Source organism: Carica papaya, chromosome 1 (genome assembly GCF_054855325.1).
Source record: "Carica papaya isolate Zhongbai chromosome 1, ASM5485532v1, whole genome shotgun sequence".
NCBI classification, from domain to species: Eukaryota; Viridiplantae; Streptophyta; class Magnoliopsida; order Brassicales; family Caricaceae; genus Carica; species Carica papaya.
The window spans coordinates 26,857,573-27,001,751 of NC_142309.1; the positions used below are offsets into that span (position 1 = coordinate 26,857,573).

At 29.9% G+C, this 144,179-nt stretch overlaps 3 protein-coding genes and 7 long non-coding RNA genes across 30 annotated transcripts; all 10 read right to left on the reverse strand.

Moving 5' to 3' along the window:
• Window positions 1–15,211: 15,211 nt before the first annotated feature.
• LOC110825423 (uncharacterized) lies at window positions 15,212–26,549 on the reverse strand. The gene is made up of 3 exons (XR_015813018.1): window positions 24,931–26,549; window positions 17,360–23,772; window positions 15,212–17,187 (listed from the first exon to the last, which is right to left on the reverse strand). It is a non-coding gene; the product is annotated as an uncharacterized LOC110825423 (long non-coding RNA).
• Window positions 26,550–27,844: 1,295 nt separating this feature from the next.
• On the reverse strand, window positions 27,845–35,053 carry LOC148270491 (uncharacterized). Its single transcript, XR_015813019.1, has 2 exons — window positions 29,133–35,053; window positions 27,845–28,066 (listed from the first exon to the last, which is right to left on the reverse strand). It is a non-coding gene; the product is annotated as an uncharacterized LOC148270491 (long non-coding RNA).
• Window positions 35,054–45,920: 10,867 nt separating this feature from the next.
• LOC148270492 (uncharacterized) lies at window positions 45,921–54,254 on the reverse strand. Its single transcript, XR_015813021.1, has 2 exons — window positions 52,382–54,254; window positions 45,921–51,205 (listed from the first exon to the last, which is right to left on the reverse strand). It is a non-coding gene; the product is annotated as an uncharacterized LOC148270492 (long non-coding RNA).
• Window positions 54,255–56,147: 1,893 nt separating this feature from the next.
• Window positions 56,148–64,402, reverse strand: LOC148270493 (uncharacterized). Of its 11 annotated transcripts, none has more exons than XR_015813036.1 (5): window positions 62,308–64,382; window positions 60,849–62,241; window positions 59,203–59,245; window positions 58,804–58,860; window positions 56,656–58,631 (listed from the first exon to the last, which is right to left on the reverse strand). XR_015813036.1 is itself a non-coding variant. In XM_088206811.1 (5 exons), the coding sequence occupies exons 1-3, from the start codon at window positions 62,563–62,565 to the stop codon at window positions 59,235–59,237; spliced, it is 384 nt and encodes a 127-aa protein (XP_088062937.1). In that variant the 5' UTR covers window positions 62,566–64,337; the 3' UTR covers window positions 56,656–58,631; window positions 58,804–58,860; window positions 59,203–59,234. The 11 variants fall into 11 exon arrangements, 5 of the variants coding, with proteins under 5 accessions (XP_088062937.1, XP_088062931.1, XP_088062928.1 ...); XR_015813035.1 differs by having other exon boundaries at window positions 58,804–58,973; window positions 62,308–64,381; XM_088206811.1 differs by having other exon boundaries at window positions 62,127–62,241; window positions 62,308–64,337.
• Window positions 64,403–67,239: 2,837 nt separating this feature from the next.
• Window positions 67,240–74,818, reverse strand: LOC110826004 (uncharacterized). Its single transcript, XM_088206845.1, has 6 exons — window positions 74,460–74,818; window positions 74,272–74,373; window positions 73,719–74,016; window positions 73,253–73,401; window positions 72,896–73,180; window positions 67,240–67,809 (listed from the first exon to the last, which is right to left on the reverse strand). Exons 1-6 carry the CDS (start codon window positions 74,763–74,765, stop codon window positions 67,600–67,602), a joined length of 1,350 nt encoding a protein of 449 aa, XP_088062971.1. The 5' UTR covers window positions 74,766–74,818; the 3' UTR covers window positions 67,240–67,599.
• An 8,369-nt stretch (window positions 74,819–83,187) lies between these two features.
• Window positions 83,188–94,602, reverse strand: LOC148270494 (uncharacterized). 6 transcript variants are annotated; one of them, XR_015813064.1, is made up of 5 exons: window positions 91,269–94,508; window positions 89,703–89,744; window positions 89,027–89,571; window positions 88,831–88,930; window positions 83,188–86,946 (listed from the first exon to the last, which is right to left on the reverse strand). It is a non-coding gene; the product is annotated as an uncharacterized LOC148270494 (long non-coding RNA). The 6 variants fall into 6 exon arrangements; XR_015813065.1 differs by having other exon boundaries at window positions 83,188–88,930; window positions 89,027–89,352; window positions 89,529–89,571; window positions 91,269–94,506; XR_015813067.1 differs by having other exon boundaries at window positions 83,188–88,930; window positions 89,027–89,317; window positions 89,529–89,571; window positions 91,269–94,505.
• A 441-nt stretch (window positions 94,603–95,043) lies between these two features.
• LOC148270495 (uncharacterized) lies at window positions 95,044–99,604 on the reverse strand. Of its 2 annotated transcripts, XR_015813072.1 has the most exons (5): window positions 99,215–99,604; window positions 99,074–99,109; window positions 98,882–98,976; window positions 98,696–98,724; window positions 95,044–95,255 (listed from the first exon to the last, which is right to left on the reverse strand). It is a non-coding gene; the product is annotated as an uncharacterized LOC148270495 (long non-coding RNA). The 2 variants fall into 2 exon arrangements; XR_015813071.1 differs by lacking the exon at window positions 95,044–95,255 and having other exon boundaries at window positions 97,674–98,724.
• A 5,669-nt stretch (window positions 99,605–105,273) lies between these two features.
• On the reverse strand, window positions 105,274–111,115 carry LOC148270496 (uncharacterized). 5 transcript variants are annotated; one of them, XR_015813042.1, is made up of 4 exons: window positions 109,205–111,110; window positions 109,024–109,138; window positions 107,734–107,836; window positions 105,274–105,751 (listed from the first exon to the last, which is right to left on the reverse strand). XR_015813042.1 is itself a non-coding variant. In XM_088206856.1 (4 exons), exons 1-3 carry the CDS (start codon window positions 109,460–109,462, stop codon window positions 107,737–107,739), a joined length of 444 nt encoding a protein of 147 aa, XP_088062982.1. In that variant the 5' UTR covers window positions 109,463–111,114; the 3' UTR covers window positions 105,274–105,751; window positions 107,734–107,736. The 5 variants fall into 5 exon arrangements, 4 of the variants coding, with proteins under 4 accessions (XP_088062982.1, XP_088062976.1, XP_088062984.1 ...); XM_088206856.1 differs by having other exon boundaries at window positions 107,734–107,807; window positions 109,205–111,114; XM_088206850.1 differs by having other exon boundaries at window positions 105,274–107,807; window positions 109,205–111,115.
• Window positions 111,116–121,968: 10,853 nt separating this feature from the next.
• LOC148270497 (uncharacterized) lies at window positions 121,969–122,990 on the reverse strand. The gene is made up of 3 exons (XR_015813073.1): window positions 122,428–122,990; window positions 122,287–122,322; window positions 121,969–122,182 (listed from the first exon to the last, which is right to left on the reverse strand). It is a non-coding gene; the product is annotated as an uncharacterized LOC148270497 (long non-coding RNA).
• Window positions 122,991–125,406: 2,416 nt separating this feature from the next.
• On the reverse strand, window positions 125,407–135,045 carry LOC148270498 (uncharacterized). The gene is made up of 4 exons (XR_015813070.1): window positions 133,414–135,045; window positions 129,096–132,255; window positions 125,850–128,906; window positions 125,407–125,678 (listed from the first exon to the last, which is right to left on the reverse strand). It is a non-coding gene; the product is annotated as an uncharacterized LOC148270498 (long non-coding RNA).
• Window positions 135,046–144,179: the final 9,134 nt, after the last annotated feature.

The window sequence follows — 144,179 nt, forward strand, 5'->3', positions numbered from 1 at the left end:
TTCTAAGCAATTAGTAGTCAAAATCCTAGATCATCTCAATTCATAAGACAAACATTCATTGGATTCAAATATCAAATAAATATACTATAAATTTAAATCAGAGTTCTCTAATAGTTATCACTTGCAACTCTTCCAACAGTATTTTTGACATATAGCTAATGTTGTAAATTTACCAAACATTTCTTTTTCTTAAGCACTAATCCCTAAGTTCACTTTTCATAACTGAAAAATAATATTCCAATGGACATCCTTCAAACATTCACTATGGATGATACCACATAATAACCAACAACCACCATCTTTCTAACAACACGCTATGAGCAAAACATTAAACCATACAAAAGAAAGTCATCTACCTCCAAAAACCTACAAAATGATTCAAGTCATCTTAAAACACTAATTACATCGAATATCTTAGAGCAATACTAACCGACCAATGTATTAGAGCTAAAATAAAACAAAGACTTTCTTGCCTATCACTAGTACTTTATAGATTTTTAAAAATTAAACTCTTAAAATAAAATAATCCTCCAATCTAAATATAAGTAAAGTTAACACGTGATAAATCTTTAATTTAAAATTTCTTTGTCACTTACACCGTAATAGTTTTTTAATGAAGTAAGAAAGCTTGGCTCTCCATCTACATTTTGTATTTTTTTATTAAATTAGGTAGTTGAAAAATTCATGGATATAATCTTGCAGTAGATTTAGTTCGGGTGCCAAAAAAATTTATTTTTTCATTGCAAATGCAGCATTGTGCAATACTTTCGGAGGCCACATTACATAAACTATTAGGGTCCAATACACACACTTAATGCAGCAAATGAGTATATTTATTGCGAGGTATATTAAACTGCTGCCTAACTCCGATGTTACAAACTCTTCTTCATGTTCTATTAGTGATGTCAAAACATATATACTTTTTTAGTTCTCTATATGCATTAAAGCAACAGTATCTCAACCACACGTTTAGAGAAAAGTAATATATTTCATATATGATAAATATGGACACCAACCACTGCATGCCAATTAAAAATAGGACAAAAAAAAAGATAAAAATGCAGAGGAGTCCAGACAACTCAAGTAACAAAACAATGATATCAATGAAAGAAAAAAAAATGCAAAACAAACAACCGGACTATTTTAAATTTTTTTTCTAAAGAGTCACATAATAACAAGAGCTAATTGTTTTAACTAGCTGAGCAAAAACAAAATATTGGGTACATGATTATTTACCTCATCTTTGGAGTTTGAAATCAACAATAAGCAAATAAAAGTGAGTAAATCAATTTGTAAATAACAAAGATTCGTCAATATTATAATTCAAAGAAGTAAAAAATCATTAACAAATAAATAGAACATATAGATAATTTTTCATGGGAACTACGCGTACCAAAATTGAAATATAAAAAAAAATCAACTAGAACCATGAGTAACAAGCATTAAAAGAGAACAATAAACATATCTTTTTATAAATAAGTAAGATTTTTCTACATTATAATTTAAATAAGAAGAGAACCAAATAATTAAAACATATGCATAGTTTGGCATGAAAAACGGATATTGAAACTTCAAAATTAAAAAAACGACTAAAATAAAGAACAAACATCAAAAGATGACAATTTTATTATTCTCAGTATAATATTTAAAATCGTCTTTTGAGTACTACTACGTTAATGTACATATAAAAGAAATTCACTAAGCTAAAATACTAATTTTGTCGATTTATAATCATTTCAATTCATACGAATGTAAAAATGATATGTTCATTCTATAAGCTGATATTTAGGATTTATTGTCATTTTATCATTCACTTCTGTTTACTCATTTCTAAGCAATTAGTAGTCAAAATCCTAGATCATCTCAATTCATAAGACAAACATTCATTGGATTCAAATATCAAATAAATATACTATAAATTTAAATCAGAGTTCTCTAATAGTTATCACTTGCAACTCTTCCAACAGTATTTTTGACATATAGCTAATGTTGTAAATTTACCAAACATTTCTTTTTCTTAAGCACTAATCCCTAAGTTCACTTTTCATAACTGAAAAATAATATTCCAATGGACATCCTTCAAACATTCACTATGGATGATACCACATAATAACCAACAACCACCATCTTTCTAACAACACGCTATGAGCAAAACATTAAACCATACAAAAGAAAGTCATCTACCTCCAAAAACCTACAAAATGATTCAAGTCATCTTAAAACACTAATTACATCGAATATCTTAGAGCAATACTAACCGACCAATGTATTAGAGCTAAAATAAAACAAAGACTTTCTTGCCTATCACTAGTACTTTATAGATTTTTAAAAATTAAACTCTTAAAATAAAATAATCCTCCAATCTAAATATAAGTAAAGTTAACACGTGATAAATCTTTAATTTAAAATTTCTTTGTCACTTACACCGTAATAGTTTTTTAATGAAGTAAGAAAGCTTGGCTCTCCATCTACATTTTGTATTTTTTTATTAAATTAGGTAGTTGAAAAATTCATGGATATAATCTTGCAGTAGATTTAGTTCGGGTGCCAAAAAAATTTATTTTTTCATTGCAAATGCAGCATTGTGCAATACTTTCGGAGGCCACATTACATAAACTATTAGGGTCCAATACACACACTTAATGCAGCAAATGAGTATATTTATTGCGAGGTATATTAAACTGCTGCCTAACTCCGATGTTACAAACTCTTCTTCATGTTCTATTAGTGATGTCAAAACATATATACTTTTTTAGTTCTCTATATGCATTAAAGCAACACTATCTCAACCACACGTTTAGAGAAAAGTAATATATTTCATATATGATAAATATGGACACCAACCACTGCATGCCAATTAAAAATAGGACAAAAAAAAAGATAAAAATGCAGAGGAGTCCAGACAACTCAAGTAACAAAACAATGATATCAATGAAAGAAAAAAAAATGCAAAACAAACAACCGGACTATTTTAAATTTTTTTTCTAAAGAGTCACATAATAACAAGAGCTAATTGTTTTAACTAGCTGAGCAAAAACAAAATATTGGGTACATGATTATTTACCTCATCTTTGGAGTTTGAAATCAACAATAAGCAAATAAAAGTGAGTAAATCAATTTGTAAATAACAAAGATTCGTCAATATTATAATTCAAAGAAGTAAAAAATCATTAACAAATAAATAGAACATATAGATAATTTTTCATGGGAACTACGCGTACCAAAATTGAAATATAAAAAAAAATCAACTAGAACCATGAGTAACAAGCATTAAAAGAGAACAATAAACATATCTTTTTATAAATAAGTAAGATTTTTCTACATTATAATTTAAATAAGAAGAGAACCAAATAATTAAAACATATGCATAGTTTGGCATGAAAAACGGATATTGAAACTTCAAAATTAAAAAAACGACTAAAATAAAGAACAAACATCAAAAGATGACAATTTTATTATTCTCAGTATAATATTTAAAATCGTCTTTTGAGTACTACTACGTTAATGTACATATAAAAGAAATTCACTAAGCTAAAATACTAATTTTGTCGATTTATAATCATTTCAATTCATACGAATGTAAAAATGATATGTTCATTCTATAAGCTGATATTTAGGATTTATTGTCATTTTATCATTCACTTCTGTTTACTCATTTCTAAGCAATTAGTAGTCAAAATCCTAGATCATCTCAATTCATAAGACAAACATTCATTGGATTCAAATATCAAATAAATATACTATAAATTTAAATCAGAGTTCTCTAATAGTTATCACTTGCAACTCTTCCAACAGTATTTTTGACATATAGCTAATGTTGTAAATTTACCAAACATTTCTTTTTCTTAAGCACTAATCCCTAAGTTCACTTTTCATAACTGAAAAATAATATTCCAATGGACATCCTTCAAACATTCACTATGGATGATACCACATAATAACCAACAACCACCATCTTTCTAACAACACGCTATGAGCAAAACATTAAACCATACAAAAGAAAGTCATCTACCTCCAAAAACCTACAAAATGATTCAAGTCATCTTAAAACACTAATTACATCGAATATCTTAGAGCAATACTAACCGACCAATGTATTAGAGCTAAAATAAAACAAAGACTTTCTTGCCTATCACTAGTACTTTATAGATTTTTAAAAATTAAACTCTTAAAATAAAATAATCCTCCAATCTAAATATAAGTAAAGTTAACACGTGATAAATCTTTAATTTAAAATTTCTTTGTCACTTACACCGTAATAGTTTTTTAATGAAGTAAGAAAGCTTGGCTCTCCATCTACATTTTGTATTTTTTTATTAAATTAGGTAGTTGAAAAATTCATGGATATAATCTTGCAGTAGATTTAGTTCGGGTGCCAAAAAAATTTATTTTTTCATTGCAAATGCAGCATTGTGCAATACTTTCGGAGGCCACATTACATAAACTATTAGGGTCCAATACACACACTTAATGCAGCAAATGAGTATATTTATTGCGAGGTATATTAAACTGCTGCCTAACTCCGATGTTACAAACTCTTCTTCATGTTCTATTAGTGATGTCAAAACATATATACTTTTTTAGTTCTCTATATGCATTAAAGCAACACTATCTCAACCACACGTTTAGAGAAAAGTAATATATTTCATATATGATAAATATGGACACCAACCACTGCATGCCAATTAAAAATAGGACAAAAAAAAAGATAAAAATGCAGAGGAGTCCAGACAACTCAAGTAACAAAACAATGATATCAATGAAAGAAAAAAAAATGCAAAACAAACAACCGGACTATTTTAAATTTTTTTTCTAAAGAGTCACATAATAACAAGAGCTAATTGTTTTAACTAGCTGAGCAAAAACAAAATATTGGGTACATGATTATTTACCTCATCTTTGGAGTTTGAAATCAACAATAAGCAAATAAAAGTGAGTAAATCAATTTGTAAATAACAAAGATTCGTCAATATTATAATTCAAAGAAGTAAAAAATCATTAACAAATAAATAGAACATATAGATAATTTTTCATGGGAACTACGCGTACCAAAATTGAAATATAAAAAAAAATCAACTAGAACCATGAGTAACAAGCATTAAAAGAGAACAATAAACATATCTTTTTATAAATAAGTAAGATTTTTCTACATTATAATTTAAATAAGAAGAGAACCAAATAATTAAAACATATGCATAGTTTGGCATGAAAAACGGATATTGAAACTTCAAAATTAAAAAAACGACTAAAATAAAGAACAAACATCAAAAGATGACAATTTTATTATTCTCAGTATAATATTTAAAATCGTCTTTTGAGTACTACTACGTTAATGTACATATAAAAGAAATTCACTAAGCTAATAATACTAATTTTGTCGATTTATAATCATTTCAATTCATACGAATGTAAAAATGATATGTTCATTCTATAAGCTGATATTTAGGATTTATTGTCATTTTATCATTCACTTTTGTTTACTCATTTCTAAGCAATTAGTAGTCAAAATCCTAGATCATCTCAATTCATAAGACAAACATTCATTGGATTCAAATATCAAATAAATATACTATAAATTTAAATCAGAGTTCTCTAATAGTTATCACTTGCAACTCTTCCAACAGTATTTTTGACATATAGCTAATGTTGTAACTTTACCAAACATTTCTTTTTCTTAAGCACTAATCCCTAAGTTCACTTTTCATAACTGAAAAATAATATTCCAATGGACATCCTTCAAACATTCACTATGGATGATACCACATAATAACCAACAACCACCATCTTTCTAACAACACGCTATGAGCAAAACATTAAACCATACAAAAGAAAGTCATCTACCTCCAAAAACCTATAAAATGATTCAAGTCATCTTAAAACACTAATTACATCGAATATCTTAGAGCAATACTAACCGACCAATGTATTAGAGCTAAAATAAAACAAAGACTTTCTTGCCTATCACTAGTACTCTATACATAAAAGTCAATCAACATCAACTCCTAGTCTTATATGAAAAAAGCAATCCTAACTATCTAGTTTTGAATGCATCACTAGCTCATCACTAAATACTCGATACCTATAAGCTTTAATACATAAAAGTTAATCAACATTCAATTCTTAATGTTATTTAAAAATAGCAATTCTAACTATCTAATTTTAAATATATCTCTAAGGATGATATCATATATTTGCCAACAACCACAAGTCATTCTGTCTACTAGCCATGATCCAAAGGGAAAACCAGCAGACCATATAAAGAAAAGTAAATTATCTTGAGAAAATTATTAGCTTATTCAAGTTACCCTAAAAACACCAATTACGTTGTATTTCTTAAAAATAATATTGATCTATCACTATCTATGAGCTAAATTAAAAGTTATAACGAGTGCATATTATTTTGCAAATGGTAAACAAGTAACTTTCAAGTAACTAAAGAAATCATTCAATCGCATTTTAGGATTGAAGATTAAGTTTAAGAATGATTAAAGAGAGAGAGAGAGAGAGAGAGAGAAGAGATACTGAGTGTTTTAGGAAGCCACCAACCAGAATTGAGCAAGTTCTCAGCTTCCCGTTTGTGGACAAGTGTGGAGGAAATATATCAGGATGATCACTAAATAGTGAAGGGAACATTTCATCATACTGAAGATGCAAATGTTGCAACAATTGAAAGAATAAATGAGAAGTATGCAACACAGATAATAAAATAATGAGGTAAAATTTCATACGCTCTCTCTTCCTCTGCGACTCTGGTTCTCTTCTTCGTACACACTCTCCTCTTTTATCGCTCACAGACCGTAAAACATGCAGCAGACTATACTGAGAACTTGCCAGTGTAAATAAGAGAGCCAGTATTCTCATGTTTGCTACAACCAATCAACATGCAAAATCATTAAAATAAAAATTTAATTTTCATCACTTACAGCGTAATTTTTCATTACTTACAGCGCAATTTTGAAGAATGGTCAGGACCTCCGTCCTCTTGCCAACGAGCGAGAAAAAAGACAAACATATCAAAACCCAAAAAATATAATGTGAAAGACAAGAAGAAAGAAATAGCACATAAAACACAGTAGCTCTTCGTACCAATTCAGTAAATGCAACCTTGTTAAAAACATTGAAGAATCAAAAGAAACTACTGACCACTCCTCCAACCGAAGAAAACAAGTTCCCGCCATCACCAATATCTGCCATCAAATCGAACCACAGATCTACTTTTCGACTAAAATGATCATGCAGTAGATCTCCATGTTAAGCTCCATCAACTAACTTTTTAAAACTAAATGTGATAGATGATGCTGAAATAGATAGCGTTGTAAATCTCTCCAACTCCATCAAAAAAATTTAAAAAACAATTAGGCTAAAAAAGCAAAAAAATAGAAAAATATGATAAAAGAAGGAAGACAAACCTCTTATTCTACAGATACCTCATAATTCGCGTCTAAAAGAGTGCTACCAACAAAAAAAAACAAAACACAAGTGACACATCTGGACCATCTTAAACGTTTTTCCTAAAGAGTTACACACTAACAAAATATAAAAATTTTATCTACCCAAAAAGATAAAAATATATGCTTATTTACCTTAAAAGTGCTAACTACGATTGATAATAACCTTCGGTAGTCCTATATTAAAGTAAACAAAAATAATATTGCTAAGTAAATAATCTTAAATAGAAAATAAAATTTATGTCATAAGCATAGGAAAATAAACCTCTTATTCCACGTATATCTTATAACCCAACATGTTTCAAGCAGTGTTACCCACAAAAGAGAACAAAACAGAGATAATATATGATTGGTATCTGTTCAACATTTTGCCTAAAGATTTTCATAATAGCGAAAAAAGAAAATTTTAACTAGTTATAGAAAAAATATAATATTAAATACGTGTTTATTTACCTGATTTTTGCCGTTTGAAATCTACAACAACTACACAAAAGTAAGCATATCAATTTATAAATGATCAAGACCCTTTTACGTTGTAATTAAAATAAGAAGAAAACCAATAGCAATTAAATATAACATATGTGCACAGCTTGGCATGGTCGGATATCAAAACTTCAAATTAAAAAAGAACGACTAAAATCAAGAATAACATATATTAAAATAGGACAATTTTGTTGTCTGCTGCATAACATTAAAAACAGCCTCAAGTATTGCTATGTTAATGTACACATAAAGAAATTCACAGATGAAATAATGCTAAATTATTTCAATTTATAATCATTTAACCTCACGTAAATATTAAAATGAGATATTCGTTTTCAAGTCTGATACTTGGGTTTTACTCTTTTTTCTTGTCAGTTTGTAAGGGTAGTTGTAATTTTTTACTGATACTTTGTCGTTAATTTGTTTGAGATTTTTGTTTGCTGGAAAAGTTGAAGAGCTAAACGTAATTTTTGTTTTGGTTTACTTGAGTTTGTGATTGTATTTGAGTTTGTTTGTAATTATATTAGAATTTGAGCGTCGACTTGTTCTTGTAATTTCGCTCGAGTTAGTTGTTTGTTTTAATTGTTTGGAATTGCAAAAAAAACCAATTGGATTTTTCTTTCAGTGTACTTAAATTTGTAACTGTATTTGAGTTTGTTTGTATTTTTATTCCAATTTCGGTTTCTAATTACAATTTGTTTGCTTTGCATTGTTGATATCGATCTATCACCATATAGGTTTTTAGTGTTCAAATACATCATTCAACTAAGTTATGGTAGCATAATTTAAAAATTATTGTTTGATTAGTTAGTAAAAAAATAAAAATAATTGACTAATCAGATAATAAAATCATGAAGCAAAATTTCATACGAACTCACTTCCTCTATCGCTCTGGTCCTCTTCTTCATACACACTCTCCCTCTTTTGTCGCTCACAGACCATAAAGCACGCCGCAGGCTATACCGAGAGTCTGCCAGCGTAAGTAAGACAGTCACTATTCGCACGTTTGCTACAACAAGTAATTATGCAAAATCATTAAAATAAAAATTAAATTTTCATCACTTACAGCACTATTTTAAAGAATGGTTAGGACCTCCTTCCAGCGACGCGAGAAATTAAACAAACATACCAAAACTCAGGAAATAGAATGTGAAGAAAGAGATACCTCATAAAACACATCAACTCATAGTACCAAACGACTGTATAATAGACTAGCTCCAATATTCTGATCACCAATTCAGTAAATGCAACCTTGTTAGAAACATTAAAGAAAAAAAAAAAACCACCGACCAAGCACTCCTGCAACCAAAGAAGATGAGTTCCTGCCATCAAATCGAACCACATATCTTCTTTTCTACTAAAGTGATCATAGAGTAGATCTCCTTGTAGCTCCAAATGAAACCTTTTTAAAACTTAATGTGATAGATGATGTAGAAATAGATAGCGTTGTAACTCTCTCCAACTCCATCAGAAAATTTTAAAAAATCAATTAGGCCTAAAAAAAGCAAAACTAAACTGAAAAATACGATAAAAGAAGGAAGACAAACCTCTTATTTCACGGATGCCTCATAATTCACGTCTAAAAGAGTGTTACCAACAAAAAAGAATAAAACACAAATGACACGCCTGGACCATCTTAAACTTTTTGCCTAAAGAGTTACACACTAAAAAGTTTAAAAAATTTTATCTACCAGAAAGTTAAAAAAAACATGTTTATTTACCTTAAAAGTGCTCACTAATATTTATAATAACCTTCGGTAATCCTACATTAAAGTAAACAAAAATAATATTGCTAAGTACATATTTTTTTTTGAGATAAATATTGCAAGTAAATAATCCTAAATAGAGAAGAAAATATGTAATAGAAAATAAATTTTATGTCATAAGCATAGGAAAATAAACTTTTTATTCTACGAATATCTTATAACCCAACATGTTTCAAGCAGTGTTACCCACAAAAGAGAACAAAACAGAGATAATATATGATTGGACTCCCTTCTAACTTTTTGCCTAAAGATTTTCATAATAACAAAGAAAAAGAATTTTAACTAGTTATAAAAAAAATAATATTAAATATGTATTTATTTACCTGATTTTTGCCGTTTGAAATCTACAACTACACAAAACTAAGCATATCAATTTATAAATGATCAAGACTCTTTTACCTTGTAATTAAAATAAGAAGAAAATCAATAGCAATTAAATGTAACATATGCACAGCTTGACAAGGACATATATCAAAACTTCAAATTAAAAAAAAGACGAATGAAATCAAGAAGAACAGACATTAAAAAGGACAATTTTGCTGTCATCAACATAACATTAAAAACAGCCTCAAGTATTGCTATGTTAATGTACACATAAAGAAATTCACTGAGAAACTAATGCTAATTCAGTAAATGCAACCTTATTAGAAAGATTAAAGAAACAAAAAAAAAATCGCTGACCAAGTACTCCTGCAACCGAAGAAGACGAGTTCCCGCCATCACCAATATCTGCCATCAAATCGAACCACATATCTTCTTTTCCACTAAAGTGATCATAGAGTAGATCTCCTTGTAGCTCCAAATGAAACCTTTTTAAAACTCAATGTAATAGATGATGCACAAATAGATAGCGTTGTAACTCTTTCCAACTCCATCAAAAAATTTAAAAAATAAATTAGACTCAAAAAAAGCAAAACTAAATTGAAAAATATGATAAAAGAAGAAAGACAAACCTCTTATTCCACAGATACTTCATAATCTACAAACTAAAATACAGGTGACACTGCTGGACCATCTTAAACTTTTTGCCTAAAGAATTACATACTAACAAAATATAAAAATTTTGACCACCCAAAAAGATAAAAACACATGCTTATTTACCTTAAAAGTGCTCCATAAGATTGATAATAATCTTCGGTAGTCCTACATTAAAGTAAACATAAAGAATATTGCTAAATAAATAATTCTAAATATAAAAATATATGTATATAAATACAAAATAAAATTTGTATCGTAAGTAAAGTAAAATAAACCTTTTATTCCACGAATATCTTATAACCCAACATATTTCCAGCAGTGTTACCCACAAAAGAGAACAAAAAAAAAATGATCATAGAGTAGATCTCCTTGTAGCTCCAACTGAAGAAATCACATTTTAAGATTGAAGATTAAGTTTAAGAATGATTAAAGAAAGAGAGAGAGAGAGAGAGAAAGAGAAGAGATACTGAGTGTTTTAGGAAGCCACCAACCAGAATTGAGCAAGTTCTCAGCTTCCCGTATGTGGACAGGTGTGGAGGAAATATATCAGGATGATCACTGAATAGTGAAGGGAACATTTCATCATACTGAAGATGCAAATGTTGCAACAATTGAAAGAATAAATGAGAAGTATGCAACACAGATAATAAAATAATGAGGTAAAATTTCATACGCACTCTCTTCCTCTGCCGCTCTGGCTCTCTTCTTCGTACAAACTCTCCCTCTTTTGTCGCTCACAGACCGTAAAATATGCAGCAGACTATACTGAGAATTTGCCAGCGTAAGTAAGAGAGCCAATATTCTCATGTTTGCTACAACCAATCAACATACAAAATCATTAAAATGAAAATTTAATTTTCACCACTTACAGTGCAATTTTGAAGAATGGTTAGGACCTCCGTCATCTTGCCAACGAGTAAGAAAAAAGACAAACATATCAAAACCCAAAAAACATAATGTGAAAGACAAGAAGAAAGAAATACCACATAAAGCATAGTAGCTCTTCGTACCAATTTAGTAAATGCAACCTTGTTAAAAACATTGAAGAATCAAAAGAAACTATTGACCACTCCTGCAATCGAAGAAAATAAGTTCCCGCCATCACCAGTATATGCCATCAAATCGAACCACAGATCTACTTTTCGACATCATGCAGTAGATCTCCATTTTAAGCTCCATCAACTAACTTTTTAAAACTAAATGTGATAGATGATGCTAAAATAGATAGCGTTGTAATTCTCTCCAACTCCATCAAAAAAATTTAAAAAATAATTAGGCTAAAAAAGCAAAAAAATAGAAAAATATAATAAAAGAAGGAAGACAAACCTCTTATTCTATAGATACCTCATAATTCACATCTAAAAGAATGCCACCAACAAAAGAAAATAAAATACAAGTGACACATCTGGACCATCTTAAACGTTTTTCCTAAAGAGTTACACACAAACAAAATATAAAAATTTTATCTACCCAAAAAGATAAAAATATATGCTTATTTACCTTAAAAGTGCTAACTAAGATTGATAATAACCTTTGGTAGTCCTATATTAAAGTAAACAAAATTAATATTGCTAAGTAAATAATCCTAAATAGAAAAGAAAATATGTAATAGAAAATAAAATTTATGTCATAAGCATAGGAAAATAAACCTATTATTCCATGTATATGTTATAACCCAATATGTTTCAAGCAGTGTTACCTAAAAAAAGAGAACAAAACAGAGATAATATATGATTGGTCTCTATTCAATATTTTGCCTAAAGATTTTCATAATAGCAAAGAAAGAAAATTTTAACTAGTTATAGAAAAAACATAATATTAAATACATGTTTATTTACCTGATTTTTGCCGTTTGAAATCTACAACAACTACACAAAAGTAAGCATATCAATTTATAAATGATCAAGGCCTTTTTACGTCGTAATTAAAATAAGAAGAAAACCAATAGCAATTAAATGTAACATATGTGCACAGCATGGCATGGACAGATATCAAAACTTCAAATTAAAAAAGAACGACTAAAATCAAGAAGAACAAATATTAAAAGAGGAAAATTTTGTTGTCTTCTGCACAATATTAAAAACAGCCTCAAGTATTGCTATGTTAATGTACACATAAAGAAATTCATTGGCGAAATAATGCTAAATTATTTCAATTTATAATCATTTAACCTCATGCAAATATTAAAATGAGATATTCGTTTTTAGGACTGATACTTGAGTTTTACTCTTTTTTCTTGTCAGTTTGTAAGGGTAATTGTAATTTTTTACCGGTATTTTGTCGTTATTATGTTTGAGATGTTTGTTTGTAGAGAAAGTTGAAGAGCTAAATGTAATTTTTGTTTTGGTTTACTTGAGTTTGTGATTGTATTTGAGTTTGTTTGTAATTGTATTAAAATTTGAGTGCCTACTTGTTGTTGTAATTTTGCTCGAGTTAGTTGTTTGCTTCATTTTTTTGGAATTGCGAAAAAAATCAAATTGGATTTTTCTTTCAGTGTACTTAAATTTGTAATTATATTTGAGTTTGTTTGTATTTTTGTTCTAATTTCGGTTTCTAATTACAATTTGTTTGCTTTGCATGGTTGATATCGATCTATCCTCATATAGGTTTTTAGTGTTCAAATCCATCCTTCAACTAAGTTATGGTAGCATAATTTAAAAATTATTGTTTGATAAGTTAGTAAAAAAATAAAAATAATTGACTAATCAGATAATAAAACCATGAGGTAAAATTTCATACGAACTCGCTTCCTCTGTCGCTCTGGTTCTCTTCTTCGTACACACTCTCCCTCTTTTGTCGCTCACAAACCGTAAAGCATGCCGCAAGCTATACCGAGACCCTGCTAACGTAAGTAAGACAGCCACTATTCGCAGGTTTGCTATAACAAATAATTATACAAAATCATTAAAATAAAAATTAAATTTTCGTCACTTACAGCACAATTTTGAAGAATGGTCAGGATCTCCTTCCTTTTGCCAGCGACGCGAGAAAAAAGAAAAACATACCAAAACCCAGGAAATATAATGTGATAGACAAGAAGAAAGAGATACCTCATAAAACACAGCAGCTCATAGTACCAAACGACTGTATAATAGACCAGCTTAAATATCCTGATTACTAATTCAGTAAATGCAACCTTATTAGAAACATTAGAAAAAAAAACCACTGACCAAGTAGTCCTGCAACCGAAGAAGACGAGTTTCCGCCATCACCAGTATCTGCCTTCAGATCGAACCACATATCTTTTTTTTCACTAAAGTGATCATAGAGCAGATCTCTTTGTAGCTCCAAATAAAACTTTTTTAAAACTTAATGTGATGGATGATGCAGAAATAGATAGCGTTATAACTCTCTCCAACTCCATCAAAAAAATTTAAAAAATAAATTAGGCTTAAAAAAAGTAAAACTAAACTGAAAAATATGATAAAAGAAGGAAGACAAACCTCTTATTCTACGGATACCTCATAATCCACGTCTAAAAGGGTGCTACCAACAAAAAAGAATAAAACACAAGTGACACGTCTGGACCATCTTAAACTTTTTGCCTAAAGAGTTACATACTAACAAAATATAAAAATTTTAACTATCCAAAAAAATAAAAACACATGCTTATTTACCTTAAAAGTGCTCCCTAAGATTGATAATAACCTTCGGTAGTCCTACATTAAAGTAAACATAAAGAATATTGCTAAATAAATGATTCTAAAGAGAAAATAAAACTTATATCACAAGCAAAGCAAAATAAACATTTTGTTCCACGAATATCTTATAACCCAAGATGTTTCCAGTAGTATTACCCACAAAAGAGAACAAAAAAGAGATAATATATGATCGAACTCTCTTTAACTTTTTACCTAAAGATCATAGTATCAAAGAAAGAAAATTTTAACTAATTATAGAAAAAACATAATATTGAATACGTGATGGATGATGCAGAAATAGATAGCATTGTAACTATCCCCAACTCCATCAATTGAATTTTAAAAAATAAATTAGACTTAAAAAAAGTAAAACTATACTGAAAAATATAATAAAATAAGGAAGGCAAACCTCTTATTCCACAGATACCTCATAATCCACGTCTAAAAGAGTGCTACCAACAAAAAAGAATAAAATACAAGTGACACGTCCGGACCATCTTAAACTTTTTGCCTAAAGAGTTACATACTAACAAAATATAAAAATTTTGACTACCCTAAAAGATAAAAACACATGCTTATTTACCTTAAAAGTGCTCCATAAGATTGATAATAACCTTCGGTAGTCCTACATTAAAGTAAACATAAAGAATATTGCTAAATAAATAATTCTAAATATAAAAATATATGTATATAAATACAAAATAAAATTTGTATCGTAAGTAAAGTAAAATAAATCTTTTATTCCACGAATATCTTATAACCCAACATATTTCCAGCAGTGTTACCCACAAAAGAGAACAAAAAAAAAAAAGATTGGACTCTCTTTAACTTTTTGCCTAAAGATCTTCATAGTAACAAAGAAAGAAAATTTTAACTAGTTATAGAAACAACATAATATTGAATACGTGTTTATTCATCTGATTTTTGCCGTTTGAAATCTACAACAATTACACAAAAGTAAGCATATCAATTTATAAATGATCAAGACAGCCACTATTCGCACGTTTGCTACAACAAGTAATTATGCATAATCATTAAAATAAATATTTAATTTTCATCACTTACAGCACAATTTTAAAGAATCAAGACCTCCTTCCTTTTGCCAGCGATGCGAGAAACAAGACAAACATACCAAAATGCAGGAAATATAATGTGAAAGACAAGAAGAAAGAGATACCTCAAAAAACCTAGCGACTCATAGTACCAAACCACTATATAATAGGCCAGCTCCAATATACTGATTACCAATTTAGTAAATGCAACCTTATTAGAAAGATAAAAGAAGCAAAAAAAACCGCTGACCAAGTATTCCTGCAACTGAAGAAAACGAGTTCCTGCCATCACCAGTATCTGCCATCAAATCGAACCACATATCTTCTTTTCCACTAAACTGATCATAGAGTAGATCTCCTTTTAGCTCCAAATGAAACCTTTTTAAAACTTAATGTGATACATAATGCACAAATAGATAGCGTTGTAACCCTCTCCAACTCCATCAAAAAATTTTAAAAAATAAATTAGGCTAAAAAAAAACAAAACTAAACTGAAAAATATGATAAAAGAAGAAAGACAAATCTCTTATTCCACATATACTTCATAATCTACAAACAAAAGAAAATAAAACACAGGTGACACTGCTGGACCATCTTAAACTTTTTGCCTAAAGAATTACATACTAACAAAATATAAAAATTTTGATTACCCAAAAGGATAAACACACATGCTTATTTACCTTATAAGTGCTCCATAAGATTAATAATAACTTTCGGTAGTCCTACATTAAAGTAAACATAAAGAATACTGCTAAATAAATAATTCTAAATAGAAAAAATATTTATATATATATAATAGAAAATAAAATTTATATCGTAAGTAAAGCAAAATAAACCTTTTGTTCCACGAATATCTTATAATCCAACATGTTTCCAGTAGTATTACCCACAAAAGAGAACAAAAAAGAGATAATATATGATTGGACTCTCTTAAACTTTTTGCATAAAGATCTTTATAATAACAAAGAAAGAAAATTTTAACTAGCTATAGAAAAAAATATAATATTGAATACGTGTTTATTTATCTGATTTTGGGCGTTTGAAATCTACAACAATTACACAAAAGTGAGTATATCAATTTATAAATGATCAAGACTCTTTTAAAATTAGAAGAAAACCAATAGCAATTAAATGTAACAAATGCAGGCATGGACAGATTTCAAAACTTTAAATTAAAAAAAACGACTAAAATAAAAAAGAAAAAACATTAAAAGAGGACAATTTTGTTGTCTTTTGCATAACATTAAAAACAATCTCAAGTATTACTATGTAATTTTTGTTTTAGTTTACTTGAGTTTATGATTATATTTGAGTTTATTTGTAATTGTATTAGAATTTCAGCGTCTACTTGTTTTAGTTTGTTGTACAATTTCACTCAAACTTAGTTGTTTGTTTCATTTTTGTGGAATTGCAAAAAAATCAATTGGATTTTTCTTTAAATATACTTGAATTTATTAATTTATTTGAATTTGTTTGTATTTTTATTCCAATTTCAGTTTCTTATTACAATTTGTTTGTTTTGCATTGTTCATATCGATCTAGCGTCATGTAGGTTTTTAGTGTTCAAATCCATCCTTCAACTAAGTTATGGTAGCATAATTTAAAAATTATTGTTTGATTAGTTAGTAAAAAATAAAAATAATTGATTAATCAGATAATAAAATCATGAGGTAAACTTTCATACGAACTCTCTTCCTCTGCCTTCCTGGTTCTCTTCTTCGTACACACTCTCCCTCTTTTGTTGCTCACATACCGTAAAGCACGCCGTAGGCTATACTGAGAGCCTGCCAGCGTAAGAGAGCCAGTATTCGCAGGTTTGCTACAATCAATAAATATGCAAAATCATTAAAATGAAATTTGAATTTTCATCACTTACAGCACAATTTTAAAGAATGCTCATGACCTCCGTCATCTTGCCAGCGACGCGAGAAACAAGACAAACATACCAAAATCTAAGAAATATAATGGGAAAGGCAAGAAGAAAGAGATACCTCCTAAAACACAGCAGCTCATAGTACCAAACCATTGTATGGTCTAGCTCCAAAATCCTAATTACCAATTCAGTAAATGCAACATTATTAGAAACAATGAAGAAACAAAAGAAACTGATGACCAAGTACTCCTACAACTGAAGAAGACGAATTTCCGCCAGTACCATTATCTACCATCAAATCAAACCACAGATCTTTTTAACTAAAATGATCATGGAGAAGATCTCCTTATGAAGCTCCATCTAAAAACTTTTTAAAACTTAATGTAATAAATGATGCGGAAATAAATAATGTTGTAACTCTCTCCAACTCTATTAAAAAATATTAAAGAAAAAATTAAGATGAAAAGAAACAAAATAAAATTGAAAAACAGGATAAAAGAGGAAAGACAAACCTCTTATTGTGCTGGTACCTCATAATCTATATCTAAAAAAGTGCTACGAACAAAAGAAAATAAAACACAAGTGACACGCCTGGACCATCTTAAACTTTTTGCCTAAGAGTTACACACTGACAAAATATTAAAATATTAGCTACCCAAAAAGATAAAAACACACGTTTATTACGTTAAAAGTGCTCCTAAAATTGATAATAACTTTCGGTAGTCCTATATTAAAGTAAACAAAAAGAATATTGTTAAGTAAATAATTATAAATAGAAAAAAATATATGTAATAAAAAAATAAAATTTATGTCATAAGCATTGAAAAATAAACTTTTTATTTCACGAATATATCATAACCCAACATTTCTCCAGCCGTGTTACCCAGAAAAGAGAACAAAACAGAGATAATATATGATTGGATTCCTTTCAACTTTTTACCTAAAGATCTTCATTATAACAATTAAAGAAAATTTTAACTAGTTAAAGAAAAAACACACTATTGAATATATGTTTATTTACATGATTTTTGCCATTTGAAATCTACAACAACTACACAAAAGTAAGTATATCAGTTTATAAATGATCAAGACTCTTTTATGTTATAATTCAAATCAGAAGAGAATCAATAGCAACTAAATATAATGTGATAGACAAGAAGAAAGAGATATCTCATAAAACACAGCACCTCATAGTACCAAACGACTGTATAATAGACCAGCTCAAATATCCTGATTACCAATTCAGTAAATGCAACCTTATTAGAAACATTAGAAAAAAAAAAAAAAATCGCTGACCAAGTACTCCTACAACCGAAGAAGACGAGTTTCTGCCATCACCAGTATCTGCCTTCAAATCGAACCACATATCTTCTTTTTCAGTAAAGTGATCATAGAGCAGATCTCTTTGTAGCTCCAAATGAAACTTTTTTAAAACTTAATGTGATAGATGATGCAGAAATAGATAGCGTTGTAACTCTCCCCAACTCCATCAATTGAATTTTAAAAAATAAATTAGGATTAAAAAAAGTAAAACTAAACTGAAAAATATGATAAAAGAAGAAAAACAAACCTCTTATTCTACAGATACATCATAATCCACGTCTAAAAGGGTGCTACCAACAAAAAAAAATAAAACACAAGTGACACGTCTGGACCATAAACTTTTTGCCTAAAGAGTTACATACTAACAAAATATAAAAATTTTAACTACCCAAAAAAATAAAAACACATGCTTATTTACCTTAAAAGTGCTCCCTAAGATTGATAATAACCTATGGTAGTCCTATATTAAAGTAAACATAAAGAATATTGCTAAATAAATGATTCTAAATAGAAAATAAAACTTATATCATAAGCAAAACAAAATAAACCTTTTGTTCCACGAATATCTTATAACCCAAAATGTTTCCAGTAGTATTACCCACAAAAGAGAACAAAAAAGAGATAATATATGATTAAACTCTCTTTAACTTTTTACCTAAAGATCTTCATAGTATCAAAGAAAGAAAATTTTAACTAATTATAGAAAAAATATAATATTGAATACGTGTTTATTTACCTGATTTTTGGCGTTTGAAATCTACAACAATTACACAAAAGTGAGCATATATAAATGATCAAGACTCTTTTACGTTGTAACTAAAATAAGAAGAAAACCAATAGCAATTAAATGTAACAAATGCAGGCATGGACGGATATCAAAACTTCAAATTAAAAAAAAAACCGACTAAAATCAAGAAGAAAAGTCATTAAAAGAGGACACTTCTGTTGTCTTCTGCATAACATTAAAAACAGCCTCATGTATTGCTATGTCAATGTACACATAAAAAAATTCACTAACGAAATAATGCTAAATTGTTTCCATTTATAATCATTTCAACTCATACAAATATAAAAAATGAGATATTTATTTTCAGGACTGATACTTGGGTTTTGCTCTTTTTCCTTGTAAGTTTGTAAGGGTAGTTGTAATTTGTTTATTATGGTTTGTCGTTATTGTTTTTGAGATGTTTTTTTCTTGGCAAGTTGAAGAACTAAATGTAATTTTTGTTTTTGTTTATTTGACTTTGTAATTGTATTTGAGTTTGTTTGTAAGGGTAAATGTAATTTGTTTGTTGTAGTTTCTCGTTATTGTGTTTGAGATGTTTGTTATCTGGGAAAGTTGAAGAGCTAAATATAATTATTGTTTTGATTTACTTAAGTTTGTGATTATATTTGCGTTTGTTTGTAATTGTACTAGAATTTTAGTGCCAACTTAGTTGTTTGTTTCATTTATTTGGAATTAAAAAAAAATCAATTGAATTTTTCTTTCCGTATACTTGGATTTGTAACTGTATTTGAGTTTGTTTGTATTTTTTTTCCAATTTCAGTTTCTAATTATAATTTATTTGCTTTACATTGTTCATATCGATCTATCGTCATGTAGCTTTTTAGTGTTCAAATCCATGTAGCTTTGTAGCTTTTTAGTGTTCAACTAAGTTATGGTACCATAATTTAAAAATTATTATTTGATTAGTTAGTAAAAAATAAAAATAATTGACTAATCAGATAATAAAATAATGAGGTAAAATTTCATACGAACTCGCTTCTTTTGTCGCTCTGGTTCTCTTCTTCGTACACACTCTCCCTCTTTTGTCGCTCACATATCGTAAAGCACGCCGCAGGCTATACCGAGAACCTGCCAGCGTAAGTAAGACAGCCACTATTCGCAGGTTTGCTATAATAAGTAATTATACAAAATCATTAAAATAAAAATTGAATTTTCATCATTTACAGGATCTTCTTCCTTTTGATAGCGACGCGAGAAAAAAGACGAACATACCCAAACTCAGGAAATATAATGTGATACACAAGAAGAAAGAGATACCTTATAAAACACAGCAGCTCATAGTACCAAACGACTGTATAATAGATCAGTTCAAATATCCTGATTACCAATTCAGTAAATGCAACCTTATTAGAAACATTAAAAAAATAAAAAAAAAAATCGCTAACCAAGTACTCCTGCAACCGAAGAAGATGAGTTTCCGCCATCACTAGTATCTGCCTTCAAATCGAACCACAAATCTTTTTCACTAAAGTAATCATAGAGCATATCTCTTTGTAGCTCCAAATGAAACCTTTTTAAAACTTAATGTGATAGATGATGCAGAAATAGAAAGTGTTCTAACTCTCCCCAACTCCATCAATTGAATTTTGAAAAATAAATTAGGCTTAAAAAAAGTAAAACTAAACTGAAAAATATTATAAAAGAAGGAAGCCAAACCTCTTATTCCACGGATACCTTATAATTCTCTTCTAAAAGAGTGCTACCAACAAAAAAAAAATAATACACAAATGATACGCCTGGACCATCTTAAACTTTTTGCCGAAGAATTATACACTAACAAAATATTAAAATATTAGCTACCCAAAAAGATAAAAACACACGTTTATTACGTTAAAAGTGCTCCTAAAATTGATAATAACTTTCGGTAGTCCTATATTAAAGTAAACAAAAAGAATATTGTTAAGTAAATAATTATAAATAGAAAAAAATATATGTAATAAAAAAATAAAATTTATGTCATAAGCATTGAAAAATAAACTTTTTATTTCACGAATATATCATAACCCAACATTTCTCCAGCAGTGTTACCCAGAAAAGAGAACAAAACAGAGATAATATATGATTGGATTCCTTTCAACTTTTTACCTAAAGATCTTCATTATAACAATTAAAGAAAATTTTAACTAGTTAAAGAAAAAACACACTATTGAATATATGTTTATTTACATGATTTTTGCCATTTGAAATCTACAACAACTACACAAAAGTAAGTATATCAGTTTATAAATGATCAAGACTCTTTTATGTTATAATTCAAATCAGAAGAGAATCAATAGCAACTAAATATAACATATGCACAACTTGACATGGACATTAAAAACGACCATTAAAAGAGGACAATTTTATTGTCCTCTGCATGACATTAAAAACAGCCTCAAGTATTGCTATATTAATGTACACATAAAGAAACTCATTGACGAAATAATACTAAATTGTTTCAATTTATAATCATTTTAACTCATGAAAATGTTAAAAACGAGATATTCGATTTCTGAGTTGATATTTAAAGTTTACTCTTTTTCCTTGTCAGTTTGTAAGGGTAGTTGTAATTTATTTGTTGTAGTTTGCCGTTATTGTGTTTGAGATGCTTGTTTGCTAAAAAAGTTGAAGAGCTAAATGTAATTTTTGTTTTAGTTTAAAAGCTATTAGGTTTCTAAGATCTTCAAAATAAGAAAATGAACGATAACTCTAAATGATAGGTTTCTTAAAATTAAACTCTTAAAATAAAATAATCTTCCAATTTAAATCTAAAGTAAAGCTAATATGTGATAAATTTTTAAATTAGAATTTTTCTGTCGCAGAATTTTATGTATTTTAAAAACTATTAGTTTTTTAATGAAGTAAGAAAACTTGGCTCTCCATCTATATTTTGTATTTTTTTGATTAAATTATGTAGTTGAAAAATTCATGGATATAATCTTGCAGTAGATTTAGTTCGAGTGCCAAAAAAAATTATTTTTTCATTGCAAGTGCGGCATTTTGCAATACGTTCGGATGCCACATTACATTAACTATTAGGGTCCAACACACACACTTAATGCAGCAAATGAGTATATTTATTGCGAGGTATATTAACCTGCTGCCTAACTCTGATGCTCCAAACTCTTTTTCATGTTCTACTAGTGATGTCATCTTATAAACTACCTTTACTTGATACTTTTATTTCCCAAACTTTTTTTTCAATTACAAATTACTTTAAATTGTTATTATATTCAAACTATGTATTATCTTTTAGAACTAAATCCAAAAGAAAGTCACATACATATGCAATCTTTTTTTTCTTCTCTAGCTTGCCTTTGAAACGATAATTTACCACTATCTTGGAGCTAAAATCAAACAAGAACTTACCTCCACAAACCTACTACTAATTATTCTATTCCTATTAGCTTCAATACATAAAAAATCAATCCGTGTCCACTTCCTAACATTACTCAACAATCCTAACCATCTAAGTTTAAATAAACCACTGTAGATGATACCACATAACAACCAACAACCACCATTTTTCTAACAACGGGTTATGACCAAAAAAAAAAACAGTAAACCATACAAAAGAAAGTCATCTACCTCCAAAAAAACTACAGAATGATTCTAATCATCTTAAAACACCAATTACATTGAATATCTTAGAACAATACTAACCGACCATTGTGTTAAAGCTAAAATCAAACAAAAACTTTCTTGCCTATCACTAGTACTCAATACCTATGAGTTTTAGTACATAAAAGTCAATCAACATAAATTCCCAGTCTTATCTGAAAAAAGCAATCCTAACTATCTAGTTTTAAATGCATCACTAGCTCGTCACTAAATACTCGATACCTATCAGTTTTAATACATAAAAGTTAATCAACATTCAATTCTTAATCTTATTTGAAAATAGCAATTCTAGCTATCTAATTTTAAATATATGTCCAAGGATGATATCATATATTTGGCAACAATCACAACTCATTCTGTCTACTAGCCATGATCCAAAGGAAAAACCAGCAAACCATACAGAGAAAAGTAAATTATCTTGAAAAATTTATTAGCTTATTCAAGTTACCCTAAAAATACCAATTGCATTGCATTTCTTAAAAATAATATTGATCAACCATTATCTATGAGTTAAAGTCAAAGTTATAACGAGTGCATATTATTTTGCAAATAGTAAACAAGTTACTTTCAAGCAACTGACGAAATCATTCAATCGCATTCTAAGATTAAAGATTAAGTTTAAGAATGATTAAAGAGAGAGAGAGAAGAGATACTGAGTGTTTCAGGAAGCCACCAACTGGAATTGAGCAAGTTCTCAGCTTCCTGTCTACGGACATACCTTTCATGCTATTTCAGTGCCAAAGTTCACTAGCCCATGTCGACAGGTGTGGAGGAAATATATTAGGATGATCACTGAATAGTGAAGGGAACATCTCATCATACTGAAAATGCAAATGTTGCAACAATTGAAAGCATAAATGAGAAGTATGCGACGCTTTAGAAAATATTCCCAATTATGAAAATATTTAAAGTAAAGTTCACAAGATAAAATCGTTTCTTAAGAAGTTTTAAATTGTGAAAGAAATGATAAGTTAAAGATTAAAAAGGACTACATTTCCATCTATGCAAAAGAGCTCCAAATCCAATCGTTTTTCTTGCTTTTATTTTCACTATATTTATTATTACTATAACATTTTTACGCTGTTAGTTTTCAAAAAAACCCGAATACTCTGAATACTTTGGGAGGGTAATCAATCAAGCAATTCTTCTTTTTGAAAGTTCCCTCAATCGGAAAAGGGTAATATGTTCATATTTGATTCATACATTAGCATATAACTATGGAATATCCACAGCATTAATATTCTATTCCCAACCCACCTGGGGCTCAAAGGAACATGTCAAATGTATTTAGAAACAGAGACCAAAAGATCAACTTTGCAAACTCCATAAAAAACAGAACCTACTAAATCAAATTCCAGAAGAGAGTTTGTTTGTCTGTAAAATTATTAAAGCTAATCTGGAATATTTAAATGAAAAAACAAGAAACTGCTGCTATCTTTGAGTAAAATTCAAGTCTGTAAATCATGGTAGAAAGGAATAAGAAAAACAACATCTCCCCAGTTGTTTATAACAAGAAAGAACTCGAATTAATTTAGAAATATGTTATGTGTGAAATTTAGGAAGAGGGCTTTTAGGGTTTGGAATGTAGCAAACAAAGAGAGAAGTGCAGAGAGAGTGAGAAACAGACAAAGAGAGAATAAAAGAGAGAAGAGAACACAGAGAGAGACAGAGAACCAATTCATTATTCCTCATTACAGATATAGTTGAAAATAACTGATGCTAAGAAACAATTAGTTAGTTAGTTAAGAACAGATGCTACACATAACAAAACAAATTTATGAAAACTAAAAACATTAAATAAGAAGAATAAATAAATAAGAAGACAGAAACTGTAAAAAGAAATTTAAAAAAAAAAAGATTTATGTAAACCCAGATTAAGAGAGACTAAATCACTTATGCCAACTTCATGAAAGGAGAACCAAATAAAAATAAACTCCATGAATGATCACCTACCAATATTAAGAGATAAGTAAAAATACCTCCGGCTACCGTTGGGTCTTTGAAGAGAAAGACATATCTCTTCTTTCGATCTTCTTCTTCCCTCTTTCTTTGCTCTTCTTTTCTTTCTCTATTCGGCTCTTTACTCCCAATAAACTGAAAAAGAAATAGAATGGAAGAAAGAGGACAGTTTAATTTGTTTTCTATCATCTTCTTCCTTACCTCTTTCTGATATTCTTTTCTTTCCGTCTCCACATTGAAGAGAATGGAGAGTCTCAGATCCATGTCTGCTCGTTCCTGATTTTTTCCCCTTTTTCTCTCTCCGTTATGCTTGTATTTCTCACCTTCTCTCTGGGCAAGGCTTGTGAACAAGAGAGATTGAAATTTAACAGAATGACTAAGTAGTGTTGGGTCTTGAGGAGAAACCCATCTATCTTCTTTTCGATCTTCTTCTTCCTTCTTTCTTTGTTCTTCTTTTCTTTCTCTATTTGGTTCGTTGCTCTCAAGAAACTGAAGAAGAAAAAGAATGATAGAAGGAACCATTTTAATCTTGTTTTCTATCTTCTTCTTCCTCATCTCTTTCCGATATTCGCTTCTTTCCCTCCCGACATTGAAGAGAACGAAGAGTTTCAGACCCATGTCTGTTCTTTCCTATCTTTTTCCCCGTTCTCTCCCGTTGTTATGCTTGTATTTCTCTCCTCTCTGCGCAAGACTTGTGGGCAAGAGATTGAATCTTTCAATACTGTTGGGTCTTTAAGAGAACCCATCTATCTTCTTTTCGATCTTCTTCTTCCCTCTTTCTTTGCTCTTCTTTTCTTTCTCTATTTGGCTCTTTACTCCCAATAAACTGAAAAAGAAATAGAATGGTAGAGAGAGGACAATTTAATTTGTTTTCTATCATCTTCTTCCTTACCTCTTTCTGATATTCTTTTCTTTCCCTCTCCACATTGAAGAGAATGGAGAGTTTCAGATCCATGTCTGCTCGTTTCTGTCTTTTTCCCCTCTTTCTCTCTCTGCTATGCTCGTACTTCTCACCTTCTCTCTGGGCAAGGCTTGTGAACAAGAGAGATTGAAATTTAACAGAATGACTAAGTAGTGTTGGGTCTTTAAGACAAACCCATCTATCTTCTTTTCGATCTTCTTCTTCCTTCTTTCTTTGTTCTTCTTTTCTTTCTCTATTTGGTTCTTTGCTCTCAAGAAACTGAAGAAGAAAAAGAATGTTAGAACGATGACCATTCTAATTTGTTTTCTATCATCTTCTTCCTTACCTCTTTCTGATATTCTTTTCTTTCCCTCTCCACATTGAAGAGAATGGGGGGGGTTTCAGATCCATGTCTGGTCGTTTCTGTCTTTTTCCTGTTTTTCTCTCTCTCTTTTGTGCTTGTATCTCTCTTCTTTTCTCTGGGCAAGGCCAGATCTGAAAACAAAGAACGTGGAAAACTTTTTGAAAGTAAAAGAAAGGAAGAAGGTGGTCTGAAGAGGAGAATCGCACGGTCAGTTTGCTTTAAAGGGAAAATAAAGAAATGCAGACTGCGTTAAAAGGACGCCGACAACGGTCAATTTGTTTTTTAAAAAACTTTTTAAAGAAAAGAAAAAGAAAGAAAAAAGCAGCGTTAAAAAAGTTAAACTACGCGGAGTCCAGGCTTAGGGTGTTGTTTTAAATTTTTGTTATATTTTATAAAAAATTAAAACATTTTTATGATAAAAAACTGTAATTATTAAGAAAGAGATAATAAATTAAAAGTTTTTTTTTTAAGTAAAATTTCATAAATAAGAATGTATGATAAACACTTATTAATTAATTCTAAAAAAATGTACATGATTATTTGACAGAAAAATGAAAAAGACTCCCTTGTAGATGATTTTTTTTATTAATTATTATTGAAAGAAAATAAAAATAAATAAATTTAAAGCAGATAAATATAATTTTACAATAAATTTTAATAATTTATGTTAGAATATAAATAATTAACTATATATATTTTGATTGTATTATATAATTGATTAACTATACATATAATTATGCTTCAAATGTAGATTATGAAATAATTCATAAAGTAAAATGTTTTTATTTAGTTTTAGAAAGTATGAAAATTTATGTATATTCAATGAAAGTTGGTGAGTTCCTCCATATTACTTTAAAAAATTATTAAATTTTGGGTATTTATTATTCAACTTTTGTAAACAGTTGGCATTTAATTATGAAATAAATATTTTATGTAATAGTTATAAGCTAATGTTGTATTATATTTTATTTAACAACTATTCAACAAAACTATATAGAATATTAATTAATTATTTAAAAAATTATAAAAAAATATCATACTTTTTGGGTTCTCTATATGCATTAATTAAAGCAACAGTATCTCAACCACACATTTGGAAAAAAATAATATCTTTCGTGTATGATAAATATGGACACCAACCACTACATGTCAATTAAAAAAAGAACAAAAAAAAAGATAAAAATGAAGAGGAGCACAGACCATTCAAGTAACAAAACAATGTTATCTATAAAAGAATAAAAAATGCAAAACAAACAACTAGACTATTTTAAATTTTTTGCCTAAAGAGTCACATAATAACATGAGCAATTTATTTTAATTAGCTGAGCAAAAACAAAATATTGGGTACACGATTATTTACCTCATCTTTGGAGTTCGAAATCAACAATAAGCAAATAAAAGTGAGCAAATCAATTTGTAAATAACAAAGATTCGTCGATATTATAATTCAAAGAAGTAAAAAATCATTAGCAAATAAATAGAACATATGGATAATTTCCCATGGGAGCTACGCGTACCAAAATTGAAATATAAAAAAAAATCAACTAGAACCGGGAGTAACAAGCATTAAAAGAGAACAATAAACTTATTTTTTTATGAACAAATAAGATTTTTCTACATTGTAATTTAAATGAGAAGAGAACTAAGCATGTAACAGCCCCGGAAAATATTAAAATGAAATGAGTATTTAAATATATCGAATGCGGAAGCGAGATCAAAATTTCATTTAACATCCCTTACACGAAAAACCAAAAACGTACTTAAAATATAAAAGATTAAACTAACTAAGAAAGAAACTCGAAAATAAAACTATGCGTATGACTACAGAGTCTCTAGGCATCCCCTTCGTCGTCCTCCTGCGGAACGGGCTCGGGAACCATGTCTTCCTGATCTGAAATGGTTAATTAAGGAGTGAGCTACACTAGCCCAGTAAGAACATCACGATATCTCACCGTCACGGAGATAAAGGTGGGTAAAAAAACACAAAAAGACCAATGGAGCATAATTTACAATAAACTCGTTTATTAACAACAAAACCTTTTATCAATAATAAAACTTTGACCATCCACTTACCTTGGTGGAATTTATGAAAACAATATGAGAAAAACAATAACATTATCATAATCATTGAATAATCTAAGCTGTAAAACATAACACTTATCACGCCTCTTGTAATTCAATCATTGTACAACATATCTTTTTCTCATTTACCAGCCTACTAGTATCCGTGGGGGTCCATAGGGGTTCCGCTACCCGTTAACCTTTAACATTCATAATCAGTTTCCAGGGCCGTCCCCATACCCCGTCCGGTATGGGCGCCAAAACCATGAACCTCAATACCCCGTCCGGTATGAGGGTGAAACGGGCCGTCCCCATACCCCGTCCGGTATGGGCGCCAAAACCATAAACCTCAATACCCCGTCCGGTATGAGGGTGAAACGGGCCGTCCCCATACCCCGTCCGGTATGGGCGCCAAAACCATAAGATCTCCATACCCCGTCCGGCATGTGAGACCACAATCCCGGTAGGGTTCCCTACGGACCCGGTCCGTCCACCATCTCCCAGGATATCTAGTCAGGCTGACCCCCATAATACAATTATCAGTTTACACAATCTTTCATTTTTCCTTTTCCCCAATCAGCATCATCAATTCACATTTAAACAAGCAAATCGTAATTCATACCAAACAGACAACATACAGTATCAGTTTTTCAGTCATTCAACCCATAATTAATAAAAACGTAGTGCATGCACACAAATCTGTAAAATGAACACATCAAACCTCATTTTGCATTTAAAGCTGTAAACAGGCCAAATAACAGTAAATCATCAATCACACTAGACTCGGGCTCCATTAGCAACCTTAAGCAATTTCACACATGCGTTAATTCAAGAAATACTGTTTTATCATTTTGAACTTTAATACCGTGATAGGAAATAGGGTGAGGGGTCCTTACTTGTTTTCGGGATCCGAATACGATTCACAGTGCGCCTGCAGGCTGTCCCTAATTTTCCCCTGAATTTTTCCCGGGGAACTGAAACACGCTCACAGTACCTGCACGGGTTCCAAAAAAATCCAAATTAGGCCCAGGGCCTCTTTCGGCCCAAATCGCAACTCCGGCACGGCGGCTCCGCCGTGCTCCGGCGACGGCGCCGCCGCTGGCGGCGGCGAGTCGCCTCGGGTTGACTGTTTTCGGCCGTTTTTGGCCGAATTCGGCCACACTCGCATTGGTCCTTGTCAGAAAACAACCCTAGGGCCCTCGGGGGGCCAAAAAATCACGGAAAAGCGGAGCTTACCGGCGGCGGCGCTCTCGGGTACGGCGACTCTCCGGCGAAGTTCGTGTTTTGGTGATTTGGCTTCGGTCAACCTGTAGAGAAAAGAATGGTGATCACGGTGATATAAAAATTGCATCGAACGGAGGCCGGGAAGGGCCTCGTCGGAGGCAAAAACCGAGAGGGGGCGCGGCGGTGCCGCTGGGCTTCGGCCGCGTATTCCGGCCGTTTGGCCGGGATTTCGGCTTCGATTTGGCCATAGGAGGAATCAGTGGGGAAAAACGAGTCGGGGGTATGAAATTTACCTCGATCGGCGGTCGGAAATTTCCCCGGTGCGGCGGCGGGTGGCGGCGGTCGGCCTCTGGTTCGTCTTCTCCGGCGAGCGGCTGGCGGCTAGGGTTTGTGGTCTGGTGTGGAGATTCTATTTATAACCCCTTGCCTTTTGATCACAGCCGTTCATTTTGTTTTAATCTGGGCCGTTCGTTTTTGATTGAATCTGGGCCGTCCGTGCGATTGAATCTGGGCCGTCCGATCGCGTGATTGATCTGGGCCGTCGGATCGCACCCACGCGGATCGCCAGCGTGGCTCCTTTTGGAGTGACGCGGTCTTGCCACGTGGCAGGCCCTGGTTGGCCGGGACTGCTGACCGGGCCTGCTGACGTGGCTGCTGACGTGGCCGCCCCTTTTTTTTTTTTTTTTTTTTTTTTTTTTTTCTCCTCCTTTCCGGGTGCTACAAAGCAATTAAATGTAACATATGCATAGTTTGGCATGAAAAAACAGATATCAAAACTTCAAATTAAAAAAAGACTAAAACAAAGAACAAACATCAAAAGAGGACAATTTTATTACTCTCAGCATAATATTTAAAATTGCCTCCTTTTAAGTACTGCTATGTTAATGTACACATAAAAGAAATTCACTAAGCAAATAATGCTAATTTTATCAATTTATAATCATTTCAACTCATACAAATGTAAAAAAAATGACATGTTCGTTCTATAGGCTGATATTTGGGATTTATTGTTTTTTTATCCTTCACTTTTGTTTACTCATTTTTAGGCAATTAGTAGTCAAAATCCTAGATCACCTCAATTCTTAAAACAAACAATCATTGGATTCAAATATCAAATAGATATATTATAAATTTAAGTCAAAGTTATCCAATAGTCATCACTTGCAACTCTTCCAACAGTATTTTTGACATACAGCTAATGTTGTAAATTTACCAGACATTTCTTTTTCTTAAGCACCAATCCCTAAGTTCACTTTTCATAACTAGAAAACAATATTCTAATGGACATCCTTCAATAATTAGAATCATCCTCTATCTACTATATCAACTCGCAACACCTTGAACTATTTAATCCATGACTTTATCACTAAAATCTTCAAAATAAGAAAATGAACGATAATTCTAAATTATAGATTTCTAAAAATTAAACTCTTAAAATAAAATAATCCTCCAATCTAAATCTAAAGTAAAGTTAACATATGATAAATCTTTAAGTTAGAATTTCTTTGTCACTTACACCATAATAGTTTTTTAATGAAGTAAGAAAGCTTGGCTCTCCATCTACATTTCGTATTTTTTTATTAAATTATGTAGTTGAAAAATTCATGGATATAATCTTGCAGTAGATTTAGTTCGGGTGCCAAAAAAAATTATTTTTTCATTGCAAGTGCAGCATTTTGCAATACGTTCGGATGCCACATTACGTAAACTATTAGGGGTCCAATACACACTTAATGCAGCAAACGAGTATATTTATTGCGAGGTATATTAACCTGCTGCCTAACTCCGATGCTCCGAACTCTTCTTCATGTTCTACTAGTGATATCATCTTATAAACTATCTTTACTTGATACTTTTATTTGCCAAACTCTTTTTTCAATTACAAATTACATTTAACTCTTATTGTATTAAAACTATGTATTATCTTTTAGAATTAGATTCAAAAGAAAATCACATACATTTGCAATCTTCTTTTTCTTCTCTATCTTGCCTTGAAACGATAATTTACCACTATCTTGGAGCTAAAATCAAACAAGAACTTACCTCCACAAACTTACTACTAACTACTCTATTCATATTAGCTTCAAAACATAAAAAATCAATCAGTGTCCACTTCCTAACATTACTCAACAATCCTAACCATCTAAGTTTAAATAAACCACTGTGGATGATACCACATAACAACCAACAACCACCATCTTTCTAACAATGGTCTATGACCAAAATAAAAAAATATTAAACCATACAAAAGAAAGTAATCTACCTCCAAAAACCTACAAAATGATTCAAGTCATCTTAAAATACCAATTACATCGAATATCTTAGAACAATACTAACCAATCAGTGTGTTAGAGTTAAAATCAAACAAAGACTTTCTGGCCTATCACTAGTCCTCTATACCTATGCACTTTAGTACATAAAAGTCAATCAACATCAATTCCTAGTCTTATATGAAAAAAGCAGTCCTAACTATCTAGTTTTGAATACATCACTAGCTTCTCACTAAATACTCGATACCTATCAGCTTTAATACATAAAAGTTAATCAACATTCAATTCCTAATCTTAGTTGAAAATAACAATTCTAACTATCTAATTTTAAATATATCTCTAAGGATGATATCATATATTTGCCAACCACAACTCATTCTGTCTACTAGCCATGATCCAAATGGAAAACCAGCAGACCATACAAAGAAAAGTAAAATATTTTGAGAAAATTATTAGCTTATTCAAGTTACCCTAAAAACACCAACTACGTTGTATTTCTTAAAAATAATATTGATCTACCACTATTTATGAGCTAAAGCCAAAGTTATAACGAGTGCATATTATTTTACAAATGGTAAACAAGTAACTTTCAAGCAACTGAAGAAATCATTCAATCCCATTTTAAGATTGAAGATTAAGTTTAAGAATGATTAAAGAGAGAGAGAGAGAGAGAGAGAGAGAGAGAGAGAGAGAAATACAAGAGATACTGAGTGTTTTAGGAAGCCACCAACCAGAATTGAGCAAGTTCTCAGCTTCTCGTTTGTGGACAGGTGTGGAGGAAATATATCAGGATGATCACTGAATAATGAAGGGAACATTTCATCATACTGAAGATGCAAATGTTGCAACAATTGAAAGAATAAATGAGAAGTATGCAACACAGATAATAAAATAATGAGGTAAAATTTCATACGCACTCTCTTCCTCTGCCGCTCTGGCTCTCTTATTCGCACACACTCTCCCTCTTTTGTTGCTCACAGACCGTAAAACATATAGCAGACTATACTCAGAACTTGCCAGCGTAAGTAAGAGAGCCAGTATTCTCATGTTTGCTACAACCAATCAACATGCAAAATAATTAAAATGAAATTTTAATTTTCACCACTTACAGCGCAATTTTGAAGAATGGTCAGGACCTCCGTCCTCTCGCCAACGAGCAAGAAAAATGACAAACATATCAAAACCCAAAAAATATAATGTGAAAGACAAGAAGAAAGAAATACTACATAAAACACAGTAGCTCTTCGTACCAATCGAAGAAGATGAGTGCCCACCATCACTAGTATCTACCATCAAATCGAACCACAGATCTTCTTTTCCACTAAAGTTATCATGGAGTAGATCTCCTCGTAGCTCCAAATGAAACCTTTTTAAAACTTACTGTGATAGATGATGCAGAAATAAATAACGTTGTAACTCTTTCTAACTCTATCAGAAAATTTTAAAAAATAAATTAGGACTAAAAAAAGCAAAACTAAACTGAAAAATACGATAAAAGAAGGAAGACAAACCTCTTATTTCATGGATGCCTCATAATTCACGTTTAAAAGAGTGTTACCAACAAAAAAGAATAAAACACAAGCGACACGCCTGGACCATCTTAAACTTTTTGTCTAAAGAGTTACACACTAACAAGTTTAAAAAATTTTATCTACCAAAAAGATAAAAAAAACATGTTTATTTATCTTAAAAGTGCTCATTAATATTTATAATAACCTTCGGTAATCCTACATTAAAGTAAACAAAAATAATATTGCTAAGTAAATATTTTTTTTTGAGATAAATATTGCAAGTAAATAATCATAAATAGAGAAGAAAATATGTAATAGAAAATAAATTTTATGTCATAAGCATAGGAAAATAAACTTTTTATTTTACGAATATCTTATAACCCAACATGTTTCAAGCAGTGTTACCCACAAAAGAGAACAAAACAGAGATAATATATGATTGGGCTCTCTTTTAACTTTTTGCCTAAAGATTTTCATAATAACAAAGAAAAAGAATTTTAACTAGTTATCAAAAAAATATAATATTAAATATGTATTTATTTACCTGATTTTTGACATTTGAAATCTACAACAACTACACAAAAATGAGCATATCAATTTATAAATGATCAAGACTCTTTTACCTTGTAATTAAAATAAGAAGAAAATCAATAGCAATTAAATGCAACATATGCACAGCTTGGCATGGACGTATATCAAAACTTTAAATTAAAAAAAAAAAAAAGACGACTGAAATCAAGAAGAACAGAAATTAAAAGAGGACAATTTTGTTGTCATCAACATAACATTAAAAACAGCCTCAAGTATTGCTATATTAATGTACACATAAAGAAATTCACTGAGAAACTAATGCTAAGTTGTTTTAATTTTTAATCATTTCAACTCCTGCAAATGTTAAAAACGAGATACTCATTTTCAGGGCTGATAGTTGGATTTACTCTTTTTCCTTGTAGGTTTGTAAGGATAATTGTAATTTATTTGTTTCAATTTGTCATTATTGTGTTTGAGATATTTGTTTGCAGGAAAAGTTGAAGAGCCAAATGTAACTTTTCTTTTGGTTCACTTGACTTTGTGATTGTTTGAGTTTGTTTGTAAGGGTAGTTTGTAATTTGTATTTTGTAATTTGTCATTATTGTGTTTGAGATGTTTGTTTGCTAGGAAAGTTGAAAAGCTAAATGTAATTTTTGTTTTGGTTTACTTGAGTTTTTTTGTAAGGGTAGAAGTAATTTATTTGTTGTAGTTTCTCGTTATTGTGTTTGAGATGTTTGTTATCTGGGAAAGTTGAAGAACTAAATGTAATTATTGTTTTGGTTTACTTGAGTTTGTGATTGTATTTGAGTTTGTTTATAATTGTATTAGAATTTCAGTGCCTACTTGTTGTTGAAATTTGTTGTTTTAGTTTCTTATAATTTCACTCGAGTTAATTGTTTGTTTCATTTATTTGGTATTGAATAAAAAAATCAATTGAATTTTTCTTTCAGTGTACTTGGATTTGTAACTGTATTTGAGTTTGTTTGTATTTTTGTTCCAATTTTGGTTTCTAAATATAATTTGTTTGTTTTGCATTGTTCATATCGATCTATCGTCACGTAGCTTTTTAGTATTCAAATCCATCCTTCAACTAGGTTATGGTAGCATAATTTAAAAATTTTTATTTGATTAGTTAGTAAAAAATAAAAATAATTGACTAATCAGATAATAAAATAATGAGGTAAAATTTCATACGAACTCGCTTCCTCTGTCGCTCTGGTTCTCTTCTTCGTACACACTCTCTCTTTTGTCGCTCACAGACCGTAAAGCACGCCACAGGCTATACAGAGAACCTGCCAGCGTAAGTAAGACAGCCACAATTCGCAGGTTTGCTATAACAAGTAATTATACAAAATCATTAAAATAAAAATTGAATTTTCATCACTTACAGCACAATTTTAAAGAATTGTCAGGATCTCCTTCCTTTTGCCAGCGACGCGAGAAAAAAGAAAAACATACCAAAACCCAGGAAATATAATGTGATAGACAAGAAGAAAGAGATACCTCATAAAACACAGCAGCTCATAGTACCAAACGACTGTATAATAGACCAGCTCAAATATCCTGATTACCAATTCAGTAAATGCAACCTTATTAGAAACATTAGAAAAATAAAAAAAAATCGCTGACCAAGTACTCCTGCAACCGAAGAAGACGAGTTTCCGCCATCACCAGTATCTGCCTTCAAATCGAACCACAGATCTTCTTTTCCACTAAAGTGATCATAGAGCAGATCTCTTTGTAGCTCCAAATGAAACCTTTTTAAAACTTAATGTGATAGATGATGCAGAAATAGATAGCGTTGCAACTCTCCCCAACTCCATCAAAAAATTTTAAAAAATAAATTAGGCTTAAAAAAAGTAAAACTAAACTGAAAAATATGATAAAAGAAGGAAGACAAACCTCTTATTCTACGGATACCTCATAATCCACGTCTAAAAGAGTGCTACCAACAAAAAAGAATAAAACACAAGTGACACGTCTGGACCATCTTAAACTTTTTGCCTAAAGAGTTACATACTAACAAAATATAAAAATTTTAACTACCCAAAAAAATAAAAACACATACTTATTTACCTTAAAAGTGCTCCCTAAGATTGATAATAACCTTCGGTAGTCCTACATTAAAGTAAACATAAAGAATATTACTAAATAAATTATTCTAAATAGAAAATAAAACTTATATTACAAGCAAAGCAAAATAAACATTTTGTTCCATGAATATCTTATAACCCAAAATATTTCCAGTAGTATTACCCACAAAAGAGAACAAAAAAGAGATAATATATTATTGAACTCTCTTTAACTTTTTACCTAAAGATCTTCATAGTATCAAAGAAAGAAAATTTTAACTAATTATAGAAAAAACATAATATTGAATATGTGTTTATTTACCTGATTTTTGGCGTTTGAAATCTACAACAATTACACAAAAGTGAGCATATAAATTTATAAATGATCAAGACTCTTTTACGTTGTAACTAAAATAAGAAGAAAACCAATAGCAATTAAATGTAACAAATGCAGGCATGGACGGATATCAAAACTTCAAATTAAAAAACACCGACTAAAATCAAGAAGAAAAGACATTAAAAGAGGACACTTCTGTTGTCTTCAGCATAACATTAAAAACAGCCTCATGTATTGCTATGTCAATGTACACATAAAGAAATTCACTAACGAAATAATGCTAAATTGTTTCTATTTGTAATCATTTCAACTCATGCAAATATAAAAAAGGATATATTTGTTTTCAGAGCTGATACTTGGGTTTTGCTCTTTTTCCTCGTAAGTTTGTAAGGGTAGTTGTAATTTGTTTATTGTAGTTTGCTGTTATTGATTTTGAGATGTTTTTTTCTGGGCAAGTTGAAAAGTTAAATGTAATTTTTGTTTTGGTTTCTTGACTTTGTAATTGTATTTGAGTTTGTTTGTAAGGGTAGATGTAATTTGTTTGTTGGAGTTTATCGTTATTGTGTTTGAGAAGTTTGTTATCTGGGAAAGTTGAAGAGCTAAATGTAATTTTTGTTTTGGTCTACTTGAGTTTGTGATTGTATTTGAGTTTGTTTGTAATTGTACTAGAATTTCAGTGCCTACTTGTTGAAATTTGTTGTTTTAGTTTCTTGTAATTTCACTCGAGTTAGTTGTTTGGTTCATGTATTTGGAATTGAAAAAAAATCAATTGAATTTTTCTTTCGGTGTACTTGGATTTGTAACTGTATTTGAGTTTGTTTATATTTTTTTTTCCAATTTTAGTTTCTAATTATAATTTGTTTGCTTTGCATTGTTCATATCGATCTATCGTCATGTAGCTTTTTAGTGTTCAAATCCATGTAGCTTTGTAGCTTTTTAGTGTTAAACTAAGTTATGGTAGTATAATTTAAAAATTATTATTTGATTAATTAGTAAAAAATAAAAATAATTGACTAATCAGATAATAAAACAATGAGGTAAAATTTCATACGAACTCGCTTCCTCTGTCGCTCTGGTTCTCTTCTTCGTACACACTCTCCCTCTTTTGTCGCTCACAGACCGTAAAGCACGCCGATGGCTATACCGAGAACCTGCCAGCGTAAGTAAGATAGCCACTATTCGCAGGTTTGCTATAACAAGTAATTATATAAAATCATTAAAATAAAAATTGAATTTTCATCACTTACGGCACAATTTTGAAGAATGGTCAGGATATCCTTCCTTTCGCCAGGGACGCGAGAAAAAAGAAAAACATACCAAAACCCAAGAAATATAATGTGATAGACAAGAAGAAAGAGATACCTCATAAAACACAGCAGCTCATAGTACCAAACGACTGTATAATAGACCAGCTTAAATATCCTGATTACCAATTCAGTAAATGCAACCTTATTAGAAACATTAGAAAAAAAAAATCACTGACCAAGTACTCCTGCAACCGAAGAAGACGAGTTTCCGCCATCACCAGTATCTGCCTTCAAATCGAACCACAGATCTTCTTTTTCACTAAAGTGATCATAGAGCAGATCTCTTTGTAGCTCCAAATAAAACCTTTTTAAAACTTAATGTGATAGATGATGCAGAAATAGATAGCGTTGTAACTATCCCCAACTCCATCAATTGAATTTTAAAAAATAAATTAGGCTTAAATAAAGTAAAACTATACTGAAAAATATAATAAAATAAGAAAGGCAAACCTCTTATTCCACGGATACCTCATAATCCACGTCTAAAAGAGTGCTACCAACAAAAAAGAATAAAACACAAGTGACACGTCTGGACCATCTTAAACTTTTTGCCTAAAGAGTTACATACTAACAAAATATAAAAATTTTAACTACCCAAAAAAATAAAAACACATGCTTATTTACCTTAAAAGTGTTCCCTAAGATTGATAATAACCTTCGGTAGTCCTACATTAAAGTAAACATAAAGAATATTGCTAAATAAATGATTCTAAATAGAAAATAAAACTTATATCACAAGCAAAGCAAAATAAACATTTTGTTCCACGAATATCTTATAACCCAATATGTTTCCAGTAGTATTACCCACAAAAGAGAACAAAAAAGAGATAATATATGATTGGACTCTCTTTAACTTTTTGCCTAAAGATCTTCATAGTAACAAAGAAAAAAATTTTTAACTAGTTATAGAAAAGACATAATATTGAATACGTGTTTATTTACCTGATTTTTGGCGTTTGAAATCTACAACAATTACACAAAAGTGAGCATATCAATTTATAAATGATCAAGACCCTTTTAAAATCAGAAGAAAACCAATATCAATTAAATGTAACAAATGCAGGCATGGACGGATATCAAAACTTTAAATTAAAAAAAAAATGACTAAAATTAAGAAGAACAGCCATTAAAAGAGGACAATTTTGTTGTCTTCTGCATAACATTAAGAACAGTCTCAAGTATTGTTATGTTAATGTACAAATAAAGAAATTCACTGATAAAATAATGCTAAATTTTTTCAATTTATAATAATTTCAACTCATGCAAATATTAAAACGAGATATTCGTTTTCAGGGCTGATACTTGGGTTTTACTCTTTTTTCTTGTCAGTTTGTAAGGGTAGTTTGTAATTTGTTTGCGGTAATTTGTCGCTATTGTGTTTGAGATGTTTGTTTGCAGGAAAAGTTGAAGAGCCAAATGTAATTTTTATTTTGGTTTACTTGACTTTGTAATTGTATTTGAGTTTGTTTGTAAAGGTAGATGTAATTTGTTTGTTGTAGTTTCTCGTTATTGTGTTTGAGATGTTTGTTATCTGGAAAAGTTGAAGAGCTAAATGTAATTTTTGTTTTGATGTACTTGAGTTTGTGATTGTATTTGAGTTTGTTTGTAATTGTATTAAAATTTCAGTGCCTACTTGTTGAAATTTGTTGTTTTAGTTTGTTGTAATTTCACTCGAGCTAGTTATTTGTTTCATTTGTTTAGAATTGAAAAAAAAATCAATTGGATTTTTCTTTCAGTGTACTTGGATTTGTAACTGTATTTGAGTTTGTTTGTATTTTTTTTGCCAATTTCGGTTTCTAATTATAATTTGTTTGCTTTGCATTGTTCATATCGATCTATCGTCATGTAGGTTTTTAGTGTTCAAATTCATTCTTTAACTAAGTTATGGTAGTATAATTTAAAAATTATTGTTTGATTAGTTAGTAAAAAAATAAAAATAATTGACTAATCAAATAATAAAATAATGAGGTAAAATTTCATACGAACTCGCTTCCTCTGTTGCTCTGGTTCTTTTCTTCGTACACACTCTCCCTCTTTTGTCGCTCACAAACCGTAAAGCACGCCGTAGGCTATACCGAGAACCTGCCAGCGTAAATAAGACAGCCACTATTCGCAGGTTTGCTATAACAAGTAATTATACAAAATCATTAAAATAAAATTTGAATTTTTATCACTTACAGCACAATTTTGAAGAATGGTCAGGATCTCCTTCCTTTTGCCAGCGACGCGAGAAAAAAGACAAATATACCAAAACCCAGAAAATATAATGTGATAGACAAGAAAAAAGAGATACCTCATAAAACACAGCAGTTCATAGTACCAAACGACTGTATAATAGACCAGCTCAAATATCCTGATTACCAATTCAGTAAATGCAACCTTATTAGAAATATTAGAAAAATAAAAAAAATCACTGACCAAGTACTCCTGCAAACGAAGAAGACGAGTTTCCGCCATCACCAGTATCTGCCTTCAAATTGAACCACAGATCTTCTTTTTCACTAGAGTGATCATGGAGTAGATCTCTTTGTAGTTCCAAATGAAACTTTTTAAAACTTAATGTAATAGATGAAGCTGAAATAGATAGCGTTGTAACTCTCCCCAACTCCATCAAAAAAATTTAAAAAATAAATTTGGCTTAAAAAAAGTAAAACTAAACTGAAAAATATGATAAAAGAAGGAAGACAAACCTTTTATTCCACGAATATCTCATAATCCACGTCTAAAAAAGTGCTACTAACAAAAAAGAATAAAACACAAGTGATACGTCTGGACCATCTTATACTTTTTGCCTAAAGAGTTACATACTAACAAAATATAAAAATTTTAACTACCCAAAAAAATAAAACACATGTTTATTTACCTTAAAAGTGCTCCCTAAGATTGATAATAACCTTCGGTAGTCCTACATTAAAGTAAACATAAATAATATTGCTAAATAAATTATTCTAAATAGAAAATAAAACTTATATTACAAGCAAAGCAAAATAAACCTTTTGTTCTACGAATATCTTATAAACCAAAATATTTCCAGTAGTATTACCCACAAAAGAGAACAAAAAAGAGATAATATACGATTGAACTCTCTTTAACTTTTTACTTAAAGATCTTCATAGTAACAAAGAAAGAAAATTTTAACTAATTATAAAAAAAAAATATATAATATTAAATACGTGTTCATTTACATGATTTTTGGCGTTTGAAATCTACAACAATTACACAAAAATGAGCATATCAATTTATAAATGATCAAGACTCTTTTACGTTGTAACTAAAATAAGAAGAAATCCAATAGCAATTAAATATAACAAATGCAGGCATGGACAGATATCAAAACTTCAAATTTTAAAAAAAATGACTAAAATCAAGAAGAAAAAACATTAAAAGAGGACACTTTTGTTGTCTTCTGCATAACATTAAAAACAGCCTCATGTATTGCTATGTCAATGTACACATCAAGAAATTCACTAACGAAATAATGCTAAATTATTTCTATTTATAGTCATTTCAGCTTATGCAAATCTAAAAAATGATATATTTGTTTTCAGGACTGATACTTGGGTTTTGCTCTCTTTTAACTTTTTGCCTAAAGATTTTCATAACAACAAAGAAAAAGAATTTTAAGTAGTTACAGAAAAAATATAATATTAAATACGTGTTTATTTACCTGATTTTTACCCTTTGAAATCTACAACAACTATACAAAACTGAGCATATCAATTTATAAATGATCAAGACCTTTTTACGTTGTAATTAAAATAAGAAAAAAACCAATAGCAATTAAATGTAACATATGCACAACTTGGCATGGACGTATATCAAAACTTCAAATTAAACAAAAAAAGACGACTAAAATAAAGAAGAATAGACATTAAAAGAGGACAATTTTGTTGTCATCTACATAACATTAAAAACAGCCTCAAGTATTGCTATGTTAATGCACACATAAAGAAATTCACTGAGCAACTAATGCTAAACTATTTCAATTTATAATCATTTCAACTCATGCAAAAAAATAAAAATAATTGTTTGATTAGTTAGTAAAAAAATAAAAATAATTGACTAATCAGATAATAAAATCATGAGGTAAAATTTCATACGAACTCATTTCCTCTGTCGCTCTAGTTCTCTTCTTCGTACACACTCTCCCTCTTTTGTCTCTCACAGACCATAAAGCACGCCGTAGGCTATACCGAGAACCTGCCAACGTAAGTAAGACAGCCACTATTCGCAGGTTTGCTACAACAAGTAATTATGAAAAATTATTAAAATAAAAATTAAATTTTCATCACTTACAGCACAATTTGGAAGAATGGTCAGGACCTCCTTCCAGCGATGCGAGAAATAAGATAAACATACCAAAACCCAGGAAATAGAATGTGAAAGACAAGAAGAAAGAGATACCTCATAAAACACAGCAGCTCATAGTACCAAATGACTGTATAATAGACCAGCTCCAATATCCTGATTACCAATTCAGTAAATGCAATCTTATTATAAACATTAAAGAAACAAAAAAATACCGCCGACCAAGCACTCCTGCAACCAAAGAAGATGAGTTCCTGCCATCAAATCGAACCACATATATTCTTTTCCACTAAAGTGATCATAGAGTAGATCTCCTTGTAGCTCCAAATGAAACCTTTTTAAAACTTAATGTGATTGATGATGCAGAAATAGATAGCGTTGTAACTCTCTCTAACTCCATCAAAAAAATTTTAAAAATAAATTAGGCTTAAAAAAAGCAAAACTAAACTGAAAAATATGATAAAAGAAGAAAGACAAACCTCTTATTCCACGGATACCTCATAATCCACGTCTAAAAGAGTGCTACCAACAAAAGAAAATAAAATACAAGTGACACGCCTATACTATCTTAAACTTTTTATCTAAAGAGTTACATACTAACAAAATATAAAAATTTTAACTACCCAAAAAGATAAAAACACATGCTTATTTACCTTAAAAGTGCTCCCTAAGATTGATAATAACGTTCACTAGTCCTACATTAAAGTAAACATAAAGAATATTACTGAATAAATAATTCTAAATAGAAAAAAATTATATATATATATTAGAAAATAAAATTTATATCGTAAGTAAAGCAAAATAAACCTTTTGTTCCACGAATATCTTATAAACCAACATGTTTCTAGTAGTGTTACCCACAAAAGATAACAAAAAAAAGATAATATATGATTGGACTCTCTTTAACTTTTTGCCTAAAGATCTTTACAGTAACAAAGAAAGAAAATTTTAACTAGTTATAGAAAAAATATAATATTGAATACGTGTTTATTTACCTGATTTTGAGCGTTTGAAATCTACAACAATTACACAAATGTGAGTATATCAATTTATAAATGATCAAGACTCTTTTAAAATCAGAAGAAAACCAATAGCAACTAAATGTAACAAATGCAGGCATAGACAGATATCAAAACTTTAAATTAAAAAAAACGACTAAAATAAAAAAGAAAAGACATTAAAAGAGGACAATTTTGTTGTCTTCTGCATAACATTAAAAACAGCCTCAAGTATTACTATGTTAATGTACACATAAAGAAATTCACTGACAAAATAATGCTAAATTGTTTCAATTTATAATCATTTCTACTCACGCAAATATTAAAACGAGATATTCGTTTTCAGGGCTAATACTTGGGTTTTACCATTTTTCCTTGTCAGTTTGTAAGGGAAGTTGTAATTTGTTTGCGGTAATTTATCGTTATTGTGTTTGAGATGTTTGTTTGCAGGAAAAGTTGAAGAGTCAAATGTAGTTTTTGTTTTGGTTTACTTGACTTTGTAATTGTATTTGAGTTTGTTTGTAAGGGTAGATGTAATTTGTTTGTTATAGTTTCTCGTTATTGTGTTTGAGATTTTTGTTATCTGGAAAAGTTGAAGAGTTAAATGTAATTTTTGTTTTGGTTTACTTGAATTTGTGATTCTATTTGAGTTTGTTTGTAATTGTATTAGAATTTCAACGCCTACTTGTTGTTAAAATATGTCGTTTTAGTTTGTTGTAATTTCACTCAAGTTAGTTGTTTGTTTTATTTATTAGGAATTACAAGAAAATCAATCGGATTTTTCTTTCAGTGTACTTAGATTACTAACTGTATTCAAGTTTTTTTGTATTTTTGTTCCAATTTCAGTTTCTAATTATAATTTGTTTGCTTTGCATTGTTCATATCGATCTATCGCATGTAGCTTTTTAGTGTTCAAATCCATCCTTTAACTAAGTTATAGTAGCATAATTTAAAAATTATTGTTTGATTAGATAGTAAAAAATTAAAAATAATTGACTAATCAGATAATAAAATCATGAGGTAAAATTTCATACGAACTCGCTTCCTCTGTCGCTCTGGTTTTCTTCTACATACACACTCTCCCTCTTTTGTCGCTCACAGACCGTAAAGCACGCCGCAGGCTATACCGAGAACCTGCCAGCGTAAGTAAGACAGCCACTATTCGCAGGTTTGCTACAACAAGTAATTATGCAAAATCATTAAAACAAAAATTGAATTTTCATCACTTACAGCACAATTTTGAAGAATTGTCAGGACTTCCTTCCTTTTGTCAATGACGCGAGAAACAAGACAAAAATACCAAAACTCAGAAACTATAATGTGAAAGATAAGAAGAAGGAGATACCTCATAAAACACAACAGCTCATAGTACCAAACAACTGTGTAACAGACCAGCTCCAATATCCTGATTACCAATTCAGTAAATGCAACCTTATTAGAAATATTAAAAAAATAAAAAATAACCGCTGACCAAGTACTCCTGCAACCGAAGAAGACGAGTTCCCGCCATCACCAGTATCTGCCATCAAATCGAACCACATATCTTCTTTTCCACTAAAGTGATCGTAGAGTAGATCTCCTTGTAGCTCCAAATAAAACTTTTTTAAAACAGAATGTGATAGATGATGCTGAAATAGATAGCGTTGTAACTCTCTCCAACTCCATCAAAAAAATTTAAAAAATAAATTAGGCTTTAAAAAATTAAAACTAAACTTAAAAATATGATAAAAGAAGGAAGACAAACCTCTTATTCCACGGATACCTCATAATCCACGTCTAAAAGAGTGCTACCAACAAAAAAGAATAAAACACAAGTGACACGTCTGTACCATTTTAAACTTTTTGCCTAAAGAGTTACATACTAACAAAATATAAAAATTTTAACTACCTAAAAAGATAAAAACACATACTTATTTACCTTAAAAGTGCTCCTTAAGATTGATAATAACATTCGCTAGTCCTACATTAAAGTAAACATAGAGAATATTGTTAAGTAAATAATTCTAAATATAATATATATATATATATATTAGAAAATAAAATTTGTATCATAAGCAAAGTAAAATAAACCTTTTGTTTCACGAATATCTTATAACCCAACATGTTTTCAGCAGTGTTACCCACAAAAAAGAACAAAATATATATATATATGATTGGACTCTATTTAACTTTTTGCCTAAAGATCTTCATAGTAACAAAGAAAGAAAATTTTAACTAGTTATAAAAAAAACATAATATTGAATACGTGTTTATTTACCTGATTTTTGCCGTTTGAAACCTACAACAATTACACAAAAGTGAGCATATCAATTTATAAATGATCAAGACTCTTTTAAAAACAGGCATGCACGGATATCAAAACTTCAAATAAAAAAAAAACGACTAAAATCAAGAACAACAGACATTGAAAGAGGACAATTTTGTTGTCTTCTGCATAACATTAAAAACAATCTCAGGTATTACTATGTTAATGTACACATAAAGAAATTCACTGACAAAATAATGCTAAATTTTTTTATTTTATAATCATTTCAACTCATGCAAATATTAAAACGAGAATTTGTTTTTAGGGTTGATACTTGGGTTTTATTCTTTTTCTTTGTCAGTTTGTAATTTGTTTGCAGTAATTTGTCGTTATTGTGTTTGAGATGCTTGTTTACAGGAAAAGTTGAAGAGCCAAATGTAATTTTTATTTTGGTTTACTTGACTTTGTAATTGTATCTGAGTTTATTTGTAAGGGTAGATGTAATTTGTTTCTTGTAGTTTCTCGTTATTGTGTTTGAGATGTTTGTTTGTTGGAAAAATTGAAGAGCTAAATGTAATTTTTATTTTGGTTTACTTGAGTTTGTGATTGTATTTGAATTTATTTGTAATTGTATTAGAATTTCAGCGGCTACTTGTTGTTTTCGTTTATTGTACAGTTTCACTCGACTTAGTTGTTTGTCTCATTTTTATGGAATTGCAAAAAAATTAATTGAATTTTTCTTTCAGTATACTTGAATTTGTTAATGTATTTGAATTTGTTTGTATTTTTATTTCAATTTCAGTTTCTAATTACAATTTGTTTGTTTTGCATTGTTCATATCGATCTAGCGTCATGTATGTTTTTAATGTTCAAATTCATCCTTCAACTAAGTTATGGTAGCATAATTTAAAAATTATTGTTTGACTAGTTAGTAAAAAAATAAAAATAATTGACTAATCAGATAATAGAATCATGAGGTAAACTTTCATACGAACTCTCTTCCTCTGCCGTTCTGGTTCTCTTCTTCATACACACTCTCCCTCTTTTGTTGCTCACATACCGTAAAGCCCGCCGTAGGCTATACTGAGAGCTTGCCAGCGTAAGTAAGAGAGTCAGTATTCGCAGGTTTGCTACAATCAGTAAATATGCAAAATTATTAAAATGAAATTTGAATTTTCACAACTTACAGCACAATTTTAAAGAATGGTCATGACCTCCGTCATCTTGCCAGCGACGCGAGAAACAAGACAAACATACCAAAATCTAAGAAATATAATGGAAAAAACAAGAAGAAAGAGATACCTCATAAAACACAGCAGCTCATAGTACTAAACCACTGTATGGTTTAGCTCCAAAATCCTAATTACCAATTAAGTAAATGCAACCTTATTAGAAACATTGAAGAAACAAAAGAAACTGCTGACCAAGTACTCCTGCAACCGAAGAAGACGAGTTCCCGCCAGTACCATTATCTGCCATCAAATCGAACCACAAATCTTTTTAACTAAAATGATCATGGAGAAGATCTCCTTATGAAGCTCCATCTAAAAACTTTTTAAAACTTAATGTGATAAATGATGCAGAAATAAATAACGTTGTAACTCTCTCCAACTCCATTAAAAAATATTAAAGAAAAAATTAGGATGAAAAAAAACAAAACAAAACTGAAAAACAGGATAAAAGAAGAAAGACAAACCTCTTATTCCGCTGGTTCCTCATAATCTATATCTAAAAGAGTGCTACGAACAAAAGAAAACAAAACACAAGTGACACGCCTGGACCATCTTAAACGTTTTGACAAAGAGTTACGCACTAATAAAATATAAAAATATTAGCTACCCAAAAAGATAAAAACACATGATTATTTACGTTAAAAGTATTCCTAAGATTGATAATAACCTTCGGTAGTCCTATATTAAAGTAACCAAAAAGAATATAGTTAAGTAAATAATTCTAAATACTAAAAAATATATGTAATAAAAAATAAAATTCATGTCATAAGCATTAAAAAATAAACCTTTTATTTCACAAATATATCATAACCCGACATTTTTCCAGCAATGTTACCCAGAAAAGAGAACAAAACAGAGATAATATATGATTAGATTCCTTTCAACTTTTTACCTAAAGATCTTCATAATAACAAAGAAATAAAATTTTAACTAGTTAAAGAAAAAACATACTATTGAATATATGTTTATTTACCTGATTTTTACCATTTGAAATCTACAACAACTACACAAAAGTAAGCATATCAATTTATAAATGATCAAGACTCTTTTATGTTGTAATTCAAATCAGAAGAGAATCAATAGCAATTAAATATAACATATGCACAACTTGACATGGACATTAAAAACGACCATTAAAAGAGGACAATTTTGTTGTCCTATGCATGACATTAAAAACAGCCTCAAGTATTGCTACATTAATGTACACACAAAGAAATTCATTGACGAAAAATACTAGATTGTTTTAGTTTATAATCATTTCAACTCATGAAAATGTTAAAAACGAGATATTCAATTTCTGGGTTGATACTTAAAGTTTACTATTTTTCCTTGTCAGTTTGTAAGGGTAGTTGTAATTTGTTTGTTGTAGTTTGCCGTTATTGTGTTTGAGATGCTTGTTTGCTAAAAAAGTTGAAGAGCTAAATGTAATTTTTGTTTTAGTTTAAAAGCTATTAGGTTTCTAAGATCTTCAAAATAAGAAAATAGACGATAACTCTAAATGATAGGTTTCTTAAAATTAAACTCTTAAAATAAAATAATCTTCCAATCTAAATCTAAAGTAAAGCTAATATGTGATAAATTTTTAAATTAGAATTTTTCTGTCGCAGAATTTTATGTATTTTAAAAACTATTAGTTTTTTTAATGAAGTAAGAAAACTTGGCTCTCCATCTACATTTTGTATTTTTTTGATTAAATTATGTAGTTAAAAAATTTATGGATATAATCTTGCAGTAGATTTAGTTCGAGTGCCAAAAAAAATTATTTTTTCATTGCAAGTGCGGCATTTTGCAATACGTTCGGATGCCACATTACATAAACTATTAGGGTCCAACACACACACTTAATGCAGCAAATGAGTATATTTATTGCGAGGTATATTAACCTGCTGCCTAACTCTGATGCTCCAAACTCTTTTTCATGTTCTACTAGTGATGTCATCTTATAAACTACCTTTACTTGATACTTTTATTTTCCAAACTTTTTTTTCAATTACAAATTACTTTAAATTGTTATTATATTCAAATTATGTATTATCTTTTAGAACTAAATCCAAAAGAAAGTCGCATACATATGCAATCTTTTTTTTCTTCTCTAGCTTGCCTTTGAAACGATAATTTACCACTATCTTGGAGCTAAAATCAAACAAGAACTTACCTCCACAAACTTACTACTAACTATTCTATTCCTATTAGCTTCAATACATAAAAAATCAATCCATGTCCACTTCCTAACATTACTCAACAATCCTAACCATCTAAGTTTAAATAAACCACATAACAACCAACAACCACCATTTTTCTAACAATGGGTTATGACAAAAAAAAAAACAGTAAACCATACAAAAGAAAGTCATCTACCTCCAAAAAAACTACAGAATGATTCTAATCATCTTAAAACACCAATTACATCGAATATCTTAGAACAATACTAACCGACCATTGTGTTAGAGCTAAAATCAAACAAAAACTTTCTTGCCTATCACTAGTACTCAATACCTATGAGTTTTAGTACATAAAAGTCAATCAATATAAATTCCTAGTCTTATCTGAAAAAAGCAATCCTAACTATCTAGTTTTGAATGCATCACTAGCTCGTCACTAAATACTCGATACCTATCAGTTTTAATACATAAAAGTTAATCAACATTCAATTCTTAATCTTATTTGAAAATAGCAATTCTAGCTATCTAATTTTAAATATATGTCCAAGGATGATATTATATATTTGGCAACAACCACAACTCATTCTGTCTACTAGCCATTATCCAAAGGAAAAACCAGCAGACCATACAGAGAAAAGTAAATTATCTTGAAAAATTTATTAGCTTATTCAAGTTACCCTAAAAATACCAATTGCATTGCATTTCTTAAAAATAATATTGATCAACCATTATCTATGAGTTAAAGTCAAAGTTATAACGAGTGCATATTATTTTGCAAATAGTAAACAAGTTACTTTCAAGCAACTGACGAAATCATTCAATCGCATTCTAAGATTAAAGATTAAGTTTAAGAATGATTAAAGAGAGAGAGAGAAGAGATACTGAGTGTTTCAGGAAGCCACCAACCGGAATTGAGCAAGTTCTCAGCTTCCCATCTACGGACATACCTTTCATGCTATTTCAGTACCAAAGTTCACTAGCCCATGTCGACAGGTGTGGAGGAAATATATTAGGATGATCACTGAATAGTGAAGGGAACATCTCATCATACTGAAAATGCAAATGTTGCAACAATTGAAAGCATAAATGAGAAGTATGCGACACTTTAGAAAATATTCCCAATTATGAAAATATTTAAAGTAAAGTTCACAAGATAAAATCGTTTCTTAAGAAGTTTTAAATTGTGAAAGAAATGATAAGTTAAAGATTAAAAAGGACTACATTTCCATCTATGCAAAAGAGCTCCAAATCCAATCGTTTTTCTTGCTTTTATTTTTAGTATATTTATTATTGCTATAATATTTTTACACTGTTAGTCTTCAAAAAAATCCCAGTACTCTGAATACATTGGGAGGGTAATCAATCAAGCAATTCTTCTTTTCGAAAGTTCCCTCAGTCGGAAAAGGGTAATATATTCATATAACTGTGGAATATCCACAGCATTAATATTCTATTCCCACAACCTACCTGGGGCTCAAAGGAACATGTTAAATGTATTTAGAAACAGAGACCAAAAGATCACCTTTGCAAACTCCATCAAAAACAGAACCTACTAAATCAAATTCCAGAAGAGAGTTTGTCTGCAAAATTATTGAAGCTAATATGGAATATTTAAATGAAAAAACAAGAAACTGCTGCTATTTTTGAGTAAAATTCAAGTCTATAAATCATGGTAGAAAGGAATAAGAAAAACAACATCTCCACAAACTTACTACTAACTATTCTATTCCTATTAGCTTCAATAGATAAAAAATCAATCAGTGTCTAGTTCCTAACATTACTCAACAGCCCTAAACATTTAAGGTTAAATAAATCACTGTGAATGATACCACATAACAACTAACAACTACCATCTTTCCAACAACGGGCTTTGACCAAAACAAAAAAAATATTAAACCATACAAAAGAAAGTCATCTACCTTCAAAAAACTTTAAAATGATTCAAGTCATCTTAAAACACCAATTACATCGAATATCTTATAACAATACTAATCGATCATTGTGTAAGAGCTAAAATCAAACAAAAACTTTCTTGCCTATCACTAGTACTCTATACCTATCAGTTTTAGTACATAAAAGTCAATCAACATCAATTCTTAGTCTTATCTGAAAAAAGTAATCCTAACTATCTAGTTTTGAATGCATCACTATCTTATCACTAAATACTCGATACCTATCAGCTTTAGTACATAAAAGTTAATCAACATTTAATTTATAATCTTATTTAAAAATAGCAATTCTAGCTATATAATTTTAAATATATCTCCAAGGATGATATCATATATTTGCCAACAACCACAAGTCATTTTATCTACTAGCCATGATCCAAATGGAAAACCAGCAGACCATATAGAGAAAAGTAAATTATCTTAAGAAAATTATTAGCTTATTCAAGTTACCCTAAAAATACCAATTGCATTGCATTTCTTAAAAATAATATTGATCAACCATTATTTATGAGTTAAAGTCAAAGTTATAACGAGTGCATATTATTTTGCAAATAGTAAACAAGTTACTTTCAAGCAACTGACGAAATCATTCAATCGCATTCTAAGATTGAAGATTAAGTTTAAGAATGATTAGAGAGAGAGAGAGAGAGAAGAGATACTGAGTGTTTCAGGAAGCCACCAATTGGAATTGAGCAAGTTCTCAGCTTCCCGTCTGCGGACCTTTCATGCTATTTCAGTGCCAAAATTCACTAGCCCATATCGACAGGTGTGGAAGAAATATATTAGGATGATCACTGAATAGTGAAGGGAACATCTCATCATACTGAAAATGCAAATGTTGCAACAATTGAAAGCATAAATGAGAAGTATACGACACTTTAGAAAATATTTCTAATTACGAAAATATTTAAAGGAAAGTTCACAAGATAAAATAGTTTCTTAAGAAGTTTTAGATTGTGAAATAAATGATAAGTTAGAAGATTAAAAAAGACTAGATTACCATCTATGCAACAGAGCTCCAAATCCAATTGTTTTTCTTGCTTTTATTTTTAGTATATTTATTATTACTGTAACATTTTTACGCTGTTAATTTTCAAAAAAACCCGAATACTCTGAATACTTTGGGAGGGTAATCAATCAAGCAATTCTTCTTTTTGAAAGTTCCCTCAATCGGAAAAGGGTAATATGTTCATATTTGATTCATACATTAGCATATAACTATGGAATATCCACAGCATTAATATTCTATTCCCAACCCACCTGGGGCTCAAAGGAACATGTCAAATGTATTTAGAAACAGAGACCAAAAGATCAACTTTGCAAACTCCATAAAAAACAGAACCTACTAAATCAAATTCCAGAAGAGAGTTTGTTTGTCTGTAAAATTATTAAAGCTAATCTGGAATATTTAAATGAAAAAACAAGAAACTGCTGCTATCTTTGAGTAAAATTCAAGTCTGTAAATCATGGTAGAAAGGAATAAGAAAAACAACATCTCCCCAGTTAAGAAACCTGCTGCGATGTTTATAACAAGAAAGAACTCGAATTAATTTAGAAATATGTTATGTGTGAAATTTAGGAAGAGGGCTTTTAGGGTTTGGAATGTAGCAAACAAAGAGAGAAGTGCAGAGAGAGTGAGAAACAGACAAAGAGAGAAGAAAAGAGAGAAGAGAACACAGAGAGAGACAGAGAACCAATTCATTATTCCTCATTACAGATATAGTTGAAAATAACTGATGCTAAGAAACAATTAGTTAGTTAGTTAAGAACAGATGCTACACATAACAAAACAAATTTATGAAAACTAAAAACATTAAATAAGAAGAATAAATAAATAAGAAGACAGAAACTGTAAAAAGAAATTTAAAAAAAAAAAGATTTATGTAAACCCAGATTAAGAGAGACTAAATCACTTATGCCAACTTCATGAAAGGAGAACCAAATAAAAATAAACTCCATGAATGATCACCTACCAATATTAAGAGATAAGTAAAAATACCTCCGGCTACCGTTGGGTCTTTGAAGAGAAAGACATATCTCTTCTTTCGATCTTCTTCTTCCCTCTTTCTTTGCTCTTCTTTTCTTTCTCTATTCGGCTCTTTACTCCCAATAAACTGAAAAAGAAATAGAATGGAAGAAAGAGGACAGTTTAATTTGTTTTCTATCATCTTCTTCCTTACCTCTTTCTGATATTCTTTTCTTTCCGTCTCCACATTGAAGAGAATGGAGAGTCTCAGATCCATGTCTGCTCGTTCCTGATTTTTTCCCCTTTTTCTCTCTCCGTTATGCTCGTACTTCTCACCTTCTCTCTGGGCAAGGCTTGTGAACAAGAGAGATTGAAATTTAACAGAATGACTAAGTAGTGTTGGGTCTTTAAGAGAAACCCATCTATCTTCTTTTCGATCTTCTTCTTCCTTCTTTCTTTGTTCTTCTTTTCTTTCTCTATTTGATTCTTCGCTCTCAAGAAACTGAAGAAGAAAAAGAATGATAGGAGGAACCATTTTAATCTTGTTTTCTATCTTCTTCTTCCTCATCTCTTTCCGATATTCGCTTCTTTCCCTCCCGACATTGAAGAGAACGAAGAGTTTCAGACCCATGTCTGTTCTTTCCTATCTTTTTCCCCGTTCTCTCCCTCTGTTATGCTTGTATTTCTCTCCTCTCTGCCCATGGCTTGTGGGAAAGAGATTGAATCTTTCAATACTGTTGGGTCTTTAAGAGAAACCTATCTATCTTCTTTTCGATCTTCTTTTTTCCTTCTTTCTTTGTTCTTCTTTTCTTTCTCTGTTTGATTCTTTGCTCTCAAGAAACTGAAAAAGAAATAGAATGGTAGAAAGATGACCATTCTAATTTTTTTTCTATCATCTTCTTCCTTACCTCTTTCTGATATTCTTTTATTTCCCTCTCCACATTGAAGAGAATGGAGGGGTTTCAGATCCATGTCTGCTCGTTTCTGTCTTTTTCCCCTTTTTCTCTCTCTGCTATGCTCGTACTTCTCAACTTCTCTCTGGGCAAGGCTTGTGAACAAGAGAGATTGAAATTTAACAGAATGACCAAGTAGTGTTGGGTCTTTAAGAGAAACCCATCTATCTTCTTTTCGATCTTCTTCTTCCTTCTTTCTTTGTTCTTCTTTTCTTTCTCTATTTGGTTCTTTGCTCTCAAGAAACTGAAGAAGAAAAAGAATGGTAGAACGATGACCATTCTAATTTGTTTTCTATCATCTTCTTCCTTACCTCTTTCTGATATTCTTTTCTTTCCCTCTCCACATTGAAGAGAATGGGGGGGGTTTCAGATCCATGTCTGGTCGTTTCTGTCTTTTTCCTGTTTTTCTCTCTCTCTTTTGTGCTTGTATCTCTCTTCTTTTCTCTGGGCAAGGCCAGATCTGAAAACAAAGAACGTAGAAAACTTTTTGAAAGTAAAAGAAAGGAAGAAGGTGGTCTGAAGAGGAGAATCGCACGGTCAGTTTGCTTTTAAAGGGAAAATAAAGAAATGCAGACTGCGTTAAAATGACGCCGACAACGGTCAATTTGTTTTTTAAAAAACTTTTTAAAGAAAAGAAAAAGAAAGAAATAAGCAGCGTTAAAAAAGTTAAACTACACGGAGTCCAGGCTTAGGGTGTTGTTTTAAATTTTTGTTATATTTTATAAAAAATTAAAACATTTTTATGATAAAAAACTGTAATTATTAAGAGAGAGATAATAAATTAAAAGTTTTTTTTTAAGTAAAATATCATAAATAAGAATGTATGATAAACACTTATTAATTAATTCTAAAAAAATGTACATGATTATTTGACAGAAAAATGAAAAAGACTCCCTTGTAGATGATTTTTTTTATTAATTATTATTGAAAGAAAATAAAAATAAATAAATTTAAAGCAGATAAATATAATTTTACAATAAATTTTAATAATTTATGTTAGAATATAAATAATTAACTATATATATTTTGATTGTATTATATAATTGATTAACTATACATATAATTATGCTTCAAATGTAGATTATGAAATAATTCATAAAGTAAAATGTTTTTATTTAGTTTTAGAAAGTATGAAAATTTATGTATATTCAATGAAAGTTGGTGAGTTCCTCCATATTACTTTAAAAAATTATTAAATTTTGGGTATTTATTATTCAACTTTTGTAAACAGTTGGCATTTAATTATGAAATAAATATTTTATGTAATAGTTATAAGCTAATGTTGTATTATATTTTATTTAACAACTATTCAACAAAACTATATAGAATATTAATTAATTATTTAAAAAATTATAAAAAAATATCATACTTTTTGGGTTCTCTATATGCATTAATTAAAGCAACAGTATCTCAACCACACATTTGGAAAAAAATAATATCTTTCGTGTATGATAAATATGGACACCAACCACTACATGTCAATTAAAAAGAGAACAAAAAAAAAGATAAAAATGCAGAGGAGCACAGACCATTCAAGTAACAAAACAATGTTATCTATAAAAGAATTAAAAATGCAAAACAAACAACTAGACTATTTTAAATTTTTTGCCTAAAGAGTCACATAATAACATGAGCAATTTATTTTAATTAGCTGAGCAAAAACAAAATATTGGGTACACGATTATTTACCTCATCTTTGGAGTTCGAAATCAACAATAAGCAAATAAAAGTGAGCAAATCAATTTGTAAATAACAAAGATTCGTCGATATTATAATTCAAAGAAGTAAAAAATCATTAGCAAATAAATAGAACATATGGATAATTTCCCATGGGAGCTACGCGTACCAAAATTGAAATATAAAAAAAAATCAACTAGAACCGGGAGTAACAAGCATTAAAAGAGAACAATAAACTTATTTTTTTATGAACAAATAAGATTTTTCTACATTGTAATTTAAATGAGAAGAGAACTAAGCAATTAAATGTAACATATGCATAGTTTGGCATGAAAAAACAGATATCAAAACTTCAAATTAAAAAAAGACTAAAACAAAGAACAAACATCAAAAGAGGACAATTTTATTACTCTCAGCATAATATTTAAAATTGCCTCCTTTTAAGTACTGCTATGTTAATGTACACATAAAAGAAATTCACTAAGCAAATAATGCTAATTTTATCAATTTATAATCATTTCAACTCATACAAATGTAAAAAAAATGACATGTTCGTTCTATAGACTGATATTTGGGATTTATTGTTTTTTTATCCTTCACTTTTGTTTACTCATTTTTAGGCAATTAGTAGTCAAAATCCTAGATCACCTCAATTCTTAAAACAAACAATCATTGGATTCAAATATCAAATAGATATATTATAAATTTAAGTCAAAGTTATCCAATAGTCATCACTTGCAACTCTTCCAACAGTATTTTTGACATACAGCTAATGTTGTAAATTTACCAGACATTTCTTTTTCTTAAGCACCAATCCCTAAGTTCACTTTTCATAACTAGAAAACAATATTCTAATGGACATCCTTCAATAATTAGAATCATCCTCTATCTACTATATCAACTCGCAACACCTTGAACTATTTAATCCATGACTTTATCACTAAAATCTTCAAAATAAGAAAATGAACGATAATTCTAAATTATAGATTTCTAAAAATTAAACTCTTAAAATAAAATAATCCTCCAATCTAAATCTAAAGTAAAAACATAATATTGAATACGTGATGGATGATGCAGAAATAGATAGCATTGTAACTATCCCAAACTCCATCAATTGAATTTTAAAAAATAAATTAGGCTTAAAAAAAGTAAAACTATACTGAAAAATATAATAAAATAAGGAAGGCAAACCTCTTATTCCACAGATACCTCATAATCCACGTCTAAAAGAGTGCTACCAACAAAAAAGAATAAAATACAAGTGACACGTCCGGACCATCTTAAACTTTTTGCCTAAAGAGTTACATACTAACAAAATATAAAAATTTTGACTACCCTAAAAGATAAAAACACATGCTTATTTACCTTAAAAGTGCTCCATAAGATTGATAATAACATTCGGTAGTCCTACATTAAAGTAAACATAAAGAATATTGTTAAATAAATAATTCTAAATATAAAAATATATGTATATAAATACAAAATAAAATTTGTATCGTAAGTAAAGTAAAATAAACCTTTTATTCCACGAATATCTTATAACCCAACATATTTCCAGCAGTGTTACCCACAAAAGAGAACAAAAAAAAAAAAGATTGGACTCTCTTTAACTTTTTGCCTAAAGATCTTCATAGTAACAAAGAAAGAAAATTTTAACTAGTTATAGAAACAACATAATATTGAATACGTGTTTATTCATCTGATTTTTGCCGTTTGAAATCTACAACAATTACACAAAAGTAAGCATATCAATTTATAAATGATCAAGACAGCCACTATTCGCACGTTTGCTACAACAAGTAATTATGCATAATCATTAAAATAAATATTTAATTTTCATCACTTACAGCACAATTTTAAAGAATCAAGACCTCCTTCCTTTTGCCAGCGATGCGAGAAACAAGACAAACATACCAAAATGCAGGAAATATAATGTGAAAGACAAGAAGAAAGAGATACCTCAAAAAACCTAGCGACTCATAGTACCAAACCACTATATAATAGACCAGCTCCAATATACTGATTACCAATTTAGTAAATGCAACCTTATTAGAAAGATAAAAGAAGCAAAAAAAACCGCTGACCAAGTATTCCTGCAACTGAAGAAAACGAGTTCCTGCCATCACCAGTATCTGCCATCAAATCGAACCACATATCTTCTTTTCCACTAAACTGATCATAGAGTAGATCTCCTTTTAGCTCCAAATGAAACCTTTTTAAAACTTAATGTGATAGATAATGCACAAATAGATAGCGTTGTAACCCTCTCCAACTCCATCAAAAAATTTTAAAAAATAAATTAGGCTAAAAAAAAACAAAACTAAACTGAAAAATATGATAAAAGAAGAAAGACAAATCTCTTATTCCACATATACTTCATAATCTACAAACAAAAGAAAATAAAACACAGGTGACACTGCTGGACCATCTTAAACTTTTTGCCTAAAGAATTACATACTAACAAAATATAAAAATTTTGATTACCCAAAAGGATAAACACACATGTTTATTTACCTTATAAGTGCTCCATAAGATTAATAATAACTTTCGGTAGTCCTACATTAAAGTAAACATAAAGAATACTGCTAAATAAATAATTCTAAATAGAAAAAATATTTATATATATATAATAGAAAATAAAATTTATATCGTAAGTAAAGCAAAATAAACCTTTTGTTCCACGAATATCTTATAATCCAACATGTTTCCAGTAGTATTACCCACAAAAGAGAACAAAAAAGAGATAATATATGATTGGACTCTCTTAAACTTTTTGCATAAAGATCTTTATAATAACAAAGAAAGAAAATTTTAACTAGCTATAGAAAAAAATATAATATTGAATACGTGTTTATTTATCTGATTTTGGGCGTTTGAAATCTACAACAATTACACAAAAGTGAGTATATCAATTTATAAATGATCAAGACTCTTTTAAAATTAGAAGAAAACCAATAGCAATTAAATGTAACAAATGCAGGCATGGACAGATTTCAAAACTTTAAATTAAAAAAAACGACTAAAATAAAAAAGAAAAAATATTAAAAGAGGACAATTTTGTTGTCTTTTGCATAACATTAAAAACAACCTCAAGTATTACTATGTAATTTTTGTTTTAGTTTACTTGAGTTTATGATTATATTTGAGTTTATTTGTAATTGTATTAGAATTTCAGCGTCTACTTGTTTTAGTTTGTTGTACAATTTCACTCAAACTTAGTTGTTTGTTTCATTTTTGTGGAATTGCAAAAAAATCAATTGGATTTTTCTTTAAATATACTTGAATTTATTAATTTATTTGAATTTGTTTGTATTTTTATTCCAATTTCAGTTTCTTATTACAATTTATTTGTTTTGCATTGTTCATATCGATCTAGCGTCATGTAGGTTTTTAGTGTTCAAATCCATCCTTCAACTAAGTTATGGTAGCATAATTTAAAAATTATTGTTTGATTAGTTAGTAAAAAATAAAAATAATTGATTAATCAGATAATAAAATCATGAGGTAAACTTTCATACGAACTCTCTTCCTCTGCCTTCCTGGTTCTCTTCTTCGTACACACTCTCCCTCTTTTGTTGCTCACATACCGTAAAGCACGCCGTAGGCTATACTGAGAGCCTGCCAGCGTAAGAGAGCCAGTATTCGCAGGTTTGCTACAATCAATAAATATGCAAAATCATTAAAATGAAATTTGAATTTTCATCACTTACAGCACAATTTTAAAGAATGCTCATGACCTCCGTTATCTTGCCAGCGACGCGAGAAACAAGACAAACATACCAAAATCTAAGAAATATAATGGGAAAGGCAAGAAGAAAGAGATACCTCCTAAAACACAGCAGCTCATAGTACCAAACCATTGTATGGTCTAGCTCCAAAATCCTAATTACCAATTCAGTAAATGCAACATTATTAGAAACAATGAAGAAACAAAAGAAACTGATGACCAAGTACTCCTACAACTGAAGAAGACGAATTTCCGCCAGTACCATTATCTGCCATCAAATCAAACCACAGATCTTTTTAACTAAAATGATCATGGAGAAGATCTCCTTATGAAGCTCCATCTAAAAACTTTTTAAAACTTAATGTGATAAATAATGCAGAAATAAATAACGTTGTAACTCTCTCCAACTCCATTAAAAAATATTAAAGAAAAAATTAGGATGAAAAAAAACAAAACAAAACAAAACTGAAAAACAGGATAAAAGAAGAAAGACAAACCTCTTATTCCGCTGGTTCCTCATAATCTATATCTAAAAGAGCGCTACGAACAAAAGAAAACAAAACACAAGTGACACGCCTGGACCATCTTAAACGTTTTGACAAAGAGTTACGCACTAACAAAATATAAAAATATTAGCTACCCAAAAAGATAAAAACACATGATTATTTACGTTAAAAGTATTCCTAAGATTGATAATAACCTTCGGTAGTCCTATATTAAAGTAACCAAAAAGAATATAGTTAAGTAAATAATTCTAAATACTAAAAAATATATGTAATAAAAAATAAAATTCATGTCATAAGCATTAAAAAATAAACCTTTTATTTCACAAATATATCATAACCCGACATTTTTCCAGCAATGTTACCCAGAAAAGAGAACAAAACAGAGATAATATATGATTAGATTCCTTTCAACTTTTTACCTCAAGATCTTCATAATAACAAAGAAATAAAATTTTAACTAGTTAAAGAAAAAACATACTATTGAATATATGTTTATTTACCTGATTTTTACCATTTGAAATCTAGAACAACTACACAAAAGTAAGCATATCAATTTATAAATGATCAAGACTCTTTTATGTTGTAATTCAAATCAGAAGAGAATCAATAGCAATTAAATATAACATATGCACAACTTGACATGGACATTAAAAACGACCATTAAAAGAGGACAATTTTGTTGTCCTCTGCATGACATTAAAAACAGCCTCAAGTATTGCTACATTAATGTACACACAAAGAAATTCATTGACGAAAAATACTAGATTGTTTTAATTTATAATCATTTCAACTCATGAAAATGTTAAAAACGAAATATTCAATTTTTGGGTTGATACTTGAAGTTTACTCTTTTTCCTTGTCAGTTTGTAAGGATAGTTGTAATTTATTTGTTGTAGTTTGTCGTTATTGTGTTTGAAATGCTTGTTTGCTAAAAAAGTTGAAGAGCTAAATGAAATTTTTGTTTTGGTTTAAAAGCTATTAGGTTTCTAAGATCTTCAAAATAAGAAAATGAACGATAACTCTAAATTATAAGTTTGTAAAAATTAAACTCTTAAAATAAAATAATCATCCAATCTAAATCTAAAGTAAAGCTAACATGTGATAAATCTTTAAGTTAGAATTTTTCAGTCGCAGAATTTTATGTATTTTAAAAACTATTAATTTTTTAATGAAGTAAGGAAACTTAGCTCTCCATCTACATTTCGCATTTTTTTTATTAAATTATGTAGTTGAAAAATTCATTGATATAATCTTGCAGTAGATTTATTTTGGGTGCCAAAAAAAATTGTTTTTTCAGTGCAAGTGCAGCATTTTTGCAATACGTTCACAAGCCACATTACATAAACTATTAGGATCCAATACACACACTTAATGCAGCAAATAAGTATATTTATTTCGAGGTGTATTAACCTACTGCCTAACTCCGATGCTCCAAACTCTTCTTCATGTTCTACTAGTGATGTTATCTTATAAACTATCTTTACTTGATACTTTTATTTACCAAACTTTTCTTTCAATTACAAATTACTTTTAACTGTTATTGTATTCAAACTATGTATTATCTTTTAGAATTAGATTCAAAAGAAAGCCACCAACTGGAATTGAGCAAGTTCTCAGCTTCCCGTCTGCGGACATACCTTTCATGCTATTTCAGTGCCAAAGTTCACTAGCCCATGTCGACAGGTGTGGAGGAAATATATTAGGAAGATCACTGAATAGTGAAGGGAACATCTCATCATACTGAAAAAACAAATATTGCAACAATTGAAAGCATAAATGAAAAATATGCGACACTTTAGAAAATATTTCTAATTATGAAAATATTTAAAGGAAAGTTCACAAGATAAAATAGTTTTTTAAGAAGTTTTAGATTGTGAAAGAAATGATAAGTTAGAAAATTAAAAAAGACTAGATTACCATCTATGCAATAGAGCTCCAAATCCAATCGTTATTCTTGCTTTTATTTTTAATATATTTATTATTGCTGTAACATTTTTACGCTGTTAGTTTTCAAGAAAACCCGAATACTCTGAATACTTTGGGAGGGTAATCAATCAAGCAATTCTTCTTTTCGAAAGTTCCCTCAATCGGAAAAGGGTAATATGTTCATATTTGATTCATACATTAGCATATAACTATGGAATATCCACAGCATTAATATTCTATTCCCAACCTACCTGGGTCTCAAAGGAACGTGTCAAATGTACTTAGAAACAGAGACCAAAATATCAACTTTGCAAACTCCATAAAAAACAGAACCTACTAAATCAAATTCCAGAAGATAGTTTGTTTGTCTGTAAAATTATTAAAGCTAAATTGGAATATTTAAATGAAAAAACAAGAAACTGCTGCTATCTTTTGAGTAAATTTCAAGTCTATAAATCATGGTAAAAAGGAATAAGAAAAACAACATCTCCCCAGTTAAGAAACCTGCTGCAATGTTTATAACAAGAAAGAACTCGAATTAATTTAGAAATATGTTATGTGTGAAATTTAGGAAGAGGGCTTTTAGGGTTTGGAATGTAGCAAACAAAGAGAGAAGTGCAGAGAGAGTGAGAAACAGACAAAGAGAGAACAAAAGAGAGAAGAGAACACAGAGAGAGACAGAGAACCAATTCATTATTCCTCATTACAGATATAGTTGAAAATAACTGATGCTAAGAAACAATTAGTTAGTTAGTTAAGAACAGATGCTACACATAACAAAACAAATTTATGAAAACTAAAAACATTAAATAAGAAGAATAAATAAATAAGAAGACAAACTGTAAAAAGAAATTTAAAAAAAAAAAGATTTATGTAAACCCAGATTAAGAGAGACTAAATCACTTATGCCAACTTCATGAAAGGAGAACCAAATAAAAATAAACTCCATGAATGATCACCTACCAATATTAAGAGATAAGTAAAAATACCTCCGGCTACCGTTGGGTCTTTGAAGAGAAAGACATATCTCTTCTTTCGATCTTCTTCTTCCCTCTTTCTTTGCTCTTCTTTTCCTTCTCTATTTGGCTCTTTACTCCCAGTAAACTGAAAAAGAAATAGAATGTTAGAAAGAGGACAGTTCAATTTGTTTTCTATCATCTTCTTCCTTACCTCTTTCAGATATTCTTTTCTTTCCCTCTCCACATTGAAGAGAATGGAGAGTTTCAGATCCATGTCTGCTCGTTCCTGTCTTTTTCCCCTTTTTCTCTCTCTGCTATGCTCGTACTTCTCACCTTCTCTCTGGGCAAGGCTTGTGAACAAGAGAGATCGAAATTTAACAGAATGAATAAGTAGTGTTGGGTCTTGAAGAGAAACCCATCGATCTTCTTTTCGATCTCCCTTGAAGAGAACGGAGAGTTTCAGATCCATGTCTGCTCGTTTCTGTCTTTTTCCCCTTTTTCTCTCTCAATTATGTTTGTATTTCTCACCTTCTCTCTGGGCAAGGCTTGTGAACAAGATAGATTGAAATTTAACAGAATGACTAGGCAGTGTTGGGTCTTTAAGAGAAACCTATCTATCTTCCTTTCGATCTTCTTTTTTCCTTCTTTCTTTGTTCTTCTTTTCTTTCTCTATTTGATTCTTTGCTCTCAAGAAACTGAAAAAGAAATAGAATGCTAGAAAGATGACCATTCTAATTTGTTTTCTATCATCTTCTTCCTTACCTCTTTCTGATATTCTTTTCTTTCCCTCTCCACATTGAAGAGAATGGAGGGGTTTCAGATCCATGTCTGGTCGTTTCTGTCTTTTTCCCCTTTTTCTCTCTCTTTTGTGCTTGTATCTCTCTCCTTCTCTCTGGGCAAGGCCAGATCTGGAAACAAAGAACGTCGAAAACTTTTTGGAAGTAAAAGAGAGGCAGAAGGTGGTCTGAAGAGGAGAATTGGAAAACTTTTGTGGGGTTTTAATCTAATCGCACGGTCAGTTTGCTTTTAAAGGGAAAATAAAGAAATTCAGACTGCGCACGCCGACAAGCATAACACAACGGTCAATTTGTTTTTTAAAAAACTTTTTAAAGAAAAGAAAAAGAAAGAAAAAAGCAACTATTGCAGATCCATGTCTGCTCGTTTCTGTCTTTTTCCCCTTTTTCTCTCTCTGCTATGCTCGTACTTCTCACCTTCTCTCTGGGCAAGGCTTGTGAACAAGAGAGATTGAAATTTAACAGAATGACTAAGTAGTGTTGGGTCTTTAAGAGAAACCCATATATCTTCTTTTCGATCTTCTTTTTTTTCCCCTTATTCTCTCTCTGCTATGCTCGTACTTCTCAACTTCTCTCTGGGCAAGGCTTGTGAGAACAAGAGAGATTGAAATTTAACAGAATGACTAGGCAGTGTTGGGTCTTTAAGAGAAACCTATCTATCTTCTTTTCGATCTTCTTTTTTTTTCCTTCTTTCTTTGTTCTTCTTTTCTTTCTCTATTTGATTCTTTGCTCTCAAGAAACTGAAAAAGAAATAGAATGCTAGAAAGATTACCATTCTAATTTGTTTTCTACCATCTTCTTCCTTACCTCTTTCTGATATTCTTTTCTTTCCCTCTCCACATTGAAGAGAATGGAGGGGTTTCAGACCTCGTTTCTGTCTTTTTCCCCTTTTTCTCTCTCTCTTTTGTGCTTGTATCTCTCTCCTTCTCTCTGGGCAAGGCCAGATCTGAAAACAAAGAACGTTGAAAACTTTTTGAAAGTAAAAGAAAGACGAAAGAAAGGAAGAAGGTGGTCTGAAGAGGAGAATTGGAAAACTTTTGTGGGGTTTTAATCTAATCGCACGGTCAGTTTGCTTTTAAAGGGGAGATAAAGAAATTCAGACTGCGTTAAAAGGACGCCGACAAGCATAACACAACGGTCAATTTGTTTTTTAAAAAACTTTTTAAAGAAAAGAAAAAGAAAAAAGCAACTACTGCGTTAAAAAAGTTAAACTACACGGAGCCCAGGCTTAGGGTGTTGTTTTAAATTTTGGTTATATTTTATAAAAAATTAAAATATCTTTATAATAGAAAACTGTAGTTATTAAGAAAGAGATAATAAATTAAAAAAAAAAAATTAAAGTAAAATAGCATAAATAAGAATGTGAAGAATGTGTGATAAACACTTAGTAATTAATTCTAAAAAAATGTGAGTGAATTTTACTGGGAAATAGAAAAAATTAAAAAAATTTGACAGAAAAATGAAAAAGACTCCCTTGTAGATGATTTTTTTTTATTAATTATTACTGAAAGAAAATAAAAATAAATAAATTTAAAGCGGATAAATATAATTTTGTAATAAATTTTAATAATTTATGTTAGAATATAAATAATTAACTATGATATTTTTTTACAATTTTTTAAATAATTAATTTAATCAATTATTTAATACAATCAAAACATATATACTTTTTTAGTTCTCTATATGCATTAAAGCAACAATATCTCAACCACACATTTGGAGAAAAGTAATATATTTCATATATGATAAATATGGACACCAACCACTGCATGCTAATTAAAAATAGGACAAAAAAAAAGATAAAAATGCAGAGGAGTCCAGACCACTCAAGTAACAAAACAATGATATCAATGAAATAAAAAAAAATGCAAAACAAACAACCGGACTATTTTAAATTTTTTGTCTAAAGAGTCACATAATAACAAGAGCTAATTGTTTTAACTAGCTAAGCAAAAACAAAATATTGGGTACATGATTATTTACCTCATCTTTGGAGTTTGAAATCAACAATAAGCAAATAAAAGTGAGTAAATCAATTTGTAAATAACAAAGATTCGTTAATATTATAATTCAAATAAGTAAAAAATCATTAACAAATAAATAGAACATATAGATAATTTTTCATGGGAACTACGCGTACCAAAATTGAAATATAAAAAAAAATCAACTAGAACCATGAGTAACAAGCATTAAAAGAGAACAATAAACATATCTTTTTATAAATAAATAAGATTTTTCTACATTATAATTTAAATAAGAAGAGAACCAAATAATTAAAAGTAACATATGCATAGTTTGGCATGAAAAAACGGATATTGAAACTTCAAAATTAAAAAAAACGACTAAAATAAAGAACAAACATCAAAAGATGACAATTTTATTATTCTCAGTATAATATTTAAAATCGTCTTTTGAGTACTACTACGTTAATGTACATATAAAAGAAATTCACTAAGCTAATAATACTAATTTTGTCGATTTATAATCATTTCAATTCATACGAATGTAAAAATGATATGTTCATTCTATAAGCTGATATTTAGGATTTATTGTCATTTTATCATTCACTTTTGTTTACTCATTTCTAAGCAATTAGTAGTCAAAATCCTAGATCATCTCAATTCATAAGACAAACATTCATTGGATTCAAATATCAAATAAATATACTATAAATTTAAATCAGAGTTCTCTAATAGTTATCACTTGCAACTCTTCCAACAGTATTTTTGACATATAGCTAATGTTGTAAATTTACCAAACATTTCTTTTTCTTAAGCACTAATCCCTAAGTTCACTTTTCATAACTGAAAAATAATATTCCAATGGACATCCTTCAAACATTCACTATGGATGATACCACATAATAACCAACAACCACCATCTTTCTAACAACACACTATGAGCAAAACATTAAACCATATAAAAGAAAGTCATCTACCTCCAAAAACCTACAAAATGATTCAAGTCATCTTAAAACACCAATTACATCGAATATCTTAGAGCAATACTAACCGACCAATGTATTAGAGCTAAAATAAAACAAAGACTTTCTTGCCTATCACTAGTACTTTATAGATTTTTAAAAATTAAACTCTTAAAATAAAATAATCCTCCAATCTAAATATAAGTAAAGTTAACACGTGATAAATCTTTAATTTAAAATTTCTTTGTCACTTACACCGTAATAGTTTTTTAATGAAGTAAGAAAGCTTGGCTCTCCATCTACATTTTGTATTTTTTTATTAAATTAGGTAGTTGAAAAATTCATGGATATAATATTGCAGTAGATTTAGTTCGAGTGCCAAAAAAATTTATTTTTTCATTGCAAATGCAGCATTGTGCAATACTTTCGGAGGCCACATTACATAAACTATTAGGGTCCAATACACACACTTAATGCAGCAAATGAGTATATTTATTGCGAGGTATATTAAACTGCTGCCTAACTCCGATGTTACAAACTCTTTTTCATGTTCTATTAGTGATGTCATCTTATAAACTATTTTTACTTGATACTTTTATTTGTCAAATTTTTTTTCAATTACAATTTATTTTTAACTGTTATTGTATTCAAAATATGTATTATCTTTCAGAATTAGATCCAAAAGAAAGTCACTTACATATGCAATATTTTTTTTCTCCTCTAGCTTACCTTAAAACGATAATTTACCACTATCTTATAGCTAAAATCAAACAAGAACTTACCTCCACAAACTTACTAGTAGTTAATAACTTCAATACATAAAAAATCAATCAATGTCTAGTTCATAACATTACTCAACAATCCTAACCATCTAAGTTTAAATAAACCAATATGGATTATACCACATAACAACCCCATATGAAATTACAATAAGAATTTTTTACTTTTTATTATAAAGTACAGATGTAACATTATTTTCTGGCAATAAAATTATACAACCCTATATAGAATAGGCAAAAAAAATTTAAATATTTGGTTACACCTCATTTTGTACTGATCTTGAATTTGATAGAACAACTCTGCATCAGTACTCAAAAAGTCTTGGTTACAGTTGTAGCTTGGTCCAAAACAGGTTGTCTTGGGCCTCACCTAGCCCAAGGCCAAGCCTAATCTAGGCCCAGCTTGGTCCAAACCCAAGCTCAATTTGGTTCTTAAAGGACTTGATAAAACATAGTTTTACAATAAATTTTAATAATTTATGTTAAAATATAAATAATTAACTATGTTACTTATCTACAATTTTTTTTAATAATCAATTTAATCAATCATTTAATACAATCAAAACATATATACTTTTTGAGTTCTCTATATGTATTAAAACAACAATTCTCTATATGTATTAAAGCAGCAATATTTCATCCACACATTTGGAGAATAGTAATTATCTTTCATATATGCATCAAATTCCTAATGCATAAACATGCTTACAGAATATTGTATGTATTAGAATGCTAGTCTCTCAAAATGCTTACAAATGATTTTACTACATACTATAGCTCCAATGATGCATGCCAATTTGATACTTACCTACTTTATACTGTAAAATGAATCTTCAAAAGAAATATATGTCATCTAGTTATATGTACAAATTGGAACAGATCAAAGCCTAGTTGCACGAAGCCAGAAAGAGAAGTAAATTTCCTCCCTTGATTTGTTTGTTCATTTCTTCCCAGTAAAAAAAAAATGGTGAGGACTAAAATGAAGTTAAAATCGTGAGCATCCCGGATCAGCAAGTAACTGACCCATTACCAACTCCAGAATCAGGCTTATCTGTACGTGAAATCACAAAGCGATCAACAATTTTAACAGTGTTAACTGGGTCCTGCTGAGCAGCAGCTGCACTCCACTTGCTTGGGAATTTTCTTAGATGGCTCATCTGCTGTGGCTGTTTAGGTTCAGCATCCCAATCAGGATCCAACTTCCATTCCTTGGGCACCTGCATGTCAGACAGGATAAATAATATGTAGATACTAATATCTCGAACCCCAGCACTACTATGTCTAAAATTAACATAGAACCACTTTTCATGTATGTAAATCAGTCTTTTGATGCATACTATCGAGAAGAATCTAGGATTGCTGATAATCACTAATGGTCCGTTCCGTTCAATCTCCATTTAGTTTCTATTATATCCCATTTGATGAAGGATGAAGAATATTTGAGCATAATAGTAAGAGAAAATTTATCAAGAACCAAAATTTGAAATCTTACATCTCAATAATCAAATTAATAACTCAATTTTATATGATAAGTAAATGACTTGTCTACCAAATAACTAAACTAGAATCATCTACAAACAACTAAACTAGAGTTAAGCATCAAAATACAACCGAGGAAGGAATTTTTAAACCTAACTAGGAAATTTACTGAAAAAAAAATAAGCTAATTAATTGGATAGCTTATACCAGATAGCAACCAAAAATCCTAATTGAATATGAAATAATAAACTCACACCAAGAATAAGCCTATAAGCACAAAGTCCTAATAAACTTACTGCTATGAGCACCAAGAGGGTGCAACCCATGTACAAAAGTATTTACAAGTTAATCATCATCTCTATCAAATCACCAAAATCCTCCATAAAGTCTCACATATGCTAGGTTCTTGTATAACAAAAAATTCAAGATTTTCTCTGTTGTGCCTTTTAATCTTCTTCGAAACATATCAGTAAGGCTTCCACCTTTTAAAAGTAAGCCTCTCTTCCACCCTGCCTGACGATTTTTGAATATACCCATCACTTGGTTCCACTATGTATCTTTGAGTTTGGCACCAAGCAGAGGCCCAAGTACTTGATTTTCATATCGACATTCTTACAACCCATAATATTGGCCAAATACCCGGCTTTTTCGCCCAACTGGACTAATTCTATCTTAGCCATGTTGATATTTAAACTTGAGACGGCTTGGAAACACAACAAAACACGTTTAATATTGAAAATATTCCCGGGCTCAAATCCCGGAACAAAAGAATATAATCCACAAAGAATAGATGAGTTACCTTCACCTCTTCGGTTGCTTACCCACCTTCACTCCTGTGAAAAGATGAAGTTCTCTCGCCTTGAGCAATAGCTTGTTTAATGCCTTCTATGACAATAATGAAGAGCAAAATGGGCAAAGGATCTCCCTATCTAGGGCCCCTAGAAGCCTTAAAGAAAACGACAAATGGCCATTGACCAAAACTGCAAAAGCAGATGTGGTAATGCAGGTCTTCATCCAGGATCTTCACTTCACTTTGAAACCCAACCTCTCCATCATGTAAACTAGAAAATTCCATGAAACATAATCACACTTTCTCCATGTCAAGTTTACACAACATTCCCTGGTTTCCTTCTCTCAAAATGTTATCAACAATCTCTTTAACTGTAAGGGCAACATCCAAAATTTGTCTTCCCCTCACAAAAGCATGCTAGCATTTCCCACTACACTTCCAACCACCTTAGCTAATCTTATTACCAAGACTTAACCAATAATTCTGTAAACCCTGCTCACTAAACTAATAGACTTGAAGTCTCTAATATTGAAAACCTGTTAGATCTTCAGGATGAACAACCAAAAAGCTGAGTTCAATCTTTTTACTAACTACCCCATAGCGTGAAATTCCAACCACAAGATCATTCTTTAGAAGTTCTCAGTACTGCAGATAAAACTTCATGTTAGATCCATCCAGAACCAGAGCTTTGTCTCCCTTCCAACATGAAATACCTTCATAGATTTCCTCCTCAGAGAACACCTGTTCAAGATATATGCAATCTTACTACTCAACCTACTGAAGTTGAGGCCATCTAAGGTCGGTTTCCAACTCAAATTCTCAGTATATAACTCTAAAAAAGACTTGACATTCTCTCTCAATTCATCATTCCCTTTAACCACTCTTTTCCTACCTTTTAACTCCTCAATGTAATTACACTCTCTATTAAGATTTGCCATACAATGAAAGAATGTTATGTTTCTATCTCCTTCCTTGATCCATTTGGTTCTAAACTTCTGTTTCCAAGCAACCTCCTCCGTGAGGATTAAGTTGGCCCATACAAGCCTGATCCTCCGCTTCTTGACATCCTCCTCAGAAAGACCTTAATCCCCCCTCCAAGCCATCAAGGCTCTATAACTGCACAAGGAGTTCCTCCTTCCTACAATCCTAGCCTAACTCCTCCTTGTCCCGCCTCTTAAACTTGTCCTCAATCGAAGCAAGCTTCTTGACAACTCTAAATAGCAAAATCCTCCACCTTAAATTCTTCCCGCCACCCTTTGAGTTTATCATTGAAACCTGGGACTATAAGTCACTTTTTGTCAAACCTGTATGGGCATGGGCCCCAACTTCCGTTGTTCACCTTCAAGCTTTTGGGAAATTGATTAGTTTGGGCATTGCATATATTAGACAAAACAAGTACTATCCCTATATTATTAGATCCTCCACCTCCAATAATACTTTCCCATGTAAAACTTGTGCCATCCATACATTACTATATAAGCTATTTCCTAAATAAGTGTCATAGGGATCCTAAAGATAACTAGGTATTTATTGCTCTATAAAGAGAAATGTCATAACATTCTCTTCAATGAAATCCTTGGAGATGATATGGTTTTTTTCTTTTTTTTTTTTTGAAATAACAAGTATAAAGTATTCACTAATTACAAGAGGATGTCAACCTATGTACAAAAGATATTTACATGTCAATCAATCAATTGATAAAATTCCTATATCTTCATGGAATAAAAAAATTTTCCCCTAGTCAACTAACCCAAAAGTTTGACACCTAGCTCTAACCTGATCAGCATCATCTTCTACCCCTTGAAAAGCCCTTCTATTCATCTCTTTCCGTACTACATAAAAAATTGTAAGAGGAATAAAAGATAAACGACTTTTCCTACCACTAACGCTCTTCCAAGCCCATAACATTTTTCTCACATCATCCACCATTACCCAACGGATGCCCAATGCCCTATATGCTTATACACTAGGGGCATTGTAGTAAAATATGGTCACAAGTCTCTTCTGCCCTCTTACCAAGATAGCAGCCGTTCACTAGGATCCTTCCCCTTTTCATCAATTTGTCGATGGTCAAAATAGATTTACGACCTACCTCTCATGCAAAAAAAGCGATTTTGGAAGGTACATTCACTTCTCATATCTACCAGAATGGGAACTTGTTCTCCTTCTATTCAACTTGAGATGGTATGGTATTGTCAATAGTTTTTTTAAAAAATAAAAATAAAAATAGTAAGATATGATTCATTCACAAGACTAAGAGGTTGCAAACCCGTGTATAAAAGAATGTACAAACCGATTAATGTCAATACAGTCCCCTAAATTCCTCCAGTGCAAGAAGAGGATAAACCCATAATCAAAAAATCAAGGGTCTGAAACCATCTATCTTTAACCTTATCTCATCTTCCACCCCCCTCAAAAGCTCTCATGTTTCTCTTTCTACACCACATGATAGTGAAGAAGGAAATGGAATTCCATCCCTAAGGAATTGAAACTAGAGGTAGAAAGGATGAGAACATGGAAACTATCATATATGTCTATATCAAATATGCTAATAATTAACAAAAAACAAACAATAGGAATAGGATAGAAATTAAAACAAATGAGACCGCTTGTTAAGGTTTCAACTGCATTACTACACAAGGAAATAAAAATGATTACATACATCAAGTGCAATTCTTCATTTTCGTGCAAAATAACTACTTATAAGTCCCATTGGCTATTTACAGTCCAAGAAGTTAGTTCCATAGAAAAAAAATTTAAGTGACAAAAATCTCAACATTCTTGTAAGTCCCATTAGATAGGTCGATATTATGTCCACACATGGAGTCTAGCATCCAAATAAGATTACCTAGCCCCTCAGTGATGTTTACACTTAGGATAGTGGAAAAAAAATAACATCTTATTTATGATATGTATGCATCAGTTGGAGGGTTGGCAAGGGAGACAAAATTAGATTTTGGCAGGATCCGTCGCTAAAAGGAGGAGCACTTAGAGATCAGTTTTCTCAGACTTTTACTATCACACAACACAAGTAACAGTCAGTGAATCATTCAGAGATATAAGAAGGAAGGGAGTGGCAGGTAAATATGCTGAGAAATCTCAATGATTGAGAGATTAACGAGTACGAGATGTTTCTAAATACTTTGTCTTTCATGTCAGCAAAATAATAGCAATAACCAACCAGTATTGAGTCTCAATGCCATCAGGTCTTTCTATAATTACCTGGCTAAGCATAATACTACAAAAACCAGGTTTCATTTTCAACAAATCTGGAAGGTCAAAGCCCCTCTCAGAGTAGCTTTCTTCACGTAGGAGGCCAATGGGGTGTATACTGACAATAGACAAATTGATGAGAAGGTAAACGATAATGATGAACAGTTGTTTTCTATGTAAAAGAGATGCAGAGACTTGTAATCATGTCTTGCTTTGGTGTCCGTTCGTATACAAGTTATGGACTATGGTTTATGGGTTGCTGGGGATTAGTCAAATGATGGCCGAGTAGGTAAGGAATGAGATCTGGGTCTGGAGGGGTATCAGTGGTGTTAACAAACATGTGGATCTCGTCCTTCTTGCTATATTTTAGGTAGTGTGGAAAGAGAGAAACATGAGAACTTTTGAGGTGGTAGATGAAGATATTGATAGGGTTATGAATAGATGGTTCCAGACCGTGAGTACTTTTGTTTTGGTCATTCTTTTTATTCAATCAAGGATTTTGGAGATCTTATTGATATCTTTATTGATATGTGAACACTTTGTACATGGGTTGGCACCTCCTTAGTGCTTGTGAATCAATTATACACACTATACTTTTTATTTCAAAAAAAAAAAAACACTCGACATTATATAAGGCAACTGCACATGGTTCTATGTTCTCACTTTTCTTAATATATCCTACACCAAGATATAAAAGGAAACAGTAACACTGCAATCTAAAAGGAAGTACAAGAGAAAATTAGTACTTGAAGAAATTACCGAAGCATATTTGATCAATTAAGACCCATAGATATGCCATTAAATGTTGACTAGTTTCTCACCTTATCAACTGCAAGTGTGAAAACTTCAAGGTCGCCATCAGGCTTTATGTGGAATCGTGTAAATGACTTGTAATTGGCAATTCGAAGAGAGGAGAAGGCTTCATCAAAGTGGATGTGAAGCCAGTTAATGCAGATATACAGGTAGCTGCCAAACACCAAGGAAACCACAGGGGTTGAAAAAACCCAAAAATAGAGGAAGACAGTAGCATAATAAATGACAGCACCCCCTCGAGAGAGTGACTGTATCCCATTCTTGCAAATATTGCTCCGTGTTACTGCCATTACCTATAAGATTTCTCCCAATAATTTAGAATATTATTTGGAACATTTATCACCAGAAGATGAGAGATATCTTACCTCTGGAACATCAAAAGCAGACATAAGATACTTGATACATGCTGGATAAAGACCAAACGTCCATTGTTCTATACGAGCTCGAAGGCCAGTAGGATCTGGAAAATGCTCACTTTCCACTGACCGATACCACTGATACAAAGAGTGGTAACCTGAAGAAAGAAAAATACTAACACATTACCTCAAAATGAATAGCGTTATTGTTTAAATGATAAAAACTATCATCTTAATATTCCTCATATTCATATTTTGATATATATATATATATATATATATATATCAAATGTCAATCTTTGCCCTAACTTCAAGAGTTTCCTGGTCTACTTATCTTTTGTGAAAGAAGGCATTTAGGCCACACAAACCAGAAGATATTGAAGTAACACAGAAGTAAGGATCCGGGTGAATCCTATTAAAATAACATCTTTCTATAAGATTTTATTAAATAACAACATACAGCTAATAAACTAACCAGATGTTGCTAGCAGTTTATGCTGAATGCATGTCTCTACACCCAGTTCCAAAAGCAGCATAAGAATCAGAGCTGCTGCCAGGTGAGCAGAAACATGAAGGATTCCAATTATTACTCGTTTCTTCCGAGAAACTTTTGAAGGGACGAAAATAATTGCAGTTATCAGTAATACCACAGCACCAGCCAAGGACACATAAGAGTGCTCCAACACGTGCATAAAAGCATTCCACACTGTGCCAAAGAAACTCCTCAAGTGACCAGAAAATGAATCATCTTGCAAGATGTGATCAAGCTTACACTGAAGATTACAAGGAAAAATGAGTAATATTCCAGCTCCACAGCAATATTTACATGTTAAAACTATTTTTTTGCATAATCCTAATGGAGAAAGAGGACTCCACCAAGGTAAGTTTTAGCACCCTGCAAACTAGTACATATACAAAGAAGAAACTAAAGACATCCTAATTTTTATGGAAGGAGGATCCAAGGACATATAAAGTTAAACTAACAGGCATGGCTTTCTAGAACTGAAAAAAATTGAGCAGAAATTCACCTGTGGAAACATCGAAAAAACCAACACAAAGTATATAATGCCGCCAATGAAATCAAATTGCCAGTTCTTCTTTCGAAATTTTAGAATATTACCCAGTGCAATCTGCATGTAGTAGAAAATATGATACATATATGAAGCTGATAAAACAATTAAATATGTATAGACACAAAATTAAATTCAGGGATTACCCTGCTTGAATCATCAAAAGAAGGATAGGCTGCCTTGCTCTCGTATGCCGCTCCGTAAAATTTGGAAAAATTACTGAAGACATGGGTTGGGTGTAAAAAAGCTCCACCACAACCATTCACAAGTAAATGTTGTACGTACACAGGCTTATCTGACTGAACACATGAATGACGCATATAATGATGTAAGTCCCCTGCCAATCGAAGTTTACACCTTCCTTTTAAGTAATCACATATTAGGTGCTCGATATTCTTTCCAGAAACATCATTCCAGTACCAATCAAGAATCCAATTTGGTTCATGTGTCATAATGATCACAGAATCATCCTCACCAACCTGTATAAACAGTGCAACAAAGATTTTCCAAAATTGGCAAAAGTTTTGGAAGATAAATTAGATAACATATCACAAATTTAAAGCAACCAATGGCACCGAAACACAGTACCAGATATTATATATATATATATATATATATATATATATATATAATAGATGGTCAACTAACAATCCTCCTCTAGATGAAGAAGTAAATAATATAAGGAAGGTTTTGTTTCTCTTCCAAACAGATCACAGTTCAAACAATAATTAACATGGTTACAACAATTCTAAGTTGTTTTATCAGAGATAAACAGACTCGATCTTTTCAATCAGCTTGCTTTTCGAATAATTGATCAAAGAATTAATCATTTCATATGACATCAAAGCATGAGGACTAATGTAGGAATCCTAGTTGCTTCATTTCTATTCAATTTAATTTTGTATGAAGTACAAAGGACTCACATTTCCCAGAATCGCTTGACCCCTTGCAATTATCCCAAAATTTTGAATTTGGTCACAATAACACTTGGACTCATTTTGATTCTTAATCTGGATATACAATATTAGGAACCAGATTTGAGAAGAATTGTGGCAGCTTAAGAAAATTGGGTAGGATAAGATTCCAAAGGTCGTGGGAGAAAAAAAGTAGGAAAGGAGAATGAAGACTTTATGTCCTAAGGAACTTCTCAAGAAAGATTAGATGTCAAAGTAAACAGCAAGAATCCATCAATCAATATTTTTTTTCTGTGGGAATCAAATTATATTGATTATCTTCTCTAGACACTTCTAATATGTTAACTAAGTTCTTTTCAAGTTTGTAACATGAGCATCCATATCCTCATTATAGCAACGAAAAAGATTCAAATCCAAGGTCCTTTTCGCACACTAACCAATCAGTGTGTTAGAGTTGAAATCAAACAAAGACTTTCTGGCCTATCACTAGTACTCTATACCTATGCACTTTAGTACATAAAAGTAAATCAACATCAATTCCTAGTCTTATCTGAAAAAAGCAGTCCTAACTATCTAGTTTTGAACACATCACTAGCTTCTCACTAAATACTTGATACCTATCAGCTTTAATACATAAAAGTTAATCAACATTCAATTCCTAATCTTAGTTGAAAATAACAATTCTAACTATCTAATTTTAAATATATCTCTAAGGATGATATCATATATTTGCCAACCACAACTCATTTTGTCTACTAGCCATGATCCAAATGGAAAACCAGCAGACCATACAAAGAAAAGTAAAATATTTTGAGAAAATTATTAGCTTATTCAAATTACCCTAAAAACACCAATTACGTTGTATTTCTTAAAAATAATATTGATCTACCACTATTTATGAGATAAATCCAAAGTTATAACGAGTGCATATTATTTTACAAATGGTAAACAAGTAACTTTCAAGCAACTGAAGAAATCATTCAATCCCATTTTAAGATTGAAGATTAAGTTTAAGAATGATTAAAGAAAGAGAGAGAGAGAGAGAGAGAGAGAGAGAGAGAGAGAGAGAGAGAGAGAGAGAGAGAGAGAGAAATACAAGAGATACTGAGTGTTTTAGGAAGCCACCAACCAGAATTGAGCAAGTTCTCAGCTTCCCGTTTGTGGACAGGTGTGGAGGAAATATATTAGGATGATCACTGAATAGTGAAGGGAACATTTCATCATACTGAAGATGCAAATGTTGCAACAATTGAAAGAATAAATGAGAAGTATGCAACACAAATAATAAAATAATGAGGTAAAATTTCATACGCACTCTCTTCCTCTGCCGCTCTGGCTCTCTTATTCGCACACACTCTCCCTCTTTTGTTGCTCACAGACCGTAAAACATACAGCAGACTATACTGAGAACTTGCCAGCGTAAGTAAGAGAGCCAGTGTTCTCATGTTTGCTACAACCAATCAACATGCAAAATAATTAAAATGAAAATTTAATTTTCACCACTTACAGGGAATTTTGAAGAATGGTCAGGACCTCCGTCCTCTCGCCAACGAGCAAGAAAAATGACAAACATATCAAAACCCAAAAAATATAATGTGAAAGACAAGAAGAAAGAAATACCACATAAAACACAGTAGCTCTTCGTACCAATTGAAGAAGATGAGTGCCCACCATCACTAGTATCTACCATCAAATCGAACCACAGATCTTCTTTTCCACTAAAGTGATCATGGAGTAGATCTCCTCGTAACTCCAAATGAAATATTTTTAAAACTTACTGTGATAGATGATGCAGAAATAAATAACGTTGTAACTCTCTCCAACTCTATCAGAAAATTTTAAAAAATAAATTAGGACTAAAAAAAGCAAAACTAAACTGAAAAATACGATAAAAGAAGGAAGACAAACCTCTTATTTCATGGATGCCTCATAATTCACGTTTAAAAGAGTATTACCAACAAAAAAGAATAAAACACAAGCGACACGCCTGGACCATCTTAAACTTTTTGCCTAAAGAGTTACACACTAACAAGTTTAAAAAATTTTATCTACCAAAAAGATAAAAAAAATATGTTTATTTATCTTAAAAGTGCTCACTAATATTTATAATAACCTTCGGTAATCCTACATTAAAGTAAACAAAAATAATATTGCTAAGTAAATATTTTTTTTTTGAGATAAATATTGCAAGTAAATAATCCTAAATAGAGAAGAAAATATGTAATAGAAAATAAATTTTATGTCATAAGCATAGGAAAATAAACTTTTTATTTTACGAATATCTTATAACCCAACATGTTTCAAGCAGTGTTACCCACAAAAGAGAACAAAACAGAGATAATATATGATTGAGCTCTCTTTTAACTTTTTGCCTAAAGATTTTCATAATAACAAAGAAAAAGAATTTTAACTAGTTATCAAAAAAACATAATATTAAATATGCATTTATTTACCTGATTTTCGACATTTGAAATCTACAACAACTACACAAAAATGAGCATATCAATTTATAAATGATCAAGACTCTTTTACCTTGTAATTAAAATAAGAAGAAAATCAATAGCAACTAAATGCAATATATGCACAGCTTGGCATGGACGTATATCAAAACTTTAAATTAAAAAAAAAAAAGACGACTGAAATCAAGAAGAACAGAAATTAAAAGAGGACAATTTTGTTGTTATCAACATAACATTAAAAACAGCCTCAAGTATTGCTATATTAATGTACACATAAAGAAATTCACTGAGAAACTAATGCTAAGTTGTTTTAATTTTTAATCATTTCAACTCCTGCAAATGTTAAAAACGAGATACTCATTTTCAGGGCTGATAGTTGGATTTACTCTTTTTCCTTGTAGGTTTGTAAGGATAATTGTAATTTATTTGTTTCAATTTGTCATTATTGTGTTTGAGATGTTTGTTTGCAGGAAAAGTTGAAGAGCCAAATGTAACTTTTCTTTTGGTTCACTTGACTTTGTGATTGTTTGAGTTTGTTTGTAAGGGTAGTTTGTAATTTGTATTTTGTAATTTGTCATTATTGTGTTTGAGATGTTTGTTTGCTAGGAAAGTTGAAAAGCTAAATGTAATTTTTGTTTTGGTTTACTTGAGTTTTTTTGTAAGGGTAGAAGTAATTTATTTGTTGTAGTTTCTCGTTATTGTGTTTGAGATGTTTGTTATCTGGGAAAGTTGAAGTACTAAATGTAATTATTGTTTTGGTTTACTTGAGTTTGTGATTGTATTTGAGTTTGTTTGTAATTGTATTAGAATTTCAGTGCCTACTTGTTGTTGAAATTTGTTGTTTTAGTTTTTTGTAATTTCACTCGAGTTAATTGTTTGTTTCATTTATTTGGTATTGAAAAAAAAAATCAATTGAATTTTTCTTTCAGTGTACTTGGATTTGTAACTGTATTTGAGTTTGTTTGTATTTTTGTTCCAATTTTGATTTCTAATTATAATTTGTTTGTTTTGCATTGTTCGTATCGATCTATCGTCACGTAGATTTTTAGTATTCAAATCCATCCTTCAACTAGGTTATGGTAGCATAATTTAAAAATTTTTATTTGATTAATTAGTAAAAAATAAAAATAATTGACTAATCAGATAATAAAATAATGAGGTAAAATTTCATACGAACTCGCTTCCTCTGTCGCTCTGGTTCTCTTCTTCGTACACACTCTCTCTCTTTTGTCGCTCACAGACCGTAAAGCACGCCACAGGCTATACCGAGAACCTGCCAGCGTAAGTAAGACAGCCACAATTCGCAGGTTTGCTAAAACAAGTAATTATACAAAATCATTAAAATAAAAATTGAATTTTCATCACTTACAGCACAATTTTAAAGAATGGTCAGGATCTCCTTCCTTTTGCCAGCGACGCGAGAAAAAAGAAAAACATACCAAAACCCAGGAAATATAATGTGATAGACAAGAAGAAAGAGATACCTCATAAAACACAGCAGCTCATAGTACCAAACGACTGTATAATAGACCAGTTAAAATATCCTGATTACCAATTCAGTAAATGCAACCTTATTAGAAACATTAGAAAAATTAAAAAAAAATCGCTGACCAAGTACTCCTGCAACCGAAGAAGACGAGTTTCCGCCATCACCAGTATCTGCCTTCAAATCGAACCACAGATCTTCTTTTCCACTAAAGTGATCATAGAGCAGATCTCTTTGTAGCTCCAAATGAAACCTTTTTAAAACTTAATGTGATAGATGATGCAGAAATAGATAGCGTTGTAACTCTCTCCAACTCCATCAAAAAATTTTAAAAAATAAATTAGGCTTAAAAAAAGTAAAATTAAACTGAAAAATATGATAAAAGAAGGAAAACAAACCTCTTATTCTATGGATACCTCATAATCCACGTCTAAAAGAGTGCTACCAACAAAAAAGAATAAAACACAAGTGACACGTCTGGACCATCTTAAACTTTTTGCCTAAAGAGTTACATACTAACAAAATATAAAAATTTTAACTACCCAAAAAAATAAAAACACATGCTTATTTACCTTAAAAGTGTTCCCTAAGATTGATAATAACCTTCGGTAGTCCTACATTAAAGTAAACATAAAGAATATTGCTAAATAAATGATTCTAAATAGAAAATAAAACTTATATTACAAGCAAAGCAAAATAAACATTTTGTTCCATGAATATCTTATAACCCAAAATATTTCCAGTAGTATTACCCACAAAAGAGAACAAAAAAGAGATAATATATGACTGAACTCTCTTTAATTTTTTACCTAAAGATCTTCATAGTATCAAAGAAAGAAAATTTTAACTAATTATAGAAAAAACATAATATTGAATATGTGTTTATTTACCTAATTTTTGACATTTGAAATCTACAACAATTACACAAAAGTGAGCATATAAATTTATAAATGATCAAGACTCTTTTACGTTGTAACTAAAATAAGAAGAAAACCAATAGCAATTAAATGTAACAAATGCAGGCATGGACGGATATCAAAACTTCAAATTAAAAAACACCGACTAAAATCAAGAAGAAAAGACATTAAAAGAGGACACTTCTGTTGTCTTCAGCATAACATTAAAAACAGCCTCATGTATTGCTATGTCAATGTACACATAAAGAAATTCACTAACGAAATAATGCTAAATTGTTTCTATTTATAATCATTTCAACTCATGCAAATATAAAAAATGATATATTTGTTTTCAGAACTGATACTTGGGTTTTGCTCTTTTTCCTCATAAGTTTGTAAGGATAGTTGTAATTTGTTTATTGTAGTTTGTCGTTATTCTTTTTGAGATGTTTTTTTCTGGGCAAGTTGAAAAGTTAAATGTAATTTTTGTTTTGGTTTACTTGACTTTGTAATTGTATTTGAGTTTGTTTGTAAGGGTAGATGTAATTTGTTTGTTGGAGTTTATCGTTATTGTGTTTGAGAAGTTTGTTATCTGGGAAAGTTGAAGAGCTAAATGTAATTTTTGTTTTGGTCTACTTGAGTTTGTGATTGTATTTGAGTTTGTTTATAATTGTACTAGAATTTCAGTGCCTACTTGTTGTTGAAATTTGTTGTTTTAGTTTCTTGTAATTTCACTCGAGTTAGTTGTTTGTTTCATGTATTTGGAATTGAAAAAAAATCAATTGAATTTTTCTTTCGGTGTACTTGGATTTGTAACTGTATTTGAGTTTGTTTGTATTTTTTTTTCCAATTTTAGTTTCTAATTATAATTTGTTTGCTTTGCGTTGTTCATATCGATCTATCGTCATGTAGCTTTTTAGTGTTCAAATCCATGTAGCTTTGTAGCTTTTTAGTGTTAAACTAAGTTATGGTAGCATAATTTAAAAATTTTTATTTGATTAATTAGTAAAAAATAAAAATAATTGACTAATCAGATAATAAAACAATGAGGTAAAATTTCATATGAACTCGCTTCCTCTGTCGCTCTGGTTCTCTTCTTCGTACACACTCTCCCTCTTTTGTCGCTCACAGATCGTAAAGCACGCCGCAGGCTATACCGAGAACCTGCCAGCGTAAGTAAGATAGCCACTATTCGCAAGTTTGCTATAACAAGTAATTATACAAAATCATTAAAATAAAAATTGAATTTTCATCACTTACGGCACAATTTTGAAGAAGAAAGAGATACCTTATAAAACACAGCAGCTCATAGTACCAAACGACTGTATAATAGACCAGCTTAAATATCCTGATTACCAATTCAGTAAATGCAACCTTATTAGAAACATTAGAAAAAAAAAATCGCTGACCAAGTACTCCTGCAAACGAAGAAGACGAGTTTCCGCTATCACCAGTATCTGCCTTCAAATCGAACCACAGATCTTCTTTTTCACTAAAGTGATCATAGAGCAGATCTCTTTGTAGCTCCAAATGAAACCTTTTTAAAACTTAATGTGATAGATGATGCAGAAATAGATAGCGTTGTAACTCTCCCCAACTCCATCAATTGAATTTTAAAAAATAAATTAGGCTTAAATAAAGTAAAACTATACTGAAAAATATAATAAAATAAGGAAGGCAAACCTCTTATTCCACGGATACCTCATAATCCACGTCTAAAAGAGTGCTACCAACAAAAAAAAATAAAACACAAGTGACACGTCTGGACCATCTTAAACTTTTTGCCTAAAGAGTTACATACTAACAAAATATAAAAATTTTAACTACCCAAAAAAATAAAAACACATGCTTATTTACCTTAAAAGTGCTCCCTAAGATTGATAATAACCTTCGGTAGTCCTACATTAAAGTAAACATAAAGAATATTGCTAAATAAATGATTCTAAATAGAAAATAAAACTTATATCACAAGCAAAGCAAAATAAACATTTTGTTCCACGAATATCTTATAACCCAATATGTTTCCAGTAGTATTATCCACAAAAGAGAACAAAAAAGAGATAATATATGATTAGACTCTCTTTAACTTTTTGCCTAAAGATCTTCATAGTAACAAAGAAAAAAAATTTTAACTAGTTATAGAAAAAACATAATATTGAATACGTGTTTATTTACCTGATTTTTGGCGTTTGAAATCTACAACAATTACACAAAAGTGAGCATATCAATTTATAAATGATCAAGACCCTTTTAAAATCAGAAGAAAACCAATATCAATTAAATGTAACAAATGAAGGCATGGACGGATATCAAAACTTTAAATTAAAAACTAAAATTAAGAAGAACAGACATTAAAAGAGGACAATTTTGTTGTCTTCTGCATAACATTAAGAACAGTCTCAAGTATTGTTATGTTAATGAACAAATAAAGAAATTCACTGATAAAATAATGCTAAATTTTTTCAATTTATAATAATTTCAACTCATGCAAATATTAAAACGAGATATTCATTTTCAGGGCTGATACTTGGGTTTTACTCTTTTTTCTTGTCAGTTTGTAAGGGTAGTTTGTAATTTGTTTGCGGTAATTTGTCGTTATTGTGTTTGAGATGTTTGTTTGCAGGAAAAGTTGAAGAGCCAAATGTAATTTTTATTTTGGTTTACTTGACTTTGTAATTGTATTTGAGTTTGTTTGTAAAGGTAGATGTAATTTGTTTGTTGTAGTTTCTCGTTATTGTGTTTGAGATGTTTGTTATCTGAAAAAGTTGAAGAGCTAAATGTAATTTTTGTTTTGGTGTACTTGAGTTTGTGATTGTATTTGAGTTTGTTTGTAATTGTATTAAAATTTCAGTGCCTACTTGTTGAAATTTGTTGTTTTAGTTTGTTGTAATTTCACTCGAGTTAGTTGTTTGTTTCATTTGTTTGGAATTGAAAAAAAATCAATTGGATTTTTCTTTCAGTGTACTTGGATTTGTAACTGTATTTGAGTTTGTTTGTATTTTTTTTCCAATTTCGGTTTCTAATTATAATTTGTTTGCTTTGCATTGTTCATATCGATCTATCGTCATGTAGGTTTTTAGTGTTCAAATTCATCCTTTAACTAAGTTATGGTAGTATAATTTAAAAATTATTGTTTGATTAGTTAGTAAAAAAATAAAAATAATTGACTAATCAAATAATAAAATAATGAGGTAAAATTTTTATTTTGGTTTACTTGACTTTGTAATTGTATTTGAGTTTGTTTGTAAAGGTAGATGTAATTTGTTTGTTGTAGTTTCTCGTTATTGTGTTTGAGATGTTTGTTATCTGAAAAAGTTGAAGAGCTAAATGTAATTTTTGTTTTGGTGTACTTGAGTTTGTGATTGTATTTGAGTTTGTTTGTAATTGTATTAAAATTTCAGTGCCTACTTGTTGAAATTTGTTGTTTTAGTTTGTTGTAATTTCACTCGAGTTAGTTGTTTGTTTCATTTGTTTGGAATTGAAAAAAAATCAATTGGATTTTTCTTTCAGTGTACTTGGATTTGTAACTGTATTTGAGTTTGTTTGTATTTTTTTTCCAATTTCGGTTTCTAATTATAATTTGTTTGCTTTGCATTGTTCATATCGATCTATCGTCATGTAGGTTTTTAGTGTTCAAATTCATCCTTTAACTAAGTTATGGTAGTATAATTTAAAAATTATTGTTTGATTAGTTAGTAAAAAAATAAAAATAATTGACTAATCAAATAATAAAATAATGAGGTAAAATTTTTATTTTGGTTTACTTGACTTTGTAATTGTATTTGAGTTTGTTTGTAAAGGTAGATGTAATTTGTTTGTTGTAGTTTCTCGTTATTGTGTTTGAGATGTTTGTTATCTGAAAAAGTTGAAGAGCTAAATGTAATTTTTGTTTTGGTGTACTTGAGTTTGTGATTGTATTTGAGTTTGTTTGTAATTGTATTAAAATTTCAGTGCCTACTTGTTGAAATTTGTTGTTTTAGTTTGTTGTAATTTCACTCGAGTTAGTTGTTTGTTTCATTTGTTTGGAATTGAAAAAAAATCAATTGGATTTTTCTTTCAGTGTACTTGGATTTGTAACTGTATTTGAGTTTGTTTGTATTTTTTTTCCAATTTCGGTTTCTAATTATAATTTGTTTGCTTTGCATTGTTCATATCGATCTATCGTCATGTAGGTTTTTAGTGTTCAAATTCATCCTTTAACTAAGTTATGGTAGTATAATTTAAAAATTATTGTTTGATTAGTTAGTAAAAAAATAAAAATAATTGACTAATCAAATAATAAAATAATGAGGTAAAATTTTTATTTTGGTTTACTTGACTTTGTAATTGTATTTGAGTTTGTTTGTAAAGGTAGATGTAATTTGTTTGTTGTAGTTTCTCGTTATTGTGTTTGAGATGTTTGTTATCTGAAAAAGTTGAAGAGCTAAATGTAATTTTTGTTTTGGTGTACTTGAGTTTGTGATTGTATTTGAGTTTGTTTGTAATTGTATTAAAATTTCAGTGCCTACTTGTTGAAATTTGTTGTTTTAGTTTGTTGTAATTTCACTCGAGTTAGTTGTTTGTTTCATTTGTTTGGAATTGAAAAAAAATCAATTGGATTTTTCTTTCAGTGTACTTGGATTTGTAACTGTATTTGAGTTTGTTTGTATTTTTTTTCCAATTTCGGTTTCTAATTATAATTTGTTTGCTTTGCATTGTTCATATCGATCTATCGTCATGTAGGTTTTTAGTGTTCAAATTCATCCTTTAACTAAGTTATGGTAGTATAATTTAAAAATTATTGTTTGATTAGTTAGTAAAAAAATAAAAATAATTGACTAATCAAATAATAAAATAATGAGGTAAAATTTTTATTTTGGTTTACTTGACTTTGTAATTGTATTTGAGTTTGTTTGTAAAGGTAGATGTAATTTGTTTGTTGTAGTTTCTCGTTATTGTGTTTGAGATGTTTGTTATCTGAAAAAGTTGAAGAGCTAAATGTAATTTTTGTTTTGGTGTACTTGAGTTTGTGATTGTATTTGAGTTTGTTTGTAATTGTATTAAAATTTCAGTGCCTACTTGTTGAAATTTGTTGTTTTAGTTTGTTGTAATTTCACTCGAGTTAGTTGTTTGTTTCATTTGTTTGGAATTGAAAAAAAATCAATTGGATTTTTCTTTCAGTGTACTTGGATTTGTAACTGTATTTGAGTTTGTTTGTATTTTTTTTCCAATTTCGGTTTCTAATTATAATTTGTTTGCTTTGCATTGTTCATATCGATCTATCGTCATGTAGGTTTTTAGTGTTCAAATTCATCCTTTAACTAAGTTATGGTAGTATAATTTAAAAATTATTGTTTGATTAGTTAGTAAAAAAATAAAAATAATTGACTAATCAAATAATAAAATAATGAGGTAAAATTTTTATTTTGGTTTACTTGACTTTGTAATTGTATTTGAGTTTGTTTGTAAAGGTAGATGTAATTTGTTTGTTGTAGTTTCTCGTTATTGTGTTTGAGATGTTTGTTATCTGAAAAAGTTGAAGAGCTAAATGTAATTTTTGTTTTGGTGTACTTGAGTTTGTGATTGTATTTGAGTTTGTTTGTAATTGTATTAAAATTTCAGTGCCTACTTGTTGAAATTTGTTGTTTTAGTTTGTTGTAATTTCACTCGAGTTAGTTGTTTGTTTCATTTGTTTGGAATTGAAAAAAAATCAATTGGATTTTTCTTTCAGTGTACTTGGATTTGTAACTGTATTTGAGTTTGTTTGTATTTTTTTTCCAATTTCGGTTTCTAATTATAATTTGTTTGCTTTGCATTGTTCATATCGATCTATCGTCATGTAGGTTTTTAGTGTTCAAATTCATCCTTTAACTAAGTTATGGTAGTATAATTTAAAAATTATTGTTTGATTAGTTAGTAAAAAAATAAAAATAATTGACTAATCAAATAATAAAATAATGAGGTAAAATTTCATACGAACTCGCTTCCTCTGTCGCTCTGGTTCTTTTCTTCGTACACACTCTCCCTCTTTTGTCGCTCACAAACCGTAAAGCACGCCGCAGGCTATACCAAGAACCTGCCAGCGTAAATAAGACAGCCACTATTCGCAGGTTTGCTATAACAAGTAATTATACAAAATCATTAAAATAAAATTTGAATTTTTATCACTTACAGCACAATTTTGAAGAATGGTCAGGATCTCCTTCCTTTTGCCAGCGACGCGAGAAAAAAGACAAATATACCAAAACCCAGAAAATATAATGTGATAGACAAGAAAAAAGAGATACCTCATAAAACACAGCAATTCATAGTACCAAACGACTGTATAATAGACCAGCTCAAATATCCTGATTACCAATTCAGTAAATGCAACCTTATTAGAAATATTAGAAAAATAAAAAAAATCGCTGACCAAGTACTCCTGCAAACGAAGAAGAGGAGTTTCCGCCATCACCAGTATCTGCCTTCAAATTGAACCACAGATCTTCTTTTTCACTAGAGTGATCATGGAGTAGATCTCTTTGTAGTTCTAAATGAAACCTTTTAAAACTTAATGTAATAGATGAAGAAGAAATAGATAGCGTTGTAACTCTCCCCAACTCCATCAAAAAAATTTAAAAAATAAATTAGGCTTAAAAAAAGTAAAACTAAACTGAAAAATATGATAAAAGAAAGAAGACAAACCTTTTATTCCACGAATATCTCATAATCCACGTCTAAAAGAGTGCTACCAACAAAAAAGAATAAAACACAAGTGACACATCTGGACCATCTTATACTTTTTGCCTAAAGAGTTACATACTAACAAAATATAAAAATTTTAACTACCCAAAAAAGTAAAACACATGCTTATTTACCTTAAAAGTGCTCCCTAAGATTGATAATAACCTTTTGTAGTCCTACATTAAAGTAAACATAAATAATATTGCTAAATAAATGATTTTAAATAGAAAATAAAACTTATATCATAAGCAAAGCAAAATAAACCTTTTGTTCTACGAATATCTTATAAACCAAAATATTTCCAGTAGTATTACCCACAAAAGAGAACAAAAAAGAGATAATATACGATTGAACTCTCTTTAACTTTTTACTTAAAGATCTTCATAGTAACAAAGAAAGAAAATTTTAACTAATTATAAAAAAAAATATAATATTAAATACGTGTTCATTTACATGATTTTTGGCGTTTGAAATCTACAACAATTACACAAAAATGAGCATATCAATTTATAAATGATCAAGACTCTTTTACGTTGTAACTAAAATAAGAAGAAATCCAATAGCAATTAAATATAACAAATGCAGGCATGGACGGATATCAAAACTTCAAATTTTAAAAAAATGACTAAAATCAAGAAGAAAAAACATTAAAAGAGGACACTTTTGTTGTCTTCTGCATAACATTAAAAACAGCCTCATGTATTGCTATGTCAATGTACACATCAAGAAATTCACTAACGAAATAATGCTAAATTATTTCTATTTATAGTCATTTCAGCTTATGCAAATCTAAAAAATGAGATATTTGTTTTCAGGACTGATACTTGGGTTTTGCTCTCTTTTAACTTTTTGCCTAAAGATTTTCATAATAACAAAGAAAAAGAATTTTAAGTAGTTATAGAAAAAATATAATATTAAATACGTGTTTATTTACCTGATTTTTACCCTTTGAAATCTACAACAACTATACAAAACTGAGCATATCAATTTATAAATGATCAAGACCTTTTTACGTTGTAATTAAAATAAGAAGAAAACCAATAGCAATTAAATGTAACATATGCACAACTTGGCATGGACGTATATCAAAACTTCAAATTAAAAAAAAAGACGACTAAAATAAAGAAGAACAGACATTAAAAGAGGACAATTTTGTTGTCATCTACATAACATTAAAAACAGCCTCAAGTATTGCTATGTTAATGCACACATAAAGAAATTTACTGAGCAACTAATGCTAAACTATTTCAATTTATAATCATTTCAACTCATGCAAATATTAAAAATGAGATACTCATTTTCAGGGTTGATAGTTGGGTTTTACTCTTTTTCCTGGTCAGTTTGTCGTTATTATGTTTGATATGTTTGTTTGCAGGAAAAGTTAAAAAGCCAAATGTAATTTTTGTTTTGGTTCACTTGACTTTGTAATTGTATTTGAGTTTATTTGTATGGGTAGATGTAATTTCTTTGCTATAGTTTCTCTTTATTGTATTTGAGATGTTTGTTTGCTGGGAAAGTTGAAGAGTTAAATGTAATTTTTGTTTTGATTTACTTGAGTTTGTTTGTAAGGGTAGTTGTAATATGTTACCAGTACTTTGTCGTTATTGTGTTTGAGATGTTTCTTTAATGGGAAAGTTAAAGAGCTAAATGTAATTTTTTGTTTTGGTTTACTTGAGTTTGTGATTGTATTTGAGTAAGTTTGTAATTGTATTAGAATTTTAGCGCCTACTTGTTTTAGTTTGTTGTAATTTCACTCGAGTTAGTTGTTTGTTTCATTTGTTTGGAATTGCAAAAAATCAATTGGATTTTTCTTTCAGTGTACTTGAATTTGTAACTGTATTTGAATTTGTTTGTATTTTTGTTCCAATTTCAGGTTTCTAACTACAATTTGTTTGCTTTGCATTATTCATATCGATGTATCGTTATACAGGTTTTTAGTGTTCAAATTCATCCTACAACTAAGTTATTGTAGCATAATTTAAAAATTATTGTTTGATTAGTTAGTTAAAAAAAAATAATTGACTAATCATATAATAAAATCATGAGGTAAAATTTCATACGAATTCGCTTCCTCTGTCGCTCTGGTTCTCTTCTTCGTACACACTCTCCCTCTTTTGTTGCTCACAGATCGTAAAGCACGTCGCAGGCTATATCGAGAACCTGCCAGCGTAAGTAAGAGAGCCAGTATTCGTAGGTTTGCTACAACAAGTAATTATGCAAAATTATTAAAATAAAAATTGAATTTTCATCACTTACAGCACAATTTTGAAGAATGGTCAGGACCTCCTTCCTTTTGCCAGCGACGCGAGAAACAAGACAAACATACCAAAACCCAGGAAATATAATGTGAAAGACAAGAAGAAAGAGATATCTGATAAAACACAGTAGTTCATAGTACCAAACTACTGTATAATAGACCAGCTCCAATACTCTGATTACCAATTCAGTAAATGCAATTTTATTTGAAACATTAAAGAAACAAAAAAAAAAACTGCTGACCAAGTACTCCTGCAACCGAAGAAGACGAGTTCCCGTCATCACCAGTATCTGTCATCAAATCGAACCACATATCTTCTTTTCCACTAAAGTGATCATAGAGTAGATCTTATTGTAACTCCAAATGAAACATTTTTAAAACTTAATATGATAAATGATGCAGAAATAGATAACGTTGTAACTCTCTCCAACTCCATCAAAAAATTTAAAAAAAATAAAATAAGCTTAAAAAGAAAAATATGATAAAAGAAGGAAGACAAACCTCTTATTCCACAGATATCTCTTAATCCACGTTTAAAAGAGTGCTACCAACAAAAGAAAATAAAACACAAGTGACACACCTGGACCATCTTAAACTTTTTGCCTAAAGAGTTACATACTAACAAAATATAAAAAATTTAACTACCCAAAAAGATAAAAACACATGCTTATTTACCTCAAAAGTGCTCCTTAAGATTGATAATAACCTTCGGTAATCCTGCATTAAAGTAAACATAAAAAATATTGCTGAGTAAATAATTTTAAATAGAATATATATATATATAATAGAAAATAAAATTTATATCGTACGCAAAGAAAACTAAACCTTTGTTCCACGAATATCTTATAACCCAACATGTTTCCAGTAGTGTTACCCACAAAAGAGAATAAAAAAGAGAAAATATATGATTGGACTCTCTTTAACTTTTTGCCTAAAGATCTTCATAGTAACAAAGAAAGAAAATTTTAACTAGTTATAAAAAAAACATAATATTGAATACGTATTTATTTACCTGATTTTTGGCGTTTGAAATCTATAATAATTATACAAAAGTGAGCATATCATTTTATAAATGATCAATACTCTTGTACGTTGTAATTAAAATCAGAAGAAAATCAATAGCAATTAAATGTAACAAATGCAAGCATGGACGGATATCAAAACTTGAAATTAGAAAAAAAAGACTAAAATCAAGAAGAACATACATTAAAAAAGGATAATTTTGTTGTCTTCTGCATAACATTAAAAACAGCCTCAAGTATTGCTATGTTAATGTGCACATAAAGAAATTCACCGACGAAATAATGCTAAATTGATTCAATTTATAATCATTTCAACTCATGTAAATATTAAAACGAGATATTCGTTTTTAGGGTTGATATTTGGATTTTACTCTTTTTCTTTGTCAGTTTATAAGGGTAGTTGTAATTTGTTTGGGGTAATTTGTCGTTATTGTGTTTGAGATGTTTGTTTGCAGGAAAAGTTGAAGGGCCAAATGTAATTTTTGTTTTAGTTTACTTGACTTTGTAATTGTATTTGAGTTTGTTTGTAAAGGTAAGATGTAATTTGTTTGTTATAGTTTCTCATTATTGTGTTTTAGATGTTTGTTATCTGGGAAAGTTGAAGAGCTAAATATAATTTTTATTTTGGTTTATTTGAATTTGTGATTGTATTTGAATTTATTTGTAATTGTATTAGAATTTCAGCATCTACTTCTTGTTTTAGTTTTTTATAATTTCACTCGAGTTAGTTGTTTGTTTCATTTATTTGGAATTGCAAAAAAATCAATTGAATTTTTCTTTCAGTGTATTTTGATTTGTAACTGTATTTGAGTTTTTTTGTATTTTTGTTCCAATTTTGGTTTCTAATTACAATTTGTTTGTTTTGCATTGTTCATATCAATGCATCATCATGTAGGTTTTTAGTGTTCAAATCCATCCTTCAACTAAGTTATTCTAGCATAATTTAAAAATTATTGTTTGATTAGTTAGTAAAAAAAATAATTGACTAATCAGATAATAAAATCATGAGGTAAAATTTCATACGAACTCGCTTCCTCTGTCGCTCTGGTTCTCTTCTTCGTACACACTCTCCCTCTTTTGTTGCTCACATATCGTAAAGCACGCCGTAGGCTATACTGAGAGCCTACCAGCGTAAGTAAGAGAGCTAGTATTTGAAAGTTTGCTACAACCAGTAAATATGCAAAATCATTAAAATGAAATTTAAATTTTCATTACTTACAACACAATTTTGAAGAATGGTTAAATGACCTCCGTCCTCTACCGTTCTGATTCTCTTCTTCGTACACACTCTCTCCCTCTTTTGTTGCTCACATACCGTAAAGCACGCTGTAGGCTGTACTGAGAGCCTGCGAGCGTAAATAAGAGAGCCAGTATTCGCAGGTTTGCTACAACTAGTAAATATGCAAAATCATTAAAATAAAATTTGAATTTTCATCACTTACAAGAAGAATGGTCAATGACCTTCGTCCTCTTGCCAGCGACGCAAGAAACAAGAAAAACATACCAAAATCCAAAAAATATAATATGAAAGAAAAAAAAGAGAGATACTTCATAAAACACAGCAGCTCATAGTACTAAACCACTGTGTGGTCTAGCTCTAATATGTTGATTACCAATTCAGTAAATACAACTTTATTAGAAACATTGAAGAAACAAAAGAAACTGTTGACCAAGTACTCCTGCAACTGAAAAATACGAGTTCCTGCCAATACCATTATCTGCCATCAAAACGGACCACAAATCTTTTTAACTAAAATGATCATGGAGAAGATCTCCTTGCTATGCTCCATATGAAATTTTTTTAAAACTTAATGTGATAAATGATGCGAAAATAGATAGCGTTGTAACTTTCTCCAACTTCATCAAAAAATATTAAAGAACAAATTAGGATGAAAAAAACAAAATTAAAATGAAAAATAGGATAAAAGAAGAAAGACAAACCTACCTGGGGCTCAAAGGAACATGTTAAATGTATTTAGAAACAGAGACCAAAAGATCACCTTTGCAAACTCCATCAAAAACAGAACCTACTAAATCAAATTCCAGAAGAGAGTTTGTCTGTAAAATTATTGAAGCTAATCTGGAATATTTAGATGAAAAAACAAGAAACTGCTGCTATTTTTGAGTAAAATTCAAGTCTATAAATCATGGTAGAAAGGAATAAGAAAAACAACATCTCCCCAGTTTAGAAAGTTGCTGCTATGTTCATAACAAGAAAGAACTCGAATTAATTTAGAAATATGTTATGTGTGAAATTTAGGAAGAGGGCTTTTAGGGTTTATAGAATGTAGCAAACAAAGAGAGAAGTGCAGAGAGAGAGAATAACAGAGAAGAGAACACAGAGAGAAAGAGAACAACAATTCATTATTCCTCATTGCATGTCTTCCTTTGCCAGGTTTCCAGTTATTTACGTAGCATCTGTTCTTAACTAACTAACTAATTGTTTGTCAGCATCAGTTATTTTCAGCTATATCTCTAATTTCATCTTCCACACATAACAAAACAAGTTTATGAAACTAAAAACATTAAATAAGAAGAATAAGTCACCTATGCAAACTCCATGATAGGAGAACCAAATAAAAATAAACTCCATGAATGATCACCTACCAATATTAAGAGATAAGTAAAAATCACCTCCGGCTACCGTTGGGTCTTTGAAGAGAAAGACATATCTCTTCTTTCGATCTTCTTCATCCCTCTTTCTTTGCTCTTCTTTTCTTTCTCTATTTGGCTCTTTACTCCCAATAAACTGAAAAAGAAATACAATGGTAGAGAGAGGACAATTTAATTTGTTTTCTATCATCTTCTTCCTTACCGCTTTCTGATATTCTTTTCTTTCCCTCTCCACATTGAAGAGAATGGAGAGTTTCAGATCCATGTCTGCTCGTTTCTGTCTTTTTCCCACTTTTCTCTCTCCGTTATGCTTGTATTTCTCACCTTCTATCCGGGCAAGGCTTGTGAACAAAAGAGATTGAAATTTAACAGAATGACTAAGTAGTGTTGGGTCTTGAAGAGAAACCCATCTATCTTCTTTTCGATCTTCTTCTTCCTTCTTTCTTTGTTCTTCTTTTCTTTCTCTATTTGATACCTCGCTCTCAAGAAACTGAAGAAGAAAAAGAATGATAGAAGGAGCCATTTTAATCTTGTTTTCTATCTTCGTCTTCCTCATCTTTTTCCGATATTCGCTTCTTTCCCTTCCGACATTGAAGAGAACGAAGAGTTTCAGACCCATGTCTGTTCTTTCCTATCTTTTTCCCCGTTCTCTCCCGTTGTTATGCTTGTATTTCTCTCCTCTCTGCGCAAGGCTTGTGGGCAAGAGATTGAATCTTTCAATACTGTTGGGTCTTTAAGAGAACCCATCTATCTTCTTTTCGATCTTCTTCTTCCCTCTTTCTTTGCTCTTCTTTTCTTTCTCTATTTGGCTCTTTGCTCCCAATAAACTGAAAAAGAAATAAAATGGTAGAAAGAGGACAATTTAATTTGTTTTCTATCATTCTTCCTTAACTCTTTCTGATATTCTTTTCTTTTCCTCTCCACATTGAAGAGAATGGAGAGTTTCAGATCCATGTCTGCTCGTTTCTGTCTTTTTCCCCTTTTTCTCTCTCTGCTATGCTCGTACTTCTCACCTTCTCTCTGGGCAAGGCTTGTGAACAAGAGAGATTGAAATTTAACAGAATGACTAAGTAGTGTTGGGTCTTTAAGAGAAACCCATATATCTTCTTTTCGATCTTTTTTTTTCCTTCTTTCTTTGCTCTTCTTTTCTTTCTCTATTTGATTCTTTGCTCTCAAGAAACTGAAAAAGAAATAGAATGGTAGAGAGAGGACAATTTAATTTGTTTTCTATCATCTTCTTCCTTACCGCTTTCTGATATTCTTTTATTTCCCTCTCCACATTGAAGAGAATGGAGAGTTTCAGATCCATGTCTGCTCGTTTCTGTCTTTTTCCCCGTTCTCTCCCTCTGTTATGCTTGTATTTCTCTCCTCTCTGCGCAAGGCTTGTGGGCAAGAGATTGAATCTTTCAATACTGTTGGGTCTTTAAGAGAACCCATCTATCTTCTTTTCGATCTTCTTCTTCCCTCTTTCTTTGCTCTTCTTTTCTTTCTCTATTTGGCTCTTTGCTCCCAATAAACTGAAAAAGAAATAGAATGGTAGAAAGAGGACAATTTAATTTGTTTTCTATCATCTTCTTCCTTACCTCTTTCTGATATTCTTTTATTTCCCTCTCGACATTGAAGAGAATGGAGGGGTTTCAGATCCATGTCTGGTCGTTTCTGTCTTTTTCCCCTTTTTCTCTCTCTCTTTTGTGCTTGTATCTCTCTTCTTCTCTCTGGGCAAGGCCAGATCTGAAAACAAAGAACGTTGAAAACTTTTTGAAAGTAAAAGAAAGGAAGAAGGTGGTCTGAAGAGGAGAATCGCACGGTCAGTTTGCTTTTAAAGGGAAAATAAAGAAATTCAGACTGCGTTAAAAGGACGCCGACAACGGTCAATTTGTTTTTTAAAAAACTTTTTAAAAAAAAGAAAAAGAAAGAAAAAAGCAACTACTGCATTAAAAAAGTTAAACTACCCGGAGCCAGGCTTAGGGTGTTGTTTTAAATTTTTGTTATATTTTATAAAAAATTAAAACATCTTTATGATAAAAAACTGTAATTATTAATAAAAAAAATAATAAATTAAAAATTTATTTTAAAAGTAAAATATCATAAATAAGAATGTGTGATAAACACTTATTAATTAATTCTAAAAAAATGTACATGATTATTTGACAGAAAAATGAAAAAGACTCCCTTGTAGATGATTTTTTTTATTAATTATTATTGAAAGAAAATAAAAATAAATAAATTTAAAACGGATAAACATAATTTTACAATTAATTTTAACAATTTATGTTAGAATATAAATAATTAATTATAATATTTTTCTATAATTTCTTAAATAATTAATTTAATCAATCATTTAATACAATCAAAACATATATACTTTTTGAATTTTCTATATGCATTAAAATAGCAGTATCTTAACCACACATTTGAAGAAAAGTAACAACACAATATTATCTATAAAAAAAAATGTAAGACAAACAATAGGAATATTTTAAATTTTTTGCCTAAAGAATCACATAATAACAAGAGTTAATTATTTTAGCTAGCTGAGCAAAAATAAAATATTGGGTACATAATTATTTACTTCATCTTTGGAGTTTGAAATCTACAATAAGCAAATAAAAGTGAGCAAATCAATTTGTAAATAACCAAGATTCGTCAATGTTATAATTCAAAGAAGTAAAAAACCATTAGCAAATAAATGGAACATATGGATAATTTTCTATGGGAACTATGCATACCAAAATTGAAATATAAAAGAAGAGAACCAAGCAATTAAATGTAACATATGCATAGTTTGGCATGAAAATATTTTTATGATAAAAAACTGTAATTATTAAGAAAGAGATAATAAATTAAAAGTTTTTTTTAAGTAAAATATCATAAATAAGAATGTGTGATAAACACTTTTTAATTAATTCTAAAAAATGTGAATGTGGATTTTACTGGGAAATAGAAAAAAATAAAAAAAATAAAAATTGACAGAAAAATGAAAAAGAGCACCTTCTAGATGATTTTTTTTTATTAATTATTACTGAAAGAAAATAAAAATAAATAAATTTAAAACGGATAAATATAATTTTACAATAAATTTTAATAATTTATGTTAGAATATAAATAATTAACTATGATATTTTTTTATAATTTTTTAGATAATTAATTTAATCAATTATTTAATACAATCAAAATATATATACTTTTTAGGTTCTTTATATGCATTAAAGCAACATTATCTCAACCACATATTTAGAGAAAAGTAATACCTTTCATGTATGATAAATATGGACACCAACCACTGCATGTCAATTAAAAATAGGACAAAAAAAAAAGATAAAAATGCGCCCAGACCACTCAAGTAACAAAACAATGTTATCTATAAAAGAATAAAAAATGCAAAACAAACAACTGGACTATTTTAAATTTTTCGCTTAAAGAGTCACATAATTACAAGAGCTAATTATTTTAACTACTGAGCAAAAACAAAATATTGGGTACACGATTATTTACCTCATCTTTGGAGTTCGAAATTAACAATAAGCAAATAAAAGTGAGCAAATCAATTTGTAAATAATAAAGATTCGTCAATATTATAATTCAAAGAAGTAAAAAATCATTAGCAAATAAATAGAACATATGGATAATTTTCCATGGGAACTACGCGTACCAAAATTGAAATATAAAAAAAAAATCAACTAGAACCAGGAATAACAAGCATTAAAAGAGAACAATAAACATATCTTTTTATGAATAAATAAGATTTTTCTATATTGTAATTTAAATGAAAAGAGAACTAAGCAATTAAATGTAACATATGCATAGTTTGGCATGACAAAACGGATATCAAAACTTCAAATTAAAAAAACGACTAAAACAAAGAACAAACATCAAAATAGGACAATTTTATTATTCTCAGCATAATATTTAAAATTGTTTTTTGAATACTGTTATGTATACACACATAAAAGAAATTCATTAAGCAAATAATGCTAATTTTATTAATTTATAATCATTTCAACTCATACAAATGTAAAAAATGACATGTTCGTTCTATAGGCTGATATTTGAGATTTATTATTTTTTTATCCTTCACTTTTATTTACTCATTTCTAGGCAATTAGTAGTCAAAATCCTAGATCACCTCAATTCTTAAAACAAACATTCATTGGATTCAAATATCAAATAGATATACTATAAATTTAAGTCAAGGTTCTCCAATAGTCATCACTTGCAACTCTTCCAACAGTATTTTTGACATACAGCTAATGTTGTAAATTTACCAAACATTTCTTTTTCTTAAGCACCAATCCCTAAGTTCACTTTTCATAATTGGAAAACAATATTCTAATGAACATCCTTCAATAATTACAATCATCCTCTATCTACTATATCAACTCGCAACACCTTGAACTATTTAATCCATGACTTTATCACTAAGATCTTCAAAATAAGAAAATGAACGATAACTCTAAATTATAGATTTCTAAAAATTAAACTCTTAAAATAAAATAATCCTCCAATCTAAATCTAAAGTAAAGTTAACATATGATAAATCTTTAAGTTAGAATTTCTTTGTCACTTACACCATAATAGTTTTTTAATGAAGTAAGAAAGCTTGGCTCTCCATCTACATTTCGTATTTTTTTATTACACCATAATTTATGGATATAATCTTGCAGTAGATTTAGTTCGGGTGCTAGAAAAAATTGTTTTTTCATTGCAAGTGAAGCATTTTGCAATACGTTCGGAGGCCACATTACATAAACTATTAGGGTCCAATACACACTTAATGTAGCAAATGAGTATATTTATTGCGAGGTATATTAACCTGTTGGCTAACTCCGATACTCAAAACTCTTCTTCATGTTCTACTAGTGATGTCATCTTATAAACTATCTTTACTTGATACTTTTATTTGTCAAACTCTTTTTTCAATTACAAATTACTTTTAACTCTTATTGTATTCAAACTATATATTATCTTTTAGAATTAGATTCAAAAGAAAATTACATACATTTGCAATCTTCTTTTTCTTCTATATCTTCCCTTGAAACGATAATTTACCACCATCTTGGAGCTAAAATTAAACAAGAACTTACCTCCACAAACTTACTACTAACTACTCTATTCCTATTAGCTTCAATACATAAAAAATCAATCAGTGTCCACTTCCTAACATTACTCAACAATCCTAACCATCTAAGTTTAAATAAACCACTGTGGATGATACCACATAACAACCAACAACCACCATCTTTCTAACAACGGGCTATGACCAAAACAAAAAAATATTAAACCATACAAAAGAAAGTAATCTACCTCCAAAAACCTACAAAATGATTCAAGTCATCTTAAAACACCAATTACATCGAATATCTTAGAACAATACTAACCGACCAGTGTGTTAGAGCTAAAATCAAACAAAGACTTTCTGGCCTATCACTAGTACTCTATACCTATGAGCTTTAGTACATAAAAATCAATCAACATCAATTCCTAGTCTTATCTGAAAAAAGCAATCCTAACTATTTAGTTTTGAATGCATCACTAGCTACTCACTAAATACTCGATACCTATAAGCTTTAATACATAAAAGTTAATCAACATTCAATTCCTAATCTTAGTTGAAAATAACAATTCTAACTATCTAATTTTAAATATATCTCTAAGGATGATATTATATATTTGCCAACAACCACAAGTCATTCTGTCTACTAGCCATGATCCAAAGGGAAAACCAGTAGACCATACAGAGAAAAGTAAAATATTTTGAGAAAATTATTAGTTTATTCAAGTTACCCTAAAAACACCAACTACGTTGTATTTCTTAAAAATAATATTGATCTACCACTATGTATGAGCTAAAGCCAAAGTTATAACGAGTGTATATTATTTTGCAAATGGTAAACAAGTAACTTTCAAGCAACTGAAGAAATCATTCAATCGCATTTTAGGATTGAAGATTAAGTTTAAGAATGATTAAAGAAAGAAAGAGAGAGAGAGAGAGAGAAAGACAAGAGATACTAAGTGTTTTAAGAAGCCACCAACCAGAATTGAGTAAGTTCTCAGCTTCCCGCCTGTGGACAGGTGTGGAGGAAATATATCAGAATGATCATTAAATAGTGAAGGGAACATTTTATCATACTGAAGATGCAAATGTTGCAACAATTGAAAGAATAAATGAGAAGTATGCAACACAAATAATAAAATAATGAGGTAAAATTTCATACGCACTCTCTTCCTCTGCCGTTCTATTTTTCTTCTTCGTACACACTCTCCCTCTTTTGTCGCTCACAGACCGTAAAACATGCAGCAGACTATACTGAGAACTTGCCAGCGTAAGTAAGAGAGTCAGTATTCTCATGTTTGCTACAACCAATCAACATGCAAAATCATTAAAATGAAATTTTAATTTTCACCACTTACAGTGCAATTTTGAAAAATGGTCGTGACCTCCGTCCTCTTGCCAACGAGCGAGAAAAAAGACAAACATATCAAAACCCAAAAAATATAATGTGAAAGACAAGAAGAAAGAAATACCACATAAAACACAGTAGCTCTTCGTACCAATTCAGTAAATGCAACCTTATTAAAAACATTGACGAATCAAAAGAAACTACTGACCACTCCTGCAATCAAAGAAAACAAGTTACCGCCATCACAGTATCTGCCATCAAATCGAACCACAGATCTACTTTTCGACTAAAATGATCATGCAGTAGATCTCCATGTTAAGCTCCATCAACTAACTTTTTAAAACTAAATGTGATAGATGATGCTGAAATAGATAGCGTTGTAAATCTCTCCAACTCCATCAAAAAAAATTTAAAAACAATTAGGCTAAAAAAGCAAAAAAAAAATAGAAAAATATGATAAAAGAAGAAAGACAAACCTCTTATTCCACAGATACCTTATAATTCACGTCTAAAAAAGTGCTACCAACAAAGAAAAAAAAACATAAATGACACATCTGGACCATCTTAAACGTTTTTCCTAAAGAGTTACACTCTAACAAGATATAAAACTGTTATCTACCCAAAAAGATAAAAATATATGCTTATTTACCTTAAAACTGCTAACTAAGATTGATAATAATCTTCGGTGGTCCTATATTAAAGTAAACAAAAATAATATTGCTAAGTAATCCTAAATAGAAAAGAAAATATCTAATAGAAAATAAAATTTATGTCAAAGCATAGGAAAATAAACCTCTTATTCCACGTATATCTTATAACCTAACATGTTTCAAGCAGTGTTACCCACAAAAGAGAAAAAAACAGAGATAATATATGATTGGTCTCTGTTCAACATTTTGCCTAAAGATTTTCATAATAGCAAAGAAAGAAAATTTTAACTAGTTATGAAAAAAATATAATATTAAATACGTGTTTATTTACCTAATTTTTGCCGTTTGAAATCTACAACAACTACACAAAAGTAAGCATATCAATTTATAAATGATCAAAGCCTTTTTACATCGTAATTAAAATAAGAAGAAAACCAATAGTAATTAAATGTAACATATGTGCACAGCTTGGCATGGACAGATATCAAAACTTCAAATTAAAAATGAACGACTAAAATCAAGAAGAATAAATATTAAAAGAGGACAATTTTGTTGTCTTCTGTATAACATTAAAAACAGCTTCAAGTATTGCTATGTTAGTGTACACATAAAGAAATTCACTTACGAAATAATGCTAAATTATTTCAATTTATAATCATTTAACCTCATGCAAGTATTAAAATGAGATATTCGTTTTCAGGGCTGATACTTGGGTTTTACTCTTTTTTCTTATCAGTTTATAAGGGTAGTTGTAATTTTTTACAGGTACTTTATCGTTATTATATTTGATATATTTGTTTGCAGAGAAAGTTGAAGAACTAAATTTAATTTTTATTTTGGTTTACTTGAGTTTTTGATTATATTTGAGTTTTTTTTTTGTAATTGTATTAGTATTTGAGCGCCTACTTGTTGTATTTTCACTCGAGTTAGTTGTTTGTTTCATTTATTTGAAATTGCAAAAAAAATCAATTGGATTTTTCTTTCAGTGTACTTGGATTTGTAACTGTATTTGAGTTTGTTTGTTTTTTATTCCAATATCGGTTTCTAATTACAATTTGTTTGCTATGCATTGTTGATATCGATCTATCGTCATATAGGTTTTTAGTGTTCAAATCCATCCTTCAACTAAGTTATGGTAGCATAATTTAAAAATTATTGTTTGATTAGTTAGTAAAAAAATAAAAATAATTGACTAATCAGATAATAAAATCATGAGGCAAAATTTCATACGAACTCATTTCCTCTGTTGCTCTGGTTCTCTTCTTCGTACACACTCCCCCTCTTTTGTCGCTCACAGACCATAAAGCACGCCGCAGGCTATACCGAGAACCTGCCAACGTAAGTAAGACAGCCACTATTCGCAGGTTTGCTACAACAAGTAATTATGAAAAATCATTAAAATAAAAATTGAATTTTCATCACTTACAACACAATTTTGAAGAATGGTCAGGACCTCCTTCCAACGATGCGAGAAATAAGATAAACATACAAAAACCCAGTAAATAGAATGTGAAAGACAAGAAGAAAGAGATACCTCATAAAACACAGCAGCTCATAGTACCAAATGACTGTATAATAGACCAGCTCCAATATCCTGATTACCAATTCAGTAAATGTAACCTTATTATAAACATTAAAGAAACAAAAAAATACCGCCGACCAAGCACTCCTGCAACCGAAGAAGATGAGTTCCCGCCATCAAATCGAACCACATATATTCTTTTCCACTAAAGTGATCATAGAGTAGATCTCCTTGTAGCTCCAAATGAAACCTTTTTAAAACTTAATGTGATAGATGATACAGAAATAGATAGCGTTGTAACTCTCTCTAACTCCATCAAAAAAATTTAAAAAATAAATTAGGCTTAAAAAAAGCAAAACTAAATTGAAAAATATGATAAAAGAAGAAAGACAAACCTCTTATTCCACGGATACCTCATAATCCACGTTTAAAAGAGTGCTACCAACAAAAAAAAATAAAATACAAGTGACACACCTATACTATCTTAAACTTTTTATCTAAAGAGTTACATACTAACAAAATATAAAAATTTTAACTACCCAAAAAGATAAAAACCCATGCTTATTTACCTTAAAAGTGCTCCCTAAGATTGATAATAACGTTCACTAGTCCTACATTAAAGTAAACATAAAGAATATTACTGAGTAAATAATTCTAAATAGAAAAAAATTATATATATATATTAGAAAATAAAATTTATATCGTAAGTAAAGCAAAATAAACCTTTTGTTCTACGAATATCTTATAAACCAACATGTTTCTAGTAGTGTTACTCACAAAAGATAACAAAAAAAAGATAATATATGATTGGACTCTCTTTAACTTTTTGCCTAAAGATCTTTATAGTAACAAAGAAAGAAAATCTTAACTAGTTATAGAAAAAATATAATATTGAATACGTGTTTATTTACCTGATTTTGAGCGTTTGAAATCTACAACAATTACACAAATGTGAGTATATCAATTTATAAATGATCAAGACTCTTTTAAAATCAGAAGAAAACCAATGGCAACTAAATGTAACAAATGCAGGCATAGACGGATATCAAAACTTTAAATTAAAAAAAAAACAACTAAAATAAAAAAGAAAAGACATTAAAAGAGGACAATTTTGTTGTCTTCTGCATAACATTAAAAACAGCCTCAAGTATTACTATGTTAATGTACACATAAAGAAATTCACTGACAAAATAATGCTAAATTGTTTCAATTTATAATCATTTCTACTCACGCAAATATTAAAACGAGATATTCGTTTTCAGGGCTAATACTTGGGTTTTACCATTTTTCCTTGTCAGTTTGTAAGGGAAGTTGTAATTTGTTTGCGGTAATTTATCGTTATTGTGTTTGAGATGTTTGTTTGCAGGGAAAGTTGAAGAGTCAAATGTACTTTTTGTTTTGGTTTACTTGACTTTGTAATTGTATTTGAGTTTGTTTGTAAGGGTAGATGTAATTTATTTGTTATAGTTTCTCGTTATTGTGTTTGAGATTTTTGTTATCTGGAAAAGTTGAAGAGTTAAATGTAATTTTTGTTTTGGTTTACTTAAATTTGTGATTCTATTTGAGTTTGTTTGTAATTGTATTAGAATTTCAACGCCTACTTCTTGTTAAAATATGTCGTTTTAGTTTGTTGTAATTTCACTCAAGTTAGTTGTTTGTTTTATTTATTAGGAATTACAAGAAAATCAATTGGATTTTTCTTTCAGTGTACTTAGATTACTGACTGTATTCGAGTTTTTTTGTATTTTTGTTCCAATTTCAGTTTCTAATTATAATTTGTTTGCTTTGCATTGTTCATATCGATCTATCGCATGTAGCTTTTTAGTGTTCAAATCCATCATTTAACTAAGTTATAGTAGCATAATTTAAAAATTATTGTTTGATTAGATAGTAAAAAATTAAAAATAATTGACTAATCAGATAATAAAATCATGAGGTAAAATTTCATACGAACTCGCTTCCTCTGTCGCTCTGGTTCTCTTCTACGTACACACTCTCCCTCTTTTGTCGCTCACAGACCGTAAAGCACGCCGCAGGCTATACCGAGAACCTGCCATCGTAAGTAAGACAACCACTATTCGCAGGTTTGCTACAACAAGTAATTATGCAAAATCATTAAAACAAAAATTGAATTTTCATCACTTACAGCACAATTTTCAAGAATTATCAGAACCTCCTTCCTTTTGTCAGCGACGCGAGAAACAAGACAAAAATACCAAAACTCAGAAACTATAATGTGAAAGATAAGAAGAAAGAGATACCTCATAAAACACAACAGCTCATAGTACCAAACAACTGTGTAACAGACCAGCTCCAATATCCTGATTACCAATTCAGTAAATGCAACCTTATTAGAAATATTAAAAAAATAAAAAATAACCGCTGACCAAGTACTCCTGCAACCGAAGAAGACGAGTTCCCGCCATCACCAGTATCTGCCATCAAATTGAACCACATATCTTCTTTTCCACTAAAGTGATCGTAGAGTAGATCTCCTTGTAGCTCCAAATAAAACTTTTTTAAAACAGAATGTGATAGATGATGCTGAAATAGATAGCGTTGTAACTCTCTCCAACTTCATCAAAAAAATTTAAAAAATAAATTAGGCTTTAAAAAATTAAAACTAAACTTAAAAATATGATAAAAGAAGGAAGACAAACCTCTTATTCCACGGATACCTCATAATCCACGTCTAAAAGAGTGCTACCAACAAAAAAGAATAAAACACAAGTGACACGTCTGGACCATCTTAAACTTTTTACCTAAAGAGTTACATACTAACAAAATATAAAAATTTTAACTACCTAAAAAGATAAAAATACATGCTTATTTACCTTAAAAGTGCTCCTTAAGATTGATAATAACATTCGCTAGTCCTACATTAAAGTAAACATAGAGAATATTGTTAAGTAAATAATTCTAAATATAATATATATATATATATAATAGAAAATAAAATTTGTATCGTAAGCAAAGTAAAATAAACCTTTTGTTTCACGAATATCTTATAACCCAACATGTTTTCAGCAGTGTTACCCACAAAAAAGAACAAAAAATATATATATATGATTGAACTCTATTTAACTTTTTGCTTAAAGATCTTCAGAGTAACAAAGAAAGAAAATTTTAACTAGTTATAGAAAAAACATAATATTGAATACGTGTTTATTTACCTGATTTTTGCCGTTTGAAACCTACAACAATTACACAAAAGTGAGCATATCAATTTATAAATGATCAAGACTCTTTTAAAAACAGGCATGCACGGATATCAAAACTTCAAATTAAAAAAAATGACTAAAATCAAGAACAACAGACATTGAAAGAGGACAATTTTGTTGTCTTCTGCATAACATTAAAAACAATCTCAGGTATTACTATGTTAATGTACACATAAAGAAATTCACTGACAAAATAATGCTAAATTTTTTTATTTTATAATCATTTCAACTCATGCAAATATTAAAACGAGAATTTGTTTTTAGGGTTGATACTTGGGTTTTATTCTTTTTCTTTGTCAGTTTGTAATTTGTTTGCAGTAATTTGTCGTTATTGTGTTTGAGATGCTTGTTTACAGGAAAAGTTGAAGAGCCAAATGTAATTTTTATTTTGGTTTACTTGACTTTGTAATTGTATTTGAGTTTATTTGTAAGGGTAAATGTAATTTGTTTCTTGTAGTTTCTCGTTATTGTGTTTGAGATGTTTGTTTGTTGGAAAAATTGAAGAGCTAAATGTAATTTTTATTTTGGTTTACTTGAGTTTGTGATTGTATTTGAATTTATTTGTAATTGTATTAGAATTTCAGCGGCTACTTGTTTTCGTTTATTGTACAGTTTCACTCGACTTAGTTGTTTGTTTCATTTTTATGGAATTGCAAAAAAATCAATTGAATTTTTCTTTCAGTATACTTGAATTTGTTAATGTATTTGAATTTGTTTGTATTTTTATTCCAATTTCAGTTTCTAATTACAATTTGTTTGTTTTGCATTGTTCATATCGATCTAGCGTCATGTAGGTTTTTAATGTTCAAATCCATCCTTCAACTAAGTTATGGTAGCATAATTTAAAAATTATTATTTGATTAGTTAGTAAAAAAATAAAAATAATTGACTAATCAGATAATAGAATCATGAGGTAAACTTTCATACGAACTCTCTTCCTCTGCCGTTCTGGTTCTCTTCTTCATACACACTCTCCCTCTTTTGTTGCTCACATACCGTAAAGCCCGCCGTAGGCTATACTGAGAGCTTGCCAGCGTAAGTAAGAGAGTCAGTATTCGCAGGTTTGCTACAATCAGTAAATATGCAAAATTATTAAAATGAAATTTGAATTTTCACAACTTACAGCACAATTTTAAAGAATGGTCATGACCTCCGTCATCTTGCCAGCGACGCGAGAAACAAGACAAACATACCAAAATCTAAGAAATATAATGGAAAAAACAAGAAGAAAGAGATACCTCATAAAACACAGCAGCTCATAGTACCAAACCACTGTATGGTCTAGCTCCAAAATCCTAATTACCAATTAAGTAAATGCAACCTTATTAGAAACATTGAAGAAACAAAAGAAACTGCTGACCAAGTACTCCTGCAACCCAAGAAGACGAGTTCCCGCCAGTACCATTATCTGCCATCAAATCGAACTACAAATCTTTTTAACTAAAATGATCATGGAGAAGATCTCCTTATGAAGCTCCATTTAAAAACTTTTTAAAACTTAATGTGATAAATGATGCAGAAATAAATAACATTGTAACTCTCTCCAACTCCATTAAAAAATATTAAAGAAAAAATTAGGATGAAAAAAACAAAACAAAACTGAAAAACAGGATAAAAGAAGAAAGACAAACCTCTTATTCTGCTGGTTCCTCATAATCTATATCTAAAAGAGCGTTACGAACAAAAGAAAACAAAACACAAGTGACACGCCTGGACCATCTTAAACGTTTTGACAAAGAGTTACGCACTAACAAAATATAAAAATATTAGCTACCCAAAAAGATAAAAACACATGATTATTTACGTTAAAAGTGTTTCTAAGATTGATAATAACCTTCGGTAGTCCTATATTAAAGTAACCAAAAAGAATATAGTTAAGTAAATAATTCTAAATACTAAAAAATATATGTAATAAAAAATAAAATTCATGTCATAAGCATTAAAAAATAAACCTTTTATTTCACAAATATATCATAGCCCGACATTTCTCCAGCAATGTTACCCAGAAAAGAGAACAAAACAAAGATAATATATGATTAGATTCCTTTCAACTTTTTACCTCAAGATCTTCATAATAACAAAGAAATAAAATTTTAACTAGTTAAAGAAAAAACATACTATTAAATATATGTTTATTTATCTGATTTTTACCATTTGAAATCTACAACAACTACACAAAAGTAAGCATATCAATTTATAAATGATCAAGACTCTTTTATGTTGTAATTCAAATCAGAAGAGAATCAATAGCAATTAAATATAATATATGCACAACTTGACATGGACATTGAAAACGACCATTAAAAGAGGACAATTTTGTTGTCCTCTGCATGACATTAAAAACAACCTCAAGTATTGCTATATTAATGTACACATAAAGAAATTCATTGACGAAAAATACTAGATTGTTTTAATTTATAATCATTTCAACTCATGAAAATGTTAAAAACGAAATATTCAATTTTTGGGTTGATACTTGAAGTTCACTCTTTTTCCTTGTCAGTTTGTAAGGATAGTTGTAATTTATTTGTTGTAGTTTGTCGTTATTGTGTTTGAGATGCTTGTTTGCTAAAAAAGTTGAAGAGCTAAATGAAATTTTTGTTTTGGTTTAAAAGCTATTAGGTTTCTAAAATCTTCAAAATAAGAAAATGAACGATAACTCTAAATTATAAGTTTGTAAAAATTAAACTCTTAAAATAAAATAATCCTCCAATCTAAATCTAAAGTAAAGCTAACATGTGATAAATCTTTAAATTAGAATTTTTCAGTCGCAGAATTTTATGTATTTTAAAAACTATTAATTTTTTAATGAAGTAAGGAAACTTAGCTCTCCATCTACATTTCGCATTTTTTTTATTAAATTATGTAGTTGAAAAATTCATGGATATAATCTTGCAGTAGATTTAGTTCGGGTGCCAAAAAAAATTGTTTTTTCAGTGCAAGTGCAGCATTTTTGCAATACGTTCACAAGCCACATTACATAAACTATTAGGATCCAATACACACACTTAATGCAGCAAATAAGTATATTTATTTCGAGGTGTATTAACCTGCTGCCTAACTCCGATGCTCCAAACTCTTCTTCATGTTCTACTAGTGATGTCATCTTATAAACTATCTTTACTTGATACTTTTATTTACCAAACTTTTCTTTCAATTACAAATTACTTTTAACTGTTATTGTATTCAAACTATGTATTATCTTTTAGAATTAGATTCAAAAGAAAGCCACCAACTGGAATTGAGCAAGTTCTCAGCTTCCCGTATGCGGACATACCTTTCATGCTATTTCAGTGCCAAAGTTCACTAGCCCATGTCGACAGGTGTGGAGGAAATATATTAGGATGATCACTGAATAGTGAAGGGAACATCTCATCATACTGAAAAAGCAAATATTGCAACAATTGAAAGCATAAATGAGAAATATGCGACACTTTAGAAAATATTTCTAATTATGAAAATATTTAAAGGAAAGTTCACAAGATAAAATAGTTTTTTATAGTTTTTTAAGAAGTTTTAGATTGTGAAAGAAATGATAAGTTAGAAAATTAAAAAAGACTATAGATTACCATCTATGCAATAGAGCTCCAAATCCAATCGTTATTCTTGCTTTTATTTTTAGTATATTTATTTTTGTTGTAACATTTTTACGCTGTTAGTTTTCAAGAAAACCCGAATACTCTGAATACTTTGGGAGGGTAATCAATCAAGCAATTCTTCTTTTCGAAAGTTCCCTCAATCGGAAAAGGGTAATATGTTCATATTTGATTCATACATTAGCATATAACTATGGAATATCCACAGCATTATATTCTATTCCCAACCTACCTGGGTCTCAAAGGAACGTGTCAAATGTACTTAGAAACAGAGACCAAAATATCAACTTCGCAAACTCCATAAAAAACAGAACCTACTAAATCAAATTCCAGAAGATAGTTTGTTTGTCTGTAAAATTATTAAAGCTAAATTGGAATATTTAAATGAAAAAACAAGAAACTGCTGCTATCTTTTGAGTAAATTTCAAGTCTATAAATCATGGTAAAAAGGAATAAGAAAAACAACATCTCCCCAGTTAAGAAACCTGCTGCAATGTTTATAACAAGAAAGAACTCGAATTAATTTAGAAATATGTTATGTGTGAAATTTAGGAAGAGGGCTTTTAGGGTTTGGAATGTAGCAAACAAAGAGAGAAGTGCAGAGAGAGTGAGAAACAGACAAAGAGAGAATAAAAGAGAGAAGAGAACACAGAGAGAGACAGAGAACCAATTCATTATTCCTCATTACAGATATAGTTGAAAATAACTTATGCTAAGAAACAATTAGTTAGTTAGTTAAGAACAGATGCTACACATAACAAAACAAATTTATGAAAACTAAAAACATTAAATAAGAAGAATAAATAAATAAGAAGACAAACTGTAAAAAGAAATTTAAAAAAAAAAAGATTTATGTAAAACCCAGATTAAGAGAGACTAAATCACTTATGCCAACTTCATGAAAGGAGAACCAAATAAAAATAAACTCCATGAATGATCACCTACCAATATTAAGAGATAAGTAAAAATACCTCCGGCTACCGTTGGGTCTTTGAAGAGAAAGACATATCTCTTCTTTCGATCTTCTTCTTCCCTCTTTCTTTGCTCTTCTTTTCCTTCTCTATTTGGCTCTTTACTCCCAGTAAACTGAAAAAGAAATAGAATGTTAGAAAGAGGACAGTTCAATTTGTTTTCTATCATCTTCTTCCTTACCTCTTTCAGATATTCTTTTCTTTCCCTCTCCACATTGAAGAGAATGGAGAGTTTCAGATCCATGTCTGCTCGTTCCTGTCTTTTTCCCCTTTTTCTCTCTCTGCTATGCTCGGACTTCTCACCTTCTCTCTGGGCAAGGCTTGTGAACAAGAGAGATCGAAATTTAACAGAATGACTAAGTAGTGTTGGGTCTTGAAGAGAAACCCATCGATCTTCTTTTCGATCTCCCTTGAAGAGAACGGAGAGTTTCAGATCCATGTCTGCTCGTTTCTGTCTTTTTCCCCTTTTTCTCTCTCTATTATGTTTGTATTTCTCACCTTCTCTCTGGGCAAGGCTTGTGAACAAGATAGATTGAAATTTAACAGAATGACTAGGCAGTGTTGGGTCTTTAAGAGAAACCTATCTATCTTCCTTTCGATCTTCTTTTTTCCTTCTTTCTTTGTTCTTCTTTACTTTCTCTATTTGATTCTTTGCTCTCAAGAAACTGAAAAAGAAATAGAATGCTAGAAAGATGACCATTCTAATTTGTTTTCTATCATCTTCTTCCTTACCTCTTTCTGATATTCTTTTCTTTCCCTCTCCACATTGAAGAGAATGGAGGGGTTTCAGATCCATGTCTGGTCGTTTCTGTCTTTTTCCCCTTTTTCTCTCTCTCTTTTGTGCTTGTATCTCTCTCCTTCTCTCTGGGCAAGGCGAGATCTGGAAACAAAGAACGTCGAAAACTTTTTGCAAGTAAAAGAGAGGCAGAAGGTGGTCTGAAGAGGAGAATTGGAAAACTTTTGTGGGGTTTTAATCTAATCGCACGGTCAGTTTGCTTTTAAAGGGAAAATAAAGAAATTCAGACTGCGCACGCCGACAAGCATAACACAACGGTCAATTTGTTTTTTAAAAAACTTTTTAAAGAAAAGAAAAAGAAAGAAAAAAGCAACTATTGCAGATCCATGTCTGCTCGTTTCTGTCTTTTTCCCCTTTTTCTCTCTCTGCTATGCTCGTACTTCTCACCTTCTCTCTGGGCAAGGCTTGTGAACAAGAGAGATTGAAATTTAACAGAATGACTAAGTAGTGTTGGGTCTTTAAGAGAAACCCATATATCTTCTTTTCGATCTTCTTTTTTCCTTCTTTCTTTGCTCTTCTTTTCTTTCTCTATTTGATTCTTTGCTCTCAAGAAACTGAAAAATAAATAGAATGGTAAAACGATGACCATTCTAATTTGTTTTCTATCATCTTCTTCCTCACCTCTTTCTGATATTCTTTTCTTTCCCTCTCCACATTGAAGAGAATGGAGAGTTCCAGATCCATGTCTGCTCGTTTCTGTCTTTTTCCCCTTATTCTCTCTCTGCTATGCTCGTACTTCTCAACTTCTCTCTGGGCAAGGCTTGTGAGAACAAGAGAGATTGAAATTTAACAGAATGACTAGGCAGTGTTGGGTCTTTAAGAGAAACCTATCTATCTTCTTTTCGATCTTCTTTTTTTTTCCTTCTTTCTTTGTTCTTCTTTTCTTTCTCTATTTGATTCTTTGCTCTCAAGAAACTGAAAAAGAAATAGAATGCTAGAAAGATTACCATTCTAATTTGTTTTCTACCATCTTCTTCCTTACCTCTTTCTGATATTCTTTTCTTTCCCTCTCCACATTGAAGAGAATGGAGGGGTTTCAGACCTCGTTTCTGTCTTTTTCCCCTTTTTCTCTCTCTCTTTTGTGCTTGTATCTCTCTCCTTCTCTCTGGGCAAGGCCAGATCTGAAAACAAAGAACGTTGAAAACTTTTTGAAAGTAAAAGAAAGACGAAAGAAAGGAAGAAGGTGGTCTGAAGAGGAGAATTGGAAAACTTTTGTGGGGTTTTAATCTAATCGCACGGTCAGTTTGCTTTTAAAGGGGAGATAAAGAAATTCAGACTGCGTTAAAAGGACGCCGACCAGCATAACACAACGGTCAATTTGTTTTTTAAAAAACTTTTTAAAGAAAAGAAAAAGAAAAAAGCAACTACTGCGTTAAAAAAGTTAAACTACACGGAGCCCAGGCTTAGGGTGTTGTTTTAAATTTTGGTTATATTTTATAAAAAATTAAAATATCTTTATAATAGAAAACTGTAGTTATTAAGAAAGAGATAATAAATTAAAAAAAAAATTAAAGTAAAATAGCATAAATAAGAATGTGAAGAATGTGTGATAAACACTTAGTAATTAATTCTAAAAAAATGTGAGTGAATTTTACTGGGAAATAGAAAAAATTAAAAAAATTTGACAGAAAAATGAAAAAGACTCCCTTGTAGATGATTTTTTTTTATTAATTATTACTGAAAGAAAATAAAAATAAATAAATTTAAAGCGGATAAATATAATTTTGTAATAAATTTTAATAATTTATGTTAGAATATAAATAATTAACTATGATATTTTTTTACAATTTTTTAAATAATTAATTTAATCAATTATTTAATACAATCAAAACATATATACTTTTTTAGTTCTCTATATGCATTAAAGCAACAATATCTCAACCACACATTTGGAGAAAAGTAATATATTTCATATATGATAAATATGGACACCAACCACTGCATGCTAATTAAAAATAGGACAAAAAAAAGATAAAAATGCAGAGGAGTCCAGACCACTCAAGTAACAAAACAATGATATCAATGAAATAAAAAAAAATGCAAAACAAACAACCGGACTATTTTAAATTTTTTGTCTAAAGAGTCACATAATAACAAGAGCTAATTGTTTTAACTAGCTAAGCAAAAACAAAATATTGGGTACATGATTATTTACCTCATCTTTGGAGTTTGAAATCAACAATAAGCAAATAAAAGTGAGTAAATCAATTTGTAAATAACAAAGATTCGTTAATATTATAATTCAAAGAAGTAAAAAATCATTAACAAATAAATAGAACATATAGATAATTTTTCATGGGAACTACGCGTACCAAAATTGAAATATAAAAAAAAATCAACTAGAACCATGAGTAACAAGCATTAAAAGAGAACAATAAACATATCTTTTTATAAATAAGTAAGATTTTTCTACATTATAATTTAAATAAGAAGAGAACCAAATAATTAAAAGTAACATATGCATAGTTTGGCATGAAAAAACGGATATTGAAACTTCAAAATTAAAAAAAACGACTAAAATAAAGAACAAACATCAAAAGATGACAATTTTATTATTCTCAGTATAATATTTAAAATCGTCTTTTGAGTACTACTACGTTAATGTACATATAAAAGAAATTCACTAAGCTAATAATACTAATTTTGTCGATTTATAATCATTTCAATTCATACGAATGTAAAAATGATATGTTCATTCTATAAGCTGATATTTAGGATTTATTGTCATTTTATCATTCACTTCTGTTTACTCATTTCTAAGCAATTAGTAGTCAAAATCCTAGATCATCTCAATTCAAAAGACAAACATTCATTGGATTCAAATATCAAATAAATATACTATAAATTTAAATCAGAGTTCTCTAATAGTTATCACTTGCAACTCTTCCAACAGTATTTTTGACATATAGCTAATGTTGTAAATTTACCAAACATTTCTTTTTCTTAAGCACTAATCCCTAAGTTCACTTTTCATAACTGAAAAATAATATTCCAATGGACATCCTTCAAACATTCACTATGGATGATACCACATAATAACCAACAACCACCATCTTTCTAACAACACGCTATGAGCAAAACATTAAACCATACAAAAGAAAGTCATCTACCTCCAAAAACCTACAAAATGATTCAAGTCATCTTAAAACACTAATTACATCGAATATCTTAGAGCAATACTAACTGACCAATGTATTAGAGCTAAAATAAAACAAAGACTTTCTTGCCTATCACTAGTACTTTATAGATTTTTAAAAATTAAACTCTTAAAATAAAATAATCCTCCAATCTAAATATAAGTAAAGTTAACACGTGATAAATCTTTAATTTAAAATTTCTTTGTCACTTACACCGTAATAGTTTTTTAATGAAGTAAGAAAGTTTGGCTCTCCATCTACATTTTGTATTTTTTTATTAAATTAGGTAGTTGAAAAATTCATGGATATAATCTTGCAGTAGATTTAGTTCGGGTGCCAAAAAAATTTATTTTTTCATTGCAAATGCAGCATTGTGCAATACTTTCGGAGGCAACATTACATAAACTATTAGGGTCCAATACACACACTTAATGCAGCAAATGAGTATATTTATTGCGAGGTATATTAAACTGCTGCCTAACTCCGATGTTACAAACTCTTCTTCATGTTCTATTAGTGATGTCAAAACATATATACTTTTTTAGTTCTCTATATGCATTAAAGCAACACTATCTCAACCACACGTTTAGAGAAAAGTAATATATTTCATATATGATAAATATGGACACCAACCACTGCATGCCAATTAAAAATAGGACCAAAAAAAAGATAAAAATGCAGAAGAGTCCAGACCACTCAAGTAACAAAACAATGATATCAATGAAAGAAAAAAAAATGCAAAACAAACAACCGGACTATTTTAAATTTTTTTTCTAAAGAGTCACATAATAACAAGAGCTAATTGTTTTAACTAGCTGAGCAAAAACAAAATATTGGGTACATGATTATTTACCTCAACTTTGGAGTTTGAAATCAACAATAAGCAAATAAAAGTGAGTAAATCAATTTGTAAATAACAAAGATTCGTCAATATTATAATTCAAAGAAGTAAAAAATCATTAACAAATAAATAGAACATATAGATAATTTTTCATGGGAACTACGCGTACCAAAATTGAAATATAAAAAAAAATCAACTAGAACCATGAGTAACAAGCATTAAAAGAGAACAATAAACATATCTTTTTATAAATAAGTAAGATTTTTCTACATTATAATTTAAATAAGAAGAGAACCAAATAATTAAAAGTAACATATGCATAGTTTGGCATGAAAAAACGGATATTGAAACTTCAAAATTAAAAAAACGACTAAAATAAAGAACAAACATCAAAAGATGACAATTTTATTATTCTCAGTATAATATTTAAAATCGTCTTTTGAGTACTACTACGTTAATGTACATATAAAAGAAATTCACTAAGCTAATAATACTAATTTTGTCGATTTATAATCATTTCAATTCATACGAATGTAAAAATGATATGTTCATTCTATAAGCTGATATTTAGGATTTATTGTTATTTTATCATTCACTTTTGTTTACTCATTTCTAAGCAATTAGTAGTCAAAATCCTAGATCATCTCAATTCATAAGACAAACATTCATTGGATTCAAATATCAAATAAATATACTATAAATTTAAATCAGAGTTCTCTAATAGTTATCACTTGCAACTCTTCCAACAGTATTTTTGACATATAGCTAATGTTGTAACTTTACCAAACATTTCTTTTTCTTAAGCACTAATCCCTAAGTTCACTTTTCATAACTGAAAAATAATATTCCAATGGACATCCTTCAAACATTCACTATGGATGATACCACATAATAACCAACAACCACCATCTTTCTAACAACACGCTATGAGCAAAACATTAAACCATACAAAAGAAAGTCATCTACCTCCAAAAACCTATAAAATGATTCAAGTCATCTTAAAACACTAATTACATCGAATATCTTAGAGCAATACTAACCGACCAATGTATTAGAGCTAAAATAAAACAAAAACTTTCTTGCCTATCACTAGTACTCTATACATAAAAGTCAATCAACATCAACTCCTAGTCTTATATGAAAAAAGCAATCCTAACTATCTAGTTTTGAATGCATCACTAGCTCATCACTAAATACTCGATACCTATAAGCTTTAATACATAAAAGTTAATCAACATTCAATTCTTAATGTTATTTAAAAATAGCAATTCTAACTATCTAATTTTAAATATATCTCTAAGGATGATATCATATATTTGCCAACAACCACAAGTCATTCTGTCTACTAGCCATGATCCAAAGGGAAAACCAGCAGACCATATAAAGAAAAGTAAATTATCTTGAGAAAATTATTAGCTTATTCAAGTTACCCTAAAAACACCAATTACGTTGTATTTCTTAAAAATAATATTGATCTATCACTATCTATGAGCTAAATTAAAAGTTATAACGAGTGCATATTATTTTGCAAATGGTAAACAAGTAACTTTCAAGTAACTAAAGAAATCATTCAATCGCATTTTAGGATTGAAGATTAAGTTTAAGAATGATTAAAGAGAGAGAGAGAGAGAGAGAGAGAGAGAGAGAGAAGAGATACTGAGTGTTTTAGGAAGCCACCAACCAGAATTGAGCAAGTTCTCAGCTTCCCGTTTGTGGACAAGTGTGGAGGAAATATATCAGGATGATCACTAAATAGTGAAGGGAACATTTCATCATACTGAAGATGCAAATGTTGCAACAATTGAAAGAATAAATGAGAAGTATGCAATACAGATAATAAAATAATGAGGTAAAATTTCATACGCTCTCTCTTCCTCTGCCACTCTGGTTCTCTTCTTCGTACACACTCTCCCTCTTTTATCGCTCACAGACCGTAAAACATGCAGCAGACTATACTGAGAACTTGCCAGTGTAAATAAGAGAGCCAGTATTCTCATGTTTGCTACAACCAATCAACATGCAAAATCATTAAAATAAAAATTTAATTTTCATCACTTACAGCGTAATTTTTCATTACTTACAGCGCAATTTTGAAGAATGGTCAGGACCTCCGTCCTCTTGCCAACGAGCGAGAAAAAAGACAAACATATCAAAACCCAAAAAATATAATGTGAAAGACAAGAAGAAAGAAATAGCACATAAAACACAGTAGCTCTTCGTACCAATTCAGTAAATGCAACCTTGTTAAAAACATTGAAGAATCAAAAGAAACTACTGACCACTCCTCCAACCGAAGAAAACAAGTTCCCGCCATCACCAATATCTGCCATCAAATCGAACCACAGATCTACTTTTCGACTAAAATGATCATGCAGTAGATCTCCATGTTAAGCTCCATCAACTAACTTTTTAAAACTAAATGTGATAGATGATGCTGAAATAGATAGCGTTGTAAATCTCTCCAACTCCATCAAAAAAATTTAAAAAACAATTAGGCTAAAAAAGCAAAAAAATAGAAAAATATGATAAAAGAAGGAAGACAAACCTCTTATTCTACAGATACCTCATAATTCACGTCTAAAAGAGTGCTACCAACAAAAAAAAACAAAACACAAGTGACACATCTGGACCATCTTAAACGTTTTTCCTAAAGAGTTACACATTAACAAAATATAAAAATTTTATCTACCCAAAAAGATAAAAATATATGCTTATTTACCTTAAAAGTGCTAACTACGATTGATAATAACCTTCGGTAGTCCTATATTAAAGTAAACAAAAATAATATTGCTAAGTAAATAATCTTAAATAGAAAATAAAATTTATGTCATAAGCATAGGAAAATAAACCTCTTATTCCACGTATATCTTATAACCCAACATGTTTCAAGCAGTGTTACCCACAAAAGAGAACAAAACAGAGATAATATATGATTGGTATCTGTTCAACATTTTGCCTAAAGATTTTCATAATAGCGAAAAAAGAAAATTTTAACTAGTTATAGAAAAAATATAATATTAAATACGTGTTTATTTACCTGATTTTTGCCGTTTGAAATCTACAACAACTACACAAAAGTAAGCATATCAATTTATAAATGATCAAGACCCTTTTACGTTGTAATTAAAATAAGAAGAAAACCAATAGCAATTAAATATAACATATGTGCACAGCTTGGCATGGTCGGATATCAAAACTTCAAATTAAAAAAGAACGACTAAAATCAAGAATAACATATATTAAAATAGGACAATTTTGTTGTCTGCTGCATAACATTAAAAACAGCCTCAAGTATTGCTATGTTAATGTACACATAAAGAAATTCACAGATGAAATAATGCTAAATTATTTCAATTTATAATCATTTAACCTCACGTAAATATTAAAATGAGATATTCGTTTTCAAGTCTGATACTTGGGTTTTACTCTTTTTTCTTGTCAGTTTGTAAGGGTAGTTGTAATTTTTTACTGATACTTTGTCGTTAATTTGTTTGAGATTTTTGTTTGCTGGAAAAGTTGAAGAGCTAAACGTAATTTTTGTTTTGGTTTACTTGAGTTTGTGATTGTATTTGAGTTTGTTTGTATTAGAATTTGAGCGTCGACTTGTTCTTGTAATTTCGCTCGAGTTAGTTGTTTGTTTTAATTGTTTGGAATTGCAAAAAAAATCAATCGGATTTTTCTTTCAGTGTACTTAAATTTGTAACTGTATTTGAGTTTGTTTGTATTTTTATTCCAATTTCGGTTTCTAATTACAATTTGTTTGCTTTGCATTGTTGATATCGATCTATCACCATATAGGTTTTTAGTGTTCAAATACATCATTCAACTAAGTTTTGGTAGCATAATTTAAAAATTATTGTTTGATTAGTTAGTAAAAAAATAAAAATAATTGACTAATCAGATAATAAAATCATGAAGCAAAATTTCATACGAACTCACTTCCTCTATCGCTCTGGTCCTCTTCTTCATACACACTCTCCCTCTTTTGTCGCTCACAGACCATAAAGCACGCCGCAGGCTATACCGAGAGTCTGCCAGCGTAAGTAAGACAGTCACTATTCGCACGTTTGCTACAACAAGTAATTATGCAAAATCATTAAAATAAAAATTAAATTTTCATCACTTACAGCACTATTTTAAAGAATGGTTAGGACCTCCTTCCAGCGACGCGAGAAATTAAACAAACATACCAAAACTCAGGAAATAGAATGTGAAGAAAGAGATACCTCATAAAACACATCAACTCATAGTACCAAACGACTGTATAATAGACTAGCTCCAATATTCTGATCACCAATTCAGTAAATGCAACCTTGTTAGAAACATTAAAGAAAAAAAAAAACCACCGACCAAGCACTCCTGCAACCGAAGAAGATGAGTTCCTGCCATCAAATCGAACCACATATCTTCTTTTCTACTAAAGTGATCATAGAGTAGATCTCCTTGTAGCTCCAAATGAAACCTTTTTAAAACTTAATGTGATAGATGATGTAGAAATAGATAGCGTTGTAACTCTCTCCAACTCCATCAGAAAATTTTAAAAAATAAATTAGGCCTAAAAAAAGCAAAACTAAACTGAAAAATACGATAAAAGAAGGAAGACAAACCTCTTATTTCACGGATACCTCATAATTCACGTCTAAAAGAGTGTTACCAACAAAAAAGAATAAAACACAAGTGACACGCCTGGACCATCTTAAACTTTTTGCCTAAAGAGTTACACACTAAAAAGTTTAAAAAATTTTATCTACCAGAAAGTTAAAAAAAACATATTTATTTACCTTAAAAGTGCTCACTAATATTTATAATAACCTTCGGTAATCCTACATTAAAGTAAACAAAAATAATATTGCTAAGTACATATTTTTTTTTGAGATAAATATTGCAAGTAAATAATCCTAAATAGAGAAGAAAATATGTAATAGAAAATAAATTTTATGTCATAAGCATAGGAAAATAAACTTTTTATTCTACGAATATCTTATAACCCAACATGTTTCAAGCAGTGTTACCCACAAAAGAGAACAAAACAGAGATAATATATGATTGGACTCCCTTTTAACTTTTTGCCTAAAGATTTTCATAATAACAAAGAAAAAGAATTTTAACTAGTTATAAAAAAAATAATATTAAATATGTATTTATTTACCTGATTTTTGCCGTTTGAAATCTACAACTACACAAAACTAAGCATATCAATTTATAAATGATCAAGACTCTTTTACCTTGTAATTAAAATAAGAAGAAAATCAATAGCAATTAAATGTAACATATGCACAGCTTGACAAGGACATATATCAAAACTTCAAATTAAAAAAAAGACGAATGAAATCAAGAAGAACAGACATTAAAAAGGACAATTTTGCTGTCATCAACATAACATTAAAAACAGCCTCAAGTATTGCTATGTTAATGTACACATAAAGAAATTCACTGAGAAACTAATGCTAATTCAGTAAATGCAACCTTATTAGAAAGATTAAAGAAACAAAAAAAATCGCTGACCAAGTACTCCTGCAACCGAAGAAGACAAGTTCCCGCCATCACCAATATCTGCCATCAAATCGAACCACATATCTTCTTTTCCACTAAAGTGATCATAGAGTAGATCTCCTTGTAGCTCCAAATGAAACCTTTTTAAAACTCAATGTAATAGATGATGCACAAATAGATAGCGTTGTAACTCTCTCCAACTCCATCAAAAAATTTAAAAAATAAATTAGACTCAAAAAAAGCAAAACTAAATTGAAAAATATGATAAAAGAAGAAAGACAAACCTCTTATTCCACAGATACTTCATAATCTACAAACTAAAATACAGGTGACACTGCTGGACCATCTTAAACTTTTTGCCTAAAGAATTACATACTAACAAAATATAAAAATTTTGACTACCCAAAAAGATAAAAACACATGCTTATTTACCTTAAAAGTGCTCCATAAGATTGATAATAATCTTCGGTAGTCCTACATTAAAGTAAACATAAAGAATACTGCTAAATAAATAATTCTAAATAGAAAAAAATTATATATATATATTAGAAAATAAAATTTATATCGTAAGTAAAGCAAAATAAACCTTTTGTTCCACGAATATCTTATAAACCAACATGTTTCTAGTAGTGTTACCCACAAAAGATAATAAAAAAAAGATAATATATGATTGGACTCTCTTTAACTTTTTGCATAAAGATCTTTATAGTAACAAAGAAAGAAAATTTTAACTAGTTATAGAAAAAATATAATATTGAATACGTGTTTATTTACCTGATTTTGAGCGTTTGAAATCTACAACAATTACACAAATGTGAGTATATCAATTTATAAATGATCAAGACTCTTTTAAAATCAGAAGAAAACCAATGGCAACTAAATGTAACAAATGCAGGCATAGACGGATATCAAAACTTTAAATTAAAAAAAACGACTAAAATAAAAAAGAAAAGACATTAAAAGAGGACAATTTTGTTGTCTTCTGCATAACATTAAAAACAGCCTCAAGTATTACTATGTTAATGTACACATAAAGAAATTCACTGACAAAATAATGCTAAATTGTTTCAATTTATAATCATTTCTACTCACGCAAATATTAAAACGAGATATTCGTTTTCAGGGCTAATACTTGGGTTTTACCATTTTTCCTTGTCAGTTTGTAAGGGAAGTTGTAATTTGTTTGCGGTAATTTATCGTTATTGTGTTTGAGATGTTTGTTTGCAGGGAAAGTTGAAGAGTCAAATGTACTTTTTGTTTTGGTTTACTTGACTTTGTAATTGTATTTGAGTTTGTTTGTAAGGGTAGATGTATTTTGTTTGTTGTAGTTTCTCGTTATTGTGTTTGAGATTTTTGTTATCTGGAAAAGTTGAAGAGCTAAATATAATTTTTGTTTTGGTTTACTTGAGTTTGTGATTGTATTTGAGTTTGTTTGTAATTGTATTAGAATTTTAGCGCCTACTTATTGTTAAAATTTGTTATTTTAGTTTGTTGTAATTTCACTCGAGTTAGCTGTTTGGTTCATTTATTAGGAATTACAAAAAAATCAATTGGATTTTTGAGTTTGTTTGTAATTGTATTAGAATTTTAGCGCCTACTTGTTGTTAAAATTTGTTATTTTAGTTTGTTGTAATTTCACTCGAGTTAGCTCTTTGTTTCATTTATTAGGAATTACAAAAAAATCAATTGGATTTTCCTTTCAGTGTACTTGGATTACTAACTGTATTCGAGTTTTTTTGTATATTTGTTCCAATATCGGTTTCTAATTATAATTTGTTTGCTTTGCATTGTTCATATCGATCTATCTTCGTGCAGCTTTTTAGTGTTCAAATCCATCCTTTAACTAAGCTTTAGTAGCATAATTTAAAAATTATTGTTTGATTAGTCAGTAAAAAATTAAAAATAATCGACTAATCAAATAATAAAATCATAAGGTAAAATTTCATACGAACTCGCTTCCTCTGTCGCTCTAGTTCTCTTCTTCGTACACACTCTCCCTCTTTTGTCGCTCACAGAGCATAAAGCACACCGCAGGCTATACCGAGAACCTGCCAGCGTAACTAAGACTGGCACTATTCGCAGGTTTGCTACAATCAATAAATATGCAAAATCATTAAAATGAAATTTGAATTTTCATCACTTACAGCACAATTTTGAAGAATTGTCAGGACCTCCTTCCTTTTGCCAGCGATGCGAGAAATAAGACAAAAATACCAAAACTCAGAAAATATAATGTGAAAGATAAGAAGAAAGAGATCTCTCATAAAACACAGCATCTCATAGTACCAAACAACTGTGTAATAGACCAGCTCCAATATCCTGATTACCAATTCAGTAAATGCAACCTTATTTGAAACATTAAAAAAACAAAAAATAACCACTGACCAAGTACTCCTGCAACCGAAGAAGACGAGTTCCCGTCATCACCAGTATCTGCCATTAAATCAAACCACATATCTTCTTTTCCACTAAAGTGATCATAGAGTAGATCTCCTTGTAGCTCCAACTGAAGAAATCACATTTTAAGATTGAAGATTAAGTTTAAGAATGATTAAAGAAAGAGAGAGAGAGAGAGAGAGAAAGAGAAGAGATACTGAGTGTTTTAGGAAGCCACCAACCAGAATTGAGCAAGTTCTCAGCTTCCCGTATGTGGACAGGTGTGGAGGAAATATATCAGGATGATCACTGAATAGTGAAGGGAACATTTCATCATACTGAAGATGCAAATATTGCAACAATTGAAAGAATAAATGAGAAGTATGCAACACAGATAATAAAATAATGAGGTAAAATTTCATACGCACTCTCTTCCTCTGCCGCTCTGGCTCTCTTCTTCGTACAAACTCTCCCTCTTTTGTCGCTCACAGACCGTAAAACATGCAGCAGACTATACTGAGAATTTGCCAGCGTAAGTAAGAGAGCCAATATTCTCATGTTTGCTACAACCAATCAACATACAAAATCATTAAAATGAAAATTTAATTTTCACCACTTACAGTGCAATTTTGAAGAATGGTTAGGACCTCCGTCATCTTGCCAACGAGTAAGAAAAAAGACAAACATATCAAAACCCAAAAAACATAATGTGAAAGACAAGAAGAAAAAAATACCACATAAAGCATAGTAGCTCTTCGTACCAATTCAGTAAATGCAACCTTGTTAAAAACATTGAAGAATCAAAAGAAACTATTGACCACTCCTGCAATCGAAGAAAATAAGTTCCCGCCATCACCAGTATATGCCATCAAATCGAACCACAGATCTACTTTTCGACATCATGCAGTAGATCTCCATTTTAAGCTCCATCAACTAACTTTTTAAAACTAAATGTGATAGATGATGCTAAAATAGATAGCGTTGTAATTCTCTCCAACTCCATCAAAAAAATTTAAAAAATAATTAGGCTAAAAAAGCAAAAAAATAGAAAAATATAATAAAAGAAGGAAGACAAACCTCTTATTCTACAGATACCTCATAATTCACATCTAAAAGAATGCCACCAACAAAAGAAAATAAAATACAAGTGACACATCTGGACCATCTTAAACGTTTTTCCTAAAGAGTTACACACAAACAAAATATAAAAATTTTATCTACCCAAAAAGATAAAAATATATGCTTATTTACCTTAAAAGTGCTAACTAAGATTGATAATAACCTTTGGTAGTCCTATATTAAAGTAAACAAAATTAATATTGCTAAGTAAATAATACTAAATAGAAAAGAAAATATGTAATAGAAAATAAAATTTATGTCATAAGCATAGGAAAATAAACCTATTATTCCATGTATATGTTATAACCCAATATGTTTCAAGCAGTGTTACCTAAAAAAAGAGAACAAAACAGAGATAATATATGATTGGTCTCTATTCAATATTTTGCCTAAAGATTTTCATAATAGCAAAGAAAGAAAATTTTAACTAGTTATAGAAAAAACATAATATTAAATACATGTTTATTTACCTGATTTTTGCCGTTTGAAATCTACAACAACTACACAAAAGTAAGCATATCAATTTATAAATGATCAAGGCCTTTTTACGTCGTAATTAAAATAAGAAGAAAACCAATAGCAATTAAATGTAACATATGTGCACAGCATGGCATGGACAGATATCAAAACTTCAAATTAAAAAAGAACGACTAAAATCAAGAAGAACAAATATTAAAAGAGGAAAATTTTGTTGTCTTCTGCACAATATTAAAAACAGCCTCAAGTATTGCTATGTTAATGTACACATAAAGAAATTCATTGGTGAAATAATGCTAAATTATTTCAATTTATAATCATTTAACCTCATGCAAATATTAAAATGAGATATTCGTTTTTAGGACTGATACTTGAGTTTTACTCTTTTTTCTTGTCAGTTTGTAAGGGTAATTGTAATTTTTTACCGGTATTTTGTCGTTATTATGTTTGAGATGTTTGTTTGTAGAGAAAGTTGAAGAGCTAAATGTAATTTTTGTTTTGGTTTACTTGAGTTTGTGATTGTATTTGAGTTTGTTTGTAATTGTATTAAAATTTGAGTGCCTACTTGTTGTTGTAATTTTGCTCGAGTTAGTTGTTTGCTTCATTTTTTTGGAATTGCGAAAAAAATCAATTGGATTTTTCTTTCAGTGTACTTAAATTTGTAATTATATTTGAGTTTGTTTGTATTTTTGTTCCAATTTCGGTTTCTAATTACAATTTGTTTGCTTTGCATGGTTGATATCGATCTATCCTCATATAGGTTTTTAGTGTTCAAATCCATCCTTCAACTAAATTTAGTAAATGCAACCTTATTAGAAAGATAAAAGAAGCAAAAAAAACCGCTGACCAAGTATTCCTGCAACTGAAGAAAACGAGTTCCTGCCAGCACCAGTATCTGCCATCAAATCGAACCACATATCTTCTTTTCCACTAAAGTGATCATAGAGTAGATCTCCTTTTAGCTCCAAATGAAACTTTTTTAAAACTTAATGTGATAGATAATGCACAAATAGATAGCGTTGTAACTCTCTCCAACTCCATCAAAAAATTTTAAAAAATAAATTAGGCTAAAAAAAAACAAAACTAAACTGAAAAATATGATAAAAGAAGAAAGACAAATCTCTTATTCCACAGATACTTCATAATCTACAAACAAAAGAAAATAAAACACAGGTGACACTGCTGGACCATCTTAAACTTTTTGCCTAAAGAATTACATACTAACAAAATATAAAAATTTTGATTACCCAAAAGGATAAACACACATGCTTATTTACCTTATAAGTGCTCCATAAGATTAATAATAACTTTCGGTAGTCCTACATTAAAGTAAACATAAAGAATACTGCTAAATAAATAATTCTAAATAGAAAAAATATTTATATATATATAATAGAAAATAAAATTTATATCGTAAGTAAAGCAAAATAAACCTTTTGTTCCACGAATATCTTATAATCCAACATGTTTCCAGTAGTATTACCCACAAAAGAGAACAAAAAAGAGATAATATATGATTGGACTCTCTTAAACTTTTTGCATAAAGATCTTTATAATAACAAAGAAAGAAAATTTTAACTAGCTATAGAAAAAAATATAATATTGAATACGTGTTTATTTATCTGATTTTGGGCGTTTGAAATCTACAACAATTACACAAAAGTGAGTATATCAATTTATAAATGATCAAGACTCTTTTAAAATTAGAAGAAAACCAATAGCAATTAAATGTAACAAATGCAGGCATGGACAGATTTCAAAACTTTAAATTAAAAAAAACGACTAAAATAAAAAAGAAAAAACATTAAAAGAGGACAATTTTGTTGTCTTTTGCATAACATTAAAAACAACCTCAAGTATTACTATGTAATTTTTGTTTTAGTTTACTTGAGTTTATGATTATATTTGAGTTTATTTGTAATTGTATTAGAATTTCAGCGTCTACTTGTTTTAGTTTGTTGTACAATTTCACTCAAACTTAGTTGTTTGTTTCATTTTTGTGGAATTGCAAATAAATCAATTGGATTTTTCTTTAAATATACATGAATTTATTAATTTATTTGAATTTGTTTGTATTTTTATTCCAATTTCAGTTTCTTATTACAATTTGTTTGTTTTGCATTGTTCATATCGATCTAGCGTCATGTAGGTTTTTAGTGTTCAAATCCATCCTTCAACTAAGTTATGGTAGCATAATTTAAAAATTATTGTTTGATTAGTTAGTAAAAAATAAAAATAATTGATTAATCAGATAATAAAATCATGAGGTAAACTTTCATACGAACTCTCTTCCTCTGCCTTCCTGGTTCTCTTCTTCGTACACACTCTCCCTCTTTTGTTGCTCACATACCGTAAAGCACGCCGTAGGCTATACTGAGAGCCTGCCAGCGTAAGAGAGCCAGTATTCGCAGGTTTGCTACAATCAATAAATATGCAAAATCATTAAAATGAAATTTGAATTTCATCACTTACAGCACAATTTTAAAGAATGCTCATGACCTCCGTTATCTTGCCAGCGACGCGAGAAACAAGACAAACATACCAAAATCTAAGAAATATAATGGGAAAGGCAAGAAGAAAGAGATACCTCCTAAAACACAGCAGCTCATAGTACCAAACCATTGTATGGTCTAGCTCCAAAATCCTAATTACCAATTCAGTAAATGCAACATTATTAGAAACAATGAAGAAACAAAAGAAACTGATGACCAAGTACTCCTACAACTGAAGAATACGAATTTCTGCCAGTACCATTATCTGCCATCAAATCAAACCACAGATCTTTTTAACTAAAATGATCATGGAGAAGATCTCCTTATGAAGCTCCATCTAAAAACTTTTTAAAACTTAATGTAATAAATGATGCGGAAATAAATAATGTTGTAACTCTCTCCAACTCTATTAAAAAATATTAAAGAAAAAATTAAGATGAAAAAAAACAAAATAAAATTGAAAAACAGGATAAAAGAGGAAAGACAAACCTCTTATTGTGCTGGTACATCATAATCTATATCTAAAAAAGTGCTACGAACAAAAGAAAATAAAACACAAGTGACACGCCTGGACCATCTTAAATTTTTTGCCTAAGAGTTACACACTGACAAAATATTAAAATATTAGCTACCCAAAAAGATAAAAACACACGTTTATTACGTTAAAAGTGCTCCTAAAATTGATAATAACTTTCGGTAGTCCTATATTAAAGTAAACAAAAAGAATATTGTTAAGTAAATAATTATAAATAGAAAAAAATATATGTAATAAAAAAATAAAATTTATGTCATAAGCATTGAAAAATAAACTTTTTATTTCACGAATATATCATAACCCAACATTTCTCCAGCGGTGTTACCCAGAAAAGAGAACAAAACAGAGATAATATATGATTGGATTCCTTTCAACTTTTTACCTAAAGATCTTCATTATAACAATTAAAGAAAATTTTAACTAGTTAAAGAAAAAACACACTATTAAATATATGTTTATTTACATGATTTTTGTCATTTGAAATCTACAACAACTACACAAAAGTAAGTATATCAGTTTATAAATGATCAAGACTCTTTTATGTTATAATTCAAATCAGAAGAGAATCAATAGCAACTAAATATAATGTGATAGACAAGAAGAAAGAGATATCTCATAAAACACAGCACCTCATAGTACCAAACGACTGTATAATAGACCAGCTCAAATATCCTGATTACCAATTCAGTAAATGCAACCTTATTAGAAACATTAGAAAAAAAAAAAAATCGCTGACCAAGTACTCCTACAACCGAAGAAGACGAGTTTCTGCCATCACCAGTATCTGCCTTCAAATCGAACCACATATCTTCTTTTTCACTAAAGTGATCATAGAGCAGATCTCTTTGTAGCTCCAAATGAAACTTTTTTAAAACTTAATGTGATAGATGATGCAGAAATAGATAGCGTTGTAACTCTCCCCAACTCCATCAATTGAATTTTAAAAAATAAATTAGGATTAAAAAAAGTAAAACTAAACTGAAAAATATGATAAAAGAAGAAAAACAAACCTCTTATTCTACAGATACATCATAATCCACGTCTAAAAGGGTGCTACCAACAAAAAAAAATAAAACACAAGTGACACGTCTGGACCATAAACTTTTTGCCTAAAGAGTTACATACTAACAAAATATAAAAATTTTAACTACCCAAAAAAATAAAAACACATGCTTATTTACCTTAAAAGTGCTCCCTAAAATTGATAATAACCTATGGTAGTCCTATATTAAAGTAAACATAAAGAATATTGCTAAATAAATGATTCTAAATAGAAAATAAAACTTATATCATAAGCAAAACAAAATAAACCTTTTGTTCTACGAATATCTTATAACCCAAAATGTTTCCAGTAGTATTACCCACAAAAGAGAACAAAAAAGAGATAATATATGATTAAACTCTCTTTAACTTTTTACCTAAAGATCTTCATAGTATCAAAGAAAGAAAATTTTAACTAATTATAGAAAAAATATAATATTGAATACGTGTTTATTTACCTGATTTTTGGCGTTTGAAATCTACAACAATTACACAAAAGTGAGCATATATAAATGATCAAGACTCTTTTATGTTGTAACTAAAATAAGAAGAAAACCAATAGCAATTAAATGTAACAAATGCAGGCATGGACGGATATCAAAACTTCAAATTAAAAAAAAAACCGACTAAAATCAAGAAGAAAAGACATTAAAAGAGGACACTTCTGTTGTCTTCTGCATAACATTAAAAACAGCCTCATGTATTGCTATGTCAATGTACACATAAAAAAATTCACTAACGAAATAATGCTAAATTGTTTCCATTTAATCATTTCAACTCATACAAATATAAAAAATGAGATATTTATTTTCAGGACTGATACTTGGGTTTTGCTCTTTTTCCTTGTAAGTTTGTAAGGGTAGTTGTAATTTGTTTATTATGGTTTGTCGTTATTGTTTTTGAGATGTTTTTTTCTTGGCAAGTTGAAGAACTAAATGTAATTTTTGTTTTTGTTTATTTGACTTTGTAATTGTATTTGAGTTTGTTTGTAAGGGTAAATGTAATTTGTTTGTTGTAGTTTCTCGTTATTGTGTTTGAGATGTTTGTTATCTGGAAAAGTTGAAGAACTAAATATAATTATTGTTTTGATTTACTTAAGTTTGTGATTATATTTGAGTTTGTTTGTAATTGTACTAGAATTTCAGTGCCAACTTAGTTGTTTGTTTCATTTATTTGGAATTAAAAAAAAAATCAATTGAATTTTTCTTTCGGTATACTTGGATTTGTAACTGTATTTGAGTTTGTTTGTATTTTTTTTCCAATTTCAGTTTCTAATTATAATTTATTTGCTTTACATTGTTTATATCGATCTATCGTCATGTAGCTTTTTAGTGTTCAAATCCATGTAGCTTTGTAGCTTTTTAGTGTTCAACTAAGTTATGGTACCATAATTTAAAAATTATTATTTAATTAGTTAGTAAAAAATAAAAATAATTGACTAATCAGATAATAAAATAATGAGGTAAAATTTCATACGAACTCGCTTCTTTTGTCGCTCTGGTTCTCTTCTTCGTACACACTCTCCCTCTTTTGTCGCTCACATATCGTAAAGCACGCCGCAGACTATACCGAGAACCTGCCAGCGTAAGTAAGACAGCCACTATTCGCAGGTTTGCTATAATAAGTAATTATACAAAATCATTAAAATAAAAATTGAATTTTCATCATTTACAGGATCTCCTTTCTTTTGATAGCGACGCGAGAAAAAAGACGAACATACCAAAACTCAGGAAATATAATGTGATACACAAGAAGAAAGAGATACCTTATAAAACACAGCAACTCATAGTACCAAACGACTGTATAATAGACCAGTTCAAATATCCTGATTACCAATTCATTAAATACAACCTTATTAGAAACATTAAAAAAATAAAAAAAAAAATCGCTAACCAAGTACTCCTGCAACCGAAGATGAGTTTCCGCCATCACTAGTATCTACCTTCAAATCGAACCACAAATCTTTTTCACTAAAGTAATCATAGAGCAGATCTCTTTGTAGCTCCAAATGAAACCTTTTTAAAACTTAATGTGATAAATGATGCAGAAATAGAAAGTGTTCTAACTCTCCCCAACTCCATCAATTGAATTTTGAAAAATAAATTAGGCTTAAAAAAAGTAAAACTAAACTGAAAAATATTATAAAAGAAGGAAGCCAAACTTCTTATTCCACGGATACCTTATAATTCTCGTCTAAAAGAGTGCTACCAACAAAAAAGAATAATACACAAATGATACGCCTGGACCATCTTAAACTTTTTGCCGAAGAATTATACACTAACAAAATATTAAAATATTAGCTACCCAAAAAGATAAAAACACACGTTTATTACGTTAAAAGTGCTCCTAAAATTGATAATAACTTTCGGTAGTCCTATATTAAAGTAAACAAAAAGAATATTGTTAAGTAAATAATTATAAATAGAAAAAAATATATGTAATAAAAAAATAAAATTTATGTCATAAGCATTGAAAAATAAACTTTTTATTTCACGAATATATCATAACCCAACATTTCTCCAGCAGTGTTACCCAGAAAAGAGAACAAAACAGAGATGATATATGATTGGATTCCTTTCAACTTTTTACCTAAAGATCTTCATGATAACAATTAAAGAAAATTTTAACTAGTTAAAGAAAAAACACACTATTGAATATATGTTTATTTACATGATTTTTGCCATTTGAAATCTACAACAACTACACAAAAGTAAGTATATCAGTTTATAAATGATCAAGACTCTTTTATGTTATAATTCAAATCAGAAGAGAATCAATAGCAACTAAATATAACATATGCACAACTTGACATGGACATTAAAAACGACCATTAAAAGAGGACAATTTTATTGTCCTCTGCATGACATTAAAAACAGCCTCAAGTATTGCTATATTAATGTACACATAAAGAAACTCATTGACGAAATAATACTAAATTGTTTCAATTTATAATCATTTCAACTCATGAAAATGTTAAGAACGAGATATTCGATTTATGAGTTGATATTTAAAGTTTACTCTTTTTCCTTGTCAGTTTGTAAGGGTAGTTGTAATTTATTTGTTGTAGTTTGCCGTTATTGTGTTTGAGATGCTTGTTTGCTAAAAAAGTTGAAGAGCTAAATGTAATTTTTGTTTTAGTTTAAAAGCTATTAGGTTTCTAAGATCTTCAAAATAAGAAAATGAACGATAACTCTAAATGATAGGTTTCTTAAAATTAAACTCTTAAAATAAAATAATCTTCCAATTTAAATCTAAAGTAAAGCTAATATGTGATAAATTTTTAAATTAGAATTTTTCTGTCGCAGAATTTTATGTATTTTAAAAACTATTAGTTTTTTAATGAAGTAAGAAAACTTGGCTCTCCATCTACATTTTGTATTTTTTTGATTAAATTATGTAGTTGAAAAATTCATGGATATAATCTTGCAGTAGATTTAGTTCGAGTGCCAAAAAAAATTATTTTTTCATTGCAAGTGCGGCATTTTGCAATACGTTCGGATGCCACATTACATAAACTATTAGGGTCCAACACACACACTTAATGCAGCAAATGAGTATATTTATTGCGAGGTATATTAACCTGCTGCCTAACTCTGATGCTCCAAACTCTTTTTCATGTTCTACTAGTGATGTCATCTTATAAACTACCTTTACTTCATACTTTTATTTCCCAAACTTTTTTTTCAATTACAAATTACTTTAAATTGTTATTATATTCAAACTATGTATTATCTTTTAGAACTAAATCCAAAAGAAAGTCACATACATATGCAATCTTTTTTTTCTTCTCTAGCTTGCCTTTGAAACGATAATTTACCACTATCTTGGAGCTAAAATCAAACAAGAACTTACCTCCACAAACCTACTACTAATTATTCTATTCCCATTAGCTTCAATACATAAAAAATCAATCCGTGTCCACTTCCTAACATTACTCAACAATCCTAACCATCTAAGTTTAAATAAACCACTGTAGATGATACCACATAACAACCAACAACCACCATTTTTCTAACAACGGGTTATGACCAAAAAAAAAAACAGTAAACCATACAAAAGAAAGTCATCTACCTCCAAAAAAACTACAGAATGATTCTAATCATCTTAAAACACCAATTACATCGAATATCTTATAACAATACTAATCGATCATTGTGTAAGAGCTAAAATCAAACAAAAACTTTCTTGCCTATCACTAGTACTCTATACCTATCAGTTTTAGTACATAAAAGTCAATCAACATAAATTCCCAGTCTTATCTGAAAAAAGCAATCCTAACTATCTAGTTTTAAATGCATCACTAGCTCGTCACTAAATACTCGATACCTATCAGTTTTAATACATAAAAGTTAATCAACATTCAATTCTTAATCTTATTTGAAAATAGCAATTCTAGCTATCTAATTTTAAATATATGTCCAAGGATGATATCATATATTTGGCAACAATCACAACTCATTCTGTCTACTAGCCATGATCCAAAGGAAAAACCAGCAAACCATACAAAGAAAAGTAAATTATCTTGAAAAATTTATTAGCTTATTCAAGTTACCCTAAAAATACCAATTGCATTGCATTTCTTAAAAATAATATTGATCAACCATTATCTATGAGTTAAAGTCAAAGTTATAACGAGTGCATATTATTTTGCAAATAGTAAACAAGTTACTTTCAAGCAACTGACGAAATCATTCAATCGCATTCTAAGATTAAAGATTAAGTTTAAGAATGATTAAAGAGAGAGAGAGAAGAGATACTGAGTGTTTCAGGAAGCCACCAACTGGAATTGAGCAAGTTCTCAGCTTCCTGTCTACGGACATACCTTTCATGCTATTTCAGTGCCAAAGTTCACTAGCCCATGTCGACAGGTGTGGAGGAAATATATTAGGATGATCACTGAATAGTGAAGGGAACATCTCATCATACTGAAAATGCAAATGTTGCAACAATTGAAAGCATAAATGAGAAGTATGTGACGCTTTAGAAAATATTCCCAATTATGAAAATATTTAAAGTAAAGTTCACAAGATAAAATCGTTTCTTAAGAAGTTTTAAATTGTGAAAGAAATGATAAGTTAAAGATTAAAAAGGACTACATTTCCATCTATGCAAAAGAGCTCCAAATCCAATCGTTTTTCTTGCTTTTATTTTCACTATATTTATTATTACTATAACATTTTTACGCTGTTAGTTTTCAAAAAAACCCGAATACTCTGAATACTTTGGGAGGGTAATCAATCAAGCAATTCTTCTTTTTGAAAGTTCCCTCAATCGGAAAAGGGTAATATGTTCATATTTGATTCATACATTAGCATATAACTATGGAATATCCACAGCATTAATATTCTATTCCCAACCCACCTGGGGCTCAAAGGAACATGTCAAATGTATTTAGAAACAGAGACCAAAAGATCAACTTTGCAAACTCCATAAAAAACAGAACCTACTAAATCAAATTCCAGAAGAGAGTTTGTTTGTCTGTAAAATTATTAAAGCTAATCTGGAATATTTAAATGAAAAAACAAGAAACTGCTGCTATCTTTGAGTAAAATTCAAGTCTGTAAATCATGGTAGAAAGGAATAAGAAAAACAACATCTCCCCAGTTGTTTATAACAAGAAAGAACTCGAATTAATTTAGAAATATGTTATGTGTGAAATTTAGGAAGAGGGCTTTTAGGGTTTGGAATGTAGCAAACAAAGAGAGAAGTGCAGAGAGAGTGAGAAACAGACAAAGAGAGAATAAAAGAGAGAAGAGAACACAGAGAGAGACAGAGAACCAATTCATTATTCCTCATTACAGATATAGTTGAAAATAACTGATGCTAAGAAACAATTAGTTAGTTAGTTAAGAACAGATGCTACACATAACAAAACAAATTTATGAAAACTAAAAACATTAAATAAGAAGAATAAATAAATAAGAAGACAGAAACTGTAAAAAGAAATTTAAAAAAAAAAAGATTTATGTAAACCCAGATTAAGAGAGACTAAATCACTTATGCCAACTTCATGAAAGGAGAACCAAATAAAAATAAACTCCATGAATGATCACCTACCAATATTAAGAGATAAGTAAAAATACCTCCGGCTACCGTTGGGTCTTTGAAGAGAAAGACATATCTCTTCTTTCGATCTTCTTCTTCCCTCTTTCTTTGCTCTTCTTTTCTTTCTCTATTCGGCTCTTTACTCCCAATAAACTGAAAAAGAAATAGAATGGAAGAAAGAGGACAGTTTAATTTGTTTTCTATCATCTTCTTCCTTACCTCTTTCTGATATTCTTTTCTTTCCGTCTCCACATTGAAGAGAATGGAGAGTCTCAGATCCATGTCTGCTCGTTCCTGATTTTTTCCCCTTTTTCTCTCTCCGTTATGCTCGTACTTCTCACCTTCTCTCTGGGCAAGGCTTGTGAACAAGAGAGATTGAAATTTAACAGAATGACTAAGTAGTGTTGGGTCTTTAAGAGAAACCCATCTATCTTCTTTTCGATCTTCTTCTTCCTTCTTTCTTTGTTCTTCTTTTCTTTCTCTATTTGATTCTTCGCTCTCAAGAAACTGAAGAAGAAAAAGAATGATAGGAGGAACCATTTTAATCTTGTTTTCTATCTTCTTCTTCCTCATCTCTTTCCGATATTCGCTTCTTTCCCTCCCGACATTGAAGAGAACGAAGAGTTTCAGACCCATGTCTGTTCTTTCCTATCTTTTTCCCCGTTCTCTCCCTCTGTTATGCTTGTATTTCTCTCCTCTCTGCCCATGGCTTGTGGGAAAGAGATTGAATCTTTCAATACTGTTGGGTCTTTAAGAGAAACCTATCTATCTTCTTTTCGATCTTCTTTTTTCCTTCTTTCTTTGTTCTTCTTTTCTTTCTCTGTTTGATTCTTTGCTCTCAAGAAACTGAAAAAGAAATAGAATGGTAGAAAGATGACCATTCTAATTTTTTTTCTATCATCTTCTTCCTTACCTCTTTCTGATATTCTTTTATTTCCCTCTCCACATTGAAGAGAATGGAGGGGTTTCAGATCCATGTCTGCTCGTTTCTGTCTTTTTCCCCTTTTTCTCTCTCTGCTATGCTCGTACTTCTCAACTTCTCTCTGGGCAAGGCTTGTGAACAAGAGAGATTGAAATTTAACAGAATGACCAAGTAGTGTTGGGTCTTTAAGAGAAACCCATCTATCTTCTTTTCGATCTTCTTCTTCCTTCTTTCTTTGTTCTTCTTTTCTTTCTCTATTTGGTTCTTTGCTCTCAAGAAACTGAAGAAGAAAAAGAATGGTAGAACGATGACCATTCTAATTTGTTTTCTATCATCTTCTTCCTTACCTCTTTCTGATATTCTTTTCTTTCCCTCTCCACATTGAAGAGAATGGGGGGGGTTTCAGATCCATGTCTGGTCGTTTCTGTCTTTTTCCTGTTTTTCTCTCTCTCTTTTGTGCTTGTATCTCTCTTCTTTTCTCTGGGCAAGGCCAGATCTGAAAACAAAGAACGTAGAAAACTTTTTGAAAGTAAAAGAAAGGAAGAAGGTGGTCTGAAGAGGAGAATCGCACGGTCAGTTTGCTTTTAAAGGGAAAATAAAGAAATGCAGACTGCGTTAAAATGACGCCGACAACGGTCAATTTGTTTTTTAAAAAACTTTTTAAAGAAAAGAAAAAGAAAGAAATAAGCAGCGTTAAAAAAGTTAAACTACACGGAGTCCAGGCTTAGGGTGTTGTTTTAAATTTTTGTTATATTTTATAAAAAATTAAAACATTTTTATGATAAAAAACTGTAATTATTAAGAGAGAGATAATAAATTAAAAGTTTTTTTTTTTAAGTAAAATATCATAAATAAGAATGTATGATAAACACTTATTAATTAATTCTAAAAAAATGTACATGATTATTTGACAGAAAAATGAAAAAGACTCCCTTGTAGATGATTTTTTTTATTAATTATTATTGAAAGAAAATAAAAATAAATAAATTTAAAGCAGATAAATATAATTTTACAATAAATTTTAATAATTTATGTTAGAATATAAATAATTAACTATATATATTTTGATTGTATTATATAATTGATTAACTATACATATAATTATGCTTCAAATGTAGATTATGAAATAATTTATAAAGTAAAATGTTTTTATTTAGTTTTAGAAAGTATGAAAATTTATGTATATTCAATGAAAGTTGGTGAGTTCCTCCATATTACTTTAAAAAATTATTAAATTTTGGGTATTTATTATTCAACTTTTGTAAACAGTTGGCATTTACTTATGAAATAAATATTTTATGTAATAATTATAAGCTAATGTTGTATTATATTTTATTTAACAACTATTCAACAAAACTATATAGAATATTAATTAATTATTTAAAAAATTATAAAAAAATATCATACTTTTTGGGTTCTCTATATGCATTAATTAAAGCAACAGTGTCTCAACCACACATTTGGAAAAAAATAATATCTTTCGTGTATGATAAATATGGACACCAACCACTACATGTTAATTAAAAAGAGAACAAAAAAAAAGATAAAAATGCAGAGGAGCACAGACCATTCAAGTAACAAAACAATGTTATCTATAAAAGAATAAAAAATGCAAAACAAACAACTAGACTATTTTAAATTTTTTGCCTAAAGAGTCACATAATAACATGAGCAATTTATTTTAATTAGCTGAGCAAAAACAAAATATTGGGTACACGATTATTTACCTCATCTTTGGAGTTCGAAATCAACAATAAGCAAATAAAAGTGAGCAAATCAATTTGTAAATAACAAAGATTCGTCGATATTATAATTCAAAGAAGTAAAAAATCATTAGCAAATAAATAGAACATATGGATAATTTCCCATGGGAGCTACGCGTACCAAAATTGAAATATAAAAAAAAATCAACTAGAACCGGGAGTAACAAGCATTAAAAGAGAACAATAAACTTATTTTTTTATGAACAAATAAGATTTTTCTACATTGTAATTTAAATGAGAAGAGAACTAAGCAATTAAATGTAACATATGCATAGTTTGGCATGAAAAAACGGATATCAAAACTTCAAATTAAAAAAAGACTAAAACAAAGAACAAACATCAAAAGAGGACAATTTTATTACTCTCAGCATAATATTTAAAATTGCCTTCTTTTAAGTACTGCTATGTTAATGTACACATAAAAGAAATTCACTAAGCAAATAATGCTAATTTTATCAATTTATAATCATTTCAACTCATACAAATGTAAAAAAAATGACATGTTCGTTCTATAGGCTGATATTTGGGATTTATTGTTTTTTTATCCTTCACTTTTGTTTACTCATTTTTAGGCAATTAGTAGTCAAAATCCTAGATCACCTCAATTCTTAAAACAAACAATCATTGGATTCAAATATCAAATAGATATATTATAAATTTAAGTCAAAGTTATCCAATAGTCATCACTTGCAACTCTTCCAACAGTATTTTTGACATACAGCTAATGTTGTAAATTTACCAGACATTTCTTTTTCTTAAGCACCAATCCCTAAGTTCACTTTTCATAACTAGAAAACAATATTCTAATGGACATCCTTCAATAATTAGAATCATCCTCTATCTACTATATCAACTCGCAACACCTTGAACTATTTAATCCATGACTTTATCACTAAAATCTTCAAAATAAGAAAATGAACGATAATTCTAAATTATAGATTCTAAAAATTAAACTCTTAAAATAAAATAATCCTCCAATCTAAATCTAAAGTAAAGTTAACATATGGTAAATCTTTAAGTTAGAATTTCTTTGTCACTTACACCATAATAGTTTTTTAATGAAGTAAGAAAGCTTGGCTCTCCATCTACATTTCGTATTTTTTTATTAAATTATGTAGTTGAAAAATTCATGGATATAATCTTGCAGTAGATTTAGTTCGGGTGCCAAAAAAAATTATTTTTTCATTGCAAGTGCAGCATTTTGCAATACGTTCGGATGCCACATTACGTAAACTATTAGGGGTCCAATACACACTTAATGCAGCAAACGAGTATATTTATTGCGAGGTATATTAACCTGCTGCCTAACTCCGATGCTCCAAACTCTTCTTCATGTTCTACTAGTGATATCATCTTATAAACTATCTTTACTTGATACTTTTATTTACCAAACTCTTTTTTCAATTACAAATTACATTTAACTCTTATTGTATTAAAACTATGTATTATCTTTTAGAATTAGATTCAAAAGAAAATCACATACATTTGCAATCTTCTTTTTCTTCTCTATCTTGCCTTGAAACGATAATTTACCACTATCTTGGAGCTAAAATCAAACAAGAACTTACCTCCACAAACTTACTACTAACTACTCTATTCATATTAGCTTCAAAACATAAAAAATCAATCAGTGTCCACTTCCTAACATTACTCAACAATCCTAACCATCTAAGTTTAAATAAACCACTGTGGATGATACCACATAACAACCAACAACCACCATCTTTCTAACAATGGTCTATGACCAAAATAAAAAAATATTAAACCATACAAAAGAAAGTAATCTACCTCCAAAAACCTACAAAATGATTCAAGTCATCTTAAAATACCAATTACATCGAATATCTTAGAACAATACTAACCAATCAGTGTGTTAGAGTTAAAATCAAACAAAGACTTTCTGGCCTATCACTAGTCCTCTATACCTATGCACTTTAGTACATAAAAGTCAATCAACATCAATTCCTAGTCTTATCTGAAAAAAGCAGTCCTAACTATCTAGTTTTGAATACATCACTAGCTTCTCACTAAATACTCGATACCTATCAGCTTTAATACATAAAAGTTAATCAAGATTCAATTCCTAATCTTAGTTGAAAATAACAATTCTAACTATCTAATTTTAAATATATCTCTAAGGATGATATCATATATTTGCCAACCACAACTCATTCTGTCTACTAGCCATGATCCAAATGGAAAACCAGCAGACCATACAAAGAAAAGTAAAATATTTTGAGAAAATTATTAGCTTATTCAAGTTACCCTAAAAACACCAACTACGTTGTATTTCTTAAAAATAATATTGATCTACCACTATTTATGAGCTAAAGCCAAAGTTATAACGAGTGCATATTATTTTACAAATGGTAAACAAGTAACTTTCAAGCAACTGAAGAAATCATTCAATCCCATTTTAAGATTGAAGATTAAGTTTAAGAATGATTAAAGAAAGAGAGAGAGAGAGAGAGAGAGAGAGAGAGAGAGAGAGAGAAATACAAGAGATACTGAGTGTTTTAGGAAGCCACCAACCAGAATTGAGCAAGTTCTCAGCTTCTCGTTTGTGGACAGGTGTGGAGGAAATATATCAGGATGATCACTGAATAATGAAGGGAACATTTCATCATACTGAAGATGCAAATGTTGCAACAATTGAAAGAATAAATGAGAAGTATGCAACACAGATAATAAAATAATGAGGTAAAATTTCATACGCACTCTCTTCCTCTGCCGCTCTGGCTCTCTTATTCGCACACACTCTCCCTCTTTTGTTGCTCACAGACCGTAAAACATACAGCAGACTATACTCAGAACTTGCCAGCGTAAGTAAGAGAGCCAGTATTCTCATGTTTGCTACAACCAATCAACATGCAAAATAATTAAAATGAAATTTTAATTTTCACCACTTACAGCGCAATTTTGAAGAATGGTCAGGACCTCCGTCCTCTCGCCAACGAGCAAGAAAAATGACAAACATATCAAAACCCAAAAAATATAATGTGAAAGACAAGAAGAAAGAAATACCACATAAAACACAGTAGCTCTTCGTACCAATCGAAGAAGATGAGTGCCCACCATCACTAGTATCTACCATCAAATCGAACCACAGATCTTCTTTTCCACTAAAGTTATCATGGAGTAGATCTCCTCGTAGCTCCAAATGAAACCTTTTTAAAACTTACTGTGATAGATGATGCAGAAATAAATAACGTTGTAACTCTCTCTAACTCTATCAGAAAATTTTAAAAAATAAATTAGGACTAAAAAAAGCAAAACTAAACTGAAAAATACGATAAAAGAAGGAAGACAAACCTCTTATTTCATGGATGCCTCATAATTCACGTTTAAAAGAGTGTTACCAACAAAAAAGAATAAAACACAAGCGACACGCCTGGACCATCTTAAACTTTTTGCCTAAAGAGTTACACACTAACAAGTTTAAAAAATTTTATCTACCAAAAAGATAAAAAAAACATGTTTATTTATCTTAAAAGTGCTCATTAATATTTATAATAACCTTCGGTAATCCTACATTAAAGTAAACAAAAATAATATTGCTAAGTAAATATTTTTTTTTGAGATAAATATTGCAAGTAAATAATCATAAATAGAGAAGAAAATATGTAATAGAAAATAAATTTTATGTCATAAGCATAGGAAAATAAACTTTTTATTTTACGAATATCTTATAACCCAACATGTTTCAAGCAGTGTTACCCACAAAAGAGAACAAAACAGAGATAATATATGATTGGGCTCTCTTTTAACTTTTTGCCTAAAGATTTTCATAATAACAAAGAAAAAGAATTTTAACTAGTTATCAAAAAAATATAATATTAAATATGTATTTATTTACCTGATTTTTGACATTTGAAATCTACAACAACTACACAAAAATGAGCATATCAATTTATAAATGATCAAGACTCTTTTACCTTGTAATTAAAATAAGAAGAAAATCAATAGCAATTAAATGCAACATATGCACAGCTTGGCATGGACGTATATCAAAACTTTAAATTAAAAAAAAAAAAGACGACTGAAATCAAGAAGAACAGAAATTAAAAGAGGACAATTTTGTTGTCATCAACATAACATTAAAAACAGCCTCAAGTATTGCTATATTAATGTACACATAAAGAAATTCACTGAGAAACTAATGCTAAGTTGTTTTAATTTTTAATCATTTCAACTCCTGCAAATGTTAAAAACGAGATACTCATTTTCAGGGCTGATAGTTGGATTTACTCTTTTTCCTTGTAGGTTTGTAAGGATAATTGTAATTTATTTGTTTCAATTTGTCATTATTGTGTTTGAGATATTTGTTTGCAGGAAAAGTTGAAGAGTCAAATGTAACTTTTCTTTTGGTTCACTTGACTTTGTGATTGTTTGAGTTTGTTTGTAAGGGTAGTTTGTAATTTGTATTTTGTAATTTGTCATTATTGTGTTTGAGATGTTTGTTTGCTAGGAAAGTTGAAAAGCTAAATGTAATTTTTGTTTTGGTTTACTTGAGTTTTTTTGTAAGGGTAGAAGTAATTTATTTGTTGTAGTTTCTCGTTATTGTGTTTGAGATGTTTGTTATCTGGGAAAGTTGAAGAACTAAATGTAATTATTGTTTTGGTTTACTTGAGTTTGTGATTGTATTTGAGTTTGTTTATAATTGTATTAGAATTTCAGTGCCTACTTGTTGTTGAAATTTGTTGTTTTAGTTTCTTATAATTTCACTCGAGTTAATTGTTTGTTTCATTTATTTGGTATTGAAAAAAAAAATCAATTGAATTTTTCTTTCAGTGTACTTGGATTTGTAACTGTATTTGAGTTTGTTTGTATTTTTGTTCCAATTTTGGTTTCTAAATATAATTTGTTTGTTTTGCATTGTTCATATCGATCTATCGTCACGTAGCTTTTTAGTATTCAAATCCATCCTTCAACTAGGTTATGGTAGCATAATTTAAAAATTTTTATTTGATTAGTTAGTAAAAAATAAAAATAATTGACTAATCAGATAATAAAATAATGAGGTAAAATTTCATACGAACTCGCTTCCTCTGTCGCTCTGGTTCTCTTCTTCGTACACACTCTCTCTCTTTTGTCGCTCACAGACCGTAAAGCACGCCACAGGTTATACAGAGAACCTGCCAGCGTAAGTAAGACAGCCACAATTCGCAGGTTTGCTATAACAAGTAATTATACAAAATCATTAAAATAAAAATTGAATTTTCATCACTTACAGCACAATTTTAAAGAATTGTCAGGATCTCCTTCCTTTTGCCAGCGACGCGAGAAAAAAGAAAAACATACCAAAACCCAGGAAATATAATGTGATAGACAAGAAGAAAGAGATACCTCATAAAACACAGCAGCTCATAGTACCAAACGACTGTATAATAGACCAGCTCAAGTATCCTGATTACCAATTCAGTAAATGCAACCTTATTAGAAACATTAGAAAAATAAAAAAAAAATCGCTGACCAAGTACTCCTGCAACCGAAGAAGACGAGTTTCCGCCATCACCAGTATCTGCCTTCAAATCGAACCACAGATCTTCTTTTCCACTAAAGTGATCATAGAGCAGATCTCTTTGTAGCTCCAAATGAAACCTTTTTAAAACTTAATGTGATAGATGATGCAGAAATAGATAGCGTTGCAACTCTCCCCAACTCCATCAAAAAATTTTAAAAAATAAATTAGGCTTAAAAAAAGTAAAACTAAACTGAAAAATATGATAAAAGAAGGAAGACAAACCTCTTATTCTACGGATACCTCATAATCCACGTCTAAAAGAGTGCTACCAACAAAAAAGAATAAAACACAAGTGACACGTCTGGACCATCTTAAACTTTTTGCCTAAAGAGTTACATATTAACAAAATATAAAAATTTTAACTACCCAAAAAAATAAAAACACATACTTATTTACCTTAAAAGTGCTCCCTAAGATTGATAATAACCTTCGGTAGTCCTACATTAAAGTAAACATAAAGAATATTACTAAATAAATGATTCTAAATAGAAAATAAAACTTATTACAAGCAAAGCAAAATAAACATTTTGTTCCATGAATATCTTATAACCCAAAATATTTCCAGTAGTATTACCCACAAAAGAGAACAAAAAAGAGATAATATATGATTGAACTCTCTTTAACTTTTTACCTAAAGATCTTCATAGTATCAAAGAAAGAAAATTTTAACTAATTATAGAAAAAACATAATATTGAATATGTGTTTATTTACCTGATTTTTGGCGTTTGAAATCTACAACAATTACACAAAAGTGAGCATATAAATTTATAAATGATCAAGACTCTTTTACGTTGTAACTAAAATAAGAAGAAAACCAATAGCAATTAAATGTAACAAATGCAGGCATGGACGGATATCAAAACTTCAAATTAAAAAACACCGACTAAAATCAAGAAGAAAAGACATTAAAAGAGGACACTTCTGTTGTCTTCAGCATAACATTAAAAACAGCCTCATGTATTGCTATGTCAATGTACACATAAAGAAATTCACTAACGAAATAATGCTAAATTGTTTCTATTTGTAATCATTTCAACTCATGCAATTATAAAAAAGGATATATTTGTTTTCAGAGCTGATACTTGGGTTTTGCTCTTTTTCCTCGTAAGTTTGTAAGGGTAGTTGTAATTTGTTTATTGTAGTTTGCTGTTATTGATTTTGAGATGTTTTTTTCTGGGCAAGTTGAAAAGTTAAATGTAATTTTTGTTTTGGTTTACTTGACTTTGTAATTGTATTTGAGTTTGTTTGTAAGGGTAGATGTAATTTGTTTGTTGGAGTTTATCGTTATTGTGTTTGAGAAGTTTGTTATCTGGGAAAGTTGAAGAGCTAAATGTAATTTTTGTTTTGGTCTACTTGAGTTTGTGATTGTATTTGAGTTTGTTTGTAATTGTACTAGAATTTCAGTGCCTACTTGTTGAAATTTGTTGTTTTAGTTTCTTGTAATTTCACTCGAGTTAGTTGTTTGTTTCATGTATTTGGAATTGAAAAAAAATCAATTGAATTTTTCTTTCGGTGTACTTGGATTTGTAACTGTATTTGAGTTTGTTTATATTTTTTTTTCCAATTTTAGTTTCTAATTATAATTTGTTTGCTTTGCATTGTTCATATCGATCTATCGTCATGTAGCTTTTTAGTGTTCAAATCCATGTAGCTTTGTAGCTTTTTAGTGTTAAACTAAGTTATGGTAGTATAATTTAAAAATTATTATTTGATTAATTAGTAAAAAATAAAAATAATTGACTAATCAGATAATAAAACAATGAGGTAAAATTTCATACGAACTCGCTTCCTCTGTCGCTCTGGTTCTCTTCTTCGTACACACTCTCCCTCTTTTGTCGCTCACAGACCGTAAAGCACGCCGATGGCTATACCGAGAACCTGCCAGCGTAAGTAAGATAGCCACTATTCGCAGGTTTGCTATAACAAGTAATTATATAAAATCATTAAAATAAAAATTGAATTTTCATCACTTACGGCACAATTTTGAAGAATGGTCAGGATCTCCTTCCTTTCGCCAGCGACGCGAGAAAAAAGAAAAACATACCAAAACCCAAGAAATATAATGTGATAGACAAGAAGAAAGAGATACCTCATAAAACACAGCAGCTCATAGGACCAAACGACTGTATAATAGACCAGCTTAAATATCCTGATTACCAATTCAGTAAATGCAACCTTATTAGAAACATTAGAAAAAAAAAATCGCTGACCAAGTACTCCTGCAACCGAAGAAGACGAGTTTCCGCCATCACCAGTATCTGCCTTCAAATCGAACCACAGATCTTCTTTTTCACTAAAGTGATCATAGAGCAGATCTCTTTGTAGCTCCAAATGAAATCTTTTTAAAACTTAATGTGATAGATGATGCAGAAATAGATAGCGTTGTAACTATCCCCAACTCCATCAATTGAATTTTAAAAAATAAATTAGGCTTAAATAAAGTAAAACTATACTGAAAAATATAATAAAATAAGAAAGGCAAACCTCTTATTCCACGGATACCTCATAATCCACGTCTAAAAGAGTGCTACCAACAAAAAAGAATAAAACACAAGTGACACGTCTGGACCATCTTAAACTTTTTGCCTAAAGAG

Coding starts and splice junctions, on each gene's coding strand:
- LOC148270496 (XM_088206850.1), bottom strand. CDS start 109,462: ATGGATCTGAAACTCTCCGTTCTCTTCAAGGGAGATCGAAAAGAAGAT. Junction 109,139..109,204: donor GAAAAGAATATCTGAAAGAG/GTAAGGAAGAAG, acceptor TTTCTTTTTCAG/TTTACTGGGAGTAAAGAGCC. Junction 107,808..109,023: donor AGACCCAACGGTAGCCGGAG/GTATTTTTACTT, acceptor TTCACTATTCAG/TGATCATCCTAATATATTTC.
- LOC148270493 (XM_022056581.2), bottom strand. CDS start 62,565: ATGGATCTGAAACTCTCCGTTCTCTTCAAGGGAGATCGAAAAGAAGAT. Junction 62,242..62,307: donor GAAAAGAATATCTGAAAGAG/GTAAGGAAGAAG, acceptor TTTCTTTTTCAG/TTTACTGGGAGTAAAGAGCC.
- LOC110826004 (XM_088206845.1), bottom strand. CDS start 74,765: ATGACACATGAACCAAATTGGATTCTTGATTGGTACTGGAATGATGTT. Junction 74,374..74,459: donor CTTTTGATGATTCAAGCAGG/GTAATCCCTGAA, acceptor TACTACATGCAG/ATTGCACTGGGTAATATTCT. Junction 74,017..74,271: donor TTTTTTCGATGTTTCCACAG/GTGAATTTCTGC, acceptor TGTAATCTTCAG/TGTAAGCTTGATCACATCTT.